This window comes from Amblyomma mixtum, chromosome 1, assembly GCF_055824585.1.
Source record: "Amblyomma mixtum isolate Tamu chromosome 1, ASM5582458v1, whole genome shotgun sequence".
In the NCBI taxonomy this organism is placed as follows: domain Eukaryota; kingdom Metazoa; phylum Arthropoda; class Arachnida; order Ixodida; family Ixodidae; genus Amblyomma; species Amblyomma mixtum.
Window position 1 is genome coordinate 76,413,550 of NC_143012.1, and position 108,014 is coordinate 76,521,563.

A 108,014-nucleotide genomic window follows, 5' to 3' on the forward strand; every position below is an offset into this window, starting at 1 on the left:
ACATGAACCTCACCGTAACGGGGAGGAATATGGGAGTGAGCGAAGAGACCGTATTCACTAGATGCCGCTTTATTCATTCCAAACCATCAATCTCTCACGGGAGCGATTAGCGTGTTCGTCTCGCTCTCCGGAGACCTTGGTTCGATTCCCCAACTCGAACAATTTTCCACTCGGTTTTATTCATTTATCTGGTCTGACTAAAATGGTTAATTAGCTTAACTGGTTAATTAACTAAACTGAGTCCCACTTTCTTGGAGCATCAATACACCATCCCTTTAATTGGTTGCATCTTTACTAGCCATAGTACAATTGGCCTCGTTTGAAATTCGCGCACTGTGACGTCATGACCATTTCGACCAATTGAAAAGCATGACATTTCTGTCTACAATTGCTGCTTACAACGACGAGGCATAAAAGGCTTCCGCCTGAAAACGCGCCGGTGTACGTATTCCATCCCAGTGGAGATGCGCTTCCACGTGCGCCCTCTTCCCGCGAACATGAACCGTGAGGACCATAATGGCCGGCGCCTGGCGCGGGCGGAAGCCCTGGCCCGCCACTATGGATCGAAACCCGGCGTATTCTACGTGGATGCCTCCGGCCCCCACCATGGGGGATGGTTCACGGCCGTAGTCGTCCACGAATCCAAAACAGTGAACGGCCTTACTTTCCGAGCCCGTGACATAACACACTCCTGCAATAGTAAAACATTTCGACCTCAAAATTGATGGGCGCTACCCTCACTGTGGGGAAGTTTCCGATACCTTCCACATGGTTTGGGCCTGTCAAAAGAATCCTTCCCTTCCCCCCAATCCTTCCCCTTCCCGAGAAGCATGGGAGGCAGCCCTGCTCAACTGCTCGGGGCTGGAGTCTCAAAGGGCTCTAGTCCAACGGGCGCGAGTAGCGGCCTCGTCCAGCGGGGTCCCGGACTAAGGACTCCACCTATTTAAAGGGCCATTTTTGGTCTGCAAACTCTCCTGTTGTTTATTAAAAAGTTTTCACCACCACCAACACACGCGGAGGAGGTCGCCATTGCTTTGGCTGCATCTCATTCCAATTCAAAAACAATTATTTCCGACTCGCGAGGGGCATGTCCGAACGTCGAGCAGGGCTGGGTACCGTATCTAGCCTACCGCATTCTCCAAAACAGCGTCTATACCGGGGACCCCGCTCACCGGCGTATAGTTTGGGCTCCTGCTCACATGGGCCTTGAGGGAAATGAGGCAGCTGACGCCGCCGCCCGCGCGCTCTCTCACCGGACATTCCCCTCCGACCCCGACGATCAGGAACTCGAATTCACTCCAGCTTACTCGTTTAAAGACATTTCTTTACTTTATCAATCTGGCCATAGTCTTTATCCCCGCCCGTGTAAAGGTCTCTCAAAGGCGGATGAGCGGCTTCTGCTTCGCCTATATACAAATACTTTGCTGTGCCCGGCAGCTTTAAAACACTTTCACCCTTCTTTCTCTGGCAGCTGTCCGCACTGTGCGGAGAAGTCTTCGGACATCTACCACATGGTGTGGGCCTGCCCCTCCAACCCTGCTATCCCCCCTCACCCCAACCCAACCCGGGAGGACTAGGAGGCGACCCTGCTCGGCTGCTCTGACCTGCAGGCCCAACGGGCCCTGGTCGCGCGAGCCCGGGCAGCGGCCGACGCCGCTGGGGTCCCGAACTAGGGACCTCCACCTAGTACTTGTGAGGGCTGGCCCCCTTTGGGTCAGCTCATACCTCACCTCCCGAAGTTTATCTGTAAATAAATGTTTTCCACCACCACCACCACCGGTGTGCTCTGCGATGTCAGTGCACGTTAAAGATCCCCATTTGGTCGAAATTATTCCGGTGACCTCCACTACGACACCTCTGCTCTTTCTTCTTTCACTTCCACCTACCTCCCTTCTCTTACGGCGCGGTTCAGGTGTCCACGAGATCTGTGAGAGATAATACGCCATTTCGTTTCCTCAAAAAAAATTATCAATTTTATCAATGCAGCCGAGTTTATCGATGCAGCCTGTCATGAGACCTCGCCGACGCGCCATAAAAAGATGAAGATGAATACGCCTTCATGGGACCCTTAAGCGCAACCGATTTCGAACCATCGCAGCATTATGACCCTCAGCTGAATATTGTCCACTATAAAGAAGGCAAAACAGCCCCTCCGCCCAAAGTGTGCCGCCGCCAATATCTATAGTTCGTAAACAAAGATGTTCTCGCTAAGAACAATAATAATAATTGGTTATTGAGGAAAGGAAGATAGTGCAGTATCTGTCGTAACGTCTCAGGTGTACGCTTGAACAGCGCCGTAAGGTGGGAGTAAAAGAGGAAAAAGAGGAAGAGGATTCTCGTTAAGAACTACTGCTCCACAAAGACCACGTACCTTCTCGTCGCTCCCAACTGTCTTTACGGAGAAAATACGCAAGCCTCCAACGACGACCCGACCGCTAGGCAACTCTTGTTTATCTGCGAATAGTAACTCCAACTAAATTACTACCTGACACCACTATCAACCGATGCCGCACATTACGTAGAATGCGTGTCGATGTTTTTGAGCGATTAAGAATAGCACCTACTAAGACAGCAGGAGTTCTCATGTTAATCCCATAAACAACAAGGCCATTCCAGAAGATCGGCATAGAGCTCCTTGACCTCCTTACGACGTCGTCCTATGCGGCGGCTGACTGCCTCCCATAGGGAGTTTTGATTAGCACGGATGCGAACTTGGAGTTTATAGAGTATGCCTGCCGTTAGGGAAAGAAATTCGGCAAAGTCTACGCGTTCGACCACACCATCGTAACATGCACCCCGACCGAAACCCCGAGGGACGCGAAGCCAGGGAAGCGGCCCTTCATGAATGATACGGCGATGAACAGAACACCGTATGGGTAGATGCTGCATGTGGCTAGCATGGAGCCACAGCGGTTGCGTATAATCCGCTTATCGCTCCAATTAAAAAAAATTAGGAAACTAACCCAGAGTAAACAGAATAAAGAGCTATAGCGCTTGCGCTCGGCGGCTCCAGTGCTGCCTTCATACTCAGTCTACCAAAAACTGTAATGCTAAATTATACTAGGGGCAAAGTCTTCCCTGCTACCTACCAAATACTGACCCAGAACACCCCTCCTCCTGCAGCACTCAGCTCATCTGGGTGCATGCGCACTCTGGAAACCCAGGCATTGAGGCCGCCGAATCTTTAGCCCGAGGGTCTAGAAACCGGGCACAGGCGGTCCTCATGGGGGGTTTCTCAAAGGAGCGCGCGTCCACCTGAGCTGAACTCATTGCGAATGCTCATGCCGCAAGGCAATTATACCCCCCGCCCCCCCCCCCCTGCCCCGAGTCCTCCCTCACTACCAGGGAGCAACACCTAAGGCCCCGTCTGCAATCGCGGACCATCTCTACCCCCTCTCTACTCTCCCACTACCGAACCATCCCACCTTCCAACCCTCTGTCCAATGCACAGAAGGAAAACCTGACCCATAGCCTCCTTGTCGGTCCGGTTTCACCTCCACCCGGCGGTTAGGGACCACTCCAAACATGGGAGGACTGGGAGACATCGTTACGCTCCATGGACTCAGCAAGACAAAAGATCGTCGCCGGCCACACTGCCAGCGTCATGGAGAATACACAACTAACAAGACTTCAGTGCAATCTTGGAGACAAACGGGTGTCTCCAATATTGTTGATAGATCAAAAAATATTTGCACTTCGTGCACGCAGGGGAAAAAAATTCTCTGCCTCTCCCGTAACCGAGAGTAGAGTAAGCATGAAATGTTTACGGGCCTAATGTCATCTCGGTGGACACCCGAACCGCACCGTACAGGAAGGGAGGAACGCCACCACCCGTTCAGCGCGATGCCCTGCCATTTGAACGCAAGGTTTTTTGAGGAAAGGAAATGGCGCAGTAATTCTCTGCCATCTCGGTGGACACCCGAACCGCACCGTAATGGAAGGGAGGAACGCCACCACCCGTTCGGCGCGATGCCTTGCCCTTTGAACGCAGCGCTTCTCCCCCGGGCCCCTGTGCGCCTGCGCGGCTTTGCTTCGATGCGCGAAGCCCCTAAGAGATCACGTATGACAACGAAGTGTATCGTGGCATTTATGTGCTTTTTGCACGCGTTATTAGAAATCGGAAATTATAACTCCGTGCATTATCAAACGCACAGCGACTGATATCTTGATAAACATTGAGAAGGCACTGGCAGCAGTTATTTTTTGTGACTCCTTTGGAGACCAACCGGCGCTTGCATGCTGGTCGCGTAGGAGGGCTTACAGAGTCTCGTTAAATCTCGTTAAGTCTCGTACGGTGCCCGGATGTTCTCGTTTCAGAGCCCGGATGACTGGAATTCAGTGCCCGTATGAGTGGATTTCAATGCCCGGATGAGTGGATTTCAATGCCCGGATGAGTGGATTTCAATGCCCGGATGAGTGGATTTCAATGCCCGGATGAGTGGATTTCAATCCCCGGATGAGTGGATTTCAATGCCCGGATGAGTGGATTTCTTCAGTGCCCGGATGATGGCTCTCCGTCTCGGCGTGACGTCACCATACTGCCGACAACGGGGGCTAAAAGCATTTCATGCTTAAAACGGCGCAGCATATCTTCATTGACTGTCTACGGTCATAAAAGTGAATAAGAGAAGAGGTGCCTCAGGGAGCTTAGCCAACGTTGCAACAAGGGGTTGTGCCGGAGGACGCGTTCATGAAGAGAAGGAGACGAAGTGACAAGCTCAATGACATGAAACAAAGCCGTTGCGTAAACCATTTATTTCGGTTTTTCTTGAAAACAAAGGCCACATATCGAACACTGCATTTATGATGTCTGCCAGCTCATATTTAAGAAATATAATTGTCCGAGATGATGTAAAACCGGGTCTTTTTTTCTGACCATTCAAGCGATATTTTGACCCGAAGTGGTATTCTCTTTTAACCCATCGTTACCTCAAGAATTGCAAAACGCAAAGCTTTGCTTAAACCTTCATGGGTATAGCAAATTAAGTTGACTGGCGAATAGCAGAAGGACGTCAGCAAAGAGTCAACACACAGAGTTCCTTTGAAGGTGTAAAAATCAGGTCATATAAACCACAGAAGAAAAAAGGATGCTTCAACAGTTTTCACCTGGCGGGGCACCTAGCTTCAAGTTCTGAATGAAGTCACAAGTGAAGTGCTGGCAGAGGGGACTTGTTTGCTCGGAGGTTGGTAAGACCTCCAAATAGCGGCAAGAACCGGGCACGGCATTACGCACGCGCTCCGCGACGCGCTCCGTCATTCGGTGGCTGCTCACAGCGAGCCACTGCAAACGGGGAGCCATGCTTACAAGATTGGAAAGGCGCTTATTGCCCACATACGTGTTCCTCAGGCATAGATGTGTTAGACCCAGCCTTAGGCTTCCATTTGTTCCCATGTAGATTGATTTGAATGCTTTGCCGGTGAATTCCGTGTGTCCCAAGAACAAAACACGCAGGCTCTGACCGTGCAAGAGCACCATCTCGGCACCCGTGTCGCTCACGTGCGTGCGCTCAATATCCAGGACTACGAGGTTGGTGATCACGGGCAGTATGTTGGTCAGGCGTTGGTCGTTGAACAGGTAGCTGCCTTCGAAGCTAAGGGCACGAAGCGACGAGAACGGCTCAAGCTTGGCTAGCCCGATGGCAGACGCGAATACGCAGTCGGCGAGGTACAGCAGCCGGAGATCACGTGGGTATGGACGGCCCGCTTCGACGATGAAGAACTGCTCCGGACTGAACCACGACTCGCACAGTGAGAAATGAGTGAGCGTCGGTGGCAGGTCGCACACTGTGAACTTGTTCTCTCGAAGGTGATCGTTCAGGAAGCCGCGAGTGACGTGCAAGACCTGCGAATAAGTAACGACATTTGTAGATCCTTTTAGTACGCTAGCGCTTGTAGTGGGCATTCCCCGTATTTAAACGTTGCGTGTTTATCAAGAAGTTGACGTTCCAGTGTTTTGGGGAACAACAACAGCGCTGTATGGGATTGCTAGAGGTGGGAAACTTTCATATATCGCATTATCCATTCAATCCAGACGTCAGCGCCAATTCGTCCCATGTTGGCTGGGAGGAAGCCAACTGGAGCCTCATATTGTTGCTATGCCAACACTCTCCAGCATTAAAAAACTTCGTCACCGAGCAGGTGTTAAACCACCAACAGTGGTAACAAAGCAGCATCGTTTTTCTATGTCTAAAACGATTCGGCTACCACGCAGCCTTTCCCGCGCTGCGTTGACGTCCTGAATTTAATTTTCTAAACATCAAACCCCGTCCAGTCACCAAGTGGGCTTAAATAGCTGAAATCGAATTTAAATGGAGTTTCAGATCCCAGGGCTAACTGCCGCTTTCATGCTTGGTGTGTCGACGGAAGCAAAAAATATAACTTCATCTCCTTCATCGTCCAGAGTGGGCCCAGATCCTAGAGCAGCTCATCCATGTTTTGTAATTTGGTGTTATCGATGAGGGAAGGCATCCTCATAAAAATAACTGAGCATTCCTTTTTCTTCATTTAAAACTTTGATGTCATGTTAACTGAAGATCACAATTGCTCGCGATAATGAAGCGCTATTTTTATTACAGAATGTACGTGCTTGTTCCACATCGACTTCTCCGGTCCCATAGCGCTCGTATAAGACTTTGGGCTGGGGTTTGAAAGAGGGGACCCTTCGTTAAGTACTGATGCCATCAAACGCTCACCCTGAGTGAGGGGCAGTGCTCGGCCAGGTAGGCGAAGAACGCTCGCGGAAAGTCTCTCTCCTCATTCTCGGTGGTCGATCTGTCCAAGGAACGGGTTATGTGCAGTTCCACGATGTTGGCGTCGACGTGGGCCTCGAGAAGGCTCAGCACCTGTCGAGCCTTGAGCGGAAACGACGTCACGCGTAGCACACGCCGCAGCGAGAAATCGCGTGCCACACGCCACCATCGCCGACATACCCTGGAATGAAGATGCATGCGCTACTGTTGTCACATTGTTTTATTTGACACAAATATAAGCGGTAACGTATACGTGAGCTCTAGCAGAGGCAAGGCTCATTAATTCCGATGTTCATGAGCCGTTAATTCACCGTCGTAGAGCCAGATCTATTCAAGCTAAGAGTGATCTGACCTCTATAGCATTCAGACAAAATGTACATGAAGGATTCCGGCGCGGTGATTTTCCTCAGCGCTCTGAACTGGAGAGGGTACAAATAAAGACGTGGGAATGGAGGCATAATGTTCTCTTGCCGCTTACTGATGGCGTCGTTGCTAGCGGAATTTCCCACGTTCTGAACGTTTGCGGAATACATTGCCTGAGTATGATTCCTGCTACACCAACCTTACACCTCCGTCGACATATGGAGAGAACCCTTTATCGCTACTACCACGCCATGGTCTTCGCTAAGGTGATTATTTGGATTACTGCCACTCTACAGGGGAATACATAGCACGTCCGGATGAGACACCCTGCACTGGCACCAATCCCAAAAATGACATCTTTCTCATCAATTTCATGTCCTCCACTGAGATCTCGGACGCGACCCGTGACCGGCCAGCGGCTGCGCCCGTCCAAACTGAAAATCCTGACTGATCGCTAGTTACTCATCTTGTGCATCTTTAGCAGATCAGCTTGTTAGAAAATCGTGACTGATCGGTAGTTGCTCGCTTTACGCGCCTTTGCAGATAAGTTTGGTGCACGCCAGTCTCCTCAGGAAGACCAGCTTCTTCGTGACTGCAAGGGAACCCTGGCGTGTATATACCACTGAGGTGCAGAGGAAGACCCCATAACGCGCACCGAATATGCAAAAGAGTATGGGACTCAAGAATGTGGAATTTTACACAGATGGAAATTGGGCCGTGAGCTGTTGAGCCGCAACTTTGTTTCAAAATCTGACGGAACGTTTACCTGCCACCAGTTGCTTTTTAATTTGGTTTATGGGGTTTAACGTCCCAAAGCGACTGAGGCTATGGTCCGCACGGAGTTTCCGAACACACGTCTGCTGCTGGTTTTTCGGCAATAACAGCGAGCAGACGATAAGCCGACAACTGGGCCTGCAGGAGCATCTTTAACACCTATGTGATCTCATTTGTTGTAAAATGTTTGCACTTTGCTGAGCGCTCAACTGTTGAGATGCTGCAAAGGTGGTGGAACGCATCATATCTACGCAGGGCGCTGGTTTATTTCATGTGTTCATGCGTAATGGGGAATGTAAGATCAAGCAGGCTCGTGGCTGTTAATAGCTCACACTAAGTAGACTGTCGTTATAAACTAGAAAGAAGCGTTGAATAGCGCTTGATGCCACATTTAATAAAGTGGAGAGCGAAATACGTGCTCAGCGATGTAGTCTCGCGCCGGCATCCTTAGGCTAACATGCTTCGTCCAAGCGCCGCAGCATCGACTGGAAGGTGAGGCACTGCGTAGCAGTGACGGCCGACTTACCTCGCGCAGGCGCATACATCGTCGAACGACGTCAGGTGCCCGAACACCTCCAAGAGAAGGCTCTCCGGCAGATGCTCGATCTCCATGGCCGGCACTTCTTCCTTCTTCTTCTTGTACTCAGTAACTTCTTCCTTTTGAACGTGCTCGTGGCGCTCTTCTTCCGCTTACAGCGTCTGCCGTCGGAGAAAAATTCAGGGGGCACTTTGTCTAAAGGGCGTAGAGGCGAAAGCGTCTTCCACACAAAGCTTCGCCTGCATGAGTGGAATGCGACAGCGTGTTGTAGCGCTGCCAGGGAGTCCACGGAACGCTAGCACCCGTTCGGCGCGAATACTTTCAGGATATGGTGCGCGTCTGGCACGGAAAGAAGAACGCGGAGGCGGCATCGAGGGACGCTGGTGCTGGTGCCACCCAGCAACAGGCGCCGGCTAGCAGCGCATACGCAGGGCGGGAGTGCCCTGAACGCAGCCCCGAAACGCTCCAAGCAACTCCGGTGGCGTCCGCAGAACACGCCCCGCATTGAAAGAGACGACATCGTCGTGGTGCTGAAACCAAAAATATGGCTGAGGCTTAGCTAAGGTTAAGCCTAGTCAGATGCGAAGCATATTGATGGCTAGGCATGGTAATACATGGCTTTCCTTGTTTGAATACTTGGTCATTTTAATACAATCACTAGAAGCCTTCGTCGTGGGGGAAGACAACGGCATGGCTACAGCGGAACGCCGACTAACCCCGAGACGCGCGTTGGGTGAGCGCCTGGATTGCCACGGAAGCCGCGTCCGCCTGCCCGGTGGAGCGGGCGTTTCACCTACACCGAGTGTGAACGCGCGTTCAAAATGCGCGGGAGTGTGACGTCACCATACTACGTGATTCACACGGCGTGCAACCCCAGCGACGGCACAGGTTGGAGCCCCTCTCTCACATCTGTCGTGACGTCATTGTGTCACGTGGTGTGACGTCACCATACCACGTGGTCTGCACGGCGTGCAACCGCAGCGACGGCACAAGTTGGAGCTCCGTCTCTCATCTGTCGTGACGTCATTGTGTCACGTGGTGTGACGTCACCATACCACGTGGTCTGCACGGCGTGCAACCGCAGCGACGGCACACGTTGGAGCCCGGTCTCTCATCTGTCGTGACATCATTGTGTCACGAAGTGTGACGTCACCATACCACGTGGTCTGCACGGCCTGCAATCGCAGGGACGGCACGAGTTTGAGCCCCGTCTCTCATCTGTCGTGACGTCATTGTGTCACGTGGTGTGCACGGCGTGTAACCGTCACGAAGGGCTTGGGTTACATATTGAAATATGCTTCGCATAAAAACACGGTCGACCTCAAGGAGACTTTCGGTCCCGGACAAGCCGGCGCAGCAACCTCGGGGACGATGCAAAAGAATTCAGGGGGCACTTGGCTCTCTAAATTGGTGCAAGGCGAAAGCGTTTCCTGGCCGCTGTTTGTTTTTATTTACTTTTTAGTTTTCGTGTTTTCTTTTTCTTTCTTAATTTTATTGTTTTTTTATTTTCATGTCACAGTTATTTTGTTATTATTTTCTTATTTTTATTTTTATTTTCTTTTCTTGATTTCACTCCTTTTACTTTATGAAGCCCATGCATTCACTAGATGCGCCTTATTCATGCTGGAACCTTGAGCCTTGAAGAGTGACGCCGAAAGGCGGACGAATCTGCCGACGCGTGGGTCGACACAGCTGCCGACGCGTCTGTCGACACGGCTGCCGACGCGTCTGCTAACGACAGTATGAGGCATTAAAGGCTTTCGCCTTAAAACGTGCTAGTAAAAATCAGTCGACGCCGCGGCGAAGCTACTCCGGGATACAAAGGCGAAAGCCCTTAATCCCTCATACTATCGTTAGCATCCGTGTCGGCAGATTTCTCCGTGTTTCGGCGTCACTACTTAAAAAGAAAACTGCGTCGGGGCTGGGAATCGAACAAGGGCCTTGGGCATTTGAAGCGGCGACGCTACCACTCCGCCGCGAAGGCCCAAGGTTTGGGCATGAATAAAGCCGCATCTAGCGAACGCATGGGTTTCATAAATCAATTAAAAGGAATAAAAATAAGAAATGAAAAATAAAAGTAAGAAAAGAAACAAAAATACAAAATAAAGCGGCAAAAATAAAATATGGAAAGAAAAAATAGGGAGGTAAATATAAGAAGAAAAAATAAGAAAAGAAACAAAAATAAAACAAAATAGAAGCGCAATAAAAATAAAAAATGCAAATAAAATCAAGTAAAAATGTGAAAAGGATTAAAACCAAAAAAGAATATAAATCAAAACAAAAATGAAATAAAAAGTCTAAAAATATAAAAAATAAAGATTAACAGGGCAGGAAAAGCTTTCGCCATGCAGCACTTTAGAAAGAAAAAAATTGGTCGTGCTTTAGTTCTGGTTAAACCTGCAGGATTGCGAAAGCAACATCTGCGCCTAACCATACATTACTGCGTGAGCAACACTGCCCACAGTCTCGCCGTCTCACAAGCTCTTGAACGACCATACTTCGCATGCGCTAGGAGCAAGTGACGTCATTCGCACAGCTGGCATGCCACAGCTTTGCTGCGCGCGCTCAGCTTCCTTTCCTTAAAATGATAAGGAGTACAAAACGTTGACAACCCCAATAACACAATGAACGCCGATAGCTTATCGCTTTAGAGCCGCGTTTCTGGCACAACATTGTCAATGCCTGCATTCACACCTCTCTTTCTCTCTCTCTTCACCCCACGGGCCGATGACCACAGTTCAGGCGTCCACCGATCCAGGGCGCCATTACGCGCACTTCCTTTCCTTAAAATGATCGGAGTGTAAAACGTGGTCAATGCCAACGCCAATGAACACAACGAACGCCGAAGGCCTATGGCTTGGTAAATTGGTTCATAAATTGGTTTTTGAGGAAAGGAAATGGCGCAGTATTTTTCTCGCACGTATCGGCGGACACCTGAACCACGCTGTGAGAGAACGGAGGAAGGTAGGAGTGAAAGAAGAAACGAAGAGAGTTGGTCGCCAATAATCTACAGCTGGAAGTCTATAGACTGTCTATAGACAAATCCTTTAGACTGGTCTATAGATTTATGGCCAAACACTTTTAGTAGACTTCTGTCTAGAGAAAGTCTATAGACAAATGTCTACTCAAAGTCTATAGGTCTATAGGAAGTCTATAGACACAGGTCTATAGACAGTCTGTTAGCAAGAAGTGGCCGGATTCTTCTCGAATAAAGCAAACTGGTTTATTTAAGGATACAAGAATACAAGATGTTACGGATACTACAGCAAGATAACGGTCGTTGACACGTAGGAGGTTCGGCGGATCTGCAGAGTTGGGAGGGCTTTTCCGACGCGTCTCGTTTCGTCGGCGTTTCTCGGTCCTCTCCTGGGCCTCGCTCGAAGCATTGGTGGTTTCGTGCTGTTGCGTTCTGGGCCAGCCGAGTGGGACGCGTGCCGAGCGGGACGCGTGCCGGCGTTCTGGGCGAGCCGAGTGGGACGCGCGCCGCCGTTCAGGGCGAGCCGAGTGGGACGCGCGCCGCCGTTCTGGGCCAGCCGAGCGGGACGCGCGCCGGCGTTCTGGGCGAGCCGAGTGGGACGCGCGTCCGCGTTCTGGGCCAGCCGAGCGGGACGCGCGCCGGCGTTCTGGGCGAGCCGAGTGGGACGCGCGTCCGCGTTCTGGGCCAGCCGAGCGGGACGCGCGCCGGCGTTCTGGGCGAGCCGAGTGGGACGCGCGTCCGCGTTCTGGGCCAGCCGAGCGGGACGCGCGCCGGCGTTCTGGGCGAGCCGAGTGGGACGCGCGCCAGCGTTCTGGAAATGTGGTGTCTGACATGTTTCGTTGTAGCGTCCCGTTGTTTCCTCCTGGCTCCTCTCAAGAGAGTTTTTCATGTCCTGGCGCCCCTTGGCCATCTCGTGGAGGCTTTGTGCGGCGTCGACTTCTTCGAAGGTGGTTCCAATGTTCAGTTCTCCGGGCACCTTTGGGTCGTAACCGTGCATGAGATAAAATGGACTTTCGTCGCTGAGGCGGTGCTTTGTGACATTGATACCGAACGTCGCCTTAGGCAGTTCCTTTTTCCATGATTCGGAGTTGTTGATGACATTCCTTAGTACTTGTTTCAGTGTTCCCACCGTTCTTTCAATCAGTCCGTTTGTCTGCGGCCAGTACGGAGGAGAGTTCACGTGCCGAATTCCAAGTCTGTGGTGAACTTGAACTGTTCGTATGTTCGCGAAGCCTTTTGCTTGATCCGTGATGACGATGCTCGGCATGCCGAATCGGGGAATCCAACGGTTAGTGAGAAAATCCAAATAGTGCTTCGAGGAGGTGCTTGGCACCGCTACCGCATCCATGTGCCTTGTTGCGTGATCGATGCATACAAGTACATATCCTTCGTTTCCATCCAGGGGGCCCAAATGATCGAGAGAAATGACCACATTGGGCTCGCTCGGAATTTCACTGGGGTTCAGGCACCCTTCGGGTCGCGTCGTTCGTGAGTTTCCGACTTGGCAGGTGTGGCATGACTCGATGTAACGGCGGATGTCCTTCGCTATGGACGGCCACCAACACTTTCTTTGCACCAATGTCCTTGTTTTCTCGCTTCTAAGGTGTCCGTTGTCGTCATGAAACACCGCCATGATACTACTTCGGAGCGCCGCGGGAACCACCACTCTTCTGCAAACGCGTCCTCTTTCGATAGACTTTTCAGCACAACGCTGTCTTCGACTTCATAGCTGGAGCGGTTCGTTCCAGCTTCGGCACGGAACCTTTGGCATTCGGGGTCACGCTCTTGAAGTTCGCGTAGGCGGCTATGCTTGCTCACGATTACGGCGAGGCAGGTGAGGTCGTCGCTGGTCACTTCGTTTTCGATTGGTTCAGCTTCCAGCGTCTGTCTCGAGAGAGCATCAGCAGGAGCTTTCTGTTGTCCAGGCCGGTGCCTGACGTCGAAGCGGTATTCCGCGTGATCTAGAGTCCAACGTGCGAACCGGCGGTTCGTCGCTCCCTTCTTCACTAGGTAGGATAGACTGAAGTTGTCTGTGTACACTGTGAATTGCGGACCTCCCCGCAGATAGATGGAACACTTCTCCGGGAAAGGCCCAGTGCGGCGCCATACATTCCAGCATGTTCGAACGTAGACCTCTGTCATGCTTATTCAGTGATCGGCTTGCGTATTCGATCACCCTTTTTCTTCCGTCTTGCGTTTGGCTCAGTATCGCTCCGAGCCCTGTCTTAGATGCGTCGACGTGCACTTGCGTTGGGCAGTCCGAACGGAAGTTTGCCAGCAGCGGGGGATACTTAAGTGCGCTTTTGGTTTTGTCCACGATTTCTTGGTGCGCGCTCGTCCAGACGAATGGCGCTTCCTTGGAGACGAGTTGACGCAATGGGTACGTGAGTTTCGAAAACACGGGGATGAACTTGCGGTAGTGGTTTGCGAATTGCAGAAACGAGTACAACTTCTTCGCGCTTTTCTCGGGCTCAAACTTGTCGACGGCAGCGACTCTCGCTTCATCCAGGGTTCGCCCTTCAGCGGAGATGACGTAGTCAAGGAATGAGATGTTGTCTCGCACAAATTGGCATTTCTTGATTTTCATCTTCAGGTCATTGATGACGACTCTTCGCAGTGCCTGTCGAGCAGTGACAGTGCTTCCGGAACCGCAGCTGCTCCCTCGTCTATGTACTACGGGGATGTTCCCTTCAGGCCATCAAACGTGTCGCGCATGACTCTTTGCCTCGTCTGCGGTGCCTTGCAAAACCCAAACGCCATTCGTAGGTACTCATATTTTCCGTCCGGCGTGACAAAGGCGGTCTTGTGGATATCGTCAGGCTTTACTCGCACTGTGAGAAAGGCCGACTTCACGTCAAAACGGTGAAGTACTTCGAGCCGTCTCTCATGATGTCATCGATGACACCTTCCATAATTGGCATCGGATACGGCGGATTGATGGTCTTCTCGTTCAGTTTTCTGTAGCCGTGAACCATCCGTCGAGGCGCGGTCGGATGGTGAGGCTGATCCACCACAATGGTAGGAGCGCTGTACTGGCTGTGGCTGGGTCGGATAATCCCTTGGCTAGGTAGTCGTTGACGTGTTCCTTCATAAAGTGGCTGTCCGCAGGGCAAGATCTGTACGGTCTTGACGCGACGGGAATGTCGTCCCTGAGTTCAATACTGTGCTCAACGTGCTCACAGAGCCCCAGAGCATCTGTCTTTGTGGTGAATGCTTTATGGTGGCCCTTCAAAATTGCGCGGAGCTCATCCTTTTCGCCAGCGTCTGCGTCGCGGATCATTTTGGACACAGCCTCTTCAACCAGGTAAGGGAAATCTTCGTCGGGACCAGGTTCTTTCGAGATCATCCTTACAAATCCGATGTCGTTTGCTGGAGCTTCGTCTAGGATCTTGCGATTGCTGAACGCTGTTATTAACGTCTCTCAAACACGGTTCGTATCGTGTGCACCTGGCGCATGAAATGGTAACTCACTCACCGATGGCTGCACGGGGACCAGGGTGACGTCGTTCGAGGGGTGGAACGTGATGTCGACGTTCGCGGCACGGCGCCAATCCGAACCCAGAATCAGGTCCATGGCACTTGGCAAGGGAGCGATCACGACCTCTTCGAGACGCACGGTCGGTGATCCGACGGTCACTTCCAAGGTGGCCACGCGCGCTCGACTGATGCATAGGTCAAGCACTTCTATCTTTTCGGGAGACGTCCAGGGTCGGGGTCGAACGTCGAGTCAAACGGAGCTCTCGTTGAGGACGGACACGTTCGAACCGCTGTCTATGCAGACTCTCGCCGGTGGGTTTTCGATGAAGCACTTCACGATAGGTAAGGTGCCGCCCATCGATTGCAGGAAACAGTTCGCTTGCCTGTTTGTCGGCCCGATATTGAGTGCTTCGTTAGTTCTGGATCCTCGGCGTCGTTCTGCACGCATCGTGGCTTCTGTTTTCGGCCTTGTGCAATCCCTTGACAGGTGCCCAAAGTTGCCGCAGTTGCAGCAGGCTCGTGCTCGCATGGCTCTACCTGGTTCTCGTTGGTCCCGCCGCCTTGACTGCTCGCCTGGATCACTGCGTCTATCGTCCGCCGCCGCTCTGGACTCGTCGCTGTTCCTCCCCTGGTTCCGCTGCCCTAGTGCAGTTTGTCGGAATTGCGCCGTTACTGTCTTACGCCGCCTGGTGTCGAGCAGCGCCGCGCGGTCGATCAGTTCGATGACGCTGCTGCAAGGCTGTGCAGCGAGGGGATTAACCCAGGTGTCCTCGTTGATTTTGCTGAGAATCAGCGAAATTCTTTCTTCACTCGCAAGAGGGTAGGGGGACTTGTCAAGAAGAGAATTTTTGCTCGACGAGGGTCTCCGAACTGCGCAGTCTTCGAGCAGCCTGCAGGTCCAGAAACTCTTGCATTGTGAGCCTCCGGTCGAAACACGTGGCGAAGGCATGCTTCCAGGAGTACCACGTTTCGTAAGTCATACCGTAAGACCTGTGGCAGTCCTTCGCAGCTCCTTGCAGCCGAGTTGCCGCCGTCGCGAGCGTCAGTGATGGGGACTAGTGGCCCAACGCAGCAACGCGCTCCACTTGCGAGATCCAAGTCTATGCGTTTCGTTCAGCACTACCGTCGTACTCGGGGATGGAGGAATCTGTATCGTTCGTAGACTGGATCAGCACGGGCGAAGCTGGCACTGACATTCTCGTCAATGGCTCCGTCATCTGTAGCTGCGCACGAGCGAACATAGCCACAACTTCGTTCAGGATTGGCGTACCCTCGGGAGCTGTAGCGCCATCGTTTTCCGGTGAGGACTGAAGAGGTGTGTTGCGATCGGTCTCTGCCGGCCGTTAGTTTGCTACCGCGGTAGAGGCGCGGACTTCGTCATGACGATGGGAAGCCGATTCGTGCCCAGTTCGTGTCGGCAGCTCGTGTCGTTGTTGGGCTAGAAGCCGTCGTATTTCGTCAACCTCGGCCCGCAGCATATCGATCGCAGCCGGCGCTTTCGAGTCCGCTTCTCCGTGGTCATCGCCATCTGTTCCGCCCTGGCTGGTCGCTGAGTTGGACGTGGTTGCCGGAGCCTGCAGGCGAGCGTTGTCGTCCAGAAAACGAGTCACGGGATCGTCCTTTCGGCCGGTGCACGGAAGCCCGCGGGTTCTCAACTCGTCCGCCAGTCGCTGCTTCTTCAAGGCATTGAGAACGTGGCGGTCAGCAGATTTCGCAGGAGACCCGATGAATGTGAACTCAGATCACACCGACGGCGTTCTGCTGCGCTCCGCGATGTCCACTCTTTCTTCGTGCACGGGAGGTTCCTCTGCAGATCCCGTCGGCTGCGCCACGTTAGCAAGAAGTGGCCGGATTCTTCTCGAATAAAGCAAACTGGTTTATTTAAGGATACAAGAATACAAGAAGTTACGGATACTACAGCAAGACAACGGTCCTTGATACGTAGGAGGTTCGGCGGATCTGCAGAGTTGGGAGGGCTTTTCCGACGCGTCTCGTTTCGTCGGCGTCTCTCGGTCCTCTCCTGGGCCTCGCTCGAAGCATTCGTCGCTTCGTGCTGTTGCGTCTTGGGCCAGCCGAGCGGGACGCGCGCTGGCGTTCTGGGCAGAGCGCTAACACAGTCTATAGACGATCTATAGACTTATGGTCATACATTTCCTATAGAGTTGTCTATAGACGACCTGTAGACTTATGGCCGCCGCGGTGGCGCAGTGGTTATGGTGCTCGGCTGCTGACCCGAAAGCCGCGGGTTCGATCCCGGCCGCGGCGATTGAATTTCTTTGGAGGAGAAATTCTAGAGGCCCATGTACTGTGCGATGTCAGTGCACGTTAAAGAACCCCAGGTGGTCGAAATTTCCGGAGCCCTCCACTACGGCGTCTCTGATAGCCTTAGTCGCTTTGGGACGTTAAACCCCATAAACTAAACTAACTATAGACTTATGGCCATAGACTTCCTGTAGATTGCTCTCTCTAGGTGTGTGGCCTGGCAGTGCTATAGACCTTTGACTATAGACAGTCTATAGAAATCGGTCTACTAAACTATTAGTAGACCAGTATCTTTAGACTGCCTATAGGCAGTCTACAACCGTTGAAAAAGATCACCAGACAGAGTTCACACATGACACAAACAATATACTTACAAATTTAGTTTATTTCCAAGCTATCCAGGCTGGGAATATGCAATACATGCACCATAAGAATGCACCACAGTAACATAAATGTTGAAAGTAACACTCCGGCTAGTTTCCTCAGATGCATTCTTGCGGCCTGTTGTCTGCAGTCAATCATCCGGACATGTTCACCTGTACAGCACAAAGAAAAAAAATAATATAAGAGGAACTGAAAAAAAATGGCTGAGGCTTAACTTGGTTAACCCTGGTCAGATGTGAAGCATATTGATGGCTAGGCTTGGTAATACATGGCTTTCCTTGGTTGAATACTTGGTCATTTTAATACAACCACTAGAAGCCTTCGTCGTGGGGGAAGACAACGGCATGGCTACAGCGGAACGCCGACTAACCCTGAGACGCGCGTTGGGTGGGCGCTTGGATTGCCACGGAAGCCGCGTCCACCTGCCCGGTGGAGCGAGCGTTTCACCTACACCGAGTATGAACGCACGTTCGAAATGCGCGGGAATGCCGCTCGAGGACATTCCGGTGTCTGTGCGATGGCATCGTTCTCCCTCTCCCAGCGCGTGATGGCGATCTATCGTGACGTCATGTGGCACGTAGTATGTCACGTGGTGTGACGTCACTGTACCACGTGGTCTGCACGGTGTGCAACCACAGCGACGACGCGAGGTGGACCCCCATCTTCCTCTGTCGTGACGTCATGTGTCACATGGTATGTCACGTAGTGTGACGTCACTGTACCACGTGGTGTGCACGGCGCGTAACCACGGCGAAGGGCTGTAGTGTACCTCGGTCTTCCTCTGTCGTGACGTCATGTGTCACGTGGTGTGACGTCACTGTACCACGTGATGTGCACGGCGCGCAACCACGGCGAAGGGCTGTAGTGTAACTCTAGTAATATGCTTCGCATAAAAAATTTCCATTCCATCACTACACATGTGCTTTACAATGCAAGGCATATCCTGGCTATGCCATTCTAGAAAGGCAATCTTGATCTTTTGGTTTGGTTTTATGAGGTTCAAAGACCGAAGGCGACACAGGCTAGGAGACGCTGAAGTGAAAGGCTGCGGAATAATTTCGACCACCTGTGCAGAGTACACAGGCCTTTAGCATTTTGCCTCTTTTAAAATGCAACCGCCTGGGCCGGAATCGAACCTGCATCTCTGTCACAACTATCGCTCGTCAATCGGCTGCCTACGCAAACCGTTGAGGCAGAGCCGCTTTACGCTTCCCTATAAGCGAGCGTCAGACAGCATTTATTTGTTGAGGTCAGTCAGCCCGTGCGTGGTGCACGTGTGTCGGTTATCGAGAAGGGACTCATGGGGTTCAGGGTTTAAAACAAATATTTACTTGCAGGCAGGGAAACACAAAAAAGGTAAAAACGAAGAGCATGAGTAGGAGAAACAACTGTACAAAACACAAAACGCCACAAGTAGGAGACGGACAATACAAAAACAAACTGATACAACTATAAAGGTGCCGCCGCGGTGGCTCAGTGGCTATGGTGCTCGGCTGCTGGCCCGAATGACGCGGGTTCGATCCCGGCCGCGGCGGCTGAATTTCTTTGGAGGAGAAATTCGAGGCCCGTGTACTGTGCGATGTCAGTGCACGTTAAAGAACCCCAGGTGGTCGAAATTTCCGGAGCCCTCCACTACGGCGTCTCTCATAGCCTTAGTCGCTTTGGGACGTTAAACCCCATAAACCAAACCAAACAACTATAAAGAACAACAATAAGGCGTACAGTGCATGAAAGGAAGTAGTATACAAAAAGTTATAGCTAGGAAAAGAAGAAAGTCCGGCGGACCATTCACATACGGGGGCCGAGGTGATGACTCCGGTTCGGGTGGCTGTCGATGCGGCGATGGCTCGAAGGCAGCGGGCCTTGCGCGATGGAACGCGCGTACCTCGGCGCAGTAAATCGGCCCTCCACGCCCGCAGACACACCACCCAACCTCTTCCGCTACCTATTTCCTCCCGACTGTCCCTACAAACCGGATGGGCCGGCACAGAGCATACTTTCTCCCTTCCCCTCATCATGGGGCGCTTTTTTTTTTCAACGCGGTGACTACGGGGCAGAGGGGACGCATTCACCCGCGAAGCTCCCTCGTAGCGCCGCGCGGGAGAGCAGGAGGGGACGCAAGATTCTTAAGGTGACAGTCGTCACCGAGTCGGACAGGCCAGCACTCACCACTTTAAAAAAAAAAAAGAACAGTGTACCCGTACCACCGCCCTTGGAACTTTCCACGCTTCCTGGAACGCCATTGTCGTCTTCGTTCGCCGATGGCCGAGCCCAGAGAGATACTTTGACGGGTCCCCAGCAACAGCCGTGCTACGTGCCTGCTGCTGCGCTTTTCAGGCGAAAGCCTTTAATGCCTCATACTGTCGTTAGCAGACGCATTGGCAGGAGTGTCGACAGACGCGTCGGCACTGTAGTCTATAGGCACCCTGCACCCGCCAGGCACCGCCACCGTCGAGGCTGCGTTCAGCTCCCCCGCGCGGCCAGTTACTCGTCCCTGTCAGGAAGGCTCACCCCGCGACTTCGAAGGGATGGCGTCTGCTAGCGGCTGCCGCTGTTCGTATAGGCGGGATTTCGACCTATTCATTCATGAGGCTGAAAAATTCTTTTGAGGAGCGAACGTCAGGAAAGGAACAAAGCTTTTTGAAGCAGGCCATGTACACAACGTGAAAGAGGCGGTATCTTGCGACGGGAGCGAAGTAGCAGTCCGGTGCACTGCGCAGACAAGCATCCCTGCGCCACCGAAAACCATCAAATTAACGCTAAGAAATATTTGTATCGGGTGCCTGTTACCGCTGAACTCTCACTCATTTTTTTTTACGTAGCTATATTCCAGTAGACAGCTTGTTACCCCAAGCTGTAGTTGCAAGGCAGGCATCGCAGGCAAATGTAAATGCGCTGCTGCCGCTGCCGTGTTTTTGGAGCGGTGTGAAACGCTCTCGAAAACAAGCCACCCGCAAGCCTGTAGTGTTCCTGCATTTAAAAAAACTTACCCTAGACTTCCAAAGACGGCCAGGCGGCGTCACATTGAAGGTAATTAGAAAAGTCCAGTTTTTGAGCGAGCGGCGCAAACTTGACTTCATAAGGTGCTCGATGTGAAATGCGCTGTTCAAACTACGCCTTGAAATGATGTACCCATGGCGTAATCTGCCGCTCATATTCTAATTTTTCCAGCAACTGCCAGGTCCTTATCGTTGCAACACGTGCGTGAGTGTTTTGATGATATGAGAAGTCCAATGAACGAGCTTTTGCAAGCAGAAAAGGATGCAAGCTGCGGCGAAGCGCCTGTGCTCACTGAAACTCCTGCGGAAAACAAAACTTTTTGACTGGGATTGTGCAAAAAAGGAGTATCCCAGCTATTTCATGCAGGATTCTTGCAGAATGCGTGTGCTCAAAAAGCGGGATTTCGTTGCAAGCTTTGTTTAATTTCTACACATTCAGTACAAGTACCCTAAATTTTCGACATTAGCATTGTACTAAATTATCACCCAGTCGTTCAGATGTGGAGGCAAAGATTTATCAGGAACATGTTGCCGTTGCCTCTGAAAACGTGCCTTTACTGTCGAAAAAGACGCTGGACGACAAGGCGCAGTGGAAGCGAGCAAGGATTCCGCGCATAACTGGAAGTAAGGTAAACGATTCTTTACTGCGCAAAATTTCGGCTTCTTCCACAGGCGTGATTGCGGGCGAGTTATGCGTGGCTTTTCAAGACCACATATTGTTTACAGCCATGCATGAGCCAAGTAAGCTTCTGCACGGGTTTGACCACTGCTTGACCAGAAACCGCGCGTGCGTGTTGCCCGTTGAGAAGGGTGGGCAGTCTGCCAATGTCGCGTCGGAAATCCACAAAACCTTGTCCAAGGCGAATTTATATATGCATTATTGCATTCTGCAACACAGCAGTGTGTCCTGCTGTTGTTATGTGCCATTTTTTGCTCGGTAAGGACGCCCAAAACTGCTTCGGGACGGCGCGCGCAGCACAGCGGGAGCTGTGAGGCTGCCCCCGCATTCCTGACAGGGACGCGCGCGCCGCCGCCAGTGGCGCGCGTGTCGCGCTGGAGTTAGATGCGCAGGGTGCCTATAGAGGTTCTATAGACCGTCTATAGACGAAAGGAAATTGAAGCAGCTATAGTCCACAGTCTATAGAGAATGTATAGACCGTCAATAGAGGAACGCAAATTTAGGCAGCTATAGTCAATAGACAGTATATAGACGAAAAGAAATTGTGGCAGCTATGAACCTTAGTCTATAAAGAGTCTATAGACTGACTATAGACGAAAGGAAATTGAAGCAGTTATAGATTTTAGTCTATAGACAAAAGAACATTGAGGCAGCTATAAACCTTAGTCAATAGCGAGTCTATAGACCGTCTATAGACGAAAGGAAATTGAAGCAGTTATAGACTTTAGTCTGTAGAGAGTATAGAAAAAAGGAAATTGAGGCAGCTATAGATATTAGGCTATAGCGAGTCTATAGAGCGTCTATAGACGAAAAGAAAATTGAAGTAGCTATAGACTTTAGTCTATAGATTTTGTATAGACTGTCTATAGACAAAAGGAAAAGTCTATAGGATGGCTATAGAGTCTATAAAAAGTCCATAGAAAGTCTATAGACCATTTTTATAAGGGAGTCCTGCTCCTTCGCAAGAACGCGCGCATAAACGCCACGCGCAACACAACGGAGCGAGTTTGTCGCCCATAATCTACAGCTGGTATGACGTCACAGCGGCAACTTGCCTGCTCCTTCGCATGAACGCACCCTCATGAACGCGCGCGCATGAACACCCCACGCAACACAACAACGGAGCGAGTTGGTCGCCCATATTAGTAGTAGTAGAATTTGAACTTTATTTTCCACCGATGTAGGAGGCCCCCTACTCACCGCCCATGGCACGCAGGCTCAATGGGCGGGGTCCGGGGCTTCCGCGACTAAAGACAGGCGAAGTTGCAGTGCTTCTTCGCTGCTTCCGTCGCCAGGCGGATGACTTGTTGCTGATCGGCGGGGACTCGCTTCGCAGCAAGGCCTCCCAGGCATCTATACTTTTAATGTTCTTCCTGACACCTGGGGAGTCAGCACATTGCCAGATTATATGATCAAGTGGGCCCCTAACTCCACAGATTGTACACTTATCATCAGATCTATCGTCTATTCACGTGAGGAACAATCAGATTGGATTTGGGAAATTCCCAGCTTGCAGGAGTCGCCAAGCGACAGTCTCTCTGCTGCTTAAAGTTCGGTCCTGTGGTGGCAGAGACCTTCTTCCAACTCTATAGTGCTCGACGATTTCAGTGTAGGTTTGCGCGCGCTCAGCCAGTCCCCGACAGTCGGGCGGCTCTACGGTTACCCGGAAGTGGAGATCTCGGGCTAACTCGTGTGCTGCCTCATTGCCTGAGACTGATTCGTGTGCGGGTGTCCAGATTATCGTAATTTAACGGTTTAGTTCCGAACTTGCTAAAATTTTGTTTGCCTCTTTCGAGACCCTTCCTTTGCCAAAATTCCAGACAGCCATATTGCTGTCGCTAATTATGATGTTTCCTTTCGTTCCAACGCAACCGAGCGCTATTGCAACTTCCTCAGCTGTATCTATGTTTTGGCTTCTAATGCATGCATCGGTGACTGGTGCGCCACAGCCGTTGACCACCGTGCAGACTGCCTCTCCCGACTTTCCGCTAGTCGCATCTACATAGGCGACTTCCTCAGGTTTCTTATTTTCCATGCGCTTCGTAAGCGCTTCCACCCTTCTCTGTCTGCGTTCCTTGATATAGGTTGGGTGCATGTTTTTGGGAAGAGGGGCTACGAGTATGTTTTCGCGACATTTTAGGGGAATATCGGTTTTGTCACTCGCACCCCTGTCTGATTGCAGCCCCACCCAGCCCAGGATGGTTCTGCCCGTGTTATTTCGGCTCAGTCTTTCTAGCTGCGCCATATGCACTGCTTCCGACAATTCAGTCCAATTATTATGCACCCCCATTTCGAGGAGGCGGTCCGTTGAAGTCGTAATGGGAAGCCACAGCGCCCTCTTCACGCATCGCCTGATAACGTGGCTTGGTGGTTAAGGCGCTCGTCAACTGGTCCGGAGTACCTGGGTTCGAACCCGACTGCTGCGGTCGCATTTTGATGGAGACGGACAGCAAACAAAAATAGAGGGAAAGAATGTTCCTTCTTCTCAGGGTAAGCAGGGAGATAGTTGCTTGTCGAGGAACATATTTTTTGAACTAAAATTGGCGGGGGCTTAGCTATGGTTCAGCCTGGTAGGTTGCGAAAGCAAAAACGCAGCGCCTCCAACAGAAAGAACGCAGTGCGCCGTGTCTACAGGTCACACGTGGCTATCCCTCGGCGCATATCTGCTAGTGCGCCGTGGCACCGCCCCGGGACAAGACAAAATTACGGTTGGACTTCTGGCCAACCTCGGCACGGAGGCTCTGCAGCAACTCACGGATTACATAAACGAATGTTTGCGTACTGGTACCATTCCAAAAGCATATAAAACAGCCAAAATACACTTTGTCTCCAAACCCGTAAAGAAAATCACATTCGAAAACCTCCGCCCCATATCCCTCACGTCGTGCGCAGGCAAACTCATGCAAAAGGCAGTCCACGCGCGTCTCTCCAATTATCTTGAGGACAATGAGCTACTGCCACACACGATGTTTGGATTCAGGGCACACTTGTCCACCGATGATGTGCTCAAGCAACTCAAACGCGAAGTCATTGATCCCGCATGCAGAAACAGTGACCGAGCGCTTCTAACTCTCGACCTCAAAGGAGCGTTGTACATCGTCAATCACTCCACGATCCTAAACAACCTCCACAGCACGAACTGTGGCCGGCGAGTTTACTCATCCATCTGCCATTTCCTTATGGACAGAACCGTAAACATCAGCACCGGCACAAAACAAACAACGCAAGCGAAGATGGGCACGAGAGGAACTCCGCAAGGGGCAGTACTATCCCCACTTCTCTTCAACATTGCACTCCTAAATCTCCCACCCATTCTCAATCAGGTACAGGGCATACGCCACGCCTTGCACGCTGATGATATAGCCATCTGGACAACCACGCGAAGTATGGGAATTGTTAAAGAACAACTACAAACAGCGGCTAAATAGCCTTAGCCGCTTTGGGACGTTACACCCCATAAACCAACCGTAAACCAACAAACAGCGGCAACAATAGTTCAAAATTATGCACGGGCGTGTGGACTAACCTGCTCTCCCGGAACGTCTGAACTCATAGTCTTCCGTCAACGCATTAATCAGGACACCATCAACATCCGCAGTGACAACTTGTCCAAGAGGGAAGTTTAGACCCTCAAGATACTAGGTCTGTACATAAATAACAACGGCAAAAACCTCCTCACCCTCCATAAACTACGCCTCGTGAGCGAGCAAGTCGCCAGGATGACCGCCAGGATAACAACGCTGAAATCAGGGATGCGAGAAGATACCCAACGACTGGTGCAGGCTTTCGTCGTAAGCCGTGTCGTCTACGCAGCACCCTCCCTCCGCCTCAAGAAGCGTCACAGCAGGAATCTAGACGTCATAATCAGAACAGCCTACAAGAAGGCACTGGGCCTTCCTCTTGCGATATCGACGGACCGGCTCTTACGACTAGGAGTGCACAACACGATAGACGAGCTAATAGAGGCATACCTCACTGCGCCGGTTGCACGGCTTTCTACTAGTCGGACTGGTCGACAAGTCCTCACTGATTTAAACATCAATTGCCCCCGACAGCTAGACTCTAAAAACGACATTCCAGCCTCATGGAGAGGACAATTCAAGGCAGATCAACTACCCAGGAATATGCGCCCCGATTTTCGCCAGTCAAGACGACAAGCACGAGCCGAAGCCATGAAAAGGCACTACGGCGATCGCGAGGGCGTGTTCTATGTTGATGCTGCGGGTCCCCAGCAGGGAATGACGGCCGTCGCGGTAGTGCACCAAAACAAAACAATGGACGGACTAGTACTGGCTAGCATGGACATACTGGCTTCGGAACAAGTGGCGATTGCTTTAGCTGCAACACACATTAGCTCGGAATATATTCTTACAGATTCACAAACACCGTATCACAATTACTTAAGGGGCAGGATCGCACCACTAGTAGCTAAAATCCTGCGAGACAGCTACACCCGTGGCTACTAACCTACACACAAACACTTAATATCCTCATTTATCATTACATGCCGTTTTATGCCCTGAGACAATAAACATCGCATTAAAAAAAAAAACACTTAATATGGGTACCAGATCACCAGGGCATCCCAGGGAACGACGGCGCACATGCCTCAGCCCGAGCATTTCTCCCCCGGGCACCGATTGCGGATGCCGTGGAACCTCCTACCCCACTACTGACTTACAACGACATAATTCAGCACTTAAGATTACCCCGTCGGGTATACCCTCCGCCGGCTAAGACATTGGACAAAGGGGAGCAACTACACCTCCGAAAGCTACAGACCGACACTTACAACAACCCACGAAGACTACACGCAATAGACCCGGAGTCATTTGATTCATACTGTAAATTCTGCAGGGAGAAGGCGGACCTGTACCTTATGGTATGGGCCTGCCAACGAAATCAGGCAGCCACTGTCAATAACCAGCCAACGCAGGAGCGGTGGGAGGCAGCTCTGACCAGCTAGAACGAAACAAGTCAAAAAGAACTCATCGAGAGAGCGCAGACAGCAGCCTACGCCAACGGGGCTTCGGACTGAGAGCTCCACCCGCCGCTACAACCTTCTAAAGAGTTTCATTAAAATATTTTCACCACCACCACACGAGGCTACCGGCCGCCGCTGCGCGACGACTCAGAGTGTCTTCGGTATTTTTTTTATATATTGTTTTTGACGTTGCTGCGACTGAGAGAAAGAAAACAATCTACAGCTGTTATGACGCCACAGCGGCAGTAGCGCCGCAGGTGCGGAGCGCAGCAAACACACACCGTAACTGCAGCCGGGCTCTCTGAAGAAGCGAGTTGGTCGCCCATATTCACTCCGCTAAAGGTCAAACGTAACTGCGGCCGGGTCACGCGAAGGTTTGAAAGTGCGAGTAGTATTGCTTTCCCAATAAAATTCAGGTCGGCACTTTTGTTGTCCTAAAGTGTTGTGGGGCGAAACCCTTAAGCGCGGTGCTGCTGCTCGTGTCACTGATGTGTGGTTAAGATGTTAAGCTTCGCCTCTGAGTGTGGAACGCGACCGCGTCTTGCAACGCTGCCAGGGAGTCCTCAGAACGCAACCGCCAGTTCGGCTTTACGAATTGCTCGTCGCTAAATTGGTTTGTGAAGAAATAAATGTATCTGTCTCGCATATCTCGGTGGACACATGAACCTCACCGTAACGGGGAGGAAGATGGGAGTGAGCGAAGAGACCGTATTCACTAGACGCCGCTTTGTTCATTCCAAACCAACAAGCTGTCATGGGGGCGGTTAGCTTGTTCGTCTCGCGCTCCGGAGACCTTGGTTCGATTCCCCAACAGGAACAATTTTCTACTTGGTTGTAATAATTTATCTGGTCTGACTGGAATGGTTATTTATCCTAACTGGTTAATTAACTAAACTGAGTCACACTTCCTTGGAGCATCAATACACCATCCCTTTAATTGGTTGCATCTTTACTAGCCAAAGTACAATTGGCCCCGTTTGAAATTCGCGCACTGTGACGTCATGACCATTTCGACCAATTGAAAAACGTGACATTTCTGTCTACAACTGCTGCTTAGAACGGCGAGGCATAAAAGGCTTCCGCCTTAAAACGCGCTGGTGTGCTCTGCGATGTCAGTGTACGTTAAAGATCCCCATGTGGTCGAAATTATTCCAGTGACCTCCACTACGACACCTCCGCTCTTTCTTCTTTCACTTCCACCTACCTCACTTCTCTTACGGCGCGGTTCAGGTGTCCACGAGATCTGTGAGAGAGATACTACGCCATTTCGTTCCCTCAAAAAAAAAACAATTTACCAATTTTATCAATGAGGCCGAGTTTATCGATGCAGCCTGTCATGAGGCCTCGCCGACGCACCATAAAAAAGATGATGATGAATACGCCTTCTTTGGACCATGAAGCGCAACCGATTTCGACCCATCGCAGCATTACGACCCTCAGCTAAATATTGTCGTAGGAATCAGCTGAACGGAAGGAATTAATATGGCAAAACAGCCCCTCCGCCCAAAGTGTGCCGCCGCCAATATCTATAGTTCGTAAACAAGGATGTTCTCCCTAAGAATAATAATAATAATTGGTTATTGAGGAAAGGAAGATAGTGCAGTATCTGTCTTAACATCTCAGGTGCACGCTTCAACAGCGCCGTAAGGTGGGAGTAAAAGAGGAAAAAGAGGAAGAGGATTCTCGTTAAGAACTATTGCCCCACAAAGACCACGTACCTTCTCGTCGTTCCCAACTGTCTTTGCCCAGAAAATACAAAGGCCTCCAACGACGACCCGACCGCTAGGCAATACTTGTTTATCTGCGAGTAGTAACTCCAACTAAAGTACTACCTGACACCACTATCAACCGATGCCGCACATTAAGTAGAATGTGTGTTGAAGTTTTTGAGCGACTAAGAATAGCACCTACTAAGACAGCAGGAGCTCTCATGTTAATCCCATAACCAACAAGGTCATTCCAAAAGATCAGCATAGAGATCATTGACCTCCTTACGACGTCGTCCTTCAAAACGATACGGCGATGAACCGAACACCGTATGGGTAGATGCTGCATGTGACCAGCACGGAGTCACAGCGGTTGCGTATACTCCGTGTACCGCTCCAATTACAACCGAATTACACCAGGGAACTAACCCAGAGTAAACAGAATAAATAGCTATAGCGCTTGCGCTCGGCAGCTCTACTGCAACCTTTCTACTCAGTCTACCGAAAACTGTAATGCTAAATTATGCTAGGGGCAAAGTCTACCCTGCTACCTACGAAATACTGACCCAGAACCACCCTTCTCCTGCAGCACTGAGCTCATCTGGGTGCCCGCGCACTCTGGAAACCCAGGCATTGAGGCCGCCAAATCTTTAGACCGAGGGTCTAGAAAGCGGGCACAGACGGACCTCATGGGGGGTTTCTCAAAGGAGCGCGCGCCCACCTGAGCTGAACTCATTGCGAATGCTCATGCCGAAAGGCAATTATACCCCCCCCCCCCCCCCCATCCCCCGCCTCCTCCCTCACTACCAGGGAGTAACACCTAAGGCACCGTCTTCAATCGCGGACCATCCCTACACCCTCTCTACTCTCCCACTACCGAACCATTCCACCTTCCTACCGTCTGTCCAATGCACAGAAGGAAAACCTGACCCAATATATTCCTTGCCTGTCCGGCTTCACCTCCACCCGGCGGGCAGGGACCACTCCAAACATGGGAGGACTGGGAGACCTCACTACGCTCCATGGACTCATCAAGAGAAAACATCGTCGCCGGCCGCGCTGCCAGCGTCATGGAGAATACGCAATTAACAAGACTTCAGTGCAATCTTGGAGACAAACGGGTATCTCCAATATTGTTGATAGATCAAACAATATTTGCACTTAGAGCATGCAGGGGAGAAAAACGGCGAAGCATATCTTCATTGACTGTGTTCGGTCATAAAAGTGAGTAAGAGAAGAGTTGCCTCACGGAGCTTCACCAACGTTGCGACAAGAGGTTGGTCCGGAGGACGCGTTCATGAAGACAAGGAGGCGCCGTGCCAAGCTCAATGACATGAAACAATGCCGCCGCGTAAACGACTTATTTCGCTTTGTCTTAAAAACGAAGGCCACATATCGAACACTGCATTTATGGTGTCTGCCAGCTCATATATAATAAGTGTAGCTGTCCGAGATGTAAAACCGTTTTTTTTTTCTGACCATTCAAGCGATATTTTGACCCGAAGTGGTATTCTCGTATGACCCATCATTACGTCAAGAATTGCAAAACGGAAAGATTTGCTTAAACCTTCATGGGTATCGAAAATTATGTTGACTGGCGAATAGCAGAACGACGTGAGCAAAGAGTCAACGCACGGAGTTCCCTTGAAGGTGAAATATCAGGTCATATAAACCACAGAAGAAAAAAGGACGCTTCAGCAGTTTTCACGTTGCGGGGCACCTAGCTTCAAGTTCTTAATGAAGTCACAGGTGAAGTGCTGGCAGAGGCGCCTCGTTCGGTCGGAGCTTGGTAAGACCTCCAAGTAGCGGCAAGAACTGGGCAAGGCGTTGCGCACGCGCACCGAGACGCGCTCCGTCATGTGGGGGCTGCTCACAGCGAACCACTGCAACCGGGGAGCCATGCTTATAAGTTTGTAAAGGGGCTTCTTGCCCAGATACGTGTTCCTCAGGCATAGATGTGTTAGACCCAGCCTTATGCTTCCATTTGTTCCCATGTAGATTGATTTGAATGCTTTGCCGGTGAATGCCGTGTGTCCCAAGAACAAAACACGCAGGCTCTGACCGTGCAAGAGCACCATCTCGGCACCCGTGTCCCTCACGTGCGTGCGCTCAATATCGAAGACAACGAGGTTGGCGATCACGGGCTGTACGTCGGTCAGGCGTTGGTCGTTGAACAGGTAGCAGGCTTCGTAGCTAAGGGCACGAAGCGACGAGAACAGCTCCAGCTTGGCTAGCCCGATGGCAGGTGCGAATTCGCATTCGGCGAGGTCCAGCAGCCGGAGGTCGCGTGGGTATGGCCGGCCGTCTTCGACGGTGAAGAACTGCTCCGGACTGAACCACGACTGGCGCAGTGAGAGATGAGTGAGCGTCGGTGGCAGGTCGCACACTGTGACGTTGTTGTCTCGAAGGTGACGGGCGAGGAAGGCGTGAGTGATGTGCAAGACCTGCGAACAAGTGAGGACACTTGTAGAACCTTTTAGTACGCTACCACTTGTAGTGGGAATTCCCCGTATTTATCCGTTGCGTGTTTATCAAGAAGTTGACGTTTCAGTGTGTTGGGAAACAACAACAGCGCTGTATGGGATGGCTAGAGATGGGAAACTTTCTTATATCGCATTATCCATTCAATCCAGACGTCAGCGTCAATTCCTCCCATATTGGCTGGCAGGAAGCCAACTGGAGCGTCATATTGTTGCTATGCCAACGGTCTCCAGCATGAAAAAACCTCGTCACCAAGCAGGTGTTAAAGCACCAACACTGGTAACAAAGCAGCATCGTTTTTCTATGCCTAAAACGATTCGGCTACCGCGCAGCCTTTCCCGCATTCACGTCCAGAATTTCACGTTCACGTCCAGAATTTAATTTTCTAAACATCAAATGCCGTTCCGTCACCAAGTGCGCTTAATTAGCTGAAATCTAATTTAAATGGAGTTTCGGATCCCAGGGCTAACTGCCGCTTTCATGCTTGGTGTCCGTAACTTCATCTACTTTATCGTCCAGAGTGGGCCCAGATCCTAGAGCAGCTCATCCATGTTTTGTAATTTGGTTTTATCGATGAGGGAAGGCATCCGGACAAAAACGACTGAGCATTCATTTTTCTTCATTTAAAACTTTGACGTCCTGCTAACTGAAGATCACAACAATTGCTGGCGTTAAAGAAGCGCTATTTTTATTACAGAATGTACGTGTTTCTTCCACATCGACTACTCCGGTCCCATAGCGCTCGTGTAAGACTTTGGGCTCGGGTTTGAACGAGGGGACCCTTCGTTAAGCGCTGCCATCATGAAACGCTCACCCTGAGTGAGGGGCAGTGATCGGCCAGGTAGGCGAAGAACGCTCGCGGAAAGTCTCTCTCCTCATCCTCGGCGGTGGATGTGTCCATGGAACGGGTTATGTGCAGTTCCACGATGTTGGCGTCGACGTGGGTGTCGAGAAGGCTGTGCACCTGTCTGGCCTTGAGCGGGAATGACGTCACGCGTAGCACACGCCGGAGCGAGAAGTCGCGTGCCACACGCCACCATCGGCCACATACCCTGGAATGAAGAGGCGTGCGCTAGTGTTGTCGCATTGTTTTATTTGACACAAATATAAGCGGTAACGTATACGTGAGCTCTAGCAGAGGCAAACCTCCTTAATTCCGATGTTCAAGAGCCGTTAATTCACCGCCGCAGAGCCAGAATCTTTTTAAGCTAAAAGTGATCTCACATCTATAGCATTCAGACAAGGTGTACATGAAGGATTCCGGCGCGGTGATTTTCCTCACCGCTCTGAACTGGAGAGGGTACAAATAAAGACGTGGGAATGGAGGCATAATGTTCTCTTGCCGCTTACTGATGGCGTCGTTGCTAGCGTAATTTCCCACGTACTGAACGTTTGCGGAATACATTGCCTGAGTATGATTCCTGCTACACCAACCTTACACCACCGTCGACATATGGAGAGAACCATTTGTCGCTACTACCACCCCATGGTCTTCGCTATGGTGATTATTCGGATTTCTGCCACTCTACAGCGGAATACATAGTACGTGCGGATGAGAGGCCCCGGACTGGCACCAATACGAAAAATGACATCTTGGACATCATTTCATGTCCTCCACTGAGATCCCAGACGCGACTAGTGACTGGCTAACGGCTGTGCCCGTCCAAACCGAAACTCCTGACTGATCGCTAGTTACTTATCTTCTGCACCTTTAGCAAATCAGCTTGTTAGAAAATCCTGACTGATCGGTAGTTGCCCGCCTTATGCACCTTTTTGCAGATTAGTTTGGTGCACGTCAGTTCCCGCAGGAAGACCAGCTTCCTCGTGACTGCAAGGCAACCCTGGCGTGTAGATACCACTGAGGTGCAGAGGAAGGTCCCATAACGCGCACGCAAGCTTCAAAAGAGTATGAGACTCAGGAATGTGGAATTTTATACAGATGGATATTGGGCCGTGAGCTACTGTGCCGCACCTTTGTTTCAACATCTGACGCAACGTTTATCTGCCACTCTTCCGAACACACGTTTGCTCTTGGCTTTTCGGCAATAAGCGCGAGGAGACGATAAGCCGACAACTGGGCCTGCAGGAGATCTTTAGATCTATGTGATCTCATTTGTTTAGGAATTTTCTCACTTTCCTCAGTGCTAAAGTGCTGAGATGCTGCAAAGACGGTGGGACGCATCGTATTTACGCAAGGCGCTGGTTTATTTCATGTGCTGAAGCTTAATGGGGAATCCAAGATAAAGCAGCCTCCTAACTGTTATTAGCTCACACTAACTATAGAAGTGTGTGATGAGAGGCTAGTTGGTAAGGCATTCTGTAGACATAAAACTACGCAGGAGACAGGACACAGAAAAGATGCAGAAAGGATGAGCGTAGACTAACAACTAATTTATTGAAGGAAACGACCTTCCTTCACGAGCAACGCATGCGCAAGCAAACTTGACGCCAAAAGCAAAAGTACTATATCATATCAACCCAAAAAGTCAAGTTCTTTCTGATACAGGTGAATTGATGCCTCGCTAACATATTTTCCCTACCATATCTAGCAATTTACCACGCTTCCAGAATCTCGCTTTCAAATCAATGACAAGAAGAAAAAAGTGTTTTCTACGTTGCTTTTCAAGCACACGAAGATTCAGGCTGCGCGAAGGACAGGAAGGTACGCGAGATTTTCTAAGCCTGGCAAATTGCTAGATACGGTTCGGAAAAATGCGTTAGTGAGGCATAACATCACCTGTATCAGAAAGAACTTGACCTTTTGAGTTGATAAGATAGGGTGCTTTTGCTTTTGGCGTTAAGATTGGTTGCGCATGCGTAGCTCTTGAAGGAATGTCGTTTCGTTCAATAAATCAGTTGTTGTTCTACGCTCGTCCTGTCTGCATCTTTTCTGTCTATTCTCTCCTGTGTAGTTTTATGTCTTCAGAATCACACTAAGTGCACTATCGTTATAAACTAGAAAGAAGCGTTGAATAGCGCTTGATGCCACATTTAATAAAGTGGAGAGAGAAATACGTGCTCAGCGATGTAGTGCCACGCCGGCATCTTTCGGCTAACATGCTTCGTCTAATCTCCGAAGGAACGACTGGAAGGTGATGCACTGCGTAGCAGTGATGGCCGACTTACCCCGCGCAGGCGCATACATCGTCGAACGACGTCAGGTGCCCGAACACCTCCAAGAGAAGGCTGTCCGGCAGATGCTCGATCTCCATGGCCGGCACTTCTTCCTTCTTCTTCTTCTTGTACTCCGTAACTTTTTCCTTCGAACGTGCACGTGGCGCTTTTCTTCCACTTAGAGCGGCTGCCGTCAGAGAAAAATTCAGGGGGCAGTTTGTCTAAAGGGCGTAGAGGCGAAAGCGTTTCCGCACAAAGATTCGCCTGTATCAGTGGAACTCGACAGCGTGTTGTTGCGCTGCCAGGCAGTCTACGGAACGCTGCCACCCGTTCGGCGCAAATACCTACAGGATATGGTCCGCGTCTGGCGCGGAAAGAAGAACGCGGCGGCTGCATCGAGGGACGCTGGTGCTGGTGCCGCCCAGCAACAGGCGCCGGCTAGCTCTGCGCATGCGCAGGGCGGGAGCGCGCTGAACGCAGCCTCGAAGCGCTCCAAGCAACTCCGCTGGCGGCCGCAGAACACGCTGCGCATCGACAAAGACGACATCGTCGTGGTGCCCAAACCGGAAAACACGGTCGACCTCAAGGCAACTTTTGGTCCTGGACAAGCCGGCGCAGCAATCCGCAGCTTCCTCGGGGACCCCTCACAAATGTGGGACTTGCGGTGTGGCCCGATTAGGACCAAAACGTGCTAGTATGTGAGCTGAAATCAGTCGACGCCGCGGAGAAGCTACTCCAAGACATACGCAAAGGCATAGCGAACGCTATGAAATAGCGCCATTCGTACTGCGCATGCGTCGAACGCTATTTCAAACCGATGGCTTACTTACGTTCGCGTTACGTACACTATTTTTCGAATTTAGCGTGGGTGCTCTTGCGTACGCCAGGAAAAATAGCGTTGTCAACATGGCGGCGCCCACGTCGCCCGCTTGGGAGAGAAGATGCCATGTTATTGGGTTTTTAGGCACATTCATTGCCCTCAAATAGAACGTGTGATATTCGCTTTGCCTCCTCTCGCCGACTGCAGAACGAATGAGTGATAAACTTGCCCTATTTTGGATTCTGTGTAACGATTCCGCCGTTCCTAACCCTATCAAAACACCGCCGACTGTGGATTGGCTTGATTTGAATTTTTATGCCGAGGTAGTCATAGCCTTGCCAAAAGTAACCGTTTCGGCCGTTTCGGCTGTAGGGCAGTAGGGGTCCGAGAGAATAGTAGTACATACCATGACGTTCGTACAGAACCTTGCTCGGTTCGGTTACCTACTTACCTCGGTTACCTACTTGGATGCCAATGTGAAGGTATTGAACACTGTCACAGGCTTGGCAAGCAAACAACTGAAAAGACGAGACCTGTCATTTTTAAACTGCTAGACTTTAGAACCAAGCTTTCCATCCTTAAAAACGCCAGAAAACTAAAAGGATCTGATACGCACATTAGTGAAGACTTTTCTGCGCGTGTACGGCACATTATGAAGGCTCTCTGGGACAACTCGGTTGATATCCGCAAAGAAGCAGATAAGTATAGGTTGCAATACGATTCCCTGATAGTCGACAGTGTTCGTTACACTTGGGATGATGTTTCCAAAAGGATTGTCAAGGCTGCACGTGCTGCAGTGCCTAGGGACACAGAGTGACTCGTTAATGAGCAGAAAGGTAGAAATGAGCAGAAAGAAAAGCAGAAACTGACTCTTTTGAACTTAAACGCTAGAAGCTTGCTTAATAAGATTGAAGATTTCAATTGGCTTGTAGAGTGTTACACTCCATCAGTTATTTGGTTGGTTGGTTGGTTTATAGGGTTTAACGTCCCAAAGCGACTAAGGCTATGAGAGACGCCGTAGTGGAGGGCTCCGGAAATTTCGACCACCTGGGGTTCTTTAACGTGCACTGACATCGCACAGTACACGGGCCTCGAATTTCTCCTCTGTTGTGTCCCCTTATTGCTTTTGTGTGTGTGCGCCCCCGCACCCTCCTCCTGTTCTGGGAAGCCACTCCCTCCCGTGGACGCTTCTCAGCTCCCTCCTTTCTTCGGGCGGCCAGTTCGGCTCCTGCCTCGGTCGACGCTGGTCGCACCCTCATCGGCTTTAAATAAACCAAGTCTTAAAGTACCGTGTGCGTCTTCGCTGCATTCAACACAGCGACCGGACACGACAGTGGCGACGAGAAAGTGGATTCGACCCGCGCTACGCAACGCTATTGACAAGCCATGGCTACGCGAGGGTTTCCCAATCAGCTACCAGAGTTCAACGGCTCATCGTGGTCATCGTGGGTTGGACGCCTTCAGTTCTACTTTGAAGCTAACAACATCACAGACCCAGCCTTGAAGAGGGCCAACCTGCTGACGCTGTGCGGGGAGCAGACCTACGATACTGTCTGCGCCCTTATTCAGCCAAGCACACCAGCGGCAGTGTCTTACGACGACATCGTAAAAGCGCTGCAAAAGCACTACGACCCAAGGCCATCCGAGGTCTACAGCCGGGCTCGCTTCCAACGACGAGATCAACTGGGAGGAGAAACTGTGAGCGCCTACGTAGCCGCGCTCAAGAAGCTCGCTGCCGACTGCAATTTTGGAACGCTGTCGACAACAGCTACCGGGCAGGAGGGAGACGCAGCTTCTTCTGCTAACACCACCATGCTTCCCTTGGACGTGATGTTACGCGACAGATTTGTGTGCGGACTGAGTGACGAGTCACTGCAGCAGCGCCTGTTCGCTGAGAAGGACCTCACATTCAGCAAAGCTTACGACATCGCCGTTCGAGCGGAGAGCGCCGGTCACCAGCAGAGAGGGATTCGCCGGAACACCGAGCCGGTACACCAGACAAGCAACCAGGTGCGCAAGCCTTCTGTTGTTGTAAAATCGGTCAAAAAGGCACAACGCTGCTGGCGGTGTGACGACCAACACAACCCCCAGGGATGTCGATTCCAGTCAGCCACGTGCAATTTTTGCCACAAGCGAGGGCATATCGAAAGAGCATGCATTACGAAACGGAGACTTGCCAAGATAAAGTCACCTTCCCAGCCTAATCACAGCGTCAACGCCTCAGAGAATACGCCGCTATCTGATCTCCATGGAGCAACATCAGCAACACCATCTGTGTTGTACGACCTGAACACCATGAATCTCGGCACGCGACCGAAGATTTTTACAGAAGTAAGCGTACATCACCAGCTGATTAAGTTCGAGGTGGACTCCGGCGCAGCCTGTACTCTGATCAGTGAGGACACGTTCCGAACTTCATGGCCATCTGACGCACCCGCCCTGCAACAAGACGACACGCACCTGCGAACGTGGTCAGGACAGAATCTGCCACTATTGGGCTCTGCCAACATGCAGGTTAACTACAACGGCCAGACCCATACGCTACCTCTGCTTGTTGTGAAGGGCACAGGATCAAGCCTTCTAGGGAGAAACTGGTTTTCTCCACTAGGCGTGATGATATGCGGCAAACATCAAAACGCCGATGCGCTAAGCCGTCTGCCACTAGACGCAACTGTTGACGAACCATTTCCACCAGGAGACGTTCTGATGTTCGAAGCACTGCCAGAACCTCCGCTTACAGCAGGCACAGTTGCAGCATCTACGCAGAAGTGCGCAGCTCTCCGGCTAGTTTACACAGCTGTTCAACAAGGCAACGTGCATAAACTCAAAGGGGACAACTTCGACGCTTACCGCAGGCGAGCTACAGAGTTGAGCACCCATCGCGGCTGCATCATATTTGGGTCCCGAGTTGTGATGCCGAGAGAACTACGCGCACAAGCTATGTCTCTCATCCACGCCGGACATCGGGGCATCGTTGCAATGAAAAAGTGTGCCAGAAGCTACATGTGTTGGCCTGGCATTGACAACGACATCGAAACAGTGGTGCGAGAATGCAAGCCTTGCCAGAGCAGCCGGAGCGCCCCGCCGAAAGCTCCTGTCCCAGAATGGGAAAAGCCAGACACACCATGGCACACACTGCACATTGATTTTGCAGGACCAATTGAGGGCTGCACTTTCCTTGTGGTCGTAGATGCCTACACAAAGTGGCTTGAGATAAGGCAAATGGGACAGACGACTTCGGCAGCAGTCATTGACAACCTCCGATCACTATTTGCAACGTTCGGCCTGCCGCGCAAGGTAGTGTCGGACAACGGAACACCGTTTGTGTCTGCGGAGATCCTCAAGTTTTATCGCGACAACGGGATCTCATCAGTTACATCGGCCCCCTACCACCCAGCGACAAACGGACAAGCCGAGCGCTACGTAGCCGAGCTAAAACGCGCCCTTGAAAGAGATCAGACAGGCTCGCTGCAGCGCCGCCTTGCGCGCTTTCTCTTCAAGCAGCATACGACGGTTCAGAGCACAACAGGCGAGACCCCCTCGAAAATGATGTTCGAGCGTGAAATGCGAACCCAGCTCACAGCCATCCTCCCCGAGCCAAAGGCAGAGACGTTCCGGGAAGAAAAAGCAATTCCGCGCTGCGGCACGCTTAATGAGGGGCAGCGCGTCCTCGCCCGACAGTTTCTGAAAAAGCCACGCTGGGAGGAAGCTACAATTGTCAGACGCATAGGCCTGCGCTCTTGGCTCGTCAACATACATGGCACAGTAGCACGCCGACATCTCAACCAGCTGCGTAGATTTACGACGCCGTCTGAGAGCTGTCCGCCAGCGGAGAGAACACGTGCACCATTTTCCCACATAGCCTGGCACCTCTTCCCGGAAGAAGAGACTTCGCCCAGGACAGACCTAGGAGACACAGCGAACAACAGCCAGCCTACAAGTGTTTCTCCCCCGAGCGCACAAAGCCAGCGCGCCTCCACGCGTGAGCGCCGACCCCCTGCACGATACCAGGCAACTTTCTAAGGGGGAAGGAAGTGTTGTGTCCCCTTATTGCTTTTGTGTGTGTGCGCCCCCGCACCCTCCTCCTGTTCTGGGAAGCCACTCCCTCCCGTGGACGCTTCTCAGCTCCCTCCTTTCTTCGGGCGGCCAGTTCGGCTCCTGCCTCGGTCGACGCTGGTCGCACCCTCATCGGCTTTAAATAAACCAAGTCTTAAAGTACCGTGTGCGTCTTCGCTGCATTCAACACAGCGACCGGACACGACATCCTCCAAAGAAATTCAACCGCCGCGGCCGGGATCGAACCCGCGTCTTTCGGGACAGCAGCCGAGCACCATAGCCACTGAGCCACCGCGTCGGCCTCATCAGTTATTTGCGTAACAGAAACATGGTTGGACAACTCCATATCAGATGTAGAATTTTTTTGCCTCCAGATTACTCGGTTATCAGAAACGACAGGCAGTTTGCTAGAGGAGGGGGCGTAGCTCTGTTCATTAGAAAAGGCATTGATATTTTTGTATTGCCAGAACTTCCGAATAATGAGTCTGTTTGGTGCCGGATAAACATTTCTGGTTTCGTGACAGTTGTGGGTGCTGTGTACCGTCCGCCCGGTACGGAAAACATTTTCTCGCATATTACAGAATACATAGCGAAACACAGGCTCCACAAGTATAAAATGACCATTACAGGTGATTTCAATGCTCCTTGTATCGATTGGACGGTGTTAATTTCAACAGGTCGTGACAAGGCTGTTTGTGAATCCCTAATTAATGTGGCTATATCATTTGATTTAACACAAGTCGTTGAATGTCCAACTCGAGTAAACTCTGTTCTTGACCATGTTTTTGTTAATGAACAGTTGCTGCAATACGGATTTTAGTGTGATGTAGTCGACGGACTGTCAGATCACAAGTGTGTTTTCGTGCAATTTAATGTGGTTTGTGAGCCCCATCAGCCGAGTTTCAATATTGTTAAAGATTTTACCCGTGCCAACGACCGTGCTATTACTGAACTGCTAGCGTCGTCTTTCGGAGATTTCGTGACAGGCAGTGAAACGTGCGGTGTTGATACTTTGTTAGAGCAGTTTTATAATTTAGTACTTGGCTGTGCGCTTCATTTCGTCCCCACAAAATGTGTGAAACATAACCCGAAGCATCCGTGGTACACTAGAGACAGAATTCATCTCATAAGACGCATCAAGCGCTTGCGCAAGCGCAGCCGGCCTGGAAACGAAAGCCGCGATTCACTACTACTTTCACTCAAGTCGGAGCTAAAGACAGAAGACAAGCTAACCACTTTTACTTCAACACAACACTGTCAACATTCATGAAAGAGAACCCATCGAAATTTTGGAAAACAATATTACCCTCTTCCCATCACTCTGTATCCTTCATTATCAACGAGCAGCCTTGCGCTGATCCCGTAACCATTTCTGAAGCCGTCAATAGCTACTTTCACTCTGTCTTTCATCTTGATGATGGTACCAATCCTCCCTTCATACATAGCTCGGAACACCAGTTACCCAACCTCGAAGTAAGTTACGCTGGGGTTCACAATCTGTTAGTAAAAATTGACACAACTAAAAGTGCGGGACCAGACGCCATACCTAACATGTTTTTAAAGAGGTACTTGGAATGGAGTGCCCGTTACCTTACAGTGATTTCAACAAATCACTGCACACATCCTTCGTTCCCCGGGCTTGGAAAATTGCCAATGTAATCCCGGTGTTTAAATCTGGCGATAAACAACAAATTAGTAATTACCGACCAATCTCCCTAATTTACACTTGCTGCAAGCTTCTTGAGCCCATTATTCACAAGCACCTTGTTCAGTTCTTAACTTGTCATAATCTACTGTCACACTGTCAGCACGGTTTTCGATCTGGTTTTTCCACTGTCACTCAGCTCATTGAATTTACTCACGACATCGCTTCCGCTTTAAATAACCGTGATCAAATCGATGCAATATTTATAGATTACTCCAAAGCATTTGACATGGTCTGCAATAATAAGCTTCTTCGTAAACTACGCACCATGTTTAACGGCAATAAGTTACTGGACTGGATAACCGACTACTTATACTTAAGATCCCAGTTCGTCCCTTTTAACCATGCACAGTCATCGTCAGTCACTGTAACTTCAGGTGTGCCCCAAGGGTCGGTGCTTGGGCCTCTACTCTTTATAATTTTTATTAATGATGTAGCTAATGTTACTAACGACACCGCAGTGAAGTTACGCCTATATGCCGATGACTGTGTGCTTTACCGCAACGTTGCTAACGCCGATGATCAACAGGAACTAAACAAATTGTTTTCATTGTTCTGTGAATGGAGTAATGCATGGCAAATGAAAATTAATTTCCCTAAAACAGTTGCAATGACCTTTGGTAACAAAAAGAATCCGCTGCATTTCTCTTACAGTAACAACGGTAACTGCTTGACCCACGTCAGCGAGTTCAGATACCTGGGCGTTATATTTTCGCATAACTTAAAATGGAATGCTCACATACATAACATATCTGGGAAAGCACTTCGCAAACTTGGTTATCTCAAACGAACCTTAAAAAATGCCACGAAGGAATGTAAATTAACTGCTTACAAATCACTAGTTCGTCCTATCCTGGAGTACACCTCAATTGTCTGGTCCCCTCATTACGGGCGCGACATTGACCGTTTAGAATCTGTTAAAAAAAAAGCAATAAGATTCATCTTCAGCCGGTATGATCGCAAGTTTTCACATTCTTCCCATATGCACAGTTAATAGACCCTTTAGAAAATTCAGTCTGGCAACTCGGCAGGCATCATCATCAGCAACTTTCGTCGGCGTCGTGCGCCATATTTTGGGCACCTTTAGCTGGAAGACGCGCAGCTATAGCGCTCTGCACAGCCTTTGCACTAGTTTCCACCTTGTGGCATGTCTGGTTGCGTTTGTGAAAGCGATGGCGGAAAATTTGCAGAGGTCGAGGGACCTGACTGTCATCCCGGGCGGATTTTCAGAAAGGCTTTTGGACTCCTATCGTCCGGCCGCACCTCTCAGTGAAGCTACAAGCCGGTATCACTGCGATCCGTCGACAGTGCGCGTTGCCGTGTTACCCTGCAGGTCGAATCTACTGTCGATAAAGGAGGGCTAACAACACTTGGACCGGACTCGACTACGAGCAGGCGCACTGCAGGGCGAAATGCGTGTGGATCCGGATACGGGCGCTCGATCAGCGATCTAGGCCTAGCGACGACTAGGGCAGTCGGGGACCAGCGCGCAGCTCGTCGCCCGGTGTCGCCGCGGGCGGTGTCGTTGCCGAAAGCTCCACTCTAGCACAGGCATGCTGTCGTTGCTAGAATCTAGCAAGCATCCTTTCTGGTAGAATGGCCGTTTTGTATTTTCTTGTGCGAACGTGAAGTAAGCTGAGCCTGCCGGCCGGCCAGCCTGGATCCCCTGCCGGCGTCATAAAAACGAGCTAATGAGTGTTCTCGACGTAAATAACAAGCCCTGTGATAGGGAAATGAGAAAATACATCATTTTTCTGGGTCATTGGTCAATACCGAGTTGCTGGTAAAAGTGACAACTGTGGTACGAGCGAATTTGTTGCGAGAACCGCCTCGAAGCTGCCGCTGGCCCGACGCTGGGGTCCGGCTCGACTGGCGCCCGCTAGCTCCGCTGCTGAAGGCGCCGTAGAAATTGACCATACTATTATTTTATTGTGAGATGATGCTGTTAACAGCAAAGCGGAGTGAAGAATAGGCCTTCAATTATAGCGCAGGCGACTTCCGAAGCGCCGGCCCCTGCCGCTTCGATGCGAAGCAGGCTATAGGCCAAGGACGACCACGGCAGACAGGCAGCCGCAGAGCTCTTCGCCCGGAGCGCCCGCGAGCGGTGCCGTTGCCCAAAGCTCGCAACATCAGCTGGCATGCTTTGTCGCCGCTCGAGTATAGCTGGCAGTCTTTCTGATAACAAGGCAATGCCGTCTTTTCTTGCAATATTTGTACACCAAGCCAAGCAGCGCTCAGGCACTGCTGCGCTGCGGCGAAGTGCGACACCGGTTGTCGGCGGAGCTTGGGTAGAGCGGCGCAGCAGTGCTTGCCGCTGCGTGTGTCCCTGCTTGCTGTGGTGTGGCAGTTCGGAAGCGGCGCGACGGACGTGTTGCCGGACATGTGTCTCCTGCCTTAGCCAGAGTGCACAGGCCCTGACCGAACGAAAACACACAGCTGCTGCTGCTGCACTCCGCCTATGTCGCCGTCGTTTGCTGCATGTTCGCAACGGAGAGAACGACGGCGCTCCTCGCCGCGCCGCATCGTCGTGCTCTTTTTCGCGCACACGGAACTCTCTATGAATGGACGTGGATTCTTGAAAATCCAAAACAAGCGCGTTTGAGCTACGTTTTGATTTTGTGACGCGCCGAAACAGTCGCCAGCATCGGAATGCATGTCCTCGAGTGCGCCGAAGGTGGCACCTTTATTTTTGTGCTCACTATACAGCGGAGCGGTTACACGGTAGAAGGAACATTTCGCTGCTCTTTCAATACTTATATCATTTATTTTAATGTGAAAACGAACAGGTCACGGACGAGAAGAAATAAGCATGCAGCTACTTTATGCGCTCCGTGCTCTGGAAACACAGCTTGTTTCCGTGCGCGTCTCTTCGCCGCGCTGGCTGCAGAAAGGCACACAGCAGCATGCCGGCATCGCGACTATAGCTTGGTGCAGATAGCCAATGTCAAGGAACATGGCTAGGACACAGAAACAAGAAAATTGCGCTTGTTGTGGCTTCGCCGGGCGCGCGTACTTTTCAATCTGGCCCGAGCGCATACCGGCAGGCGTATGCCCAAGTAATGGCGGAGGCACCGCGGTTTGCGCACCACACACCAGATGGCGCTGAATTTCCTAAAGGGTCGATCTTTTATCCTTACAAACTTTAGAACATAGGCGCACAAGTGAACGCATCATTATGGTGCACAAGATCGTTCACACACCATCTGGCATTCAGGCCCCTTCAAATTTGTGTCATCATGCGCATCTGACCCGACGCAACCACCCATTAAACATTGTTCCCTTCGAACCACATATAGATTGTACTAAATTTTCTTTTTTTCCTCTAACCGTAGAAATTTGGAATGGATTGGACGGCTCACTTCGTTCATTGCCAATTGAAGAGTTTTTTTTTCAGTTGCCTGACAATTTGACCCGTTGATCTGTTTTTAATACTTCTGTGTTATCTATTTCTATGCTACCCATGTTATTTGTTTTTACTCATGTATTTACCCACTCCTGCTATGTCTCTCCTCAGAGACACCAGTATTTATAAAATAAATAAAAAAAAGCTAGGCCCTGCCTCGACTGCGCAGTGCGCGACTCATCGGGGACGCCATGCAACCGGCTGTCTACGTGATACGACTTGGATCAGCTTGGCCAATGCCTTGGCGAACCGCGAAAAATACGACACAAAATGCTTTTACAGTATAACACCAGATGGTGCCACTGGGGCCTTAGCTATCGTTGCGTTCGGGCGGTTCTACAGTAAACTAAAAGTGCTCTTGCGACTTCCACGGTAACCTCCCGGTAAATGCTTGCGTATAGCGTACGTAAGACCTCGTACGCTATACTAAAACTCTCTATTAAGGCGAAAGCCTTTAATGCCTAATACTGTCGTTAGCATCCGTGTCGGCAGATTTGTCAGCGTTTCGGCGTCACTGGTTAAAAAAAACTGCGTCCAGGCTGGGAGTCTAACCACGGCCTTGGGCATTTGCAGCGGAGACGCTACCATTCCGCCGCGAAGGCCCAATGTTTGAGAATGAAATCAATATAAGCGCATCTAGCGAATGCATGGGTTTCATAAATCAATTAACAGGAATAAAAAATTAAAATGTAAAAAGAAGAAAAGAAATACAAATAAAACAGAAAAAGAAACATATATACGAGCCATAAAAATAAGAAAATAAAAATGAAATAAAATAATAGTGTGAAAAGTAGAAAAAAAAACAAAAGATAAGAAATAAAAATAAGAATACGAATAAAATGAAAAAATAAAATATGAAAAATATAACAAATAAAAATAAACTGTAGGCCAGGAAAAGTTTTCGCTTTGCAGCACTTTAGAGAGAAAAAAAATGGTCGTGGTTTAGTTCTGGTTAAACCCGAAGGATTGCATAAGCAGCACCTGCGCGTTACCATATATTACTGCGTGGGCTACATTGCCCACAGTCTCGTCGTTTCGCGGGCTCTTGCACGACCACACTGCGCATGCGCTAGGAGCAAGTGACGTTATTCGCACAGCTGCCATGCCATAGCCTCGCCGCGCGCGGTCGGCTGCCTTTCCTTAAATTGATCGGAGTACAAAACGTTGACAACCACAATGAACACAATGAACGCCTATCGCTTTAGCGCCGCGTCTCTGGCACATCCTTGTCAACACTGGCAGCTCACAACTCTCTCTCATCACCCCACGGGCCGAGGAGCACAGTTCAGGCGTCCACTGACCCAGGGCGTCATTATGCGAACTTCCTTTCCTTAAAATGATCGGAGTGTAAAACGTGGTCAACGCCAACGCCAATGAACACAACGAACGCCGACGACCTATGGCTTGGTAAATTGGTTTTTGAGGAAAGGAAATCGCAGTATTTGTCTCGCATATATCGGCGTACACCTGAACTGCGCCGTAAGGGAATGGAGCAAGGTAGGAGTGAAAGAAGGAACGGTGCGAGTTGGTCGCCCATAATCTACAGCTGGTATGACATCACAGCGGAAACTTGCCTACTCCTTCGCTCGAACGCGCGCGCATGAACGCCTCACGCAACACAACAACAGAGCGAGTTGGTCGCGCATAACCTACGAGTTGGTCGCCCATATTCACTCGGCTAAGGTTAAACGTAACTGCGACTGGGTCACGCGAAGGCTTGAAAGTGCGAGTAGTATTGCTTTCGCAATAAAAGTGCCGCCTGAATTTTTTATGCTGCCGGTAGGGGAACGCGAGATACCATTGCGGGGACACCCCAAACTCTCCGGTGCGTTCTGTCGGTGGTGGTGGTGAAAACATTTATTACGAATGAACAGGAGGTATGTTTGGATCAGCCCGTAAGGGACCGATCCTTACAAACACTAGGTGGAGGTCCCTAGTATGGGACCCCAGTGGCGGTTGCCGCCGCCCGGGCGCGCCCGACTAAGGCTTGTTGGGCCTGTAAGTCGTGGCAGCCGAGCAGGGTCGCCTCCCAGTCCTCCCGGGTTGGGTTGGGGATGGGGGGAATAGCGGGGTTGGAGGGGCAGGCCCACACCATGTGATAGGTGTCAGAAGACACTGCACTACAGTGTGGGCAGCTGCCGCTAAAGGAGGGGTCAAAATGTTTTAGCGCTGCCGGGCACAGCAAAGTATTGGTGAGAAGGCGGAGAAGGAGCCGCTCATCCGCCTTCTTCAGGCCTTTACATGGGCTAGGGTAAAGGCGATGACAATTTTGATAATATGTTGTAATATCTTTGAATGTATAGTAAGAAACGTCTGAAAGCGTTAAGCGCACACTCAGTGCAGAACCAAATGTGGTGTCTGTGCGCAAGCTGGGGTAACCCCGGTTGCGGTGATCACCTTCGCGGGGACAAAGGTGTCACGGACGGTGTTGTAAACTATTAACGGCTCCCTGTTCGCCTGTACAAGAATACAGTGCCGGCATGCCCCCGCTCTTGCACAGTGGGCGATCGGACCGATGCGTGCCCGCCACCGCAGCCGGGGCGCTGCAAAGGGTGCGGGGTCGAGCTTCCTGGTGCCACTCCTGACGGCCCGGCGGAGCATGAGTGTGTTCCGAGCTGCCTCATCTGCGGAGGCGGCCACCCAACCGGAGCTCCGGGCTGTGCCGGGCGGTTCCGGAAAGCCATCAAACCGAGCTCCCCATCCGGATCCAAGCCGAAGACAATGACGGGGCCCAAGCAGGCTCCTTCGCCCAAGGCAAAGAAAGCGCCAGCCGCTAAGGAACCTAAGGCCCAAACTGGGCTATCGAAACTTGTCAAGTCCGCCACCCAGGCGGTGCCCCCGGTCCTCAACGTCAGGGACTTCCCGCCGTTGGCACCCGTCCAACCAAAGGTGAGCAGTTGGAGCAGGGCAGTCTCCAGGCCCCCTACCCGTCCCTGTCCTACCGAAACCGCCCTACAGCAGCAGGTAGAGGAGCTTAGGCACCAGAACAAAATTCTAGCGCGCAAAATTCAAGAATTAAAGGCCTAACAAGCCGGGTCATCCGAACCAATGAAGGAAGCTGAGCCAGATGACGGATCATCCGTCACATCTTGCTTCACTAGCGTCTCGCGGCACGGCGTGGACACGGTAGTTGGATCAATTTCCACTGCTGGCCGCGTCGGCGGCCTCGAGGCACTGCAGCCCCAAACCGAGCAAGTGGCGGCCCTCCCGAATCAAATCATGTCAGCAGTCCGCGAGTCCTTCCAGCACATGTTCAAGGCCGCCTTAGCGCAAGCACTTCACGACCTTATGGCCCAGGTCACTGACTCCGTACTTAAAGCCGTGCAGCCCTGGGTCGGCACCCAAATTAAGAACTCCACTAGATGCGAATCGCCGCACCTCAAACGTAAGACAGCCTCCTGCCAGGCAGCGGAGGAACACGCTTCAGGCTCGGCAGCCGGTGAATCGGTGTGGCCCCTCACTGGGGTTGCGCCGGCTCCTGGCCAGAGCTAGTCCGCTCGCCCCGTATATAAATACAAGATGGCTAGAAGATCTAACAGGAATGCTAGAAACCTTGAAAAATTCTAGATCATCCCATGGAACTGCAGGGGTTTCAGAGCTTGGAAAAAGCGGTCGCACCTCCAGATTTACCTGCAGTTCCTAGGTGACATACCGGCGCTCATTGCCCTGCAGGAGCCTGGCATAGACACTAAATTCTCCGGCTACAGCACCTTTCAGGGGGGCCCCTCTACGTGTATTCTGGTTAATAAGGCTTATGCCGTGGTTGAGGTCGACTTAGACTTGAGCACCGAGCAAGAATATACAATGGTACGAACACTGCCTCTCAGAGAAAGCCACCCGTCAGTACATATCCCCAACATATACTACCCTCCGCATAAGCCGTGTATAATTTTTTATGAAATCTTCCTTCGCGCGATCAAAATGGCAGCCAAAGAGCCTCTAGTGGTCGTTGGATACTTCAGTGCTCCCAGCCTTCACAGGGGCTATCACTTTGAAAAGGCAAGACGACGTAAGGTGGCGGAGCTCATCTCCACTCTCGGTCTTGCGTTGCTCACGGACCCGGCATATCCCACCCGAGTGAGAAATTCGGTAACCCGCGACACGTGTCCTGACCTTTCTCTCGTTAAAAATTCTAGAGCGGCTGCCTGGGAGACCTTGGGAGATTCTCCAGACAGCGATCACTTCCTTTTCGAGATTACACTTGTGGCGAAGGCAGCGCGCAAAAAATGGTGTCAGGCCAAGCTGACCGATTGGCACAAATTCCGAAATCACACTATCCCTCCCGTGCTATTTTCCGGCGGCTACGCGGAGTGGGCTAACCACATATACAACATTGAGAAACCACACGTCACAACACTACAAACCACCGAAGGGATCCCCGCAGTGGACACCCACCTCCTGCATTTGTGGGAGGCGCGCCGGAGCTTAACTAAACGGTGGAAAAAGCAGAAAACTAATCTCAAACTACGCGCCCGCATGGCCAAACTCATAGAGCAGGCTGCGGCGTATAGATAGCAGGCAGCGAAGCCGCAGCTCATCAGATGAGCTCGAAGGGGACGTGGCGTCTCTTTCGCAGTCTAATCGACCCGTCCCAAACAAGAGGGGAGATGCAAAAGCAGCTCTGGCGGGCTCTGCATGGGTATCAAGGTACGATGGCGCAACCAGCGGACACTCTGCGACATATATCTCTGTCTTACGGAGGACCCAACGGCGCCTGTGTACATGTACTCTGGCAGGCCTAATGAAACACTCGATGTCCTTTTTGAGTTGCACGACCTTAAGGTGGCCTTAGCAAAAATGCGCCGGGGTACGGCTCCGGGACGGGACCACATAACAGTGATCCTGTTGGCGAACCTACCGGACTCAGCCTACCTCCATTTATTAGAATACATCAACCTGATCTGGGACGGGCCTCCACTCCATCCCGAGTGGAAAACGACACTTGTGATGTTTATCCTTAAACAGGTAAGGCCGTGCATACGGACAACCTCAGGCCCATGTCACTGACCTCTTGTGCGGCCAAGCTTATGGAGACGATGCCACGGGATCGCCTCTCTCCATACCTGGACAGCAAAGGCTTCTTTCCAGTCAGCATGTTCAGGTTTCGCCCCCACATGTCTGCACACACACGTCCAGCTCCAGCTGCACAGGGATGTAATACTGCCCACAACTATGCAACACAATGAAAAAGCCATCCTCGCCCTTGATCTGAAAGGGGCTTTCTACAATGTTAAACACGGAAGCATCCTGGCCAACTTGAGTTCTACCGATTGTGGGGCTAGGGCTTACGCGTATGTAAGAGATTTCTTGACTAATCGCCAGGCCTTTCTTCGGATTGAAGACGAGGAATACGGCCCTTAACATGATCGGAACACGGGGTACCCCTCAGGGAGCGGTGTTATCACCGCTCCTGTTCACCATAGCTATGATGCGCCTCCCAAGCCATCTGGCCCAAGTGGAAGGCATTCAACACGCGTTATTTGCAGATGACATTACAATTTGGACCACCAAGGGGAGCCTTGGGGACATGGAGGACCGCCTTAAGCAGACCGCTTCCATAGTTGATGCGTATGCTATTAACTGTGGGCTCCAATGTGCTCCAGTGAAATCAGAGCTTCTGCATGTCAGAGCGAACCCAAAGGATAGGAACGCAATACACATCTCTCTGTCAGGAAGTCCTACTAGAGAGGTGCAGGAGCTCCGTATTCTGGGCCTTCTCATTCGCCACGGACTCAGACCGGACTCCACTATTGTGAGACTGAAGAGAATATGCGAACAGGCAGGGCGCATGATCCCCCGCGTTTCCAACAAGCGGGGCGGTCTGCGGGGCAGGGACGCGCTTCTGCTCGTCTATGCCTTCGTGACTAGCCGGATCCTCTACGCCGTGCCATATCTCCGCACTACTAAGCAAGACGAGGCGCGAATAGACGCCATCATCCGCAATTCAGCTAAGCGCGCCTGGATCTCCCGGTGGCTACCTCTAATGCCCAAACTTAAGGCATTGGGGGTGAAAAACTGCTACCAGGAGATGCGGGATGCCCACCTCGTGAACCAATACACGCTGCTAATGCAGACAGCCCCTAGGCGCCGGCTGCTAAACTGCTTACACATCCAACACGACTGCACTCCAAAATAGGCGGAGCGTATCCCAGCGCTGTGGCGCCATATGCTCTGGGTCTCCCCGCGCCCCCGTAACATGAACATCGACATGCACGAAAACAGACGACATGGGCGGACTCGGGCTCTTGAGAGATAACACGGCTCCCGACCAGGTGTATATTATGTAGACGTAGCAGGGTCATCGCCCACGAGAATTTACACGGCCGCTGTCGTTCACCAGGAAATGCACGTTGATGGACTCTCCCTTCGAGCCCCGAACTCAATGCCAGCCGATTAAGTAGCGATAGCTCTTGCTGCCGCCCACCCCAATTCGAGAATCATCATCACGGACTCCCGTAAAGCATGTGATCATTACTTGGAAGGCGAGATCTTCCCCTTAGCTGCTTGTATTCTAAGACGGACGCCGAAAAGAATAATTTGGGCTCCAGGCCACCAGGGTTTACGAGGTAATGAGGGCGCTGACGCGGCTGCCCGAGCGCTTACTCAGCGGGCTCCTCATCCCAATTCTTCAGGCTCGGAGACTAACCAGCCGCTGCTGCGATTCAGGGAAATAATAACGCATTATATTGACAACCACCGCCTTTTCCCGTCCCCTGCAAAGGGGCCGAGTAAGACGGAGGAGCGAACCTTAAGGCGCGTGCAGACAGGTACTCTACTCTGTCCTGCATTCATAAAATATTACGATCCTTACACGGATGGGCGATACTCGCAATGTGCGGAGACCTGTGATATCTTCCACATGGTGTGGGCATGTACTCAAAATCCCCACCTCCCCCCTTACCCTACCCCTTCCAGAGAGGCATGCGAGAGTGCCCTCCTCAAATACTCCTCGCTTGAGTCCCAAATGGCTCTGGTGAAACGGGCGACAGACGGGGCCTCGTCATGCGCTGTCCCGGACTAGGGACGCCGGCGATGTAGCGGGCCACTCTGTGGCTCCCAAACTCTCACCAAATAAATGATTGTGAGGGCCGGGCCCTTCAGGCCCGGTCCAAGCAGTACCTTTCTTGTACATAGGTTAAATAACTGTTTTGCACAACCATCACCACCAAATAATAAAGATGAATGCGCCTTCATGGAACCATTAAGCGCTAGCGATTCCGCACCATCGCAACGCTATGACCGCAGCTTAATATTATCTACTATCAGGAAGGGAAAACGTTCTCACCGCCCGATATGTGCAGGCGCAAATTTCTATACTTCACAAAGAAAGACGTTCTCGTTAAGAATACTAATAATAACTGATTATTGAGCAAACGAAGACAGCGGAATATCTGTCTCACATCTCGGGTGAACACCTGAACCACACCGTAAAAAAAACTAAAAGAGGATTCTTGTTAAGAACTTTCGCCCCGCAGAGACCACAGACCATGTCGTGATGCTCAAATGTCTTTGAATAGAATATACGCAGGTCTCCAATGACGACCCGACTGATAGGCAATTCTTGTTCATCTGCGAGTAGCACTTCCAACTCAAGTACCACAGGAAACCGCTATCAACCGATGTCGCACGTTACGTAAAATACCTGTTGAGGTTTTGAGCGACAAATACTACCTACTAAGCCAGCAGGAATTCTCATCTTAGTCCCATAACCAACAAAGCTATTCCAGCAGATCGGCATGGAACTTCTCGACCTCTTTATGACGTCGCTGCTCGAAAACAAAAGTATATATTCGGCGGCTGACTACCTCACCTAGGGCGCCAAACCAAAAGCGCAACCAAAATTGCACAGCAGCAGAAATGTCAGAACTATCTTGTGGAACGTAGCCTGCTGTGACATGACCTCCCTCCCCCCGAAGTACCAAATACGAACTGCGGAATAGCGTTTACGGTGGAGATTACGCAAGCTATCCAGCGCTACATTCTGACAACCTGTGGACGACAGTCATTACTGCCATTTTGTGCCCATCGACGGTTGCGACGAGTGTTAAATTGGTAAATTGGTTTTTTGAGGTATGTAAATGGCGCAGTATCTGTCTCACATATATCGGCGGACACCTGAACCGCGCCGTAAGGGAAGGGAGGAAGGTAGGAGTGAAAGAAGAAAGAGAGAAAGAGGTGCCGTAGTGGAGGTCTCCGGAATAATTTCGACCATCTGGGGATCTTTAACGTGCACTGACATCGCACAGCACACGGGCGCCTCTTGCGTTTCGCCTCCATCGAAACGCGGCCGCCGCGGTCGGGTTCGAACCTGGGTACTCCGGCTCGGTAGACGAGCGCCTTACCACTGAGCCACCGCGGCGGGTTGCGACGAGTGTTCTTGCTCATATTCAAAATTTGCAATCTCACCTATGATATGTAAACCACCCTGCCTATAATACCCCGACAGGGGTCTTTAAGGTAAGAAAACGAAACGAAACGAACCGACAGTTCTCCACACACAAATGCTCCTCTGAGCGCTTGAACGGACATCGCCGACATGCATGACATGCCGACTGAGAATATACGACCTGGAAGGTCATGCACTCCCCTCAGCTACAAAGCCGCAGTAGAGAAGAGAACCCGGATGACGCCTTTTTGGCTCGTCCAAAGCACGGAGGCAGCCACCACGCTCGATGCCATGCTCCGAAAGGTCACGGCATAAGAGAGGCTTGACGCCAATGCCTCCCTTCGACATCACAGAAGAAAGCCTGACAACTTCAACAACTGCGAATCGAAGACCAGCAGTGTACCGGAGTGCTACGCTACAACCTATGGCGTCGCGACTGAGAGCAGAATCCAAGTGAAAAAGATGTGGTGTGGACACCAAACTGCCGTTAAGAACATAGTGAAAAACGTTTACCACGTTATTTTTCGGATCATCGACGAATATGTGAATTGGACTACGAACACGTTCTCTAGAGAGCGACAGCGTTTCAGCGGCGCTGAACACGGCATGTCGTACATCTTAAATCCGATACGGGCAGAAATCGAAACTACAGTTTTCATTTTCAGGGTGTGTTTTGGGTCTTTTATCACGATGGCTGATGTACGGGAGTGTCTGTAGTAACAGAAGGCCTCCGCAATGGCTTAGTCGTTATGGCATTCGAGGAGAACCGCAGGCGGTCGAAATTATCCGGAGCCCTCCACTGCGGAGATCTTTTAGAGTAGGTGGCTTTCGGTTGTTAAACCATATGAAAGAAATTAGCGTACGTTTGTGGGCACCGCCTGTCACGCTTGGCAAAGAGGGAAAAGGGAAATCCAGCTCTCCTTCAGTAGGGCAAAAGAGAGAAAGGCCGGAAGGCAGCTGTCAAAGGAATACCGAAAAACAAAATGAATAACAATGACTCAGCAAAAATTATTGGCTCCCTGCCATGTTCGGCAGGTGCTCAAGTGGAGATGGATATCCCCTTCCCATCTTTTAGGGGAAAAGAGGTGGTTTGGTTTGGTTTATGGGGTTTAACGTCCCAAAGCGACTAAGGCTATGAGAGACGCCGTAGTGGAGGGCTCCGGAAATTTCGACCACCTGGGGTTCTTTAACGTGCACTGACATCGAACAGTACACGGGCCTCTAGAATTTCTCCTCCAAAGAAATTCTAGCCGCCGCGGCCGGGATCGAACCCGCGTCTTTTGGGTCAGCAGCCGAGCACCATAGCCGCTGAGCCACCGCGGTGGCGGGAAAAGAGGGGGAGGCCCGAAGGTGGCTACCACGGGAAGAATTCAGAGGGTGGCTGCCGTGGAAGGAAGAGTTGTGACGCGGGAGGACAAATGCGTGGCGTGAGGATGGCGAACAAGGGAACAACCGGGCGTATGGCTACCATGGAAGAAGAAGGGCCAATCAGCTAACAACAATAAGGTTTCGCTGGTCAACAACATCAGCCTTGATTAGAATCTATAACTAACAAGGTTTCAGTGGAATCTTGGAGACAAACTGCTATCTCCAATATTATTGATAGATGAAACAATATTTCCCGTTGGTGCACGCAGGGGAGTAAAACGCCGAAGCACATCATAACTGAATTTCTTCTGTTATAAAAGTGAACAAGGGAAGAGGAGACTGAGGGAGCTTAACCAACGTTGCGAAAATAGGTTGCGTCGGAGGAAGCGTTCAAGAGTACAAGGAGACACAAGGACAAGCCAACGACATGAAAGAATGCAGTCGCGTAAACCATTCATTTCGGTTTGCCGAAAAAACGAAGACCACACATCGAACATCGTATTTCTGCTGTGTTCCAGCTCATATATAAGAACTGCTTTGGTCCGAGAAGCAGTATATCCGTTTTTTTTATCATTTAAGCGATATTTTGACTCGAAGAAGTATTCCGTTTGGATTCAGGGCACACTTGTGCCCCACTGATGTGCTTCTGCAACTCAAACGCGAAGTCATTGATCCCGCACGCAGAAACAATGACCGAGCGCTTCTTATTCTCGACCTCAAAGGAGCGTTGTACATCGTCAAGCACTCCACGATCCTAAAGAACCTCCACAGCACGAACCGTGGCTGCCGAGTTTACTCATACATCTGTCATTTCCTTATGGACTTATGGACAGAACCGTAAACATCAGCACCGGCACAAAACAAACAACACAAGTGAACATGGGCACGAGAGGCACTCCGCAAGGGGCAGTACTATCCCACTTCTCTTCAACATTGCACTCCTAAATCACCCACCCATTCTCAATCAGGTACAGGGGATACGCCACGCCCTGTACGCTGATGATATAACCATCTGGACAACCACGCGAAGTAAGGGAATTGTTGAAGAACAACTACAAACAGCGGCGACAATCGTTCAAAATTATGCGTGGGCGTGTGCACTAACCTGCTCTCCCGAAAAGTCTGAACTCATAGACTTCCGTACACGCAATAATCAGGACACCATCAACATCCGCAGTGACAACTCGTCCATCAAGGAAGTTCGGACCCTCAAGATACTAGGTCTGTACATAACAGCAAAAACCTCCTCACCCTCCAGAAACTACGGCTCGTGAGCGAGCAAGTCACCATGATGAGCGCCAGGATAACAAAGCGGAAATCAGGGATGCGAGAAGAGGATACCCTGCGACTGGTGCAGGCTTTCGTCGTAAGCCGCGTCGTCTACGAAGCACCCTCCCTCCGCCTCAAGAAGCGTGACACCAGGAATCTATGCGTCATAATCGGAACAGCCCATAAGAAGGCACTGGGCCTTCCTCTTGCAATATCGACGGACCGGCTCTTACGACTGGGAGTGCACAACACGATAGACGAGCTAATAGAGGCACACCTCACTGCGCCGGTTGTACGGCTTTCTACAAGTCGGACTGGTTGACAAGTCCTCACTGATTTAAACATCAATTGCCCCCGACAGCTAGACTCTAAAAACGACATTTTAGCCTCATGGAGACGACAATTCAAGGCAGGTCCACTACCCAGGATTATGTACCCCGATTTTCACCAGTCAAGACGACAAGCACGAGCCGAAGCTATGAAAAGGCACTACGGCGAGCGCGAGGGCGTGTTCTATGTTGATGCTGCGGGTCCCCAGGAGGGAATGACGGCCGTCGCGGTAGTGCACCAAAACAAAACAATGGACGGACTAATACTGGCTAGCCAGGACATACTGTCTGCGGAAGAAGTGGTGATTGCTTTAGCTGCAACACACACTAGCTCGAAATACATTATTACAGATTCACAGACAACGTACCGCAATTACTTCAGAGGCAGGATCGCACCCTTAGGAGCTAAAATCCTGCAAGACAGCTACACCCGTGGCTACCAACCCACACACAAAAACTTAATATGGGTACCAAATCGCCAGGGCATCCCATGGAACGTCAGCGCACATGCCTCAGCAAAAGCATTTCTCCCCCGGGCACCGATTGCGGATGCCGTGGAACCTCCTACCCCACTACTAACTTACAACGACATACTTCAGCACTTAAGATTATCCCGTCGGGTCTACCCTCCGCCGGCTAAGACACTGGACAAAGGGGAGGAACTAAGCCTCTGAAAGCTACAGACCAACACATACAACAACCCACGAAGACTACACGCAATAGACCCGGAGTCATTTCACTCACACTGCCAATTCTGCGGGGAGAAGGCGGACCTGTACCATATGGTATGGGCCTGCCAACTAAATCAGGCGGCCATTGTCAATAACCAGCCAACTCAGGAGGGGTGGGAGGCAGCTCTGACCAGCTCGGACGAAACAAGTCAAAAAGAACTCATCGAAAGAGCGCGGACAGCAGCCTACGCCATCGTGGCTCCGGACTGAGAGCTCCACCCGCCGCTACAACCTCCTAAACAGTTTCATTAAAATATTTTCACCACCACCACACGTGGCTACCGGCCGCCGCTGCGCGACGACTCAAAGCGTCTTCGCTATTTTTTTTACACTTTTTTATGTTGCTGCGACTGAGAGAAAGAAAACAATCTGCAGCTGGTATCACGTCAGAGTGGCAGTAGCGCCACAGGAGCGCAGCGCAGCAAACACAAACCGTAGCTGCAGCCGGGCTCTCTGAAGAAGCGAGTTGGTCGCCCATATTGACTCCGCTAAAGGTCAAACGTAACTGCGGCCGGGTCACGCGAAGGCTTGAAAGTGCGAGTAGTATTGCTTTCCCAATAAAATTCAGGTCGGCACTTTGTTGTCCTAAAGTGCTGTGAGGCGAAACCCTTAAGCGCAGTGCTGCTGCTCGTGTCACTGATGTGTGGTTAAGATGTTAAGCTTCGCCTCTGAGTGTGAGACGCGACAGCGTCTTGCAACGCTGCCAGGGAGTCCTCAGAACGCCACCGCCAGTTCGGCTTTACGAATTGCTCGTCGCTAAAATGTTTTGTGAAGAAAGGAAATGTATCTGTCTCGCATATCTCGGTGGACACATGAACCTCACCGTAACGGGGTGGAATATGGGAGTGAGCGAAGAGACCGTATTCACTAGATGCCGCTTTATTCATTCCAAACCATCAAGCTGTCACGGGAGCGATTAGCGTGTTCGTCTCGCGCTCCGGAGACCTTGGTTCGATTCCCCAACTCGAACAATTTTCCACTCGGTTTTATTAATTTATCTGGTCTGGCTAAAATGGTTAATTAGCTTAACTGGTTAATTAACTAAACTGAGTCCCACTTTCTTGGAGCATCAATACACCATCCCTTTAATTGGTTGCATCTTTACTAGCCATAGTACAATTGGCCCCGTTTGAAATTCGTGCACTGTGACGTCATGACCATTGCGACCAATTGAAAAGCGTGACATTTCTGTCTACAATTGCTGCTTACAACGACGAGGCATAAAAGGCTTCCGCCTTAAAACGCGCCGGTGTACGTATTCCATCCCAGTGGAGATGCGCCCTCCACGTGCGCCCTCTTCCCGCGAACATAAACCGTGAGGACCATAATGGCCGGCGCCTGGCGCGGGCGGAAGCCCTGGCCCGCCACTATGGATCGAAACCCGGCGTATTCTACGTGGATGCCTCCGGCCCCCACCATGGGGGATGGTTCACGGCCGCAGTCGTCCACGAATCCAAAACAGTGAACGGCCTTACTTTCCGAGCCCGTGACATAACACACTCCTGCAATAGTAAAACATTTCGACCCCAAAATTGATGGGCGCTGCCCTCAATGTGGGGAAGTTTCCGATACCTTCCACATGGTTTGGGCCTGTCAAAAGAATCCTTCCCTTCCCGCCAATCCTTCCCCTTCCCGAGAAGCATGGGAGGCAGCCCTGCTCGACTGCTCGGGGCTGGAGTCTCAAAGGGCTCTAGTCCAACGGGCGCGAGTAGCGGCCTCGTCCAGCGGGGTCCCGGACTAAGGACTCCACCTATGTAAAGGGCCATTTTTGGTCTGCAAACTCTCCTGTTGTTTATTAAAAAGTTTTCACCACCACCAACACACGCGGAGGAGGTCGCCATTGCTTTGGCTGCATCTCATTCCAATTCAAAAACAATTATTACCGACTCGCGAGGGGCATGTCGGAACGTCGAGCAGGGCTGGGTACCGTATCTAGCCTACCGCATTCTCCAAAACAGCGTCTATACCGCGGACCCCGCTCACCGGCGTATCGTTTGGGCTCCTGCTCACATGGGCCTTGAGGGAAATGAGGCAGCTGACGCCGCCGCCCGCGCGCTCTCTCACCGGACATTCCCCTCCGACCCCGACGATCAGGAACTCGAATTCACTCCAGCTTACTCGTTTAAAGACATTTCTTTACTTTATCAATCTGGCCATAGTCTTTATCCCCGCCCGTGTAAAGGTCTCTCAAAGGCGAATGAGCGGCTTCTGCTTCGCCTATATACAAATACTTTGCTGTGCCCGGCAGCTTTAAAACACTTTGACCCTTCTTTCTCTGGCAGCTGTCCGCACTGTGCGGAGAAGTCTTCGTACATCTACCACATGGTGTGGGCCTGCCCCTCCAACCCTGCTATCCCCCCTCACCCCAACCCAGCCCGGGAGGACTGGGAGGCGACACTGCTCGGCTGCTCTGACCTGCAGGCCCAACGGCCCTGGTCGCGCGAGCCCGGGCAGCGGCCGACGCCACTGGGGTCCCGAACTAGGGACCTCCACCTAGTACGTGTGAGGGCTGGCCCCCTTTGGGTCAGCTCATACCTCACCTCCCGAAGTTTATCTGTAAATAAATGTTTTCCACCACCACCACCACAGGTGTGCTCTGCGATGTCAGTGCACGTTAAAGATCCCCATGTGGTCGAAATTATTCCGCTGACCTCCACTACGACACCTCTGCTCTTTCTTCTTTCACTTCCACCTACCTCCCTTCTCTTACGGCGCGGTTCAGGTGTCCACGAGATCTGTGAGAGATAATACGCCATTTCGTTTCCTCAAAAAAAAAATTATCAATTTTATCAATGCAGCCGAGTTTATCGATGCAGCCTGTCATGAGACCTCGCCGACGCGCCATAAAAAGATGAAGATGAATACGCCTTCATGGGACCCTTAAGCGCAAACGATTTCGAACCATCGCGGCATCGCGGCACTCGGTGGCAGCTGCAGCACGAAAGACAACTGCCTGAACGCTGCTCTTCTTTTCCGCAGGACAATCCATCACGGAGTACCAAAGGTTGGAGAAAATTGTGTGAGGCTTTTCATCCCGAAGTCCTGAAAAGTCGTTTCGCCTCTGCCGCGGCTTGGTTGCCCACGTTAAAACTGACGAAGGACCGCGACTGCGCAAGTGCGGCAGAACTGCCCAGATCTGCGAACTGCCTGGAGCCACCGGTGGCGCGACAGGCGACCATCTTTCAAGATAAAGGACGGACTGCTCGGCTTTCTCGGCACTCGGTGGCAGCTGCAGCACGAAAGACAACTGCCTGAACGCTGCTCTTCTTTTCCGCAGGTTGGTGTCGTTCCTTGTGATTACTTCGATGAATATGTGCTGCTTGCTGCCACTGCTGCCGCCCTAGTGTCCTGCTTTTTTCTAAACTACTGTCTGCAACGCACGATGTCGACAGACTTTTGTTCCTCGTGCGATAACAAGTTTACGCCCGATGAAATTTCTGTCACCTGTGTTGAATGTGACCAGTTGTACCATCTCGGAACCTGTGCCGGGCTGACCCCAAAGCAGTACAAAAGTAAATCTGAGTCAGCCAAGCAGAAATGGGTATGTCCCACATGCAAAAATGGAAAGAGCAAAGGAGACAATCAAGGTGACAAGCTGGCTAGTGACGAGATAGCTGACATTAAAGCCCTACTCGTTACTATAAATGGAAAATTAGATGAGCTGATGCCGCTTAAAGAAACTGTAGCTGGCATTGAAACTGCTGTGGAGCTAATGTCCGAAAAGTATGATGAAGTACTAGAAAGACTAACTACTCAGGAAAAAGACACAAAGGACATTCAAAAGAGATTGGAAGTTTTGGAGCAAAAGATCCAAAATAACGAAGAAGAAAATGAAACGTTGCGAAATGAAGTAAATGATCTAGAATGGAGGAGCAGAAAGCTGAACCTAGAATTCCATGGAATTCAGGCCAGTGAACCTGAAAATCTGCTAGATAAAGTAAACGCAGTGGCCGACACGATAGGAGTCCCAAGGCTATCGAGCGCAGACGTCGATGCAATTCACCGCCTACCTGCAAGGGCCGATAAGATCCAAGGCATATTAGTCAGATACACCAGGCAAGCTATCAGAGATGAGTGGCTCGAGAAAAGGTCTAAACTGAGGGATGAAAAAAGCAACATTGCCATTATGGAAAACATGACTGGTCATAACCGACATCTGCTGCGACTGGCAAAGGACTGGGCAAAACAAAATGCATATCAGTATGTCTGGCACAGGAATGGAAAGGTATTCCTGCGCAAAGCAAGTGGCCAGTCGGCAATCGTCGTGCGCAATATGCGTGACTTTCCGTCATAGCATGTTCCAATCTGTCCAACAAATGGGTTTAAAATGTGTTGTCGGAGTTTGAAATGGCTAATGATAGTTACTTTCTTCCAAAAGATGTAAACGTAGTTGCAACGAACCACCACCAAAGTTCACTAAAATGCCTTCATTTAAACGTTCGCTCACTTTGCAACAAAGAGGCAGAAATGGATTGTTTTATCTCTAGTTTTTCCTTTTTGTTTGACGCTGTCATGTTGACTGAAACTTGGTGTAAAGACGATCAAGACAACTTTCGGTTTTCCTGTTATCAGTCCTTCGGCTTAAATCGAAAAAATCGTCGTGGTGGTGGAGTCATGCTGTTGATGAAACCGAATGTAAACTGTGAACTGCTTCCTTCTTTTTGTGTGCTATGTGATGATTTTGAAATATTATCAGTTCGTATAAATAAGCACGTGTTTTCTGTTTGTTATCGGCCCCCAGATGGAAATGTGTCAAGTTTTTTCTCATTTTACGGGCAGTTTCTCGATTTTATTTCTGCAAATAGTTACTTTGTCACCTCGGCCGGCGACTTTAATATAGATATGTTGGCTAACACTAACGAACAAAAAAACATGCAAATGCTTATTACATCAAACGGTTTCGATAATGCAATCACATTACCAACTCGAATTACGAAAGACAATAAAACACTACTAGTCCTTTTTGTGACAAATTTTGACAACACAAACATCACAGCGGGAGCTATATCATGCAGTCTTAGCGACCATCTTCCGATATTTGTTATGGTAAAGAAGCAGAATTTAGGAGGGTGCAAAAGCCGATCACCCATTTTTTTTCAGCCTATCACTATGTCAAATTTAGACAGCTTCAAAACTGAAGTACTGAAGTCAGATTTTACATGGGTAATGGAGATAAAGAATGCCGATGAAGGGTACGAGAGGTTTATGAACCAATTCCTGGAAATCTACAAGCGACATTTTCCAATAAAAACTTTTAAGCTAGGTAAAAAAATCCGAAAGCCTTGGATAACTCCCACCCTGCGCCGAAAGATCAACGAAAAAAATAGGCTTTACCACCAGTTTATCAAAACAAAAGATCCTGATACCTTAAAGAAATTTAAGACGTACCGAAATAAGTTAAACAAGGAGGTTAAAATAAGCAGATCTAGTTACATTCACTCTGAATTCCAGAGTTGCCTAAAGAAAAGTGACCTCGTATGGAAAAAGTTTAACACTATTTTCAAACGCACGAAAGTGTCACCTAGGATCGAGAAGTTGTCAATAAATGACTGTGAAGTGTCTGGTTGCGCCCTAGCAGAATCTTTCAATGAGCATTTACTTCATTATTCTGATCGTGGTATACTTGAAGATATTTACAATTTTATGCCAGTTAGAAATAATTCCTCTGCTTTCCTAAGCCCTGTAACAGAAGATCAAGTTACATCAGTTTTTTCTTCTCTAAATAATAGTTCAAGTTGCGATGCTGAAGGAGTTCAGACACGTCCGGTGAAATATGTGTTGGATGTCTTATGTCCATATTTAACTCATATTTTTAACCTTTGTTTGACAAGTGCATGTTTTCCAAAACGAATGCAAATCGCCAAAGTAACTATGCTCTTTAAAAAGGGTGATCCCAATGATATGAATAATTACCGACCCATATCCGTCTTACCCATATTTTCGAAAGGCTTGGAGAAGCTTATCCATAATCAGCTCTGCTCGTTCTTTGATGTACACAAACTAATTTCAGATGCTCAATATGGATTTAGGAAGAATAAGTCGACCGAATTAGCTTTGCTGGAACAGAAAGAGTTTATTTTGACCGAATTTGAAAAAAAGAACTTTATACTTGGTATTTATGTCGACTTTTCTAAAGCATTCGATTGTATTTCATCACTTAACTTTGCTGAAGAAACTGGAAATCTATGGAATCCGAGGACATTTTCTCGAACTTATTAAATCATATCTCAGTCTTCGGCAACAGTTCGTCCAAATTGAACAGTATCGTTCTGAATTAAAATCCATAATGAAAGGTGTTCCTCAGGGCAGCATTCTTGGTCCGCTTCTTTTTAACATTTACATCAATGATCTCACTAACCTCTCTACTGAGCCTAAGTATGTTTTATATGCCGACGACGCTAGCATATTTCTTTCTGCTCCAGATTGCCACATCTTACACAGCGACGCGAACTCTCTCCTTACCAAGCTTAAAACGTGGTCAATAGCGAACCATTTAAGCATAAATGTTAATAAGACGAAAGCTGTAATATTTAGACCTAAATCTAGGCAGTTAAATTTTCATGTAAGCTTAATTTATAGTGGAGCACCAATAGAAATCACAAATAATATCAAAATTCTGGGTGTTACATTTTCTCAGAGTATGCTATGGGATGGTCACATTGATGCTGTTTTAACCAAGTTATCTCGAGCAGTTGGCATTATTTCCCGTTACAGAGCTTTTCTTCCGTATCAAGTAAAGATTCTGCTTTATAATTCCCTGTTTTACTCTCATCTTAATTACTGTTTTTTAATCTGGGGCACAACCACGTATACAAACTTGCAAAAGATCTTCATACTTCAAAAAAAACTTATCAGAATACTTTTCAATCAATCATACAACAGTCACTCGCAAGGTCTTTTCCCAAAAGCAAACATAATACCAGTATTCAATCTATACAATTATAAGCTAACACTTGCATTCCAGCGCGAATTAAAAAGTCATCTTGAATCTTTGCATGAGTTGTCTTTACTGGAAAAAAGAACTGTTTGTTACCCTACACGTCATAAAGAGGAGTGGATTGTACCAACTCCTAGAACCAACTATGCAATGGAAAAATTATCCTTCACCCTTCCAACACTATTAAATAACTATAAAAAATCCGGGACTGACCTGTTTAATATATCTAAACGCGAATTACGACAGCTTCACTGCATACACTCCTAAAAATTGTACCTTTGTTCCTATGATATGTATATTTAATCTTTTGTTTATTGTACCTCTTTGTGCCCTCTGTATTTATTGCATTGTTGTTGTTTTTTCTTCCTTTTTCTTTCTACTGTATTTTATTTTGGCTCTGCTAAATCGCGAAGAGTTTAGATGTGTATATTTATGTTGTTCCATGCCTTGCTGCTGTTGCCCTGTACAGGGGGGTTGTGGGCCTTTGTCAAGCTGCCGTTTACGAGCAGCTTTTACCCACAACCTCCTCCATCATACCGATGGAAATAAAGATTATTATTATTATTATATTATTATGACCCTCAGCTGAATATTGTCCACTATAAAGAAGGCAAAACAGCCCCTCCGCCCAGAGTGTGCCGCCGCCAATATCTATAGTTCGTGAACAAAGATGTTCTCGCTAAGAATAATAATAATAATTGGTTATTGAGGAAAGGAAGATAGTGCAGTATCTGTCTTAACGTCTCAGGTGTACGCTTGAACAGCGCCGTAAGGTTGGAATAAAAGAGGAAAAAGAGGAAGAGGATTCTCGTTAAGAACTACTGCCCCACAAAGACCACGTACCTTCTCGTCGCTCCCAACTGTCTTTACGGAGAAAATACACAAGCCTCCAACGACGACCCGACCGCTAGGCAACTCTTGTTTATCTGCGAATAGTAACTCCAACTAAATTACTACCTGACACCACTATCAACCGATGCCGCACATTACGTAGAATGCATGTCGATGTTTTTGAGCGATTAAGAATAGCACCCACTAAGACAGCAGGAGTTCTCATGTTAATCCCATAAACAACAAGGCCATTCCAGAAGATCGGCATAGAGCTCCTGGACCTCCTTACGACGTCGTCCTATGCGGCGGCTGACTGCCTCACATAGGGAGTTTTGATTAGCACGGATGCGAACTTGGAGTTTATAGAGTATGCCTGCCGTTAGGGAAAGAAATTCGGCAAAGTCTACGCGTTCGACCAAACCCTCGTAACATGCACCCCGACCGAAACCGCGAGGGATGGGAAGCCAGGGAAGCGGCCCTTCATGAATGATACGGCGATGAACAGAACACCGTATGGTACGTAGATGCTGCATGTGGCTAGCATGGAGCCACGGCGGTTGCGTATAATCCGCTTATCGCTCCAATTAAAAAAAAATTAGGAAACTAACCCAGAGTAAACAAAATAAAGAGCTATAGCGCTTGCGCTCGGCAGCTCCAGTGCTGCCTTTATACTGAGTCTACCAAAAACTGTAATGCTAAATTATACTAGGGGCAAAGTCTTCCCTGCTAGCTACCAAATACTGACCCAGAACACCCCTCCTCCTGCAGCACTCAGCTCATCTGGGTGCATGCGCACTCTGGAAACCCAGGCATTGAGGCCGCCGAATCTTTAGCCCGAGGGTCTAGAAACCGGGCACAGGCGGTCCTCATGGGGGGTTTCTCAAAGGAGCGCGCGTCCACCTTAGTTGAACTCATTGCGAATGCTCATGCCGCAAGGCAATTATACCCCCCGCCCCCCCCCCCCCCCCCCCCTGCCCCGAGTCCTCCCTCACTACCACGGAGCAACACCTAAGGCCCCGTCTGCAATCGCGGACCATCTCTACCCCCTCTCTACTCTCCCACTACCGAACCATCCCACCTTCCTACCCTCTGTCCAATGCACAGAAGGAAAACCTGACCCATAGCCTCCTTGTCGGTCCGGTTTCACCTCCACCCGGCGGTTAGGGACCACTCCAAACATGGGAGGACTGGGAGACATCGTTACGCTCCATGGACTCAGCAAGACAAAAGATCGTCGCCGGCCACACTGCCAGCGCCATGGAGAATACACAACTAACAAGACTTCAGTGCAATCTTGGAGACAAACGGGTGTCTCCAATATTGTTGATAGATCAAAAAATATTTGCACTTCGTGCACGCAGGGGAGAAAAACGGCGCAGCATATCTTCATTGACTGTCTACGGTCATAAAAGTGAATAAGAGAAGAGGTGCCTCAGGGAGCTTAGCCAACGTTGCAACAAGAGGTTGTGCCGGAGGACGCGTTCATGAAGAGAAGGAGACGAAGTGACAAGCTCAAAGACATGAAACAAAGCCGTTGCGGAAACCATTTATTTCGGTTTTTCTTGAAAACAAAGGCCACATATCGAACACTGCATTTATGGTGTCTGCCAGCTCATATTTAAGAAGTGTAATTGTCCGAGATGATGTAAAACCGGGTCTTTTTTTCTGACCATTCAAGCGATATTTTGACCCGAAGTGGTATTCTCTTTTAACCCATCGTTACCTCAAGAATTGCAAAACGCAGAGTTTTGCTTAAACCTTCATGGGTATAGCAAATTATGTTGACTGGCGAATAGCAGAAGGACGTCAGCAAAGAGTCAACACACAGAGTTCCCTTGAAGGTGTAAAAATCAGGTCATATAAACCACAGAAGAAAAAAGGATGCTTCAGCAGTTTTCACCTGGCGGGGCACCTAGCTTCAAGTTCTGAATGAAGTCATAAGTGAAGTGCTGGCAGTGGGGACTTGTTTGTTCGGAGGTTGGTAAGACCTCCAAATAGCGGCAAGAACCGGGCACGGCATTACGCACGCGCTCCGCAACGCGCTCCGTCATTCGGTGGCTGCTCACAGCGAGCCACTGCAAACGGGGAGCCATGCTTACAAGATTGGAAAGGCGCTTCTTGCCCACATACGTGTTCCTCAGGCACAGATGTGTTAGACCCAGCCTTAGGCTTCCATTTGTTCCCTTGTAGATTGATTTGAATGCTTTGCCGGTGAATGCCGTGTGTCCCAAGAACAAAACACGCAGGCTCTGACCGTGCAAGAGCACCATCTCGGCACCCGTGTCGCTCACGTGCGTGCGCTCAATATCCAGGACAACGAGGTTGATGATCACGGGCAGTATGTTGGTCAGGCGTTGGTCGTTGAACAGGTAGCTGCCTTCGAAGCTAAGGGCACGAAGCGACGAGAACGGCTCAAGCTTGGCTAGCCCGATGGCAGACGCGAATACGCAGTCGGCGAGGTACAGCAGCCGGAGATCACGTGGGTATGGACGGCCCGCTTCGACGGTGAAGAACTGCTCCGGACTGAACCACGACTCGCACAGTGAGAAATGAGTGAGCGTCGGTGGCAGGTCGCACACTGTGACCTTGTTCTCTCGAAGGTGATCGTTCAGGAAGCCGCGAGTGACGTGCAAGACCTGCGAATAAGTAACGACATTTGTAGATCCTTTTAGTACGCTAGCGCTTGTAGTGGGCATTCCCCGTATTTAAACGTTGCGTGTTTATCAAGAAGTTGACGTTCCAGTGTTTTGGGGAACAACAACAGCGCTGTATGGGATTGCTAGAGATGGGAAACTTTCATATATCGCATTATCCATTCAATCCAGACGTCAGCGCCAATTCGTCCCATGTTGGCTGGCAGGAAGCCAACTGGAGCGTCATATTGTTGCTATGCCAACAGTCTCCAGCATTAAAAAACTTCGTCACCGAGCAGGTGTTAAACCACGAACAGTGGTAACAAAGCAGCATCGTTTTTCTATGCCTAAAACGATTCGGCTACCACGCAGCCTTTCCCGCGCTGCGTTGACGTCCTGAATTTAATTTTCTAAACATCAAACCCCGTCCAGTCACCAAGTGGGCTTAAATAACTGAAATCGAATTTAAATGGAGTTTCAGATCCCAGGGCTAACTGCCGCTGTCATGCTTGGTGTGTCGACGGAAGCAAAAAATATAACTTCATCTCCTTCATCGTGCAGAGTGGGTCCAGATCCTAGAGCAGCTCATCCATGTTTTGTAATTTGGTGTTATCGATGAGGGAAGGCATCCTCATAAAAATGACTGAGCATTCCTTTTTCTTCATTTAAAACTTTGACGTCATGTTAACTGAAGATCACAATTGCTGGCGATAATGAAGCGCTATTTTTATTACAGATTGTACGTGTTTGTTCCACATCGACTCCTCCGGTCCCATAGCGCTCGTATAACACTTTGGGCTGGGGTTTGAACGAGGGGACCCTTCGTTAAGTACTGATGCCATAAAACGCTCACCCTGAGTGAGGGGCAGTGCTCGGCCAGGTAGGCGAAGAACGCTCGCGGAAAGTCTCTCTCCTCATCCTCGGTGGTCGATGTGTCCAAGGAACGGGTTATGTGCAGTTCCACGATGTTGGCGTCGACGTGGGCCTCGAGAAGGCTCAGCACCTGTCGAGCCTTGAGCGGAAACGACGTCACGCGTAGCACACGCCGCAGCGAGAAGTCGCGTGCCACACGCCACCATCGCCGACATACCCTGGAATGAAGAGGCATGCCCTACTGTTGTCACATTGTTTTATTTGACATAAATATAAGCGGTAACGTATACGTGAGCTCTAGCAGAGGCAAGGCTCATTAATTCCGATGTTCATGAGCCGTTAATTCACCGTCGTAGAGCCAGATCTATTCAAGCTAAGAGTGATCTGACCTCTATAGCATTCAGACAAAATGTACATGAAGGATTCCGGCGCGGTGATTTTCCTCACCGCTCTGAACTGGGGAGGGTACAAATAAAGACTTTGGAATGGAGGCATAATGTTCTCTTGCCGCTTACTGATGGCGTCGTTGCAAGCGGAATTTCCCACGTTCTGAAAGTTTGCGGAATACATTGCCTGAGTATGATTCCTGCTACACCAACCTTACAACTCCGTCGACATATGGAGACAACCCTTTATCGCTACTACCACGCCATGGTCTTCGCTAAGGTGATTATTTGGATTGCTGCCACTATACAGGGGAATACATAGCACGTCGGGATGAGACGCCCTGGACTGGCACCAATCCGAAAAATGACATCTTTCTCATCAATTTCATGTCCTCCACTGAGATCTCGGACGCGACCCGTGACCGGCCAGCGGCTGCGCCCGTCCAAACTGAAAATCCTGACTGATCGCTAGTTACTCATCTTCTGCATCTTTAGCAGATCAGCTATTTAGAAAATCCTGACTGATCGGTAGTTGCCCGCTTTACGCGCCTTGCAGATAAGTTTGGTGCACGCCAGCCTCCTCAGGAAGACCAGCTTCTTCGTGACTGCAAGCGAACCCTGGCGTGTATATACCACTGAGGTGCAGAGGAAGGTCCCATAACGCGCACCGAATATTCAAAAGAGTATGGGACTCAAGAATGTGGAATTTTACACAGATGGAAATTGGGCCGTGAGCTGCTGACCCACAACTTTGTTTCAAAGTATGACGCAACGTTTACATGCCACCAGCTGCTTTTTGATTTGGATTATGGGGTTTAACGTCCCAAAGCGACTCACGCTATGGTCCGCACGGAGTTTCCGAACACACGTCTGCTGCTGGCCTTTCGGCACTAACAGCGAGCAGACGATAAGCCGACAACTGGGCCTGCAGGAGCATCTTTAACACCTATGTGATCTCATTTGTTGTAAAATGTTTGCACTTTGCTCAGCGGTCAACTGTTGAGATGCTGCAAAGGTGGTGGAACACATATCTACGCAGGGCGCTGGTTTATTTCATGTGTTGATGCGTAATGGGGAATGTAAGATCAAGCAGGCTCCTGGCTGTTAATAGCTCACACTAAGTAGACTGTCGTTATAAACTAGAAAGAAGCGTTGAATAGCGCTTGATGCCACATTTAATAAAGTGGACAGCGAAATACGTGCTCAGCGATGTAGTGCCATGCCGGCGTCCTTAGGCTAACATGCTGCGTCCAAGCTCCAAAGTATCGACTGGAAAGTGATGCACTGCGTAGCATTGACGGCCGACTTACCTCGCGCAGGCGCATACATCGTCGAACGACGTCAGGTGCCCGAACACCTCCAAGAGAAGGCTCTCCGGCAGATGCTCGATCTCCATGGCCGGCACCTTTTCCTTCTGAACGTGCTCGTGGCGCTCTTCTTCCACTTACAGCGTCTGCCGTCGGAGAAAAATTCAGGGGGCACTTTGTCTAAAGGGCGTAGAGGCGAAAGCGTCTTCCACACAAAGCTTCGCCTGCATGAGTGGAATGCGACAGCGTGTTGTGGCGCTGCCAGGGAGTCCACGGAACGCTAGCACCCGTTCGGCGCCAATACTTTCAGGATATGGTGCGCGTCTGGCGCGGAAAGAAGAACGCGGCGGCTGCATCGAGGGACGCTGGTGCTGGTGCCGCCCAGCAACAGGCGCCGGCTAGCTCTGCGCATACGCAGGGCGGGAGTGCCCTGAACGCAGCCTCGAAGCGCTCCAAGCAACTCCGGTCGCGGCCGCAGAACACGCCGCGCATTGAAAGAGACGACATCGTCGTAGTGCTGAAACCAAAAATATGGCTGAGGCTTAGCTAAGGTTAAGCCTAGTCAGATGCGAAGCATATTGATGGCTAGGCTTGGTAATACATAGCTTTGTTTGTTTGAATACTTGGTCATTTTAATATAACCACTAGAAGCCTTCGTCGTGGGGGAAGACAACGGCATGGCTACAGCGGAACGCCGACTAACCCCGAGACGCGCGTTGGGTGAGCGCCTGGATTGCCACGGAAGCCGCGTCCGCCTGCCCAGTGGAGCGAGCGTTTCACCTACACCGAGTGTGAACGCGCGTTCGAAATGCGCGGGAGTGTGACGTCACCATACCACGTGATTCACACGGCGTGCAACCGCAGCGAGGGCACAAGTTGGAGCCCCGTCTCTCATCTGTCGTGACGTCATTGTGTCACGTGGTGTGACGTCACCATACCACGTGGTCTGCACGGCGTGCAACCGCAGGACGGCACAAGTTGGAGCCCCGTCTCTGATCTGTCGTGACGTCATTGTGTCACGAAGTGTGACGTCACCATACCACGTGGTCTGCACGGCGTGCAATCGCAGCTACGGCACGAGTTTGAGCCCGGTCTCTCATCTGCCGTGACGTCATTGTGTCACGTGGTGCGCACGGCGTGTAACCATCACGAAGGGCTTGGGTTACCTATTGTAATATGCTTGGCATAAAAACACGGTCGACCTCAAGGCGACTTTCGGTCCGGGACAAGCTGGCGCAGCAACCCACAGCATCCTTGGGGACGACGCAAAAAAATTCAGGGGGCACTTGGCTCTAAAGTGCTGCAAGGCGAAAGCGTTTCCTGGCCACTGTTTTTTTATTTTTATTTTCATGTCTTACAGTTATTTTGTTTTTATTTTTTATTTTTCATTTTTCTTTTCTTGATTTCACTCCTCTTACTTTATGAAGCCCATGCATTCACTAGATGCGCCTTTATTCATGCTGGAACCTTGAGCCTTGAAGAGTGACGCCGAAAGCCGGCCGAATCTGCCGACGCGTCTGTCGACACAGCTGCCGACGCGTCTGTCGACGCGTCTGCTAACGACAGTATGAGGCATTAAAGGCTTTCGCCTTAAAACGTGCTAGTGTGTGCGCTGAAATCAGTCGACGCCGCGGCGAAGCTACTCCGGGATACAAAGGCGAAAGCCTTTAATCCCTCATACCATCGTTAGCATCCGTGTCGGCAGATTTGTCCGTGTTTCGGCGTCACTACTTAAAAAGAAACTGCGTCGGGGCTGGGAATCGAACAAGGGCCTTGGGCATTTGAAGCGGCGACGCTACCACTCCGCCGCGAAGGCCCAAGGTTTGGGCATGAATAAAGGCGCATCTAGCGAACGCATGGGTTTCATAAATCAATTAAAAGGAATAAAAATAAAAATAAGAAATGAAAAATAAGAAAAGAAACAAAAATACAAAATATAGCGGCAAAAATAAAATATTGAAAGAAAAAATAGGGAGGTAAATATAAAAAGTAAAAATACGAAAAGAAACAAAAATAAAACAAAAAGAACAAAATAGAAGCGCAATAAAAATAAGACAATGCAAACAAAAATCGAGTAAAAAATGTGAAAAGGAGAAAAACCAAAAAAGAATAGAAATTAAAACAAAAATGAAATAAAAAATCTAAAAATATAAAAAATAAAAATTAACAGTGCAGGAAAAGCTTTCGCCGTGAACCACTTTAGAAAGAAAAAAATTGGTCGTGCTTTAGTTCTGGTTTAACCTGCAGGATTGCGAAAGCATCTGCGCGTAACCATACATTAATGCGTGAGCAACACTGCCTAGTCTCGCCGTCTCACAAGCTCTTGCGCGACCATACTGCGCATGCGCTAGGAGCAAGTGACGTCATTCGCACAGCTGGCATGCCACAGCTTCGCTGCGCGCGCTCAGCTTCCTTTCCTTAAAATGATGAGGAGTATAAAACGTTGACAACCCCAATAACACAATGAACGCCGATGGCCTATCGCTTTAGAGCCGCGTTTCTGGCACAACATTGTCAATGCCTGCAGTCACACCTCTCTTTCTCTCTCTCTTCACCCCACGGGCCGATGAGCACAGTTCAAGCGTCCACTGATCCAGGGCGCCATAATGCGCACTTCCTTTCCTTAAAATTATCGGAGTGTAAAACGTGGTGAACGCCAACGCCAATGAACACAACGAACGCCGAAGGCCTATGGCTTGGTAAATTGGTTGATAAATTGGGTTTTGAGGAAAGGAAATGGCGCAGTATTAAGCATGAAATGCTTTTAGCCCCCGTTGTCGGCAGTGTGGTGACGTCACGCCGAGACCGAGAGCTATCATCCGGGCACTGAAATCCACTCATCCGGGCACTGAAATCGAGTCATCCGGGCACTGAAATCGAGTCATCCGGGCACTGAAATCGAGTCATCCGGGCACTGAAATGGAGTCATCCGGGCACTGAAATCGAGTCATCCGGGCACTGAATTCCAGTCATCCGGGCTCTGAAACGAGAACATCCGGGCACCGTACGAGACTTAGCGAGATTTAACGAGACTCCGTAAGCCCTCCTACGCGACCGGCATGCAAGCGCTGGTTGGTCTCCAAACGAGACAAAAAATAACTGCTGCCAGTGCCTTCTCAATGTTTATCAAGATATCAGTGGAGCTGTGGGTTTGATAACGCACGGAATTATAATTTCCGATTTCTAATAACGCGTGCAAAAACCACATAAATTGCATGTTGCACTTCGTTGTCGTACGTGATCCGGGGGAGAAGCGCTGCGTTCAAAGGGCAAGGCATCGTGCCGAACGGGTGGTGGCGTTCCTCCCTTCCTTTACGGTGCGGTTCGGGTGTCCACCGAGATGGCAGAGAATTACTGCGCCATTTCCTTTCCTCAAAAAACCTTGCGTTCAAATGACAAGGCATCGCGCTGAACGGGTGGTGGCGTTCCTCCCTTCCGGTACGGTGCGGTTCGGGTGTCCACCGAGATGACATTAGGCCCGTAAACATTTCATGCTTACTCTACTCTCGGTTACGGGAGAGGCAGAGATTTTTTTTTCTCGCACGTATCGGCGGACACCTGAACCACGCTGTAAGGGAACGGAGGAAGTTAGGAGTGAAAGAAGAAACGAAGGGAGTTAGTTGGTCGCCAATAATCTACAGCTGGAAGTCTATAGACTGTCTATAGACCTTTTTCAGATGCGCGCGGCCATCTTTCGACAGCAGCGCCGTCTTGCGTCTGGCCGATTTCTCCGCCATGTTGGCTTGGGCGGCCGCCGCTGCGATACAGGCAGCGAGTACTCGCCGCGCTGTTCAGCCTTATCCGAGTGTTGATTTTTGCATGATTTTGACCTGCAAAGTGTTGCACTGTATGCATTGAGCGACTGTGAACAAAATGGCCCGTGTTTCGGCGAGCGGCGACGCGGATGTTTCCCTGCAAGTTGTGCCGAAAATCGGCATTGGAGGTGCGCTTCTACGCAAGTGTGCGCAATTTCTTTAACGGCTTTCTGGTATCTATAATGGAGACATTTATTAATGCGAGCACGGAGCTTGCTGAGCGCTTCTATGTTGTAGTTATAATTATAAAAGAAAAACTGCTCCCTTCCGAGCTAACAGCAGTTTTGCTGTCAAGCGCTCAAGCGGTCTGATCTGCGTTGCGCCGGTGACATGAACTGATTGAAACTGCGCTCGACCGCCTCTTTCACTACATTTTCCCTCCGCACTGTCCTAAAAAACGATACTTTCTGTAGTGCTACATGGAGAAGGCAGCGCTGGAGCGCATAAGCGCACAGAATTCTGTTCCGGCTTTTGGCTTTGCATAAATTCCTTGATTACTTCGTACTAACGGTAAAATAACTGGTGAAGCGTGCACATGTAAGGTGGTCCACTCTTAGCGTGGACATGCGAGTGTGTGGCAGCGTTCTTCGGAGCACCAGTGCATCCGTCGGCGGCGTGCGTCGAAGCAAAGTGTCGCAGGAACAGAGGAAACTGGATTTGGAGCTTCGCGTCGTCTGACATTTCGCTAAACTCAGAAAAAGAAGTAGTAGAGAGTTGTGGCCTTTGAACGCGATGTAATTTATACACTCGAAACTGGTGCACCTGCTGTGACAGTTATTGAGGAGCGTATCTGCTTGGTCAGTCTCGGGTGCGGCCGCTGATTAATGCCGAAAGAGCGAGAAAGCGCGTGCGTGTGGTCGGGTGGGCACTGCGTGCCTGCTGATTGCACGTCCCTAATAGACACATTTTTTTTAAACAATCGGGACTTTGCATTATGGCGTCAGTTGAAAAAAGAATTTGGTCGAAGCATGAGGTGTCACGATGCAAGGTGGACACGCCAAAGCTGCGGCCTTCAGTTTTTTAAGTCCTGCTGGTTTATCGGATATTTACTGCAAGCAAACAGCTGTGGCATTTGCGCAATGCATCATGGCTTTCAAGTACTGTCAAATAGCTATGTTTACGGTGCCGTTGTCTTTATGTAATCAGTCGCCAGTATCGGCAGTTATAACAGAAATGTTTCACGTAACCCGCCGTGCTGCTGCATCATTTACCCAAGTTATTACTTATGTTTTGATTTTGCAAGGGTCACAGACAACACATATCTTAGCGACATCAGCAGTAGGTGCTCGCGTGTAAGGTATGTGTAGCTGAAAAAGTCCGCAACCGCACTGCCGCCGTGGCTCTGTGTTCTTCACACTGCTCCGCTTCAAGCCGCCTTCGCTTAATGTAGTTGTTTGAACAGCAGACGACTGCGCAGTGGTTTCCCGAAGACCTCGTTGCAGCTTTAATCGCACATACACCCAAATCGGGCTAATACAGCTAGGCAACCGCATACAGTAAACACGGAGAACCGCAGAGAACGCCCGGGACGCACGGACACCGCCTTTCCGAACCAGCCAGAGAGGAGGAAAGCAACATGGCGGTGTTCGGCGCGCTGGGAGCGAGGCTAAAACTGAAAAAGGTCTATAGACAAATCCTTTAGACTGGTCTATAGACCGTCTATAGATTTATGGCCAAACACTTTGAGTAGACTTCTGTCTAGAGAAATTCTATAGACAAATGTCTACTCAAAGTCTATAGGTCTATAGGAAGTCTATAGACACAGGTCTATAGACAGTCTGTTAGCAAGAAGTGGCCGGATTCTTCTCGAATAAAGCAAACTGGTTTATTTAAGGATACAAGAATACAAGAAGTTACGGATACTACTGCAAGATAACGGTCGTTGACACGTAGGAGGTTCGGCGGATCTGCAGAGTTGGGAGGGATTTTCCGACGCGTCTCGTTTCGTCGGCGTTTCTCGGTCCTCTCCTGGGCCTCGCTCGAAGCATTCGTGGCTTCGTGCTGTTGCGTTCTGGGCCAGCCTAGTGGGACGCGTGCCGGCGTTCTGGGCGAGCCGAGTGGGACGCATGCCGGCGTTCTGGCCGAGCCGAGCGGGACGCGCGCCGGCGTTCTGGGCAGAGCGCTAACACGGCCGTTCCAAAAATTGCGCCTGTCCTCAGGCGCACGTTGTTGTTGTTGTTGTTGTCCTCTAGAAAATGGCGCATACCCACTGCGGGGGATTGGCCACGTTGTGGATACAGCAAAATCACAGTCTTCTTCTTCTTCACCATACAAAAATGGCACATACCCACGCGGGGGGATTGGCCAAGGTACGGTGGTGAATGCCAAGGGAAAAAAAAATAAAAGCGGGAAAAAAGCGAAGTAAAATAGTGAATGTTTGAAATTAGAAAATATGTATGAATTGTTAAAAATTTAATTAATAAACAAATTAGATATTCCAGGAATCAATTAAAATACGCTTTTTGGACATTCGGTGGAATTTTATATGGATTTAGCAGGGTAAACGACCAGTTGCAATGATGTAATCATGAAGGTAGCCGCAAATAGAGCTTAACGAGAAACCCGTGGCGCTCGCACCAAACGAGAGCAGAACGGGTAGAGACAAAGGGAGACCTAACCTCGAAAGAGGGATTTCCAAATACTGTTTTCTCTGAAATGCGAACCGCCGGCAAGAGGGGAGATAATGGTCAATTGTTTCAACTTCTCTGCATGTGTTACAAAGGTTTGTCGTAGCGAACCCGCATCTGCATAAGTATAAGTTGAGGTGGGGGATGTACTTATCAGTCTATACAGACAGAGAGCTGGAGCCGCGCGCCGGCACACTTCGTCGTCAACTTCTTCGTCTGCCATCGTGGCAACCCGAGGCGCATTCATAATAGTTCAGGCGCGTTCTTTGTAATTCACTACAATGGCCCCGGGATGGAAGAGGAGCCATCCTGGCGACCTATGGTGATGGCAAGAGGAGCGGGTGGTAATAAGTCTTGAGGCGACTGACATGGACAAGCTCACGGCCGCGACGACGCAAGTCCGAAGAGGGTGTAAGCGGCTCTACAATATAATTAACAGGGGATATTGATTCGACGACGCGGTAAGGGCCATGGTGTTCTCTGCGAAATTTCGAAGACTGTCCTGGTGTATTGAATGGGACCCAAAGGCAAACTAATGAACCTGGAGAGAAAGCGTGCGCGGTTTGATGGGCATCGTGTGCATGCTTTCAGCGACCTTGGGAGTCCGAGGTGAAAGAACGGGCCAGGGGCGCTATGCCGGAAGGCCCGAGTTTGGCGCTCGCCCGAGTTTCATCCGAGTTTGCGATGACGGCAGTCAGTGAACGAAGATAGCGTGGAACGTGCGCAGGCAGCGGACAATAAAATGTAGAGATAAAGCCACGTAAAGGCGATACAAGCGCACCCTGCGCGCCTGTTTCACACTTCAAACACCATACACTGCGCAATACCAGGCCGCAGCGCTACCTGAAGTTATCAGCGCCATGTCAGCAATCGCGAAATCGTGACTTCTCTGCTATCTATCTGCACACTCGCCGCTGGCTTTTTGACACGCCTTTTCGGGCGTGTCAAAGGCGTGTCTTCTCTTTCAAGCTCTATCTGTCTCTCCATTTCCGAAGACGAACAGTGCGCACTAGGTGCACTCTTGTATCAACCCTTTCTGTTCTCTCGAATACGTTAAATGGTAACCGATAATATTATGAACATTTTGTACATTTATAAATTTATTTTAAAATCTGAATCCAATGAAGCGTTGTTGAAAAGCATAGCTTTAGGAAATTAACAAAGATTTGACACTTTCTGCCGCTAGTGGCGATAGTGAGGCCATTGCCTGCAGCGTGGCTTGCATACGAACTAGAGCGGCAGCCCACCGTGCCGAAAACGAGAGCTCCTGCGCGGACACGCCGCCGGTAGCGCTGCCTTCGACTGGAAAGACTGGGCAACTACTACACGCTGAATCTGTCCTATTTTTCGGAAATTGCGATAATATATTTTATTGTGTCGTATATCAGAATATAACAGTCATGCATCTTCTGGCTTGCATATTACACAACAGCAAAAAACTGCACTGCACCCCCCGCGTCACTGCTGCTCTCTGCAGTGACTTCAGGTGGAGTTCTCCGCTGCTACGGCCGCTGCCGCACCCCGCTATGGCCAACCATTGCGTTTAGTACGCTCTTGGCGAATCCCAGCGGTAGAAAGTGGCCGTGCGAGCGGATGTGATGCGGTGTGGGAAAAAAATTGCTGTTTGGCTGTATTCAATTATTCATTACGTATGCCTGTTGTGTGTGACGCCTCTTTAGTGCACTGCGGATGCGAAGAGCGTGCTACCCAGCGACACAACTCATCCTATGTCATCAGACGCTGACTAAAAGCTGTGAAGGTGGTGGCGTGCGTATCTGCGTAGTATTTGTTTACGGCGCGCACTTCAAGGTTTTGCGGACTGGTTTTGTCACTAACGTCGATAGCCGTTGTATACCGCAGTGAGATCGCAATAATATCGTCCGGGCAGATGAGGGATCCTGTTTGCACGAATGGAATCGGACTTATAACAGAGAAAGGTGTTACGGTTGTGAAGTACGCAGTGCTTGCGTGCTGGAAATTACAAACTCTTTATTGCACTGGGTCTAGAGCAGCGACCGTTTGTCGATCCCGGATGTGTTTGACACATTGATGCTGAGCTTTATCACCGATGAAAGCACGGCCAAGCCAAACACCTGTGATGCCATGTTGTTAGAGTAGGACGTGCTCCAAGCACTGTTTCGTCGTCGTGGTCCGTGTTTGACGCCTTGCAAGCAGGTGTGACGCGCCGTCATCATTGTGCTGTTTCTTACGTGGTTGCAACAGGCTATAGTGTTGTGCAATCTTGGTATGCGAGCGAAGAAATCGGCGGCTGTCGCCAAGTTGCGTGTCCTTCGCAGAGGTGCTTAGATTAATCAGCGATGACGTTCGTTTTGCCTGTTATATTTCGATGGTCACCATCGTCGATGCATGTCAGCAATCAGTACAGCCGCGCAGCAAACCTGTAGCCGGCAGGGATGTTGGGAGTGGCCCACCCATAGCGCGTACGCCTATAATTTATGTACGGCATGCCGGGGGCGTGAACAATGGTTTTGATTGACAGGTGAACTCGGAGCTAAACTCGTGAACGGTGAAGTGCCCCGAATTCATCTCGGGACTGTCATGGCGGCAGCAGCAGCAGCCTGGTTCATCGCTTCCTCTGACGGCAAATGTCAGTACGGCCGGGCTGGACCCGTTTACTGCCATGGCCGAGGACGAATTCCAGCGACATTTTCGCCTCTCCAAAACATCGGTACGATGGTTGTGTAAAGAGTTAGGCGACGACCCACGCCTGCGGAGAGTGCGTACCGGGCCGCATTCGCTTTCGGTCGAAGAGCAAGTCCTCTGCGCCCTCCGGTTGTTCGCGACCGGGAGCTTCCAGGGGAGCGTCGGCGCAGACCGCTTTATTGGACGCCACCAAAGCACTGTGAGCCGCTGCGTGAGGGACGTCTCCGACGCGCTTATCGACGCGGCTGTACAGAAGCGATGGCTCGCTTTCCTCACGACTGCGGCCGAGCGCGCGTATGTTAAGGAGTGTTTCCTTCTGCGCGGCGGCATCACAGACGTCGTGGGATGCGTCGACGGGACCTACATTGGCGTAAAGGCTCCTTCGGAGTCCAGCCCTGACGTAGCGAAGGCCAAATATTTCACGAGGAAGGCACATTATGTATTGAACACAATGGTTGTAAGAATGCCCTGTTTTTGCTTTCATGCATGTCACGGTTAATGGAATGTTCTCCCATTTATTAGTGATAGTGGTCCGTGTACTGTGCAGTGTCAGTGGATGTTAAGGAACCCCATATGGTTGAAGTTATTGGCAGCCCTTCACCATGGCATGCCTCATCGCTTGAGTTTCTTTGGGGCATTAAACCTCAAAAACCGCTTCCGTTTATCAGTAACTGAGGAGTTTTACACACAGTGTAGATATTTTTTGTTTTACCTCATGTTTGCGCACGTAATAGCTGCAGGGACTTTTCCAGCTATTTCACGCCTGCATTTTAATGGTTTTTTAAACGGTAGCATTTGTGTCACTTGGCAGATTGCATTCTTATGCAATATTCATAACCGCAAGTCGCAATAAATGTTTCACTTTGGCTGAAGTGGAAAAGCTCCTGCCGGAAGCACTGGCGTCTGTAAGCCAGGAAAACTGGCAAAACTGTTGTGTTCATGTGGAGCAAGTTGAGGCTGAAGCATGGCAACGCGATATGATTGTTGACGCTGAAATTGAACCGGTTGTCTTCAGCATTTCTGACTCGTGCAATTCCTCCTCTGATGAGTCGAGCGTCGATTCCAGTGATGAAGACTTGAGTGGCATCGAGGAACTTGTCTGATTTCGAATTGATGTGTAATACACATGCTACCGAGGAAAGAGAGAGGACTCATCGGCTTGCTGTGGTCACCTTTGTGCATGTGTGGGTGGTAATGTGAAATATGTGTGCATGTGGGTGTGTGTGTTGATCAATCGACCGAGGAAATTGTTACATTTCCATCAAATCATTGCATCATTGCAATTCGTTGCATCAAATTGTATCGGGCAGTAACTTGTAGTGTAGGTGGTCATGTTAATAGTGTCTGTAAAAAAGTAGAATTTGTAAGGGAGTGCAAATAGTACTTTTTCCAATTAGAATAGGTATACTGGAACACGTCGTCAATGTGTGCTGTTTTTGGAAGATTAATTGCAGAAAAATACGGTGGAGAGCTTAATGAAGCGTTATGTCAATTATTCGGAAAGTATCTGAAAATTTGAGAGCAAATTGGATTCATTAAAAATAATTTTGAACATATACTGTTTGATTCGTTCGACTTACTGAACAGAAATTTATTCAGTTATGCTGTCCAAAGTGATCGAACATTCACAAACCCCTAGGCATTGGCCTCATTTTGTGTGAGGGTTGGGAATGGTATGTATGGGTGTCTGATCTTCATGTTCTGAAAAGGGATTCCTGGTTTGATGTTGTCTTGCATTACTGTCAATCTCTGGTCGTTTTGACATGTTATGCAGTGCCAGTGTTGAGGTAGCCAGTACTGTATGTTTTGTCCTTAATTTTTCGGAGGTGTGAATGATTTCAAGCTGGCTCTTGCTCAGTTGAGTGTGAATTTGTTTCGAGTCACGTCTTTGTTAGTACATAAGTCAGGTTTTCGTTTTGTCAAATAGTGTTGTTCGATCGCTCCACATTTTTTTTTCAGTTTTGGAGCACTTGACTGATTGTGTGTTGGTGTACATCCACTGCACGTGTACTTTAATTTGTATGCACTGTGATCCATGCCACTGGCTGTTTCCAGAATAAACCATTTCTCGCAAACACTGGGGGTGAGCATTTTTTATTGTCGTGTCTCATTTATTGTTTGCTCTTTCGAAATATTTTTTTCTAGCGTTGTACAACTTTTTCTGCATTCTTACTTGACGCTCCCACAGCTTGGAACTCTTTTTACCTGGCTGCATGAAGATCCTGCCTGAGCACCTTCTGCTCTTCTAGGAGAGCAGGGAAATCGAGCCAAGCTGACTCTTGAGGCAGTACTATTTTCTGTCAGTGTGGGAATCAACACTATGTTCAAAATTTAACACTTAACACGGGAAAACAGACCATATCGAGGTGGTGTATGCATGGTGTATGGTGTATGCGGTATGCATTAAATGAACAGATGCGTGCTGTTCATTTCAGAACACGGCATAATATTTAAGCGATTCTGAACAAAACGATTTTTCTCATTCAAGTCACGCGAAATTCAACTTGCGATGAAAAAAAAAATGTGCGAAAAAAAAAGTTTAACCGTGCTGGATTTGAACCCAGGCACTCCTATTGCCTGTCGACTTTCCGGAGCGACGCGTTAGACCACACGGCCACAAAACAGCGCGGAGTGATACACCTCTCTTTATTTTTTTTGCGGACTACTTCCGTAGCCTTCACAGTTGCACATGATGTAGCGTTGGTAGCGTTCCCTCGCGGTACAAAGCAAAATTTAATAATGCATGAATCACTCTAAAGCGCTTTAAATCCAAATCTTGCACACTATAACATGCTTATAAAGGTGTACTAAGTGCATTATAAAATTCAACAAACCTCGTTTGTCTAACTGCACACGCAATGCACTTGGTGGAGCGACACACAAATGAAAAGTGCACCGGCGGTTGGCTCACGTGACCCGTTCTTTGCAGACCGCCCAAGAAGCCCATGAGGTGGCGCCGATGTGATGATAAAGCACGGAATATATCGAGATAACCCAATGAAGCTGGAGGCGTGACGAGGGTGGGATTTTGTCTTGCTACCATTAGTTCACTCATCTGAGGGCGTCGCCAGAACTCGGGAAGATTCCGAGTTTCAGCAAACTCGGGCCTTCCAGCATAGCGCCCCAGTTGGCGACATTCCTCTGCGTGCTTGGCGAGGTCGGAAAGGGGCGTGCATTCGGAGGCGTCCGGAGTGCACGGCAAAACCGTGTCCATTGTGGAGGACGGCTCACGGCCATACAACAGGTAGAAAGGGGAAAGTCCGGTGGTTGACTGGGTGGCGGTATTGTATGCGTACGTCACAAAAGGAAGGACAGCGTCCCAGTTAGACTGATCTGACGAGACGTACATGGTGAGCATATCGCCGAGAGTGCGATTAAAGCGCTCAGTCAGCTCGTTAGTTTGAGGGTGGTAGGCAGTGGTGGTCCGATGAATGATGCGACACTCTCTGAGGAGGGCTTCCACCACGTCCGAAAGAAAGACACGGCCTCGATCACTGAGCAACTCGTGCGGCGCACCATGGCGAAGAACAAAATTGTACAGCAGGAAGTGGGCAACGTCACGAGCAGTGGCAGCGGGTATTGCGGCGGTCTCTGCATATCGGGTTAGGTGGTCGACGCCAACAATTATCCAGCGGTTCCTAGATAACGTGTAGGGCAGCGGGCCGTAGAGTTCGACGCCAACACGATCGAATGGGCGAGCCGGACACGGCAATGGCTGCAAGGGGCCGCTCGTACGGGGCGCGGGAGACGCGTTGCTGACAAGCGATGCAGGAGTGGACGTATTGGCGAATGTACCCGTACATGCCTCGCCAATAATAACGTTGAGATATTCTTTGGAACGTCTTCAACACACCGGCGTGGGCACATTGTGGGTCAGCGTGAAACGAGGCACAGATCTCAGAACGTAAATGGCGAGGTATCGCGAAGAGCCACCGTCGACCATCTTGCGTGTAGTTACGGCGGTAGAGCAGGCCATCACCATAGGTCGCCAGGATGGCTCCTCTTCCTCGGACTAATAACTCGGTGTTCAAGGCGCGTTCCTTGGTCCTTCTCAGCTGTTCGATGTTCACGGTTTTCTCGTTTAACTTTCCAGGAATGTGAGGGATCCTGCTTATGACAGCCATGTTGGGTCCGGTCAACGCTGTTATTTCGAACGGCACTTCATATTTGGGATCTAATGTAGATCTTGCGCCGATTTTGAGAAGAACGAGATCTCCACACTGGAAATGCGGTGTCTGACGCCTTTCGTTGTAGCGTCTCGTTGTTTCCTCCTGGCTCCTCTCAAGACAGTTTTTCATGTCCTGGCGCCCCTTGGCCATCTCGTGGAGTCATTGCGCGGCGTCGATTTCTTCGAAGGTGGTTCCAATGTTCAGTTCTCTGCGCACCTTCGGGTCGTAACCGGGCACTTCGCAGGAACGAGCGCGCATAAACGCCCCGCGCAACACAACGCAGCGAGTTTGTCGCCCATAATCTACAGCTGGTATGACGTCACAGCGGCAACTTACCTGCTCCTTCGCATGAACGCGCGCTCATAAACGCCCCACGCAACGCAACAACGGAGCGAGTTGGTCGCCCATAATAGTAGTAGTAGTATTTGAACTTTATTTTCCACCGATGTAGGAGGCCCCCTACTCCCCGCCCCTGGCACGCAGGCTCAAGGGGCGGGGGCCGAGGCTTCCGCGACTAAAGATAGGCGAAGTTGCAGTGTTTCTTCGCTGCTTCCGCCGCCAGGCGGATGACTTGTTGCTGGTCGGCGGGGACTCGCTTCGCAGCAAGGCCTCCCAGGCATCTATACTTTTAATGTTCTTCCTGACGCCTGGGGAGTCAGGACATTGCCAGATTATATGATCTAGTATGGCCCTATCTCCACAGATTATACACTTATCAGGTCTATCGTCTATTCGCGTGAGGAACAACCAGACTGGATTTGGGAAATTCCTAGTTTGCAGGCGTCGCCAAGCGACAGCCTCTCTGCTGCATAAATTTCGGTCCTATGGTGGAAGAGACCTTCTTCCAACTCTATAGTGCTCGACGATTTCAGTGTAGGTTTGCGCGCGCTCATCCAGTACCCGACAGTCAGGCGGCTCTACGGTTACCCGGAAGTAGAGAGCTCGAGCTAACTCGTGTGCTGCCTCATTGTCTGGGACTGATTCGTGTTCGGGTGTCCAGATTATCGTAATTTTATGGTTTAGTTCCGAATTTACTAAAATTTTGTTTGCCTCTTTCGAGACCCTTCTTTTGCCAAAACTCCAGACAGCCATTTTGCTGTCGCTAATTATAATGTTTGCTTTCGTTCCAACGCATGCGAGCGCTCTTGCAACTTACTCAGCTGTATCTATGTATCGGCTTCTAATGCATGCGGCGGTGACTGGTGCGCCATGGCCGTTGACCACCGTGGAGACTGCCACCCCGACTTTCCGCTAGCCGCGTCTACATAGGCGACTTCCTCAGGTTTCTTATTTTCCATGCGCTTCGTAAGCGCTTCCGCCCTTTTCTGTCTGCGTTCCTTGTAATAGGTTGGGTGCATGTTTTTGGGAAGAGGGGGTACGAGTATGTTTTCGTGACATTTTAGGGGAATATCTGTTTTGTCACTCGCACCCCTGTCTGATTGCAGCCCCACCCAGCGCAGGATGGTTCTGCCCGTGCTATTTCGGCTCAGTCTTTCTAGCTGCGCCATATGCACTGCTTCCGCCAATTCAGTCCAATTATTATGCACCACCATTTCGAGGAGGCGGTCCGTTGAAGTCGTAATGGGAAGCCCCAGCGCCCTCTTCACTCATCGCCTGATAAGGTGGCTTGCTGGTTAAGGCGCTTGTCTACTGAGCCGGAGTACCTGGGTTCGAACCCGACCGCTGCGGTCGCTTTATGATGGAGACGGAAAGCAAAAAAAAATAGAGGGAAAGAAATTTCCTTTTTCTGAGGGTAAGGAGGGAGATAGTTGCCAGTCGAGAAACATATTTTTTGAACTAAAATTGGCGGGGGCTTAGCTTTGGTTAAGCCTGGTAGGTTGCGAAAGCAAAAGCGCAGCGCCTCCAACTAAAGGAACGCAGTGCGCCGTGTCTACAGGTCGCACGTGGCTATGCCTCGGCGCCACGGTGTAAGAATAGAATAGTGTTGACACTCTTCTCCCGCCGCGCGCGAGAGCGCCGGCCGCTCGCGGCCACAATATGTTCGGGGAAAAGAGGAGGTGTTGCCGTGGCGACCGGTCGCTAACTTAGAGGGCGCTGCGAAAAGCGGGCCCACGCTTGGCAGCTCGGTCCAGCGTAGCGCGGCACTGTGCACGTGTTTTTGCCATATTTCGGGGTGTGTGGCTGCAGTTCTGTGCTGTTTTAAACGCATTATTTTGTTTTTCATCACGGCCTTGTGTTTGGTTATCGTCGGCACAGCTGCTGTGCTGCGCAATGGGAAGAAAGTGCTTCGTCCCGGACTTCAATTCGGGCTACCGGACTTGTGCGGAGCGTTTGCCGTTATTTAAAGCACCGTCCGACAATGTTCGTTTGGAGAAGGGGCGCCGAGCCATTCCTAGGGCAGACCGGACGTTAATGCCCACTGACCATGTCTGCGCCAAGCATTTTGCAGAGAACGCGATATCCCGGGCGTATTACGCGGAGCTCGATGGAAGAGTGCTGCTTGACGCGGAAAAGAGGCCCGTGCTTTCCAGGGATGCAGTTCCTTCATTATTTCCGAACTGTCCCAAGTATCTCACGCGGCCAGAGAGACCTAGAAAGCCAACTCGGAAGAGGAAACCTCCTGCGCAAGCATCCAAGCGACGTCGGCCGAAAGTCGACGACAGCGGTGCGATGTAGCCTTTCCAAGCTTCCTTGCCTGCTGTATGCCTGTAGATCCGGAAACAGCCTTGGAGCCAGCGGTTAAGCGGCAGCATCTTAACTCTGACTCTGCCACTCTGATGCCATGTCTGGCACTTGATGGTGGTTCAACAAATACACCGCCTCGTGATGCTAAACCAAGTGCAATACAGGTAAGCTACTCGTTTTATGCACGCTCGGTTGCTTTCTTTAAATAGTTGTAAAATTTCTATACACAATTTTGTTTCATGCAGATTGACAGCACGATTCAGGACTGCGCTGCAGACAGCACCGTCGCTGCTAGTTCGTCTCATTCTTACAGTTCTATGAATTCAGAAGAATACCTGAAAGAAGGGAACCCGATTGAACTGCATCACATTACGCTTTGCTCAGCTCAGGACACAGAAGAATGCCAGTTAAACTAGCTTTGGCTACTGCAATGACTTCGTGCTTTTTCGGCCGCCAGAAAACTATACTCAGCGTTATTTTTTCTTGCCATCCTGTCATATCTCAGTTTATGCATTACCTGCATCATTGTGAAATGAGCTCTTCCAGCAACCTGCATGGTCAGTGTTGAAGCTGAAATTTTTTTACACTGCAGTTTTCAGGGCTATTTAGCACAAATTGTTGCTGCAAGTTGCTTGCGTATCTCGATATTCGAGCTTTGCTTGTTATACCATCATTAACTTTAATCTTCCTGCGCACTTTTGTCGTCTAGATTTGCAGCCCGGAAGGCGACGGCACAGCAGCCAGTTCCTGTCAACTCAGCAGCATGAACAGGATTCCTGTTGAACCCAGAGGAAACTCAGAACATAGCAAAGACAAAAAACAGCACAACGCCACACCTTCTTCCACCCTGGGCAGGGAAGAGCCGCTGTCATTTTCACTGCTTTCCAAACATGCATCAAGTATTCAGCTCCCCAGCAAAGCATGGGCAGTGCAAGTGGTCGAGAACTTTGGACTGCATGCTGTGATTTTTTCTGAAGCGGCTTTGCCGTACAATTTGGACTGTAACCACCATGCTTATCTCTTCAAAACAGTGCAGGTAACACCTTCCACTGACGGCTCTATTTCAGTGAGGACATTTGTTCATGGCCGCTCTGTAACTATCGAGAGTGTGAGCAGTGACAGAAGTCTGAATTCTATAAATACAGTAGAAAGTGCTCTTCATTGTTTCTATGACATGCATGTGTGCACCGGTGGCCCCTCTAAAGAAATGTTTAATAACATCCATCCAGAGTGTGCATATGTAGATATCTGTGGAATGTGGCGGCACAACAAATGTACGCTGCTTACTGAAGGAACAATCTGCAAGGCTTGTGAACGACTGAAAGATGTGCTCCGTATCCATCATGCCAGGCAAAACAAAAAAAGAAAATGAAGGCATGTTCGGTTCATAGCAAGTCCATCAAAAAAGTCCAGAGTTGAGACGATACGCAAAGCGAGAATTGCCTGTTAGAAATCTAAGGTACGGCTTCTCAACGGGAAAAAGAAAGTTGAAGCAGAACTTGCTAAGCGCCAAGAAAAGCTAAAACATCTAAATGAAGACACTATTGAGCGTCTCCTTAAGGAGGCAAACCTTCCCGAGGCTCAGCAGCTCGTTTTCAAAGATTGTGTGGCAGCCGGAAAGGTTGATTCAAAGAAGGGTCGAAGGTATTCCGACAGCTGGATACAGCTCTGTCTGCTCCTACATATTCGGTCACCTTCAGGATACAAATTTCTGATGGAAAATGAAATTGTAACATTGCCATCAATCAGAACAATACGTTGTTACATGGCGACGATCGGCTTCAAGTCTGGCTTTGACAGCAAGTTCTTTGATGCTCTAAAGAAGAAGTTGGCGAAGAAGGACAGTTTTCAACAGCACGGTATGATACTGTTTGACGAAGTGCAAGTCCGCAAGTGTAAACGTGTCAATTCAAGTGCAATGACATATGTAGGACTGACTTCAGACACAGCAGACTCAGGCGAGCTTACTGACCATGCTCTGGTTTTTATGTTTTGCCCTTTTGGTGACAGCTATGCCCAACCAATTGGAGTCTTCGCTGCCAAGGGTGCAACAAAAGGCACCGTTCTTGCGCAGTTGCTACTTCAAGCACTTGTGCTGATGGAAGAAGCTGGTGCCAAGATTCATGGCTTTGTTTGTGATGGGGCATCGACGAATAGAAGTATGTGGAGCACATTAGGTATAAGCGGGAGCCTTCAAGACTGCTGCAACTCCTTTGGCCACCCAAGTGACACTACAAGAAAGGTGTTCGCCTTTTCGGATGTGCCATACTTATTTAAATGTATTAGGAATCGCCTCAAGCAGCAGAGGTACCTGAAGAGGGAAGGCAAATGGATTAGACGGGAAGATTATAGTGCAGTTTATAAGGAGGACCAGGACAAAGCTGGAGGCCTACGGGTGTGTCCAAAGATAACACACAGTCATATATATCCAACTACATTTGAAAACATGCGTGTAAAATTGGCAACGCAAGTCTTCAGCCGCTCTATGGCATCGGGCTTTAAATTCTACAGAGAACAAGGGTTGCGCCGTCTTAGCGACAGTGAAGCAACTGAGGAATTTACTTTATTTTTGAATGACCTTTTCGATGCACTGAACCGACGTTTTCCGGCTGAAGGCATTACAAGGCAGAATTCAGACCTTGGGGTTATCAGCCGTGGCATACAATGGCTTGACAGCTGGGAGAAGGAACTTGAGCGCGGCTTGATAACAAAAGACATGTTTGTCACTAATAGTACATCTGAGGGCCTTCGAGTCACATTGAAATCCACAAGAGATCTTTGTAATGTTCTCTTGCATGATTTGAATTTTAAATATGTTTTAACAAGCAAGATGAACCAAGATCCAATTGAACGCTTCTTTGGAAAGGTAAGACTGGCTGGAAGACAAAATGACCACCCCTCAATGCCAACTTTCTTGCAGCTGTATCAGTCATTGTCTATTTACACCCTTCTAAAGCCTCCTAAATTTGACAACTGCAGAATAGTTGAAGGGTAAAAGCCTCTCCTAGATGTGTCAGATTTCAGGGCTCTGATAAGCCCAAACAATGTCAAAGCATCATCAGCTGACATTGTAGATGATGTGAAGCAAAAACTGGAGAGCCTAATCTGCGTAGACGACTGGGAATGTGATGACATCATCAGCCAAACAAAAGGAGGAGCAGAAGCTGAAGTTGAAGACTGCATTATCTTTTATTTAGCAGGATTCATGAGCAGAAAAATGAAAAACTTCACCAACTGTCCTACATGCAAATCAGCATTCAGTTCAGAAAAGAGCAGTACTGCTGAAGCAGCACTGACAAATTCAAAGGACAGAGTAGGCCTTACACATCCAAATATGCATCTTTATAACTTACTGAAACCAACTCAACGTTTGTTTGCAGCATATGCAGACACCCAGACTGTCTCCTGGGACACGATTGATGGTGTTCTTGACACCTACACCATTACTTTTCCATGTGATGAGCACAAGAAAGAAACAGTGGCTCAGTTGCTTCACTGCTATGTTCGCATGCGGATGAGGCAGCACTGCAGGCATGTTAACATCAACATGAGAAAGGAGGCTCAAGAAAAAAGAAACTGGCTAAGCTTTGTTCCTCTTAACCGCAATTTTCATTAATATGTTCATACAAGCAAGAGTTTTTGCGAGCTTTGCTGTTTACTTTAGGTGGAAAACTGCTGTTACAGCGCAGAGACACTGTGTATATCTTGGAACATTTAACCCAGTTGCTGAAGTTTTTGTTTGCACTGGGCATATGGTGTGTAATAAAGTTCTGAAAAATTTCGTTCTGTTTTTTAATTGTGAGTGTACATGACAGATGCTGATTACCTTATATTTTTCACCTCATTGTGAGTTTCGAAAGCGTACTTAACTGAACGCTGACCCCTGCACACTTGAGTCCTTAAAGATCCGTTTAGTGTACAGTGAAAAGGAGCTCATTGAAAATTATACCCGTTCTATGATAATTTGCATCCGAATAAAAATGCCGTTTTCTCAAGCTTTCATGTTGGGTTATGGTCCATGATCCGACTCGCCCTTTCGTCCCGCCTGAAACATTTACCGCGCCAGACAGTTTTTATCTAATACGCAGCCTTTTCACAACTTGAGTCGTAAATAGCTGTGCTATACTAGTGCGCTGCGTCTTGAAAATTAGCCCACTCAACGAAACAATGTTTGAATGGTCTTCATATAGAGTGAATAAGAAACGATAAGCGTGAAGCAAAAAAATTACGGTGCAATAATTTTCTGCCATTGTGAGCGGAAAAGGGCACGAGGACCCCCACTTACATTTATTATGCTTAGATCTATGATTAGGTCGAATGAAACATGAATTGAGCGAGGAAGCGAAACGCAAATGGGCTTCGAGTGCTGCTCGACCGAGTCCATATCATTAACTTCTTCACACAAGATAATTTCATACAAACGAAGGTTTAAGACTAGCACACTACTACTCATTTGAATTTCAAGCAACGAATTTCCTCAGCGCTTTGAATTCAATTCACGCCACCAAAGCGAAATTCGAGCTTGGGTAGCGGAACCTCAAGGCGCCAGCACCGCTCAGCTGGGCTCGCTGACGTCGGCGCCATCTGTCGGCTTGCAGCCGAACTGCAAGACCCGCCCCGCCGCGGCCGAACATAATCTGGACGCTCCGGCGGGCGCAGTGTCAACACCTCAGTATATTCTTGCACCGTGCTCGGCGCATATCTGCTAGTGCGCCGAGGCACAGCCCCGGGACAAGACAAAATTACGGTCGGACTTCTGGCCAACCTCGGCACGGAGGCTCTGCAGCAACTCACGGATTACATAAACGAATGTTTGCGTACTGGCACTATTCCAAAAGCATGGAAAACACCCAATGTACACTTCATCCCCAAACCCGGCAAGAAAATCAGCATCGAAAACCTGCGCCCCATATCCCTCACGTCGTGCGCAGGCAAACTCATGCAAAGGGCAGTCCACGCGTATCTCTCCAATTATCTCTAGGACAATGAGCTACTGCCGCACACGATGTTTGGATTCAGGGCAAACTTGTCCACCCATGATGTGCTTCTGCAACTCAAACGCGAAGTCATTGATCCCGCACTCAGAAACAGTGACCGAGCGCTTCTAACACTCGACCTCAAAGGAGCGTTGTACATCGTCAATCACTCCACGATCCTAAACAACCTCCACAGCACGAACTGCGGCCAGCGAGTTTACTCATAATATCTGCCATTTCCTTATGGACAGAACCGTAAACATCAGCACCATCACAAAACAAACAACGCAAGTGAAGATGGGCACGAGAGGCACTCCGCAAGGGGCAGTACTATCCCCAATTCTCTTCAACATTGCACTCCTAAATCTCCCACCCATTCTCAATCAGGTACAGGGCATACGCCACGCCCTGTACGCTGATGATATAACCATCTGGACAACCACGGTAAGTATGGGAATTGTTGAAGAACAACTACAAACAGCGGCAGCAATAGTTCAAAATTATGCACGGGCGTGTGGTCTAACCTGCTCTCCCCAAAAGTCGTAACTCATAGTCTTCCGTCAACGCAATAATCAGGGCACCATCAACATCCGCAGTGACAACTCGTCCATCAAGGAAGTTCAGACCCTCAAAATACTAGGTCTGTACATAAATAACAACGGCAAAAACCTCCTCACCCTCCAGAAACTACGGCTCGTGAGCGAGCAAGTCACCATGATGAGCGCCAGGATAACAACGCGGAAATCAGGGATGCGAGAAGAAGATACCCTGCGACTGGTGCAGGCTTTCGTCGTAAGCCGCGTCGTCTACGCAGTACCCTCCCTCCGCCTCAAGAAGCATGACATCAGGAATCTATACGTCATAATCAGAACAGCCTACAAGAAGGCACTGGGCATTCGTCTTGCGATATCGACGAACCGGCTCTTACGACTGGGAGTGCATAACACGATAGAGGAGCTAATAGAGGCACATGTCACCGCGCAGGTTGTACGGCTTTCTACTAGTCGGACTGGCCGACAAGTCCTCAATGATTTAAACATCAATTCCCCCCGACAGCTAGACTCTAAAAACGACATTCCAGCATCATGGAGAGGACAATTCAAGGCAGCTCCACTACCCAGGAATATGCACCCCGATTTCCACCAGTCAAGACGACAAGCACGAGCCGAAGGTATGAAAGGGCACTACGGCGAGCGCGTCGGCGTGTTCTGTGTTGATGCTGCGGGTCCCGAGCAGGGATTGACGGCCGTCGCGGTAGTGCACCAAAACAAAACAATGGACGGACTAGTACTGGCTAGCCAGGACATACTGGCTGCAAAAGAAGTAATGATTGCTTTAGCTGCAACACACACTAGCTCAGAATATATTCTTACAGATTCACAAACTGCGTATCGCAATTACTTCAGGGGCAGGATCGCACCATGAGCATCTAAAATCCTGGAAGACAGCTACACCCATGGCTACCAACCCACACACAAAAATTTAATATGGGTACCAGATCACCAGGGCATCCCAGGGAACGACAGCGCACATGCCTCAGCCCGAGCATTTCTCCCCCGGGCACCGATTGCGGACGCCGTGGAACCTCCTACCCCACTACTAACTTACAACGACATACTTCAGCACTTAAGATTATCCCGTCGGGTCTACCCTACGCCGGATAAGACACTGGACAAAGGGGAGGAACTATACCTCCGAAAGATACAGACCAACACTTACAACAACGCACGAAGACTACACGCAATAGACCCGGAGTCATTTGACTCACACTGTAAATTCCGCGGGGAGAAGGCGGACCTGTACCGTATGGCATGGGCCTGCCAACGAAATCAGGCGGTCACTGTCAATAACCAGCCAACGCAGGAGGGGTGGGAGGCAGCTCTGACCAGCTCGGACGAAACAAGTCAAAAAGAACTCATCGAAACAGCGCGGACAGCAGCCTACGCCAACGGGGCTCCGGAATGAGAGCTCCACCCGCCGCTTCAACCTCCTAAAAAGTTTCATTAAAATATTTTCACCACCACCACACGTGGCTACCGGCCGCCGCTGCGCGACGACTCAAAGCGTCTTCGGTATTTTTTTTTTCGATTTAGTTTTTGATGTTGTTGCGACTGAGAGAAAGAGAACAATCTACAGAAGGTATGACGTCACAGCGGCAGTAGCGCCACAGGTGCGCAGCGCGGCAAACACACACCGTAACTGCAGCCGGGCTCTCTGAAGAAGCGAGTTGGTCGCCCATATTCACTCCGCTAAAGGTCAAACGTAATTGCGGCCGGGTCACGCGAAGGTTTGAAAGGGCGAGTAGTATTGCTTTCCCAATAAAATTCAGGTCGGCACTTTGTTGTCCTAAAGTGTTGTGGGGCGAAACCCTTAAGCGCGGTGCTGCTGCTCGTGTCACTGATGTGTGGTTAAGATGTTAAGCTTCGCCTCTGAGTGTGGAACGCGACCGCGTCTTGCAACGCTGCCAGGTATCCTGAGAACGCCACCGCCAGTTCGGCTTTACAAATTGCTCGTCGCTAAATTGGTTTGTGAAGAAATAAATGTATCTGTCTCGCATATCTCGGTGGACACATGAACCTCACCGTAACGGGGAGGAAGATGGGAGTGAGCGAAGAGACCGTATTCACTAGACGCCGCTTTGTTCATTCCAAACCAACAAGCTGTCATGGGAGCGGTTAGCGTGTTCATCTCGCGCTCCGGAGACCTTGGTTCGATTCCCCAACAGGAACAATTTTCTACTCGGTTCTATTAATTTATCTGGTCTGACTGGAATGGTTATTTATCCTAACTGGTCAATTAACTAAACTGAGTCCCACTTCCTTGGAGCATCAATACACCATCCCTTTAATTGGTTGCATCTTTAATAGCCAAAGTACAATTGGCCCCGTCTGAAATTCGCGCACTGTGACGTCATGACCATTTCGACCAATTGAAAAACGTGACATTTCTATCTACAACTGCTGCTTAGAACGGCGAGGCATAAAAGGCTTCCGCCTTAAAACGCGCCGGTGTGCTCTGCGATGTCAGTGCACGTTAAAGATCCCCATGTGGTCGAAATTATTCCAGTGACCTCCACTACGACACCTCCGCTCTTTCTTCTTTCACTTCCACCTACCTCACTTGTCTTACGGCGCGGTTCAGGTGTCCACGAGATCTGTGAGAGAGATACTACGCCAATTCGTTCCCTCAAAAAAAAAACAATTTACCAATTTTATCAGGCCGAGTTTATCGATGCAGCCTGTCATGAGACCTCGCCGACGCACCATAAAAAGATGAAGATGAATACGCCTTCATGGGACCATGGAGCGCAACCGATTTCGACCCATCGCAGTATTACGACCCTCAGCTGAATATTGTCGTAGGACTTCAGCTGAACGGAAGGAATTAATATGGGTACCAGGTCACCAGGGAGTTGAAGGAAACGAGCGCGCACACGCTTCGGCCCGAGCTTTTCTTCCCCGGCATCCTTCTACGTCCTCCCTTCCTGATTCTGGCTCCCCCTCTCCGCTAACGACATATTCAGAAATATTGCAACATTTGCGCTTTGAAAGGCATACGCTCCCGAGGCCCGCTAAGGGCCTCACTAAATCAGAGGAATGTCACCTTCGCAGGCTACCAACTATGTCTTTCAATAACCCAGCTACGCTTAACGCCATTGAGCCCGAGTCCTTTTCGGCACAGTGCAAATTTTGTGGCCAGAAGAAAAACTTGTACCACATGGTATGGGCTTGTCAGAAAAATGACAGCATTGACATCATAAATCAGCCAACACGGGAGGGCTGGGAGGCGGCCCTGTCCAGCTCGGACCTCGAGGAACAACGAGCCTTCACGCCAGAGCACGGCCAGCGGCTTTCACCAACGGCGTCCCGGACTAGGGACTCGATCAGCCTTCCCTTCAACGAAGGCACTGTGCCTTTAATAAACGTTTTCATCATCATCATTCACTATAAAGAAGGCAAAACAGCCCCTCCGCCCGATGTGTGCCGGCGCCAATACCTATAGTTCGTAAACAAAGATGTTCTCGCTAAGAGTAATAATAATAATAATTATTGAGGAAAGGAAGATAGCGCAGTATCTGTCTCAACATCTCAAGTGTATAATTGAACAGCGCCGTAAGGTGGGAGTAAAAGAGGAAAAAGAGGAAGAGGATTCTCGTTAAGAACTATTGCCCCACAAAGACCACGTACCTTCTCGTCGTTCCCAACTGTCTTTGCCCAGAAAATACGCAGGCCTCCAACGACGACCCGACCGCTAGGCAATACTTGTTTATCTGCGAGTAGTAACTCCAACTAAAGTACTACCTGACACCACTATCAACCGATGCCGCACATTAAGTAGAATGCGTGTTGAAGTTTTTGAGCGACTAAGAATAGCACCTACTAAGACAGCAGGAGCTCTCATGTTAATCCCATGACCAACAAAGTCATTGAAAAGATCGGCATAGAGATCATTGACCTCCTTACGACGTCGTCCTTCAAAACCATACGGCGATGAACAGAACACCGTATGGGTAGATGCTGCATGTGACCAGCACGGAGCCACAGCGGTTGCGTATACTCCGCATATCGCTCCAATTACAACCGAATTACACCAGGGAACTAACCCAGAGTAAACAGAATAAATAGCTATAGCGCTTGCGCTCGGCAACTCTACTGCAACCTTTATACTTAGTCTACCGAAAACTGTAATGCTAAGTTATGCTAGGGGCAAAGTCTACCCTGCTACCTAACAAATAGTGACCCTGAACCACCCTCCTCCTGCAGCACTGAGCTCATCTGGGTGCCCGCGCACTCTGGAAACCCAGGCATTGAGGCCGCCGAATCTTTAGCCCGAGGGTCTAGAAATCGCGCACAGGCGGACCTCATGGGGAGTTTCTCAAAGGAGCGCGCGTCCACCTGAGCTGAACTCATTGCGAATGCTCATGCCTAAAGGCAATTATACCCCCCCCCCCTTGCCCCGAGTCCTCCCTCACTACAAGGGAGCAACACCTAAGGCCCCGTCTGCAATCGCGGACCATCTCTACCCCCTATCTACTCTCCCAATACCGAACCATCCCACCTTCCTACCCTCTGTCCAATGCACAGAAGGAAAACCTGACCCAATATCCTCCTTGCCTGTCCGGCTTCACCTCCACCCGGCGGGCAGGCACCACTCCAAACATGGGAGGACTGGGAGACCTCACTACGCTCCCTGGACTCATCAAGACAAAACATCGTCGCCGGCCGCGCTGCCAGCGTCATGGAGAATACACAACTAACAAGACTTCAGTGCAATCTTGGAGACAAACGGGTATCTCCAATATTGTTGATAGATCAAACAATATTTGCACTTAGAGCATGCAGGGGAGAAAAACGGCGAAGCATATCTTCATTGACTGTCTTAGGTCAAAAAAGTGAACAAGAGAAGAGGTGCCTCAGGGAGCTTCACCAACGTTGCGACAAGAGGTTGGTCCGGAGGACGCGTTCATGAAGACAAGGAGGCGCCGTGCCAAGCTCAATGACATGAAACAATGCCGTCGCGTAAACGACTTATTTCGCTTTGTCTTAAAAACGAAGGCCACATATCGAACACTGCATTTATGGTGTCTGACAGCTCATATATAATAAGTGTAGTTGTCCGAGATGATCTAAAACCGTTTTTTTTTCTGACCATTCAAGCGATATTTTGACCCGAAGTGGTATTCTCCTTTGACCCATCATTACGTCAACAATTGCAAAACGCAAAGCTTTGCTTAAACCTTCATGGGTATCGAAAATTATGTTGACTGGCGAATAGCACAACGACCTGAGCAAAGAGTCAACGCACGGAGTTCCCTTGAAGGTGAAAAATCAGGTCATATAAACCACAGAAGAAAAAAGGACGCTTCAGCAGTTTTCACCTGGCGGGGCACCTAGCTTCAAGTTCTTAATGAAGTCACACGTGAAGTGCTGGCAGAGGCGCCTCGTTCGGTCGGAGCTTTGTAAGACCTCCAAGTAGCGGCAAGAACTGGGCAAGGCGTTACGCACGCGCACCGCGACGCGCTCCGTCGTGTGGGGGCTGCTCACAGCGAGCCACTGCAAGCGGGGAGCCATGCTTATAAGTTTGTAAAGGGGCTTCTTTCCCACATACGTGTTCCTCAGGCATAGATGTGTTAGACCCAGCCTTAGGCTTCCATTTGTTCCCATGTAGATTGATTTGAATGCTTTGCCGGTGAATGCCGTGCGTCCCAAGAACAAAACACGCAGGCTCTGACCGTGCAAGAGCACCATCTCGGCACCCGTGTCCCTCACGCGCGTGCGCTCAATATCGAAGACAACGAGGTTGGCGATCACGGGCTGTACGTCGGTCAGGCGTTGGTCGTTGAACAGGTAGCAGGCTTCGAAGCTAAGGGCGCGAAGCGACGAGAACAGCTCCAGCTTGGCTAGCCCGATGGCAGGCGCGAATTCGCATTCGGCGAGGTCCAGCAGCCGGAGGTCGCGTGGGTATGGCCGGCCGTCTTCGACGGTGAAGAACTGCTCCGGACTGAACCACGACTGGCGCAGTGAGAGATGAGTGAGCGTCGGTGGCAGGTCGCACACTGTGACGTTGTTCTCTCGAAGGTGACGGGCGAGGAAGGCGTGAGTCATGTGCAAGACCTGCGAAGAAGTGAGGACACTTGTAGAACCTTTTAGTACGCTACCACTTGTAGTGGGAATTCCCCGTATTTATCCGTTGCGTGTTTATCAAGAAGTTGACGTTTCAGTGTGTTGGAAACAACAGCGCTGTATGGGATGGCTAGAGATGGGAAACTTTCTTATATCGCATTATCCATTCAATCCAGACGTCAGCGTCAATTCCTCCCATATTGGCTGACAGGAAGCCAACTGGAGCGTCATATTGTTGCTATGCCAACGGTCTCTAGCATGAAAAAACCTCTTCACCAAGCAGGTGTTAAACCACCAACAGTGGTAACAAAGCAGCATCGTTTTTCTATGCCTAAAACGATTCGGCTACCGCGCAGCCTTTCCCGCATTCACGTCCAGAATTTCACGTTCACGTCCAGAATTTAATTTTCTAAACATCAAACCCCGTTCAGTCACGAAGTGCGCTTAAATAGCTGAAATCTAATTTAAATGGAGCTTCGGATCCCAGGGCTAACTGCCGCTTTCATGCTTGGTGTCCGTAACTTCATCTACTTTGTCGTCCAGAGTGGGCCCAGATCCTAGAGCAGCTCATCCATGTTTTGTAATTTGGTGTTATCGATGAGGGAAGGCATCCGGATAAAAACGACTGAGCATTCGTTTTTCTTCATTTAGAACTTTGACGACCTGCTAACTGAAGATCACAAGAATTGCTGGCGTTAAAGAAGCGCTATTTTTATTACAGAATGTACGTGTTTCTTCCACATCGACTACTCCGGTCCCATAGCGCTCGTATAAGACTTTGGGCTCGGGTTTGAACGAGGGGACCCTTCGTTAAGCGTAGCAATCATGAAACGCTCACCCTGAGTGAGGGGCAGTGATCGGCCAGGTAGGCGAAGAACGCTCGCGGAAAGTCTCTCTCCTCATCCTCGGCGGTGGATGTGTCCATGGAACGGGTTATGTGCAGTTCCACGATGTTCTTGTCGACGTGGGCCTCGAGAAGGCTGTGCACCTGTCGAGCCTTGAGCGGAAACGACGTCACGCGTAGCACGCGCCTCAGCGAGAAGTCGCGTGCCACACGCCACCATCGGCCACATACCCTGGAATGAAGAGGCGTGCGCTAGTGTTGTCGCATTGTTTTATTTGACATATATATATATAAGCGGTAACGTATACGCGAGCTCTAGCAGAGGCAGAGCTCATTAATTCCGATGTTCATCAGCCGTTTATTCACCGTCGTAGAGCCAGAATGTATTGAAGCTAAGAGTGATCTGACCTCTAGAGCATTCAGACAAGGTGTACATGAAGGATTCCGGCGCATGATTTTCCTCACCGCTCTGAACTGGAGAGGGTACAAATAAAGACGTGGCAATGGAGGCATAATATTCTCTTGCCGCTTAATGATGGCCTCGTTGCTAGCGGAATTTTCCACGTTCTGAACGTTTGTGGTGGACACCCAACTGCGCGGGAACGCGGACGTGCTCTGCATGGGCTCCGTGAATCGTCAGTGTTCTTGACCGGAAAACCCCAGTTTAATGCAAAGTGTTTATTGGATGAGTTCCGTGAAGTTACGAGGACCATCTGGACACCAATTTTATCTCTGTGAGTAGAACATATTTCCCCTTACGGGACATTGAAATCTTGAGGCGGCGAGAGCCACGCTACACCTAACGCCGACGTAGCGTCGGCCGTGGCCGAAGCAGGAGACGCATGCGCTTCGCTGGCCCTACCGGGGCTGAGCAGCCTCGACGGCGGTATGGCATCAGCATCGACTGCGGCACACATTACGGCCCCGGTTATTGAAAATAACCCGGGTACGGACCAGCCCCAAGCCATGGAGCTTGCAAGCACCAACAACGCTGGAGCTACGAGGGGACCGCAAGAACAACCAAGAGTCTACCCAGTCAACGAGACCCCGTGGCGAGTGATGAAGGAATTAGTGGAGCGCAGAGCCCAGAAGGATAGGAAAGCTACCGGTCAGGCAAGTACACCTTCGGAGGCAAACAAGACTCCAGTGAGAACGAGCGAGCCACAGCAGCAGAAACCTGGGACGCCGGGACCGAACGCCATAGTCCCGAACGCGCCACCGGCGTCCGCTGCAAACAACCAACTGAAGACACTCCCTGGTAACAGGCTAGATTTCGTACAGCTCCCGAAAGGAGGATACAAAATCGTATTCCGACCGAAGAGCCACAACCTAAGAGTGGGAGATTTCAAGCCCAGCGATTACATACAAGCCCTGGTGAAGGAATGCAACCTGGTATACATCGGCGACATGCTTGTCGCGGTGAAAGCCATCTCAAACATAATAATAGTCCGGACGCCAGATGGTGCGAAGGCAGAAGCTCTGCAAAAGACGAGGAAGTTGTGCCTCGGAGACAAACAATTCGAGTTCAATGCCTACTGCTCCACGGCGGAGGGAACTATCCGGGGTGTGGTGCATGGAGTGATGGCCGGCACCACGCAAGAGATCCTAATGAACCACATCCAAGTAGCAACGCCGGGAATTCGTGCAGTCTACGCAAGAATGCTCGGGAAGTCAGAGTCAGCGCTCATCGCGTTCGACGGACCGAGGTTGCCCAAGACAGTCGCAGTGATGGGAGGACTTTACAGAGTTTACCCTTACCAACCTACGAAGCAGGTGTGCTTGAGATGCCACCTGCAGGGGCACCGATCAGACGTCTGCCCGGAACCAGAACCCATTCCGCAGTGTCCTAGATGCAAACGTGCCAACGTCGACGGACACGAGTGTGGGGAGCCCAGGTGTGAGTGGTGCGGCGAAGCTCACGCCACGGGCGATATAGGATGTAAGAGACGTCTCAAGCGGAAAGGCCAGCGGAACCAGCAAGGCAAGAAAAAAGAAAGCAGTTGCCACGGTGGTCACAGGCCGCGGTGGTTCGAGAGCGAGGAAGCCGAAACGAAAGGAGAGAACGGATCCTCGAGATCTGCGTCTCGGAACAGGCGCGGCGGCAGCAGAAGCAGAAGCCGAACGCCGTTCTTCAAAGAGGGAGACTTTCCGGGGCTAGCAGACGCGAGAACCACCGACCACGACGGCGACAACGCCTGGGTTCGAGGGAACGCTCACGGCACTTCCGCATCTAAACAGAAGACCAAGCAGTCCAAGAAGGTGAGTCAGTCTAGGAGCGAGTCTCCAGTCTATCCCACTGCTCTAGACTATTCGATACAGGCTAGATTCGAAGCTCTAGAAAAAACAAACAGGGAACTTAGAGAGGAAAATGAACGACTAAAAAGGAGGCTCTCGTTTATAGAACAGCGACAACAAACAGAAGAAAATGATACAAACCGAGGAAAAGTACACGGAGTACAATCGCCCACGACGAAAACAAGCACGCAAGGGCCAGCAGCCGTACAACCGCAAGTAAGGGAAGAAATAGATGCTACTATACCACTGCACCAAATACAGGAGAAACAGAAAACAGTCTTGGTGACGCTCGAACAAATCATGAGCAGACTGAACGCAACCGATCAGAGATTGGCAGAACTGTTCAGGAGACAAAACAAGAGAGCACCGGAACAGGTCGACCTAAACGAAAGCGCGAAGATCTTCGCGGCGCAGCAGTAGTGTCGCATCATGGCTAACGCAGAAGAAAAATTTACAATATGGCAATGGAACTGTAGAGGATTTCGAAAAAAAACCGATTTCAACATACATGTAATGCAGCATAAACACCGTCCCACTGTAATAGCGCTGCAAGAAACTAACACTTCGCCGAAGATAGTCGGCTACGACACCATAGTAGATGAAAGATTTAAAAAAGTGGCCATTTTATGTCAGAAGGGGATCACTACGCACAAGCACACGACACCAGAAGAAGATATAGAACACCTTTTAATAGAGGTAATACCTAAGAAGCGCGGGGAGAAGAGCCTATTTGTACTTAACATATATTCACCACCTCGCAAGAAGAGACATGACTTCAGAGAAATCATTAGAGCGGTGATCGGCCTGGTAAAACAAAACCACCTTGTGATTGTAGCGGGGCTACAAGATGAATACAAAGAGAGGAAAAACCATCCTAGATGGAGTGGACACGCACGGGCTGGAAATCGTTACCGATAGCAGATACCCTACTAGGGTCGGAAACAGCGTTTCAAGAGACACTAGCCCTGATTTGACCATCATAGGAAATATCCTAGACTACGAATGGTCTAACACCGGGGAGCAGTTCGGAAGTGACCACTACGTAATTCAAACGCAAATTAAACTTACAAGGTTCAGCACAATCCAGAGAAAGACAAAAATCACAGATTGGAAAAAATTACGTGAACAGTTGGAGAATGAAGCCGGAAGAACTGCGATAACGGACATCGAAAAGTGGACCAAACGACTACGGGAGGTCCACAGAGACAATACTACAGAGCTAGAGGTCACCGATGAATTTCCACGTGCGGATAAACGATTGCTACGTCTTTCGGAGGCTCGTAGGGGACTGACGAAAAGATGGAAGAAACAAAAACATAACAGGAAATTAAGACTCAGAATAGCTCAGATCAATAAGGAGATAGAAGACCACACTGCAAACTTACTTAGAGATAATTGGCACCAAATTTGCAATGAACTAAACGGCAACTTGGGTAGCGCTAAAACATGGGCGCTGCTCAGGCACCTCATAGACCCGACAAAATCGAAAAGAGAAAACAGCAAAACGATAGAACGTATCACGCACAATTTTCAGGGAACGGACGCCCAGATTACAGATTTTCTTTGGTCCAGGTACGTCGGAAGCACGCAAGTGCCACCCTGCACCATGGTATATTCAGGGACAAGGAACTCGAAGCTGGATGAACCGATAAAAGACTACGAGGTATACGCGGCTGCCAGGTCATTCACAAGGAACACAACACCGGGAAAAGATCAAGTAACAAATGCAATGATCAGAAACCTCAGTGATGACCAAATCGAAAGCCTTACTGGACTAATCAACGAGCACTGGGAAAGGGGCACGGTCCCGGCGGAGTGGAAACACGCTGAGATTATCGTGATACCTAAACCAGGGAAAACACCCAGTTTGGAGAACCTTAGGCCCATTTCACTAACTTCATGCCTCGGTAAACTATACGAGAAAGTGGTCAAGACTAGACTGAGCATTTACATGGAGGACAACGGTCTGTTTCCGGATACCATGTTCGGGTTCAGAACGGGGCTCTCCACGCAAGACGTGATGCTCCAGTTAAGAGACACGGTACTAAAACAAATATCGGGCACTCGAGAAGGCGTAATCTTGGCCGTAGACCTCAAGGGGGCCTTCGACAACATCGGCCACAATGCCATTCTCACAGAACTCTCGGCAACAAACTGTGGGGAAAGGATCTTCGCATACGTAAAGGCCTTCCTGTCTAACAGAACAGCAACGATCGGCATCAACAACATTAGGTCAGAAAAGAAGACAACGCCAAACAGAGGGACGCCACAAGGATCCATCATCTCACCTTTGCTCTTTAACATAGCAATGATTGGATTAACTAGGAGACTGAAAAACATCAAAGATGTAGAACATTCAGTTTATGCGGACGACATCACAGTGTGGACGACAAAAGGATCAACGGGAAACAAGCAAGAAATACTGCAAAGAGCGGCGGATGAGATCGGTCAATTTGCTTTATTTAGCGGGATGCAGTGCTCCCCAGAAAAATCAGAATTTATTAGACTTCACAAAAATAAAGAGGACAGGGGAACGATAGAATTAGAGATAGATGGACAACCCGTAAGAAGGACAAATAAGCTTCGCATCTTGGGAATGTGGCTGCAGGAGAAAGGCAAACGGGACCATACCATCCAGCTCTTGGAACACTCCACGAAACAGATATGCAGGATGTTAAGCCGGATTACGAACAAGAGAAAAGGGGTGAAGGAGCGAGATGCGTTACGGATCACTTCTGCGCTCATCATACCGAGGATGACGTACGCGCTTCCGTACCTACAACCGAACAAAGGGGAAAAGAACAAAATGGAAACATGCATCAGAAGGGCGTATAAGCAAGCCTTAGGCGTCATGACCTGCGCCTCGACAGAGAAGCTGATGAACATGGGGGTGTACGGCACCTATGAGGAGCACAGCGAAACCATGCTCAGATTTCAAATGGAAAGACTTAAAAGAACAGCCGCTGGCCGCGCACTACTGATCAAGCTAGGATACCCGGCAGAAGACGAGGGCGAAGACAAAACAGACATTGACAGCCAAATTAGGAGCACTTTCTTGGTTAAACCAGTGCCCAGAAACATGGACCCGAAGAACCACGAAGGAAGACGGGCGGCGAGATCATTGGAGTTGGACAGGTTCCTAAAGAAGAAACAGATGGTTCTGTATGTTGACGCGTCCAAGTACAGAACGAAGGAAAACGCTAGGGCGGTAGCAGTAGTGAACGCCAATCGGAATATAGTTACTGGTGCATCAGTGCGCACAAGGACAACACAAGCAGCGGAAGAGATCGCCATAGCTCTAGCCCTGACCGAAGCCAATCGGCAGGGACTGAGTTACTGGATAGCCACGGATTCTCAGGCTGCAGCAAGGGCGTACAGAGATGGAAGGATCGGCCGAAAAGCCGCGAGTATCCTCTTCGAACAAAAACAACACAGACATGGATCAAACAACACAAAAATTCAACACACCATCATTTGGGTCCCTGACACTGGGGTTGAGGGAAATCTCATGGCAGACACCGTTGTCCGAGGGTTCACGAACCGGAGGGCGGGTTTGCCGGTGGAACCCTTCAGCACGCCAGAATCTTACGGGGAGGCAATGAAGGCGTTGTTGGGAGCGCGCAAGAAGTACTCGGCTCCGGCGGATATCCTCGACAGAGAGCAGGCTACCACGCTCAGACGACTACAAACAGACACCTACCCAAGCAGAGCCATGTATCACAAAATGTGGCCGAACAGATACGCGAAAGAGTGCGTGTGGTGTGGGGGCTACGCCACAACGTACCACGCCACCTGGGGCTGCGAAAAAAGCCCTTTACTACCAAAGGTAAATAGCCCTAGTCTAGAGCAGTGGGAGGCCCTCCTGGCTGACTCCGACCCGAGCACTCAGCTTATGCTGGTGACGAAGGCCAAGGCAGCGGCGGAGGCCAACGGTATCCTGGACTAGGGAAGACCGACCACTGTAGCTCCACATCAATCTATCCCCATCCCCCTACTCCCTAACTCTTCCTTTTGAAAAAAAAAAAAAATAAATGTTTTTACTACTACTACTGAACGTTTGTGGAATACATTGCCTGAGTATGATTCCTGCTACACCAACCTTACACCTCCGTCGAGATATGGAGAGAACCATTTGTCGCTACTACCACGCCATGGTCTTCGCTATGGTGATTATTCGGATTTCTGCCACTCTACAGAGGAATACATAGTACGTGCGGATGAGCGGCCCCGGCCTGGCATCAATACGAAAAATGACATCTTGCACATCAATTTCATATCCTCCACTGAGATCTGGGACGCGACTGGTGACTGGCTAGCAGCTGCGCCCGTCCAAACGGAAACTCCTGACTGATCGCTAGTCACTTATCTTCTGCACCTTTAGCAGATCAGCTTGTTAGAAAATCCTGACTGATCGGTAGTTGCCCGCTTTATGCACCTTTTTGCTGATTAGTTTGGTGCATGTCAGTTCCCTCAGGAAGACCAGCTTCCTCGTCACTGCAAGGCAACCCTGGCGTGTATATACCACTGAGGTGCAGAGGAAGGTCCCATAACGCGCACGCAAGCTTCAAAAGAGTATGAGACTCAGGAATGTGGAATTTCATACAGATGGATGTTGGGCCGTGAGCTGCTGTGCCGCACCTTTGCTTCAAAATCTGACGAAACCTTTATCTCGCACTATTCCGAACACGCGTCTGCTACTGGCTTTTCGGCAATAACGGCGAGGAGACGGTAAGCCGGCAACTGGGCCTGCAGGAGATCGTTAGATCTATGTGATCTCTTTTGTTTAGGAATTTTCGCACTTTCCTCAGTGCTAAAGTGCTGAGATGCTGCAAAGACGGTGGACGCATCGTATTTACGCAAGGCGCTGGTTTATTTCATGTGCTGAAGCTTAATGGGGAATCCAAGATAAAGCAGGCTCCTAACTGTTATTCGCTCACACTAATTATAGAAGTGTGTGATGAGAGGCTAGTTGGTAAGGCATTCTGTAGACATAAAACTACGCAGGAGACAGGACACAGAAACGATGCAGACAGGACGAGCGTAGACTAACAACTAATTTATTGAAGGAAACGACCTTCCTTCACGAGCAACGCATGCGCAACCAAACTTGACGCCAAAAGCAAAAGTACACAATCTTATCAACCCAAAAAGTCAAGTTCTTTCTGATACAGGTGAATTGATGCCTCGCTAACATATTTTCCCTACCATATCTAGCAATTTACCACGCTTCCAGAATCTCGCTTTCAAATCAATGACAAGAAGAAAAAAGTATTTTATACGCCGCTTTTCAAGCAAACGAAGATTACAGGCTGCGCGATGGACAGGAAGGTACGCGAGATTTTCGAAGCCTGGCAAATTGCTAGATACGGTGCGGAAAAATGCGTTAGTGAGGCATAAAATCACCTGTATCAGAAAGAACTTCGCCTTTTGGGTTGATAAGTTGGGTACTTTTGCTTTTGGCGTTAAGTTTGGTTGCGCATTCGTAGCTCTTGAAGGAATGTCGTTTCGTTCAATAAATCAGTTGTTATTCTACGATCGTCCTGTCTGCATCTTTTCTGTGTATTCTCTCCTGCGTAGTTTTATGTCTTCAGAATCACACTAAGTACACTATCGTTATAAACTAGAAAGAAGCGTTGAATAGCGCTTGATGCCACATTTAATAAAGTGGAGAGAGAAATACGTGCTCAGCGATGTAGTGCCACGCCGGCATCTTTCGGCTAACATGCTTCGTCCAAGCTCCGAAGCAACGACTGGAAGGTGATGCACTGCGTAGCAGTGATGGCCGACTTACCCCGCGCAGGCGCATACATCGTCGAACGACGTCAGGTGCCCGAACACCTCCAAGAGAAGGCTCTCCGGCAGATCCTCGATCTCCATGGCCGGCACTTCTTCCTTCTTCTTCTTGTACTCAGTAACTTCTTCCTTCGAACGTGCACGCGGCGCTCTTCTTCCACTTAGAGCGGCTGCCGTCGGAGAAAAATTCAGGGGGCACTTTGTCTAAAGGGTATAGAGGCGAAAGCGTTTCCGCACAAAGATTCGCCTGTTATCAGTGGAACGCGACAGCGCTGCTGTTGCGCTGTTGCGCTGCCAGGCAGTCTACGGAACGCTGCCACCCGTTCGGCGCAAATACCTCCAGGATATGGTGCGCGTCTGGCGCGGAAAGAAGAACGCGGCGGCGGCATCGAGGGACGCTGGTGCTGGTGCCGCCCAGCAACAGGCGCCGGCTAGCTCTGCGCATGCGCAAGGCGGGAGTGCGCTGTACGCAGCCTCGAAGCGCTCCAAGCAACTCCGGTGGCGGCCGCAGAACACGCTGCGCATCGACAAAGACGACATCGTCGTGGTGCCCAAACCGGAAAACACGGTCGACCTCAAGGCAACTATTGGTCCTGGACAAGCCGGCGCTGCAATCCGCAGCTTCCTCAGGGACCCCTCACAAATGCGGGACTTGCGGTGTGGCCCGATTAGGACCAAAACGTGCTAGTATGTGAGCTGAAATCAGTAGACGCCGCGGAGAAGCTACTCCAAGACATCAGAGAGTTTTAGTAATGCGTAAGTAGACATACGCAAAGGCATAGCGAACGCAATAAAATAGCGTCATTCGTACTGCGCATGCGTCAAACGGTATTTCAAACCGATGGCTTACGTACTTTCGCGTTACGTACGCTATTTTTCGAATTTATCGTGCGTGCTCTTGCGTACGCCAGGAAAAATAGCGTTGTCAACATGGCGGTGCCCACGTCGCCCGCTTCGGAGATAAGATGTCATGTTATTGCGTTTTTAGGCACATTCCTTGCCCTTAAATAGAACGTGTGATATTCGCTTTGCGTCCTCTCGCCGACTGCAGAACGAATGAGTGATAAACTTGCCCTATTTTGGATTCTGTGTAACGATTCCGCCGTTCATAACCCTATCAAAAAACCGCCGACTGTGGATTGGCTTGATTTTGATTTTTATGCCGAGGTAGTCGTAGCCTTGCCAAAAGTAGCCGTTTCGGCCGTTTCGGCTGTAGGGCAGTAGGGGTCCGAGAGAATAGTAGTACATACCATGACGTTCTTACAAAACCTTGCTCGGTTCGGTTACCTAAAAAAATTTAAAAAAAGCTAGGCCCTGCCTCGACTGCGCAGTGCGCGACTCATCGGGGAGTCCATGCAACCGGCTATCTACGTGATACGACTTGGATCAGCTTGGCCATTTCCTTGGCTAACCGCGAAAAATACGACACAAAATGTTTTTACAGTATAACACCAGATGGCGCCACTGCGGCCTTAGCTATCGTTGCATTCGGGCGGTTCTACGGTAAACTAAATGTGCTCGTGCGACTTCCACGGTAACCTCCCGGTAAATGTTTGCGTATAGCGTACGTAAGAGCTCATACGCTATACTAAAACCTCTACGGCGAAAGCCTTTAATGCCTAATACTGTCGTTAGCATCCGTGTCGGCGGATTTGTCAGCGTTTCGGCGCCACTACTTAATAAAAAATGGCTCAGGCTTAGCTAAGGTTAAGCCTAGTCAGATGCGAAGCATATTGATGGCTAGGCTTGGTAATACATGTTGTTGTAGAACGTTGTCGCCGAGCCGCATATTGAGCACGCCGCTTAGCCAGACGTTCATCCCGCTCTTCATCGGTCTCTGTGGCACGCTGAAGCTTTCGCTTCTCGTTCAAATCAGCCCTGCTTCTAGGTGGCATCCCAACATCTGGCCGCCTCGTAAGAGCCCGGAGAGTTGTTGTTGTGACTGAGAGAAGGATGAAAAGGAAATTGCACGGGCCTGCCTACTGGCTTGAGCCAAGCCACCACCGCTGCCACGTGCAGATAGAGGAGAGTTAAAAGATCAGAGGAAAGAGAAAAAGAAAAGAAAAGACGCGCGTCGCAGCAAAAACTGCGTCCGCCAGAGCGGACGCTGCTCAAAACTACAGATATGCGGCCGAAGCCGCGCTCGCCGAAGCGAGAACAGATACTCCATAGCAGGATAGTCTTCTGCCCGGAGAGCGAGCAAACACAGCTTTATACCGCTGCTGTAGCGTCGCGTGGTCAGCTGCAGCGCCTCTGATGTGGAGCCTCCACCGCCGCGGCCGACCGCGCGAGCCGGCAGCCCATCTCTCCTCTGCTGTGACGTTATGTTGTAACGTGGTCAGCCGCCGCGCCTCTGATGTGGAGCCTCCACCAACGCGGCCGACCGCGCGAGCCGGCAGCCCATCTCTCCTCTGCTGTGACGTCATGTTGTCACGTGGTGTCACGTGGTCACGCTAAAGGTCAATGATAGCTCCACCGCCGCGCTCGACGGGCTGTAGTGTAGCTCTAGTAATATGCTTCACATATAAAAAAACCGTGTCCAGGCTGGGAATCGAACCACGGCCTTGGGCATTTGAAGCGGAGACGCTACCATTCCGCCGCGAAGGCCCAAGGTTTACGAATGAATATAGGCGCATCTAGCGAATGCATGGGTTTCATAAATCAATTAACAGGAATAAAAATAAAAATGTATAACGAAGAAAAGAAACACAAATAAAACAAAAAACGAAAAAGAGACGAGCCATAAAAATAAGAAAATAAAAATAAAATAAAATAATAAAGTGTGTGAACTAGAAAAAAAAACAAAAATAAGAAATAAAAATAAGAATAAAATGAAAAATATAATATGCAAAATATAACAAATAAAAATAAACAGTGCGCCAGGAAAAGTTCTCGCCTTGCAGAGCTTTAGAGAGCAAAAAAAATGGCCGTGGTTTAGTTCTGGTTAAACCCGCAGGATTGCGAAAGCAACACCTGCGCGTTACCATATATTACTGCGTGGGCTACATTGCCCACAGTCTCGTCGTTTCGCGTGCTCTTGC

At 49.9% G+C, this 108,014-nt stretch overlaps 3 protein-coding genes and 1 pseudogene across 4 annotated transcripts; 1 reads left to right on the top strand and 3 right to left on the bottom strand.

Annotated features, from left to right (window-relative positions):
- Window positions 1-4,736: 4,736 nt before the first annotated feature.
- Window positions 4,737-8,519, bottom strand: LOC149366816 (uncharacterized). The gene is made up of 3 exons (XM_089552494.1): window positions 8,413-8,519; window positions 6,693-6,930; window positions 4,737-5,842 (listed from the first exon to the last, which is right to left on the bottom strand). Exons 1-3 carry the CDS (start codon window positions 8,496-8,498, stop codon window positions 5,093-5,095), a joined length of 1,074 nt encoding a protein of 357 aa, XP_089408620.1. The 5' UTR covers window positions 8,499-8,519; the 3' UTR covers window positions 4,737-5,092.
- Window positions 8,520-48,896: 40,377 nt separating this feature from the next.
- On the top strand, window positions 48,897-50,492 carry LOC149366817 (uncharacterized; annotated as a pseudogene).
- Window positions 50,493-64,370: 13,878 nt separating this feature from the next.
- On the bottom strand, window positions 64,371-105,766 carry LOC149366818 (uncharacterized). 2 transcript variants are annotated; one of them, XR_016284132.1, is made up of 4 exons: window positions 104,972-105,766; window positions 96,880-97,117; window positions 94,477-96,032; window positions 64,371-64,400 (listed from the first exon to the last, which is right to left on the bottom strand). XR_016284132.1 is itself a non-coding variant. In XM_089552504.1 (3 exons), the coding sequence occupies exons 1-3, from the start codon at window positions 105,055-105,057 to the stop codon at window positions 95,283-95,285; spliced, it is 1,074 nt and encodes a 357-aa protein (XP_089408630.1). In that variant the 5' UTR covers window positions 105,058-105,766; the 3' UTR covers window positions 94,425-95,282. The 2 variants fall into 2 exon arrangements, 1 of the variants encoding a protein (XP_089408630.1); XM_089552504.1 differs by lacking the exon at window positions 64,371-64,400 and having other exon boundaries at window positions 94,425-96,032.
- On the bottom strand, window positions 64,798-69,772 carry LOC149366819 (uncharacterized). Its single transcript, XM_089552520.1, has 3 exons — window positions 68,525-69,772; window positions 66,809-67,046; window positions 64,798-65,958 (listed from the first exon to the last, which is right to left on the bottom strand). Exons 1-3 carry the CDS (start codon window positions 68,608-68,610, stop codon window positions 65,209-65,211), a joined length of 1,074 nt encoding a protein of 357 aa, XP_089408646.1. The 5' UTR covers window positions 68,611-69,772; the 3' UTR covers window positions 64,798-65,208.
- Window positions 105,767-108,014: the final 2,248 nt, after the last annotated feature.

What these genes read in the sequence shown, in the direction of transcription:
- LOC149366816 (XM_089552494.1), bottom strand. Translation starts at nt 8,498, where the DNA reads ATGGAGATCGAGCATCTGCCGGAGAGCCTTCTCTTGGAGGTGTTCGGG. An exon ending in GATGTATGCGCCTGCGCGAG is followed by an intron (nt 6,931 to 8,412) that starts GTAAGTCGGCCG and finishes TCTTCATTCCAG; the next exon opens with GGTATGTCGGCGATGGTGGC. An exon ending in AGCACTGCCCCTCACTCAGG is followed by an intron (nt 5,843 to 6,692) that starts GTGAGCGTTTGA and finishes ACTTATTCGCAG; the next exon opens with GTCTTGCACGTCACTCGCGG.
- LOC149366818 (XM_089552504.1), bottom strand. Translation starts at nt 105,057, where the DNA reads ATGGAGATCGAGGATCTGCCGGAGAGCCTTCTCTTGGAGGTGTTCGGG. An exon ending in GATGTATGCGCCTGCGCGGG is followed by an intron (nt 97,118 to 104,971) that starts GTAAGTCGGCCA and finishes TCTTCATTCCAG; the next exon opens with GGTATGTGGCCGATGGTGGC. An exon ending in ATCACTGCCCCTCACTCAGG is followed by an intron (nt 96,033 to 96,879) that starts GTGAGCGTTTCA and finishes ACTTCTTCGCAG; the next exon opens with GTCTTGCACATGACTCACGC.
- LOC149366819 (XM_089552520.1), bottom strand. Translation starts at nt 68,610, where the DNA reads ATGGAGATCGAGCATCTGCCGGAGAGCCTTCTCTTGGAGGTGTTCGGG. An exon ending in GATGTATGCGCCTGCGCGAG is followed by an intron (nt 67,047 to 68,524) that starts GTAAGTCGGCCG and finishes TCTTCATTCCAG; the next exon opens with GGTATGTCGGCGATGGTGGC. An exon ending in AGCACTGCCCCTCACTCAGG is followed by an intron (nt 65,959 to 66,808) that starts GTGAGCGTTTTA and finishes ACTTATTCGCAG; the next exon opens with GTCTTGCACGTCACTCGCGG.